Source organism: Sander vitreus, chromosome 12 (genome assembly GCF_031162955.1).
Source record: "Sander vitreus isolate 19-12246 chromosome 12, sanVit1, whole genome shotgun sequence".
Classification (NCBI taxonomy): Eukaryota; Metazoa; Chordata; class Actinopteri; order Perciformes; family Percidae; genus Sander; species Sander vitreus.
This window is the reverse complement of record NC_135866.1, coordinates 17,621,394-17,731,967: the sequence shown is the minus strand read 5'-3', so window position 1 is coordinate 17,731,967 and position 110,574 is coordinate 17,621,394. Positions and strand designations below refer to the sequence as shown.

At 38.7% G+C, this 110,574-nt stretch overlaps 8 protein-coding genes across 16 annotated transcripts; 5 read left to right on the top strand and 3 right to left on the bottom strand.

Moving 5' to 3' along the window:
* Positions 1-1,442: 1,442 nt before the first annotated feature.
* Positions 1,443-17,547, bottom strand: ranbp3b (RAN binding protein 3b). 5 transcript variants are annotated; one of them, XM_078264231.1, is made up of 17 exons: positions 17,451-17,545; positions 15,400-15,455; positions 15,208-15,244; positions 15,035-15,112; positions 14,855-14,926; positions 12,649-12,714; positions 12,343-12,435; positions 12,014-12,123; positions 11,549-11,668; positions 10,939-11,039; positions 10,760-10,835; positions 10,575-10,671; positions 5,729-5,853; positions 5,514-5,634; positions 4,993-5,135; positions 2,847-3,042; positions 1,443-2,638 (listed from the first exon to the last, which is right to left on the bottom strand). In XM_078264231.1, the coding sequence occupies exons 1-17, from the start codon at positions 17,470-17,472 to the stop codon at positions 2,595-2,597; spliced, it is 1,557 nt and encodes a 518-aa protein (XP_078120357.1). In that variant the 5' UTR covers positions 17,473-17,545; the 3' UTR covers positions 1,443-2,594. The 5 variants fall into 5 exon arrangements, with proteins under 5 accessions (XP_078120357.1, XP_078120360.1, XP_078120359.1 ...); XM_078264234.1 differs by lacking the exon at positions 11,549-11,668 and having other exon boundaries at positions 17,451-17,547; XM_078264233.1 differs by lacking the exon at positions 12,343-12,435 and having other exon boundaries at positions 17,451-17,546.
* Positions 17,548-25,331: 7,784 nt separating this feature from the next.
* On the top strand, positions 25,332-27,683 carry ccl25a (chemokine (C-C motif) ligand 25a). The gene is made up of 5 exons (XM_078264819.1): positions 25,332-25,438; positions 26,015-26,187; positions 26,492-26,609; positions 26,747-26,864; positions 27,130-27,683. Exons 2-5 carry the CDS (start codon positions 26,124-26,126, stop codon positions 27,136-27,138), a joined length of 309 nt encoding a protein of 102 aa, XP_078120945.1. The 5' UTR covers positions 25,332-25,438; positions 26,015-26,123; the 3' UTR covers positions 27,139-27,683.
* Positions 27,684-33,744: 6,061 nt separating this feature from the next.
* Positions 33,745-39,870, top strand: pnhd (pinhead). The gene is made up of 8 exons (XM_078264347.1): positions 33,745-33,761; positions 34,035-34,150; positions 34,690-34,785; positions 35,068-35,207; positions 35,523-35,799; positions 37,286-37,464; positions 38,609-38,667; positions 39,610-39,870. Exons 1-8 carry the CDS (start codon positions 33,745-33,747, stop codon positions 39,758-39,760), a joined length of 1,035 nt encoding a protein of 344 aa, XP_078120473.1. The 3' UTR covers positions 39,761-39,870.
* Positions 39,871-41,520: 1,650 nt separating this feature from the next.
* Positions 41,521-43,293, top strand: admp (anti-dorsalizing morphogenic protein). Its single transcript, XM_078265179.1, has 5 exons — positions 41,521-41,812; positions 41,914-42,050; positions 42,166-42,288; positions 42,400-42,592; positions 42,869-43,293. Exons 1-5 carry the CDS (start codon positions 41,521-41,523, stop codon positions 43,291-43,293), a joined length of 1,170 nt encoding a protein of 389 aa, XP_078121305.1.
* A 2,339-nt stretch (positions 43,294-45,632) lies between these two features.
* Positions 45,633-49,679, top strand: cib3 (calcium and integrin binding family member 3). 2 transcript variants are annotated; one of them, XM_078264842.1, is made up of 6 exons: positions 45,633-45,683; positions 46,497-46,531; positions 46,904-47,015; positions 47,470-47,617; positions 49,256-49,451; positions 49,658-49,679. In XM_078264842.1, the coding sequence occupies exons 1-6, from the start codon at positions 45,633-45,635 to the stop codon at positions 49,677-49,679; spliced, it is 564 nt and encodes a 187-aa protein (XP_078120968.1). The 2 variants fall into 2 exon arrangements, with proteins under 2 accessions (XP_078120968.1, XP_078120971.1); XM_078264845.1 differs by lacking the exons at positions 46,497-46,531; positions 46,904-47,015.
* A 634-nt stretch (positions 49,680-50,313) lies between these two features.
* LOC144526632 (ras-related protein Rab-8A-like) lies at positions 50,314-55,667 on the bottom strand. The gene is made up of 8 exons (XM_078264228.1): positions 55,477-55,667; positions 54,842-54,902; positions 54,316-54,376; positions 54,133-54,210; positions 53,936-54,025; positions 53,704-53,769; positions 53,564-53,614; positions 50,314-53,316 (listed from the first exon to the last, which is right to left on the bottom strand). Exons 1-8 carry the CDS (start codon positions 55,598-55,600, stop codon positions 53,227-53,229), a joined length of 621 nt encoding a protein of 206 aa, XP_078120354.1. The 5' UTR covers positions 55,601-55,667; the 3' UTR covers positions 50,314-53,226.
* Positions 55,668-57,893: 2,226 nt separating this feature from the next.
* Positions 57,894-67,479, bottom strand: LOC144526631 (tropomyosin alpha-4 chain-like). Of its 2 annotated transcripts, XM_078264224.1 has the most exons (9): positions 67,196-67,479; positions 64,657-64,782; positions 60,639-60,772; positions 59,791-59,908; positions 59,623-59,693; positions 59,430-59,505; positions 59,011-59,073; positions 58,861-58,930; positions 57,894-58,226 (listed from the first exon to the last, which is right to left on the bottom strand). In XM_078264224.1, exons 1-9 carry the CDS (start codon positions 67,307-67,309, stop codon positions 58,144-58,146), a joined length of 855 nt encoding a protein of 284 aa, XP_078120350.1. In that variant the 5' UTR covers positions 67,310-67,479; the 3' UTR covers positions 57,894-58,143. The 2 variants fall into 2 exon arrangements, with proteins under 2 accessions (XP_078120350.1, XP_078120351.1); XM_078264225.1 differs by lacking the exons at positions 64,657-64,782; positions 67,196-67,479 and adding an exon at positions 62,019-62,297.
* Positions 67,480-73,238: 5,759 nt separating this feature from the next.
* On the top strand, positions 73,239-86,001 carry ap1m1 (adaptor related protein complex 1 subunit mu 1). Of its 3 annotated transcripts, none has more exons than XM_078264222.1 (12): positions 73,239-73,432; positions 74,350-74,506; positions 74,633-74,700; positions 74,974-75,104; positions 75,844-75,991; positions 76,195-76,321; positions 76,605-76,744; positions 78,630-78,701; positions 78,791-78,949; positions 79,722-79,847; positions 84,699-84,774; positions 85,183-86,001. In XM_078264222.1, exons 1-12 carry the CDS (start codon positions 73,391-73,393, stop codon positions 85,203-85,205), a joined length of 1,269 nt encoding a protein of 422 aa, XP_078120348.1. In that variant the 5' UTR covers positions 73,239-73,390; the 3' UTR covers positions 85,206-86,001. The 3 variants fall into 3 exon arrangements, with proteins under 3 accessions (XP_078120348.1, XP_078120347.1, XP_078120349.1); XM_078264221.1 differs by having other exon boundaries at positions 76,602-76,744; XM_078264223.1 differs by lacking the exon at positions 73,239-73,432 and having other exon boundaries at positions 74,370-74,506; positions 74,633-74,702; positions 74,975-75,104; positions 76,602-76,744.
* The last annotated feature ends 24,573 nt before the right edge of the window (positions 86,002-110,574 follow it).

The window sequence follows — 110,574 nt, the reverse complement described above, 5'->3', positions numbered from 1 at the left end:
TTAATGCTAATACTTACTTACTTTTGAATTTTGACATACAGAGCACTATATGGTCCTACTTATAAGAGTTGTTGTGCCCTCTCTGACCACTAGGAGAAGGCTCACATCTTCAGAGTTGCGACTTCTGGCTTTTCAAAGTCAAGGCTGAACCAAACAGGTTATAATAATTATATATCCTCTTTGGCTGAACACTAAATGTCATCACGCTTTTGTTGTTGTTTATCCTCGACAGTGGTGAAAATAACTAAATACATTTACTCAAGTACTGTTCTTAGGTAAAGTTTTTAGGTACTTTACTGAAGTATTTCCATTTTCTGCTACTTTATACATCTACTCCACTATATTTTAGAGGGAAATATTGCACTCTTTACTCCACTACATTTATCTGATAACCAAAATTACTTTGCAGATTCAGATTATTAATACAAAATATAAAGAATAAATGAATTATGATGTATTATTATAGATTAAGATATGACTTTGAGAAGTTACCCAGCACTATATAAAGTAATTCAAATCAGCTCCACATTTACCAGCTGCAACATCAAAGTAATGAACACATTAATGCATCAATGATTATAATCCAATAATAAAAAATATATAATATTCTAAAATAGACCATTATGCATGAGTACTTTTACTTTTATAAGTATATTTTGATGCTTATACTTTTGTATAAGCATAAGTATTTCTACACCGTGGTATTGCTATAGAGTAAAAGATCAGAGTACTTCTTCGACTACTGCACCTCGACTATTTTCTTTGGTTTTCACGATTTTTTACACCTTGTAATTTTGGTTGTACACTTCATTGCCTTCTCTTTTATCTCCCTCTTTCCCCATTCTTCTTCTTATAAAGCACTTCTGTTTAGAAAAGTCCTGTAAATAAAGCCTGCTTGCTTGGTTGTGCATTTCTCCAGTAGTTTCATTTAAATGAACTTGAAGTTTGTGAAATTACAGTGAGGTGAAACAGAAGAACCTCTGCGAGGATTTCTTATGCAGATAGATTTGTTTTATACTGTCCCATACATCTTTTTTTCATTATACTGTCACAGTCATTTATGGCTCCACAGGAAGGCAGATACATTTTGGGAGAAGCAGCAGTTTTATTTCAAGTTCAGATGTATATGGTTGTGTTGGGCTGTTATGATAGATACATGTATAAAAAATTCATGACTTTGTTCATGATGCATACTGTATATTAGCTAGTTTTGGTCCTATTCCCAATCAGTGCAGTCAGAGCACAACATACATCAACCTGTAGGCCAACTCCCAACACATGAATACAAAACAGATGAACCACTCTCCACTCATTTCTTTAGCCGTTTGATTTAATACATCTACAGGAGACAATCAATGTCAAAGTAGGCCACACTCTACTAATGTCCTCTAAAATTTGGATTCAAGTTTCACACAGAAAATCAGATATCAGACAGAAAGATCCCAGATGTCAGTCCAAAATGGTTTATTTTGTAAAGAGGGTATTTGGAGATGAGAAAAACATGGTGTGCTACTAAATGATATATTCAAATGTACATGACATTCAAAGGGTATTAGAGTTATCACTCAAATTTTTCCACACATGAACTTAAGTCTTCATTCCAACATATTTTCCAAAGGAAAATGGATAAAATGTTTGTATATTTTCAAAATAAAAATATGTATCAACACAGTAAACCTTTGGGATGCTGAAAAGAATAAAAAAGAAGTAACAGTTACATGCAAAATGTAGACTGATGAGTCAAGTTTCTTGATTTGGAAAAAAAATCATTAAAAAACCGACAACGTGAATGACAAACATCTTATTAATTTAGAGAAATATTTGAGGTGAATTCGTCTGTTTTGTCCTGACATTAACTCACATTAGCAGAAACCACATTGTCTTTTATTCTGTATAATATAGGTCAATAGGAAATATAAGAAACTGCTATTAATGACAACTTGTCATGTCGAGTGGTCTTGGCTAGCCATTACAAACCGCACATATGGGTTGAGATGCCTCATGAAACGGACGATCCAAAATAAATTACATTTGCCGAAACCTAACGCACAGACTGGTTGGGATGGGGGGGATAGGAGAAGGGTTGGACTCAATGGAGGAACAAGTGACTGATGACTAGTCAAATACACTGTGAATGAAGCTCCTCTGGATGTGTGGCGTCCAGAGATACGGCTGTAGAGTGAGTAAAAAGGTCCCCAAGTAGAAACTGCAGTCTTAACATGTGCCATACTTTAAAATGTAGAGGAAAACACCCTTACACTCATCAATATGATGAGCAGAAAAGTCCCAAACCAAAGCTTTGAAGTCTTTATTTTTGCTATCGGGGAGAGGAAAAAATACTCGAAAACAAAAATAAAACACAAAACAGGAAAGGGAGGGAATAAACGACTCCAGATATTACGCTGAATGCAGAGAAGATGAACTGCACGAGTTGGGTGGAACACTCTGGCACAAGGGGTTATTTCCTGGAGCTAGACTTCTAATATCCAAAAGTACTGGTCTGGAGGACCCATGTTGGTCAAGGGTTGTCCATGGAGATGCATACAGCAAAATGCCTCAACGGCAGCATCTGAGCAGGTTGTCCAAGAGTGACGCTATGTGCTTCCTGTTGCCTGGCTCTCTCCTCCCTCTGAATTACCTGCAAGAAGGAAAGTGACAGCAGGTTGACAAGGGTTTTGCAGACCAGTGCTCTAAATATTTACATCACAAAACAAACTGCTGTGATACCAACAAGCAAAAGCAGCAACAAAACCCCAAAACTCCAAATCGTGACATTCATTTGGTTTAAGAGTAAGTGAACCAGGAAGTGTTGAAAAACACACACGCTAACAATAAATGTCACTTACTCGTAGCAGGAGTGGAGGCTGAAGCTGAGGCAGAGGCATTGTCTTCCTCGTCGCTGTCGTCCTCGTTGGACTGCGGTACCTCGGCATCGGGGATGGTTGTCGTTGGGGTCTCAGGCTCCTGCTCTGCCCTGCTCTTCAGGGCTAAGATACGGTGATGCAACGCTGCAGCCAGCTGACCTATGTCCTTAGAGCTACCCTGAAGAAAAAAAAAAAAAAAGAGACAAAGGGAGAGACCACTCAGCACATTGAAGGAAAAACAAATATCGATGTGATCAGTGCAGTTATGGAGCACAAAACAACACCATATGTAGATGTTTCACATTAAAAGCTTGCCTGAAAAGAAGAGTATGCTCTTTGAGCCACTGAAAGGCTTTTGATGTGAAAAATCTGTGCAGGAAGTTTCGAATCTATTTAACAGTAGCTTGGCACCAACTGAAATGAATAAGTGATTGAATGAGAGCAGTACTTACAGTATGTTAAAAGTCGAAACAAAGGGTTGAGTATTGCATGACTACGCTGTTGTACAGATAGAATTAGTGCAGTGGAAATGTACATTATCCTGAATTCATCAACAGAATATCATTTCTCTATTCTCAACGAAGTATGAACCCTGACGATGCATACACATAAAAGTAATTAGAAATAGAGAAAAAAGAAAATATAGGCAACTGGAATGGTAAATAAAAATATAGGCAACTGGAATGGTAATTATGAACGAAGTATTGCGTTTGCATTAACCAAAACAGAATCATGCCAATTAAACCAGGAGCAGATCAGAAAACAGTGACGCTTCTTACTAAAATATAAAAAGGGAACATTTTAAATATAGGCCTGTCTTGAAAATGAGCCCACCTTAAATTAGGTCCTGATTCTCTCAGTGGTTGGGATAAATAAAGGGTACAAGATACTAATTTGTGGTTAATTTAGGGGCTAGGCGATATATGGAAATAAGTACAGTTAATTTGAATTTTAGGTTGTTTTTTTGTGTTAATTGTCTACATCACGGAAGTCGAGTTTTTACAACATGCAAATAAAGGTTACTTTTATTTCCAAAGTTTAGACTCACTGATCTGTACTTGCTGTGTGTTATGAAGAGACATTATCTCACAACGTAAAGCCATGGGAGGGAATTGATTAGTGTGTGGATTTCACTTTTAAGCTCCGTCACTTCCAATAGCTGTGTAGCTAACACTACCTAGCCAGCTGCATGCAGATATAACCAGGCTCATGATGTCTTGAAAGAGAAGAGGGAGGAGTTGAGTTATGAGAAAGCTTTCAGTTTCTGTCCTGCTTGTGCTACAACCAGTGTTTCCACTAAAAAGAATTGATGACGTTTAATTTTACCGTCAATTGGTAAAAATTCTGGTCAAATATTTTCTGTTTATTGCGCTTAAAAACATTCGATTGGCAGGCTATATCATCAAGGGAAATAGATCTATACGGTTTTATTGAAATGTAGCCTACTTGCTACAGGCAGAGAGGCCAAAATAATTAAATCAATGCACATGACATTTTACAGGGCCAATCTGAATTAAAATAGGACTATCTTCCATTTGCTAGGCAGAGGAAATTAAACAATACAAACTACAGTACAAACTGGCTCATAAAATTATAAAGTACAAACTTGAATCAAAATAACTGTAAACAAGTGTCTCTCTGCAACTCGCTATGCGCATGACGGCCTTCCCCAAGGCGCCGCCGCGCTGTTTTGATGCGATTCTGCAGGGAGAAGCATCTTTCTGCTGGCACACTGGAGACGGTAATTACGATGGCTACCTTGGTCAGTTTGACCCACTCTGGATAGATTTCACCATTATCCTAAGAAAAACCTTGCAGGCTGTTGAGAAAGTCAAGCCTTGTAACCGCCGAGGGCTGTCATCATATATGGCATCTGGATGTACATCTGTGTCATTAACGTTAATGAGAGGAGCTGTAACTGGTGCTGACTCCTCCTGGCTGGCAATTTCTTGGCTTAATTTACATTAGACCATAGAAGTAATTTGCAATATATTTCCTGTTTCGTCATGGCTTGGGCTTTGACTTTCCCGCTTGCTTGTCGCATGTTTTAGTCTTTTTGCATTTGTATAAGGGAAGAAAGGTTTTCTCCAGTATATATAACTCCAGTATTATGTTTGGTGATACATACCGATATTAGGAAGACCTTGACACCCTGGTCCTCTGTGTCCATGGCAGTGATTCGTACACTCTTCTCGCTGGCCTTGTCCACCTGCATCTGGGGCCAAAGTTTAGTGTTGAGGATCAACCGGAGGCTGCCCTGGGTCCTCATCACTAGAAGGGTTTAAACACACAGAACAGCAATGAAGTACAGGCCCAAGCAGCATTTTTGTCTATGGTATTCTACATGACTCAATGTAGTGCTGCGAGTTCTTGTCATGAAAGAAAATAACTACTATTAAATTGTATCTATTTTATCTACCTACCCAGCATGTGTCCTTTCCAAAGTGACACATATGTGAGGATGTTTGACAAGATTTTATTGTGCTAGTTTTGTGTTAATCTAAATATCATCAATCTACCAAGATCAGAAATGTTATCTAGTATGAGCCTATGATCTAATAGGATGTTTTGCATTACAACTTTTCAGAAAAAAAAGGCACTTTTTTTGATGGGTTTTTAGTCCCAAAAAGTTTCTGCAGGTGTGTTTACCTAGACGGGACTGTAGCGTGCCGTCGTCTGTTGATGCCATGTCGTTGAGCCTCAGCAAACCTCGACCTCTCTCTATCCACGACTGAGCCGTCTTCTCAAAAACATATAACTTGCACTGCATCTGAAGAGAGAGTGACAAAAAAACAAGAACTGTATTGCTTGCTCTGCCACATTTATTTACTGTATGTGTTGAAGCAAGAGAGCTTGCCTTCTACCTGCAAAACATTGCTTTCTGATTCCTCTCCAGTTTTGACGTCAACTTTCTCTAAGATGCACTTCTTGGCTGTGGCTTTGGTGTAAGCTGCTGCAGACTCCTCCAAAGACTCTGACACGCTGTTCACTGTTGAGATAAAATACAGTGGTGAGAAATCTGCACCTAGCTGGAGCTAACATTTGGTGTTTAAGATTTTTATCAAAAACCAATGTGTCAGTTTGAGTCTCCTCTCACTCCCATATCGTTCTTGCAGTGACACAAAAAAAACCCTCTCTGCAAAATCTAGTTCTGACAGGTGATAATGAAAGACCCAGGCTGGAACTCCGTCACTTAACACAGGAGCTGCACAATCCGCTGCAGATCATTTGCAGACACTTCAGCTCATATTAATGAATGTTTGTGCACACAGCAGCTGCTGAATGTCTTCATTGTCATTGGACAAAGAGGACAGTCACTAAAAGATACTGTCAAAAAATGATGTACAGTATTATCTCACTAGGTCACGTATAACTACTGCCTAACTACGACTGCCAATTTGTGTTATCACATTGACCTTGATTATAACTAGATCATAAAATCAAATAAATGTCATTCTCATAAAAACAAAAAAATATATAGCCATGAATACCATTGATGTAAACAGCTATCAAAACAGAATTGTAATGAATTACTTTTCCCTAAAACAAACAGATGACTTTTCTAGTGAGCTAAGTAATTTTCACTACACACGTGCAGATGGAGCACTACCGCAAGTCCTTCATTCCAGCAGCAGTCAGACTCTATAATACAACATTATAATGTAGCACTGCTAGCTGATTCTGCAACATGAGCCATCACTTGACAATATTCTGCACTATGCATGTGTATTTATTACTGTGTCACCTCCTACTGTGCAATATATCATTTCTATTCATCCGCACCTTACTCATCTATTTATCTGTGAATATATATATACACTGTTTATATAAGGATGTTTATAGTGTAAAAACGTTTGTAGTATTATTATTATTATTATAATAATAATAAGTATTATTATAATAATAATAATAATAACAACAAATTAATTTTTTTCCCCCATTTCTTATAATACTTTCTGTATATTCTTTTATCCCCAATGTCTATTTAATGTGTATTTGTGTTATTCTGATGTGTGAATTTTTCTGCTGCTGCAACAAAGGAATTTTCCCTGTGTGGGATTATCTTATCTAGATCAAGAATCAATTTTGTGTATTTTGGGGAAAAAAGAGCAATCATTGATAATGTTTGTGATATGGTTTTGGTATATATAATTATGGTTCTTAAATTATGCAACATTAAGCTAATTTTCCACAATGTTACAAAAAGAGAAGAAGACACGCTGATCAGGAAAATATCAGATATTTAAGGTAAAATTACAGCCATCAGTGGGTTTCCTCTTCGTGTTCATATTGTAGTAACCTGAATATTTCCCCGCCATGTTTACTGGGCTATTTTACGCATTCATTTTGAAATGATTGTAAAATTTCTGACAGCGTTTGAACGCAGCACTGGGGAAGCTTACTATGCAGTTAGCTAACATTAGCTAGTAATTATTAGCACACCCTCTGCTGAACTCCCAGCCTCTAGGAGACTAATTCGCTGGGAGGAGGAGAGCAGACAGCAGCAAACAGCAGTTGCTGCAGCTAATATTACAAAATAGCTCCCAGCAAAGGAGGAGAGCGGACAGCAGCTCCGGACTAGCTGGGTTTGAGTTGCTGCAGCCGCTACTGAAGGTCCACAGCATGTGTGGACTTTTTGTGGCAGGTGCTAGAGTCGTTTGTTGTAGAGATGCACTGACTGACCGGCTGGTGACCGGAATTGGCCAGTTTTCACGTGATCGGGCATGACCGGCGATCGGCCGGTCAGTCTGACATATGCCGATTTTATGCTGGTCAAATGCTGTAAATAAATAACATTGTAAAGGCTACCATACACAATGCATAGGAATTATATATAGGCTAGCAAATAACAATAAACCCACTATTACAATATCTTAAAGGGGTGGTTCAGAATTTTGGACATAAAACCTCATTTCCAAGTTAGCCAGTGTGTTATTTATCAGTGGAGACCGTTTTAAACTCTTTTCATCCAGTCCTTCCAGTTGCAGAGTTCGCTGGTGCTAGGCTAGCTCAAGTCAACAGTATCTGCTAGCCTGCCACTAAAAACAGTCTTACCTACTCCACAGTACACCCGAGGCAAATAAATTATAACGCCAGACTATCGATGTAAATGTCTGTGTTGATAGAATAATGTTAGAAATAAAACTACCCTTGCATCTCAATGATCACATTACATTTTGAGGGACTATTTTCTTAGCAGCGGTGGAATTTTAATTTGCTCCGGTTAGTAGTACAGCACCGAAAAGTAAACAGAGAAGCGCACTACAGTCGGGACACCTAGTAGTAGCCTAGTACAGTGGTATTGAAGCATTGGATTGGAAACTAAGGACTATGCAACATGGTGATTCAGTGTGCATTTAGACATTGTAAAAATAAATCAAACAGATGGGCACCACAAAGTTTCCACAAATTTCCATTGGGAGATCCAGAAAGGAACCAACTGTGGCTTCTTGCTGCTGGCTTGGACATCAAGGTGGAGACTCTACTCAAGTGGCGAATGTGTAGTGATCATTTTAGTCCAGACGACTTTGAAAAACCCTGCAATCTAAAAGGACCACAAGTCACTGACAACGAATGCGGTTCCATCCGTCTTTCCAGATGCACCAACAGCTACTGATGAACAGGTAATAACTTTTGGTAGGCTACTCTAGCTAATAAAGCTAGCCCCTTTCATAACGTTAGCCTAGCTGCTACTGATAGATTGAGACTGACAACGTTAGTGGCGATAACGTTACAGTTCAATGCATTGTGGAGAGTGACAACGTTAGCTAACGGTATAGCTACACTTTTGGTAGATACCTGGCTGGGCTAACCGCTAACTTTAGGCAATTGCTGACAGAAAAGTCATGTAGCTAAGCTTGGACAGTTTACATGCAAATTGCAGCGGCAGGTAAATAAACTTGTGTGATTGTCATGGAAACCGGCTTTCATCACTAATATCACTCCGCCGCTGCTGTTGCCTATGCTACCAACTACAGGGAACAAAGTATAACTATTGCAATGCGATGCAAGGGTAGTTTTATTTCTAACATTATTCTATCAACACATACATTTACATCGATAGTCTGGCGTTATAATTTATTTGCCCTATTTGTTTTTAGTGGCAGGCTAGCAGATACTGTTGACTTGAGCTAGCCTAGCACCAGCGAACTCTGCAACTGGAAGGACTGAATGAAAAGAGTTTAAAACGGTCTCCACTGATAAATAACACACTGGCTAACTTGGAAATGAGGTCCTATGTCCAAAATTCTGAACCACCCCTTTAATGTAGTGTAACTACTGTAGCATGTAAATAATGCACATAAAATACAAACGTGAGCAAGGGCGTTCAGCAATCGCCATTATATCGAATCAACAGCCATGTGCAACCTAGCTAGCAGGTGAAGAACACTAACAACAAAATCACCAGCTAACAATGAACTGACAACATAAGTTATACGACTTACAGTTCTCAAGGACGCACATACAAGCAATCTCCACTGGCTAGTTATCCTCTGGTCTCTTTTTCCTTTCTCTCCCTTTTCTGCCGGGTGGCGTGCGTGCCCGCACGCGGTGTGAAGCACGTGTCCGCGCTATTCTCCGACATGCACTCTTAACATGACGGCCTTTTGTACAAATGCACTTGGGCGCCGCATGATTAACATCGCGCAACATCAGCATCACATGTGCACACGGAACGCACATGTAGGAAACCTTGTGAATTAACCTGCAACATGTCAGCTGTTTGGAAATTCTTCAGCGTGTTTGAAGAAGATAACAAGTTTGCAATATGCAACACCTGCAAGGAAAAAGTTTATATATTACCATTACATACGTTTTCATACAGAAGTTTAGTTTGCTAAATATATCACATTTTTTTAGTTGGATATTGGATGTGAAAAGAAGGAAATGGTTCTTCCATAACATTGCACTTTAGATGTGTGTGAATTTCCCACACCAGGAGTAATTTATATAGTTCTATTTTATAGCGATTGATTATCTGTTCAAAAAATGTTCTATGCAAAATGTAAAATGTTCTATTAAAGAAAAGATAGAAAATAAATATTTGTGTGTGCTGTAAAGTGGTTAGAAAAATGAAATCGTATCGGCAAGTCAAACTCAATGAAAAATCTGAATCGGCCTAGAAAATTGTAATCGGTGCATCTCTAGTTGGTTGACTTCAGCGAACTCCATTTCTAATCAACGTTCGATAGTGGAGCACCAAGCGTTAGCAACAAATAACTTACTAGTAACTTTGATTTGCACAAACAATATCACTGGCCTGAACGGGCCAGCAGCTGGCCATTCAACTTGCCCGACATACTGTTTTACTGGCCCCGGGCCATCAGGCAAATTTTAGGAGCACTACCATGCATATGCACGTACAATTTTGAGCCATGCTAGTGGTTTTAAATTTGCAACTCAAATCACAGATGTATTTATTACACCCACAGCTCTTTATGGAGTGCTAATAAAACCCTAGCTCCCAACTAAATCTGATGCAGATATTAAAGACTTAACATTACATATGGAATAGATAAGACATATTTCAGTGACTATTTCTGTTATATTATAATTTCAATGTCACATTTCTGTTGAACTGCTTATTTAACCGTCCACGGTCTTGCTTTTGTTGTTTGTAGTGATCTCCAGAGTGCAGCCAAGCGTATCTCTATTAGTAGACAAGCCAAACAAACACTTTTTTAATAATTAGTGTGGTTGTGCTTTTACCCTTCTCTGGGGTGGTTTCCTGTGATGAGGGCTCTGAAGCAGGGGCAGCTGAAACTTCTTTATTTTCCTCATTTGAGGACTCGCCCTTCGGGGGACTCTGAAAACACAACAAAGCTGATGATTGAAACTGTTTCTAAGCTTAATTATCAGGAGTTTATGGCAGACAACATGTTGCATCAACTCACCAGAACTCGTTCAGACATGTTCTGCCCAAAAACAAATTTTGCCCCACTGTCTGTACTGTTTGCGGCATTTTCTGAACTGAAAGGACACAGGAAAGAAAGAAAAAAAATAGTTGATGGAAGTTAATTACGAATGAAGATGAGTTGCTAAAAATACTCGAAGGAGGACACAATTTTATTACCTTGGGGTAGAAATGTACTGTAAGAAATAATTAGTGCCCTCTGATTGAGAGTCCAGCGGCACACCATCCTTTGACTTGCCTTCTGTACTGTTCTCTTCCAACTAGAGGAAAAAAAGTGTTACATTTGGATATATGCATAATGAAATGGCAAGACCAAAAAACATTTATAAATCCACATTAATGAAGCTCCTGACTAACATACAGCATAGCAAGCGAGTGACAATTTCCAAAATGTTGTACAAACATTCCTGCAACAATAGTTCCAGACTGACCACAAAATTCTACTGAATTATTTCAGATATTGCACAAAACACCACAGAAAATGCACCTCTTATCAGGAACTGAAATCACTAAACACTACAGGAAATCTCTTAGCAAAGGACCTGAGACCCTTGACATAGTTTTGGTATAGAAATGCTTAGAAGTCACAAATTAAACATTAAATGTAGACTATAAAAATGTAACTCATTATTCAGAGTATCACCTCAAATGTGTAAAAGCCCCTCCTCTGTCTGCCACATTTAACTGTGCATATCTGTTTGTATCCTCAAGTTTGCACGCTCAATGTATATTAAAAAAACAGGTGTAAGACAAGTGGAAAACAACCCACCTTTGCTCTGTCTTTAATATTCTGACCAAACACAAAAGATATTGCTACATCTGTCTCCTTCTTCTCTCTTTCGTCTCCGTCTTTGTTACCACTTGCTCCATCTTCCTCATTTTCATGTTTCTAAAATGGGAACCAAAATAAGCACCAGGGTAATTTGTCTGTATTTTTCTGTACAATGCCAGTTCTACAACAATGCTTTCAACACTGCCGAGAAGAATAAAAGCAACTTTTACTTACGAATTTCACTTGCAATACAGTGAATCTTTTGATATCTAACATGTGCCTAAGTTTTTATGAATACCAGACTCAATATACTTCCTCATTACAGAGGAGCACAGAAATGACCACAAATCTTTCTGTCTAATGCCTTAAACAAAGCCTGTACTTAACTGACTGGCATTGTTTATTGATACCAAGCCCTTGATTATAAGATTAAAAAAAAAATAAGATTTGGCCACTCCTGACCTGTGACTTAGCCAGGGTGGCTGAGTGCTCTGTGTTGTTCAGGAAGAAGGACTGGGTCACAGATGCCCCATCGGATGACTTTTTCACACCGTTGGTTCCACAAGTGGAATCTAAATGAACAGACAGCAAGGATAAAGATAATTTACTTTTTAGTTTCTTATTTATATATTTTTTACAGCTTCCAAGGCACATGCTAAAAACACACTATGCGCTTGCACTACGCAAGTTATAAATATTCAAAGTTGAATGCATTATCAGACAATTTTTTTTTTAAAGATTTTTGAGAATGTATCAACTAATGAGTGCAGGTGACTTCAGGCTGCACTCACTGGACTCTATATGTGATTTAGAGGGCGGCGCCTGGAGAACTGCAGGGCGGAGGACACTGCGTTGCTGCTCCTTGGGTTTCTGACTTGGGACGCCTGCAACAGAGCCAACTTGTCTCATACTTTTTGAACACAATGAGATGTTCTGGGTCTACATGTTCAAGTCTAGATGTACCATTTCCATTTCAAAAAGAGGAGTCATATAAAAGGGTGCAAGTCTGGGTTCAAGTTCAAGTCTTTTTTCCATTTCATTCAAGTCAGTGTGAGAACATATTACACAATAAAGAAGGCTCACAACCTCAAACCAACCTGAACTTGGTGCCTGTCCATGTATGAGAGTTGGTGGCTTTAAACGGAATCCTACAGGCTTCTCCTCTGGTAAGACGAAGCACAAGAGAAGGCAGACATTAAAAAAAGATCTAAGAGTCACACAGCGACTTGTCAGGTTTAACTCCTCAGCTGCAGATCAGTGATAGGCTCTCTAAATGGTGTGCATGAAGCTTGTATCTGCTAAAGCAAAAACTTAATGGTACAAATGGTACGTTCCTTCTGTCTTTGCACCTTTCTAACCACCGGGCCTGTTACCACAGCAACCATGGTAGAGCCTCGAGAGTTGTGTTGCAATCCAACTCCTGTGCACTAACATGGCGGGCTCTAGGGCCTTTGATCGGTTTCTACCTCTAACTCTACATCTCAGTGGCTTAATTAGCCTTGACCTGACCTTGCCCTAATCAGTGCTAAAGCAGAAAGCACTTTTATAAACTGCATTCCCTTTTTCCTCAACACTTATGAGATCATTCCCATGTCTAGTGAACATCAATTTTAAAAGTAATTTCTTTTCTTTTACAACCTGGACCTTATATTCATTTTACTAACTAGCATAATTCTTAGGATATGGAGGTGCACAAGACACAGCTGTGCAATGGAAAAAGCCAACTATAAAAGAAAAAAGCCCAATTTAACCAAATTAGCAAAAATGACCAGTACAGAACAGTACAGTGGACCTGCCATACTTCCTGTAGTTCTGTATGCAAGTAGTTTTACAAACAGAGTTTGATTTTTAGTGTGTTCATATTAGTTTTTTCCTTCCAAATAAGTGCTTCATACAATATGCTATAAACTTATTTTATCAAACTAATTAATTATGGGTTGTTTGTTTGCCCCGTCCTCTGTGTAAAGCTGTGTTAACTGGTGACACCACTCCTGCCAACTCTTAACAATTGAGCCAGTGATAAGAATTCAAATCAATATCCAACAAATTCAATAAGACATTAACATTAAATGTACACTATAAAATAATTCCCCAAAACACACATACATTTTTGTTAAAGTCCCGCTGCAGTCATAATTTCAGTCACTGTTTGAGGTCAGTTTTGCATTACTCCCTGCAATTAAATGCACATGGTAACTATAACAAATATTCTGTCATAGCGCAATATGATAAATACTGCATGTTTGACCCACAGGGGATCCCAAACCTTAGCAAGTAGTCTGCCCAAGGATGGAACTGAAACCCAAACCAATTCTGTACGTGTACGTTTGGGACCTAACTCAACCTAACCTGCTGACTTGTACTGTCAAATTTGAGAGCCAAACTCAATGTTAAAGTATATATTATTCCTTTTTTAAGAGAGAGAAAGGCTTTCCCTCAAATACAAAATAACTAATCATGGGACAGCAATTATATATGTATTATTTGTACAGATTAAGGCACAGCAGCCTACCAGCACAAATCTGAACCAATCTGAATTTGGCAGTAGAACCAGAACAGAACTATTATGTGCCGGCGTGGTCATGGGTCTTACAAGGTCATAATGTTCCCACAATAAAGAAGCCTCCTCTGAATTAATAGTGACAATTACCTTACCAGACAAATGCTACAGATAGGCTTCACCTCTCTCTGCTGATGTTGTATAGAAAGAGAGGAGGACCAAATTCTCTCTTGCTGAACGCAACAAACCAGCCTGAACTGATACAGAGATGTCCACCTTCACTGCGCTGATCTGGCACAGTTTCTACCATTTTAGTTATTTCATAAGATTCATACAACATATAAAAGAAGCAATTCATAGCTTTGTACATTCACTTATTTAAAATGCCTGTGGAATTTGGCTGCCTATGAAAGTTGTGCTTTGCATTCTGTAACTGCACTTTTTCCTCAATACATGAAGTCAGACCTTTACGGCAGATACTTGAAGGGCTAGCTCAGAGTAAAATTACCACATGGAAGTTAGCTAGAGCTAGTCAGAGTTAATTAGGTGCATTTGCAAGCAGGGAATACACAAAACTTCACTGACATCTTATTTGCAACTACTGATGTCACAATGTTAGAAAACAAACATATGTTCAAAAAAAATTTTCTGAAATATAATCCTCGGGCTAGTTATTGCCGAGCTAAGTTATTATTTACCAATTGTATTTGTTGCCTTAAACTGTTGACCTCTGAAACTAAGATTTTTACTGCAGGGGGTCTTTAAGATGTAATGAGAAACTAATGTTGGTCTAGATACCTCACCTGGCTCAGAGTCAGAGTTCCCAGTTGGAGACTGGCAGAAACTTGAGGGCATGAATACATTGTTCTTGGGAACTGCAAAGTAGCGAACAGGCATTGCACTCAGCATACAAATCAATGTGTACACCACAAGCAAGAACCAAGAAAAAACAAATGTTCTGCTTAGTCACCACATGCCCTTACCAGAATGTGGGGGTGGGAACGATGAGGTCCTTTCCCTTTTCATAGGGGGGCAATAGCTCCCCTCGTCTTTATCTGAATCTGAAAATGTTAACAAAATATGAATAATATTGCAGTTAAAATAAATACTGGGGAAAGATATTAAAGAAAGTGGCCAGTTTGGACATTGGATTTACCTTCTCCATCCTCTGCACTTGAGCCCTCCGCAGATCGCTGCAAAAGTAGTAAAAGATTTGAGCTCCACAACTCTTGTGCAATGTGTGCTTTTCAAGAATGCTGTCCAGACTGAACATCAGTATAAATAAAGTCTGCAAAACTATAAAATATGGCTTCAGCCTCAATAAATACTTGAATAACATGGAACTTACCTTCTGTGCTTTATCTTTTTGGAAAACAAACACAGGAGGTGCTATGGCAGGCTTGTCTGTCAAGAGAAGATGAAGGCTAGTCATCCAAACACTAACTTAAAGTGTACACAGCAATGATAATTCCGTCCTCTCTTATTCATGGCTTACAGTAGAAAACAAAATAGCTAAGGCTATTGCCTACTCATTCCGTGGGCTTGATTTTCCTCTGAAAAGCAGTGACAGCATGAGTGTTGATAAAGTTAAAAGGTTATGTGCATTAGTACTAACAAAACAAATTTCAAAGCACAGTGATACATACCACAGGCATTAACATATAATGCCAAAAGTCAAAATATGGAGAGGTGCACTCAGACATCCCATATTTCACAACCAGTGAGGTAAAGTGTCTTTAAATTTAGCTGATTCAAAAAATAAGTAAAAGAAAGAATAGGTAAAAACAATCTGACCAAGGTGAATCGAGAAAATACATTTCTATAATGCTGATCAATCTCAGCCAGTCAAAAGAAATCCACTCTTAAATCATACTAATACTATACCTACAGTTAATCATGCAATTATATCAGTACCAGGAAAAATGAATCACATTATGTTGACCTAGGCTAAACTAAACTATCCTCAAATACCAAACAATATTACCAATTAAAAGAAGAATGAAAATACCCATCAATACCACAGCTATCAAACTTTCAGTCATTCCACAAGGCCCAGAAGCAAATGTAGCTACTTTCGTAATCAAAAGGTGATTTTATTCAGCTCACCACCAAAGATTGTTCTGCTGCTATAAGCTATTGTCAGAACTAATAAGAATAGTAATCGCCAGGCAAGATAGTGATTTCACATCAGGCCACTTACTGCGTCTAACTACCTTCACACTGTAGCCTCTGTAAAATGTGTAATCCTATAACGTGAGCACACAAAGGTTTTCCTCTGTCTGGATTGGGCCTATTACACTGAGCATCGTTGTCGTTGTAAGCCTTGTCGGTGCATATCATGCAATAATAGCCAAATAAACAACAGCACATTGCCAGAATTGTTTACTCGACCAACAGTCAACGTCTCAAACACAACCCCTCATGGCTAACACTAGCTGTTTATGTATGAAACACGTTTATGGCAGAAAAAAGACAATGTTGTGTGACCTATATTAACATCCAGCTTTGTATCTCTCTGCGACGTGTAGTCAGCTATCTTGGCTATTAAATGCAAGAACTGCATACATTCCTTCGGGCCCGAGATGCTCCCGGCTTATGATGTTAACCAGCTAGTATTTACACTATCTGACCCGTCCAGCAAATAGTCGGCGCCACCGGTTGTTCCCTAAAGCCCCGAACGTAGCTAGCTTAGCTTACTGGCTATAGTTAGCTTGCTAATGCGCTCCATCCCGCATCCCGCATGAGTCATCGCGCCTGATAAGTAATGACACATAGGTTATCCCGTTGTTAACAGATCAACATACTGATCTGTCGATCTAAATTTAATACATTGAGAATATAAAAAAGCAGCGATTACACCAAAGCATTGTCTCTTAGCTGATGTTTTTCTCTCTACGCGCCTAAATGAACGTCAAGCAATTCTGCAACTTAACGCTGACTACATTAACCAAGGAGGATGTCGTGTTACAAATGTTTCCTATTAATTGAAAGAGCACACTAATATATATGTTACAAGCAGGCCTTTGCATCTTTGGCCTAGCAGGCTTTGGTTTATTTCCACATTAACGTTAGGACTTTTAGCTCACCACAAATATACAAAACATACTGCCTATAAATAGCCGGGTGCTAGCTAGTGTTATAAGCCAGCTAGTGGAAGGCAGCATCCGAGGGCGTTCCGAGGCATTCCAGGTATTACCCACAGCCCAGCCGCTAGCATTGTTAGCATGCTTGCTAACGCTGTAGTCTTGTAAACGCCGCGAAACTATAATTCATCTGAACTCGCTATTAACATGTAGCCAAGCAGCGTCATTTCAGTTATCAAATATGCAGACAATGTATAGGCACCGTTTATAATGGCACAGTAGCTGTATTGTTTTTCTCATACTGCCACTTACTCACCTTCGTTTGCCAAGTCCGCCATTTTACTTCGACGCTCACACACCCACAACCCACCGCGCAGATAACACAAGTTGAGGCAGAAATGTTTTCAGCGGCAGAAAGCACATTGCCACCGTAACGTTAACTAATGCAGTGAGTAAGCGACCCCCTGCTCTCTCCTGTGCCCGTCAGTTAGCCACAAAAATACTGTCTGTCCATGGCTTTCACTGTGTTTATGTTTTCAATAGAACACATGTTTCAACCAGCTCTAAATAATGAATTGCTTTGATAGCCTAACCTACTATTACAGCAATTCCTATGAAGAGAAGTGAAAGATTTGAGCTCCACAACTCTTGTGCAATGTGTGCTTTTCAAGAATGCTGTCCAGACTGAACATCAGTATAAATAAAGTCTGCAAAACTATAAAATATGGCTTCAGCCTCAATAAATACTTAGTACCCAGGACCCCAAAATATGCTAGAATGAATAGCTGTGGATGCTGGGAGGGGCCCATAGAGAATGCCTTTCTACAGGGCCAAAATGTTCTGCTACTCCCCTGGTTTCATGCAATCTGAAAAAAAGCACTGAAAAGGAATGGATGGTTCTCTCACAATGGTTTCTTCTTAAACATTCCGCTGCATTCCATTGGATATAGCCAAATATAGCCATATAATCACAAACTACTTTTTTTCTTTGCACATTACTTGTTTATTTACTTTTCCAGTTTCAGCTGTACAACCTCCCTCAGAAATGTTCTGTACAGGTGGTGGTATTTACTATGACAGCCAATAATGTGAAGGGTACAAACAAGGTTACATTCATGGATTCCGTGTTTCATCATGTTTACATTTATACACACGGTGATGCAGTGCTGCCTCACAGTGAGAATGTTAATGGGTATGAATCTATCAGAGAGCTGGGCATTTCTTTATCATTGTCAGAAAAAACACCTTTGATGACAATGATACAAACAGACATGATGATTAATATGCATGTTAATTATGGAAATGAACAAAAGGAATTTCAATCAAAACTAAAATCTGAGGCTCTTTCTATTTCAATGAGTAATTTCAGTAAACAGACTTAATTAACGATAGCCTGCTGAGTTTTTATGATCATTGTTCCCATCAAAACACTTTGTGTTTATCCTTCTAACAAACACGTTGAATACATTTTCTACCTCATAAGACATTTGCAAAACCAAAAATTTGCAAAAAGTGTTTTTAAATGAGCATTATTTACAGCTGCCTGCACTTTCCTTCTCCTCTTTTACAGGTGTATTGGTGCCTTTTATGGAGGGCCACATTTACTATGCTGTGAATCAGACATGAAAGCATCATGGACTGTTCTGTAGTGCAGATTGGTTCCCAGACGTGTAAATACGGAAAAGCCACTCTGCTCTGATCAAACCCAGGATTGTCACATGCTTGGGCATTTGGGGCACCTACAAATGCAAGCATGAATCAAAATCTTTACCGCTTTCAGTCCATCTTTTCTGGACATTATTGCCTGACATTTATGTCTAATCCAACTGTTTTCATATGGATTTTTTTACAACTTTTTGTTGTGTACAGCTGTCTGAGATGATCTGCTGCTTTGCATGTGTTGTTTTTTATTTTTATTTTAAGCCAAAGCATTTGACTTCATCTGCCACTGGAGGGCAAGAACAGCTTAGCTTTAAATTTGAATGCTGGCGCTAGGCCTTCTTTATACACAGACAGTTATACAACACTGTCTATTATTCTGAATCAACTTGTTCAAACACCTCAGTGAAGCTATAATGTTTTTTATGGCTGTACTATTCCATCAACTGGAAATATTCTAAATGTCTCATGAATCATTTTTATACACATTTTCCAGACATAACATAACATAACATAACATTGTATAACTGAAAAAGTAGTCCTTAACACGCTTTTCAGTGCTTGCAATACTTGAGCAGGTTTTAAATAAATAATTTGAACAAAATACTTTACTTTATCCAATGGGTGTAATTAAATCAAGGGCAATGGATGTTCATAGAATCATAGATAAACTATAAATATAATTAGATAATTGGATTTAAACAATAATTACAATCATAAGTCTTCTCTGTTGAGGATTAAAAAACATTCATTTCATCTCCCTCGCTCTCTCTCCCTCTCTCTCTCTCTCTCTCTCTCTCTCTCTCTCTCTCTCTCTCTCTCTCTCTCTCGCTCTCTCTCTCTCTCTCTCTCTCTCTCTCTCTCTCTCTCTCTCTCTCTCTCTCTCTCTCTCTCTCCCTCCCTCTCTCTCTCTCTCTTTCTCTCTCTCTCTCTCTCTCTCTCTCTCTCTCTCTCTCTCTCTCTCTCTCTCTCTCTCTCTCTCTCTCTCTCTCTCTCTCTCTCTCTCTCTCTCTCTCTCTCTCTCTCTCTCTCTCTCTCTCTCTCTCTCTCTCTCTCTCTCTCTCTCTCTCTCTCTCTCTCTCTCTCTCTCTCTCTCTCTCTCTCTCTCTCTCTCTCTCTCTCTCTCTCTCTCTCTCTCTCTCTCTCTCTCTCTCTCTCTCTCTCTCTCTCTCTCTCTTTCTCTCTCTCTCTCTCTCTCTCGTTTCTTTGCTGTAGTAAAAGGGTCGAAGCAACAACTCCTACAAAAACATATACATATGTTTGTCTTTGTTATTTCAATTATGGGGTGGCTGGCTCAGGAAGTAGAGCGGTTGTGGTCAGTGGTTTGATCCCTGTCCTCTGCAGTCTGCATGTTGAAGTGTCCTTGGGCAAGATACTGAACCCCAAATTGATTGTGTATGAATGTGTGTGTGAATGGTCCCTGTACAGTGTAAAGCAACGTATGGTTAAGGAACACTGTATGGGTTACATTTCATAAGAGTTTTCATTGCACAATACCGACCAAAAGTTTTCAGCAAGAATTATGCTTCATATTTTCCTTCAGGCAGAACTCAAAACAAGCCACTGCATGTGTTTATGCTGTTTGCCACAAAAGCCTTCATCTGTCAGGGGAGCTTGGCTTGTGCTTCGAGCCATAACAGTTTCATTTCTTTTCTTAGCCATTAGCATAGCCGTTGTCCAATGTCCACTGCAAATCAGTGAGTCAACATTTTTATTGGTTGCAGGCCAGGGAGCTTAACTCTCACTAACTTCTAATTATACTCCAACTAAATGTTTGTGCATTTGTGTTGTGCCTGACAAAATTGTCTGTTACCATCCAGTGCAGATTTCTAAACATGCTCTGTAACATTGTTGTTGTTATAATATAGTACAAGTGGCTCTATCAGAGGCTGAAAAAAAGTTGACTTCCTGTCCTCCTGATGTGTGTAATATGTTTAGAATAATCATATGTGCTGCTTAGAAGTACAATAAGACCATCTCCACACTCTGTTACATAACAGACTTCTTTTTTTTCTCCCAGATCATTGTAACTAACACCTAAAGATAAAACCCAGGGGAATTTCACTGGAAAAAAAAACAAAGGTAATTATGATGCAAACATTCTTTCACAAAACCCAAAACCATCTCACTTGTTGAGTGGTGTAATATTTGATCTTATCTTCTGAGCAGTGTCATCTGAAGAACACAGCTTCTGGGTAGAGCTAAATACAGCAGAGTGATGAATAAATTAGAATAAAATAAGAATGCTAGTTCAAAAACTCACAATAGAGCAATTTTCAGGTCAATTTTGCAAATATTTGCGTAGGACGTCTGTGCAAAACTCCAGATTACGTTTGATAACGTCCAGTGTCTGCATTTTTTTTAACTTCTGTCTACAATATCTGTGCATGGCAACTGTGGTTGAGGTTAGATAAACATAATGGTTAAGGTACAAAAAAAATTAGTTGCAGGTATGTGAAGGGAAAGGAACTCCAGTCTCCTGCAAAAAAGTCAGATACATTATGATACACCCTTACTTTGCTGCATAAAGACAACACTACTTGCATTGGCACCACATGTTGGCACTGGATGTAGATCAATTTGTCTAATCTGAATATAATTCTTGTTCCCCCATGAAAAATCACACAGGTATGCTAAATTTAGACTTCTATACCAAAGTGCTTTTTGGAAATACTTATAGAAATAGAAGCAGAGTAGGGATTTCTGACACAACTTCACTTCCAAGGTGCATGGAGAAGGAAAAAAGTCTAAAAAAGGTAAAACTCCAGCAACACTTGTAGTACACAGAACAACTTTATTGTTTGACCAAAGTGATTCGGCTTGTGGCCTGTTTGTTTGTTTTGTTGTTGCTATTGCTGTTTTCACCTTTGCTAATTATGGGATTGCCTTTGTTGGTCATTTCTTTTTATGTTTTTTGTTGCTGGTATAAGAAAAGTAAAGTAATGGCTGGATTGAAGGGAAGTTTGCTGTCTAGTACATTCATGCCCCCAAGAGTAAGACACCTTTTGATCTTGATGACATTTCCTAATCTGAAACAGTCAGGGCAAAGTTAATCTTTAATCAAATGTATGAAATGAACTCATCAGAACCTTTTGACATTAACATAGATGTTTTTTTATCATGCTCCAAGCAGGAGAGAAACTTTTCTGTTTGTCATTATCATGCCCAGAAAACCTGAACCCCTATGATGCTTCAAAATCAATAAAAAAAAAAAAGAAAAAGAAAAAAAGAAATAAGACAACCGGTAGAGAATAAATTCTTCTTTGATTGTTTTCCTCCATGTTTGCTTTCATTTTTCCTTTTCATGCACATGCAGTTTACAAATGGAGGGTTGCAAAAAAAGTAAATCAGTATCATTATTCAGTCTACAGCATGTGAGACCGCTCTGTCCTCATCTCTGCTGTACTTGTTTTGTACTGTTTGCCAAAGTAAAGTTTCTCACACACTGATAAACGGCTTCTTGGAGATGTCTATGCAAAACTACAGCAACGGTGATGGGATAAAAAAACATATCATATTGTCTGAAAGGAATGCTGAAGACAACACACTGTATCATCACACGGCCTGGGTCCAAGTACCTTTGCCAGTGGACCATCATCTCCTGACAAATATTCAATGCCATTAATCCATCACGATATTTTTCAAATATGCAAGCGCAAGCAGGAGTACAGATAACCACAGCCAACTCTCTAGTTTTTTTCTTCTTGTTCAAGTTGCAGGTTGCTTTCCCATCGAACATTAAGATCTTTTTTTTTTGTATTGTGATCAAAATCACACGCCTAGCAAGACCAGAATTGCACAAAAGACTGAGGCAAATAATAAATAAATTACAGCAAATCAAATGCATATGAACTCCTTTAATGTTTGGGTGGGAACTGGAAAGATACACAAAATTCTCAGATTCTTTTTAGATACATTTTTGGCCTTTATTTGATAGGACAGCTGAAGACAGGAAAGGGGAAGAGAGAGGGGGGACGACATGTAGCAAAGGGCCACGGGTCAGACTCAGACCCCGGCCACTGCGGTAAGGACTGAGCTTTAGTATATGGGGCACACGCTCAACCAGGTGAGCTACCAGGGCGCTTTAGAAAACATGCAGTAAACAACTGAAGTGTGCACCAGTATCCTGCAGGCAAAGGAAATGAAAAGGGCAGGTTCAGGATACACCTCATTGGTTGGAGCCGGGTGTTTGGATGTGAGTAAGTATAAACAGTGAACAGTGCTCTCTAATGTCCACTCAGGCACTCAAGGCTCATTAATATCTGTCACAAAGTGCTCAACAAAAAATCTCTGTGAAAGTAACACTGATGCCTATTGTCAGGAGCTAACAGGAAAGGCTGTGGGTGGATATGCGATATGGCAATGCTGACAAGTGTTTTTAATGCAAAGCTTCTTACCTGTCAGATAACAATATGACTAAAAAAAGGCTACTTCAAATCTGGTTCATAGCTGAAATTCTGAAGAAGCTCTCCTGAGAACATGGCATGACTGAGGGAGTCAACAGGTTTTTACATGAGACATGGTGTATTTTTACACTTTTCTGGTTCGAGTATGTACATCAACTACATTTTGTAATTGCTTTATTTGTCACACTTTACTCAAGTCAATATAAACGGACAAATAATATATATATATATATATATATATATATATATATATATATATATATATATATATATTAGGGCTGTCAATCGATTACAAAATTTTATCTAATTAATTACATACTCTGTGATTAATTAATTGAAATTAATCGCATACATAATTAACAGTGCCTGAACCGATACTTTTTAAGAAAGTAAAAAAAGAAAAGAAAAAAAAGGGTACTAAACAACAGTTGGTGACATTAAAGAATGGCTTGTTTATTGCTAAGGCCATATGGTCAAAATTAAATGATTTAATAATAATGTATAACAATAACAATCACTTATTTCACTAGTAAATTGCTGTTGAAGGACAAAAACAACAACCAGATAGGAAAAGGACATTTACAATAACTTCAAATGCACCACGAGGCTGTAGTTTACCAGTTTCATTGAACGCACCGGCTGTGTTGAACGCACCGGCAGCTACAGATTGTTACATACCGGTGTTGAATCCTCTACAGTAAAACACAGTCAAACTTTACACCGTTTAGCGTTAGCTGTCAGCATTTTAACCGTGTTTAATCCAGCTACTAGCTAGCAGTAGGCTAACGTTAGCTGCTGTCGAGTATTGTGTTAACTAGCGTCACATGCAGCGGGGTTTGTTTCCTGGAACGTCTGTTTCAGAGCATCAGAGAGAAGCGCAGACATATCAGTGGCACCAGATTTTTGTCTGTATGCAAGGTCAATATGGAATGGAATTTAACGCGTTATTTTTTCTCAGATTAATCAGCTCTAATACATATATATATAATAAAGTTGACACATATAGGCCATTCATTCTAGACATACTTATAATTACTTTAAAACACAGTGACTAATGACTTATTCCTTTCTATTTCTCGTCGGTTCCAAGGGTCCAAACAAGTTCAGGCGAGCTTTATTGATTCTGTGAAACAGCTTTTATGGCCTGATAAAACTTGCTCTGTGCCATCTGTTGGGGACTTCCACACACAATTAAAAGTAAATGAGCAACAGCATCACTTTTAACTTTATACTGTAGCCTACATCAACCAATGTTCTCTAAATTATATGCAGTGTTTATGTTTTACACTTAAAAAGCTAGCCAGAGACAGTGAATGTAAATTCATCTCAGCATTAAAAGAATGCATAAGAGCTAAATGACTTACCAATAAAGTAATACCCATAAAATAGAGGTAGGATGTCATTTCTGACTGTGCGCATGGTGGTCATTCTCTATATCATCAAATGAAGCTTAGAAATTACTTTATGGCAAGTTAACAGGCTGAAAGTGTGATTTCTCTAGAAATGTGCGCATTCCATGGTGAAAATGCATGTTCATGTACATGTGCATAATATATATATATATAGTGTATATGTTGTATTGTTATAATTGTTTTATTGATATCAATAGATATTTGGTGTTCCTTCCTTTAATATCTACCCTGTTTGAGCAAAAGCATATCAATCTAATAATTAAAAAAGGACACAACGATATGAGTGTGTGCTTGTATTCAAAGAGAAACACATCATTTGAGATACAAATATCTGGTCTGTTGCTTATTTTAAAACACTTGAAACTATATAAGGCCAGGATGTTGGGCAGGATGAGCTTTAACCGTTGCAACTTAGCACAAATATGTGACTGTCTAAGTCTGTTATTCCATCCTTTGTGTTAAATGCTGTTCTTAAGTGCAATGATTTAACCAGAAGAACTTTTTAGATAAGAGTTTAAGAACAAGTTCTATAAGAACAAGTGCAATACACCCATTTTTTCAACAGCCATTGTGGAAGACTGAGTGTTTCTTAATATGTAGCTGTGTGAGGGGATGTTAAAACCTTAATGAGTTTAACTCCAAAATCTTTTAGAAAAACACATTATGGTTATTATGGTTCGGGGAAAAAAAGAAATACGAGTCGAGGGGCAAAGGTGAGTTGCGTTTATGGAAATATGATCCATGCCCCTCAGGCCTTTATAAGAGTGCCTCGCCTCACCTGCACAGAGACAAGACGAGAGCAACAATATACACCTGGAGCTTTAGAGGTGAGTAACCTGTTAATTCTAATAGAAAAAGAGACCCTGCACTGTTTTAATTTGGAGTAATGGTCATTCGTATTATTTCAGATAAGATTAAGATTGATATAATTTGTAGAAGTTTTGTTTTGGTTATTCTTTACTTTACTTTACTTTAAAAGTAAAAGTACACATCAATTCACATCAAATCAATGTAAATGTGTCAGATTTAGCCAAAAGGCTTTTTTTCTTTTTTTGCAATGTCACGGCAGGTTTATGTTAAGAAATGAAATGTTATGCCTTAAGTCAAACAGATTTAAAGTAAAAGCACATATTCAGTGAACAGACAGTAACATTTAATTTTGTTTCTTACAAAAAAAGCAAGAAATAATGGAAACATTTATGGCCATCAAAAACAAATGTTTTAGAACTGTGATTGCTTTATTCAACAAGTGTCAACATGTCCCATAATGGAAAGAGACTCAAAGAGAATGAGATTTGTTTAACAACAGGGAGTTGTCGAGAAAAATAGGTCAAAGTGTTAAGATACATATGTATATGAGAATGTATAAGAGAGCTATTATATAATATATTTATTTGCTAAAGGTTCAAGGTTTCAAAGGCGTGGGAGGAGATTCACAGAGTGATAAGGCTGATTGCAGATCATTTTTGCATCCGTCTGACTTCATTCAGAGCTGCAACTACAGACTGCACCATGCGCTTCCCTACGCTGATCATCCTGCTGATCCTATCTTGTCTTTGCCTTGCACTGGCACAAAGTAAGACACTGTAAAAGAGCAGCTGGTATCTGACAGTATTGTCACATAGGTGGCATTTAATACAGAGCAAAGATAAAATGATGAGGCAGCTTTATTGCCTCAATAACTGTGTGGGCAGATGTGGCCTCACTGTGTACTTATTGACTTGTTAAGACCTTTAGCATTGTGTCAATTACCTTTTGATTGAATTATTTGACTGTTGTACAACTAATGTTGTACAACTAATAGTATACTGTACATATTGTAGTGGTGCTGGATTGTACTGAATTTCTAACTTTACTGTACTGGATTTCTAATTATTCAGCGACTTTTGACGACTGCTGTTTGAGGTATGTGAAAAGAATGAGCAAAGCCACTCAAACACGTGCAGTAAAGTACAGATGGCAGGTGACAGACGGAGGCTGCAACATCCCCGCTATAATGTAAGTACACATGCACAGACTATAAGAACATCCACTTAAAACAGACTTACAAAACTCTTAAATGTTTCATATTTTAACAGAAGGTTTCTATCACTACTACTCAAAATAAACGTTTGTTTGCACAAATTATGCTCTAGCTTCACCATGAAGAAGGGGGTTGAGTTTTGCACAGACCCCAGAGAAACATGGGTCAAACAACTGATGACGAAGATTGACAAAAAAATACCAAAAAAGGGCCACAAGAAACACAGGAAGGTGGGTGATTAATGAGATGTTTGCACTGCATCATTTTGAAAAACTCTACTACTGCAGTATGCACTAGTAGTAGATTTTTCAACCAGTCTCCAATGGAAATCATTGTTTATAATATATTCAGAAATTAGTGTTTGCATCGTGAAGTAAGAAAAAACAAGACATGTTGCTGCTCTAGAATCAACAAAAATGACACATTTGAAAGTGCTTAAAACAATTTGAAATATGTGTGAAGTGGTGTTCAAACGGATGTCTTTGCTCTTCACAGCATCAGTGATCGCCCAGAGGCTGAGGGTGACCACATGCGACAATGGCCCCCAGTAATCTTTCCTCCAGCTGCCAAATCTTATTAAGCAACACATGGTTTTATGGTGTCTTACTGGAAGGCAGTCGAGGAAGCTGGCCAAGGAAATTTTGTAGCATTACTTTTGCTTTCACTCTGCAGTCAGATAAAGGTCAAAGCTTGGGTAGAATCACAGCAACACTTGTCCATAGCATGGCTGCTTCAATGAGAATATTTGTGACTGTTTTCATGAGGTATTCAATAAGTTGTTTAATTAATGGTGATGGAATGTAAATGATAATAATATGTATGTAATATTTAGAGTATTTCTTGCATGATGTGTCCAAATGTCCATCAAATACTTGTTTATATGCAAACACTAATTGTTAAATTTTGAAATGTGTGTCATAGAAAAAGGAGAAACTCCTGTCTTAATTTCTTCCAAATAGTTTAAATGTCTGTTTTTTTCCCCGTATGTTTTGTGTTTTATTATGTGTTCTCATAAAAACATTATTACAATAAACGTTTTTATCACCGCCCTCTCAGTGTTGTTTAAAGGTTTATGATTATGTACACATAAATGTTTTTATACAGTGTTTTCCTCTTGGCCCAATTATGGTTTATTCTTTCATGTTGTTCGAATTTCAACACATTTTTACACTGTTTCTGGGGACATTATGTAAAAAGAAAGGAGGAAAGAGGAAAGGAAACACTCCATTCCTGTCCTTGCTCGTATACATTAATGAAGAGTTTGAATTATATGAGGAAAATGCTTCTCCTGGGAATCGTATGGTGTAAGCAAGGTTCAATTATGTTTATATTGTATTAACACAAGGCATACAGCAGTAACAATCTAAATGTTTACCTTAAAAGGCTGAGTTCGCTAAAATGTCTGTACATGGTCTCATTTCAAGGTTTCTTTATGAGGCTTCTATAAAGTATAATTCTTCACCTGATGTTATCATCATTAAACATACTTTATACTGGCAATATTTAACTTTACAAAAGTTGAAATACAATTTAAATACAACACAGTTCTATGTGACTAGTAGATATGTAACTAATCTCACATTAAACACAGTTTCCATTACAGATCACTGCAATAAAAAGAAACCAACACTAATCTGAACTCATTATTGCTATGTAGGCAGCATAACTGTTGAAGTGACATGTTCATCATTTCACACATTTTGATGTTTCCACTTGCTGTATATAAGTGGCTCATGTGAATGTGAGATGTTTTCCCCATGTCATTTAGATGCTATAATACTTGTACACACTTTTTCCCTTTAAGATGCATATAATCATACATTTTTATGCTCCCCATATTCATGTTTTTCTTTTCCTATGTACTCATGAAACTTCAGTCATTAAAACTTTGACTGCAGTTGATTTGCTTTGCACAGGATTCACAGCTAATTAGATCTAACAATTAACAAACTAAGCCTGTAATATCCCAATATTTAAATATTCTGATTGCAACTGCAGTGCAAAGTATCTGCAGAAAGAAAGCAGGTACACATAAAGCTTCAAAGAGAGTGTGTGTGAATGTGATGTGGTGATTTACACCGAGCAGTATCTGATCTGACATGGTGCTGGATTTACTCATTGATCTACGTCTATTACTCACTCATCTCTATGAGCATGCACAAGAACTATTGGGACATGCAGCTGATAAAATCTCACTATGAGTAACAGCAGTGTGTTTGACTGCGCTGTTTGTGGAGATTTATGACTTCCACACATTTTGCCTTGCAGAGGCTTCATCTTGCAAACTGTGTGTGCCTCCATAGCAACATTATCAGACAATACAGGCCTGTGCACTACATTATATTAATTATCTGATGTTTGTTGGTTAAAGGAAAGGTATGAACACATCTTCTAAGCTAATGTGGACTTGACTGAGAGGTGAGAGTCAAGTAGGGCAATCAACAGAAATCAAATAAAAAGCAGAGAATCCTCCATGCACGCAGGTAAAGTATCTGTTTGAATAGACTGCCAACATTGCCCAAAGGCAACGGTAATAGATAACCTGACAAATCCAAAATGAATTACCAAGACATTATCAGCATATACAGTTTTGATGGACATCCAAAATTGCATTGTATAACTAATAGATGCACCACCCCCAGAGGTCAAAGAATTGGGTTGCAGCATGAAAAGGATTTTGGTGCAGCGGCTTTCATTTCTTCTTGTTTATATCACAACAGACAAATGTGCTGCGCTCTTTGCTTTTGCATGCTGGGGCACAAAGAAATAGCTGGTTGGCATTGTGATCAGAAATTTTAGCTTTCGTTCTTTTATCAAGGGGAAAATACTATGGAAGGAAAACATGACACGGAACCAATTTGTGGAGGAATGCCTTTACACTGAAACAAATGTGATACATTACAGGAAATAGGATGATTAAGCACATATGGACCAGAAAGCGTTATTTGAAGATTATCAGAGACCACAGCCACCCTGACCGCAGACTTTCGGCTGCTGCTGTCTGGCAAGTGGTACCGCAGCCACGTTGTGTTGCCTGATAAACATTTGCACACACACACACACACACACACACACACACACACACACACACACACACACACACACACACACACACACACACACACACACACACACACACACACACACACACATAGCGTGTTAGTTGTGTTAGTTGTTATATTGTGTACTGTTTAACCTAAGCCCTAAACCTGTCATGGCAGCTTATTTCTTTTACTGTATTTGCAGGGTCATTAATAAATATGTTATTATATTGTGCTAACATGTGACAGAAATATTTTGTAACACCAATGAATGGCAATGGTCAGCAAAGGTCAATGTCGAGTTCAATTCATTATAGGGTTCATCTCTTAAGTTATTAAAAATTAAGATATTTACATTTATACATGTATTTTTACTGTTTTGATAAAATGAAAAATACTATACATTTGAAATATAATGACATACAAGAGTAGAAAATTCACAATTTGGCAGAAATAAAAATGACCTAATTAAATTCAGATATTAACTCCACATCCTTCTTTGTATAAAAGATCTGATCTGTATGGAATTTGCAAAAACAAACAAAAACAAAATTGGGATCTAAAAAACTGGTAGATCCCTAGTACTTTGGCATGCCTTTTTCTGGTTTTGATGTTTCCACATTCCTATTGCCTTACTGAAAGAGGAATCTTTGAGTCATTGTCAGCCCCCATGCAAAATATCTTTCATGCTCCATTGCTTTAAATGCAGCTCCCACTGTAAAATGTTTGATGTTATCTTAGTTATTTTACAGCAGAGTACGGTTACAGAGTATGCCATTGGGTCCACACTTTCATTCACAGTGACCTGCATTAGCATGACATGGACGTAAATCATTGGTCATCAATGTACTTCCATAGCATTATATCTATTCAAAATCAGATTCTGTCCATTTAGCTTTGGTAAAACTAGAGGGGTTGTTAAAGGAATAGTCAAACATTTTGGGATTTTGCTTATTTGCCCTCTTTCCAAGAGTTAGATACAAAGAACAGTATCATTCTAATTGTCTGTGTGTTGAGTTTGAAGCTGGTGTCAGGAGCCAATTAGCTTAGCTTAGCATAAAGACTGGAAAAAGGGGGATACAGCTAGCCTGGCTCCCTCCAAAGCTCAAAAATACACCTATAAGCACCAAAGGCAAATAAGCGCATTTCCCCCAAAATGTCAAACTATTCTTTTAAGAAACTAAACTACATGATGATACAGACCACAAAGGAGTGTTTGTTTAGCAGGCCATCTGAGCCTGCTCTCCATGTGAGTTTGTTCTGGGACTCTTTGGTGCAAGTCTGGCTGTAGCCCACAGCTTCCACAGGCCTCCTCTTTTGGATGCAGTGTAGTAAAACCAGGTAAGCCCCATTAATGGGGTTTCTCAAGTCTAGGCTGCTGTTGAGGAGATGGACCTTGGTGATGCCAAGATCTTCCAGCGCTGCCTTCACATTCAGTTCATCTGGGCTAAGGATGGGGGAAAGCTTGACCAGGTGTATTGCTGCAAGCTATGGCAATACCTCTCATCCAGTTGCTATTCCACAGGAACCGGCCTCAGGAGGCCCTTCATGATCTCCTTGCGTGATCTGGGTACATAGGGAGGAATGGCATAGGAGCCCTGTAGGCTACCACTCTTAAGCCTGTTATGGCGCTTATCCACTGCTAGTACCAGCTCTACTCTGCTCAACTCGACTTGACTTGACTCGGCTCGGCCACGGTGCCCCGACCTCCATTTACCATTGCAGATTTAGTACCGCCTCATGCCTGATAGCGATGCCGCAGGAAACTGCCGTGAACTAACACGACACACACACAGAACGTCGAAGGTGTGTTGTTTTTTACTCTCTGCAAGAAAAATTTTGTTTCAAAAGAAGCTGGAGGCAGCAAAAAAATGAAACACCACTAGCTAAACTATTTAAAAATGGCGGGTTTGTTCAGGACACTCCCATCTGTCGCTAGCAGTGATTAGTGTTGATTCTCTCTGACCAATCAGTAGTCTGCAGGTTTATACGTCACCTTTTGGTATCGCCTCAGCCCGCTTGGAACCTCGATGGAGGTGGTACTAAAAAAAATACCTGTTAGCAGATACCAGGGACTTTTTTTCGTAATGGAAAACCAAAAAAGGCGAGTAGACTCGAGGCGAGTCGAGCAGGTACCATGTAATGGAAAAACGCCATTAGTAGCTTTAAAAGCTTATAATTAAATAAAAGCAAGATATCCAGTGCCCACATATGTGCAGATTGACCAATGTAACCGTTCTCTTTGAACAGCTTAGGAGCTGCATAAGATGGAGAGCCACAGAATGCTGGGGCGGCTGGGGAGCTAAAACCAAACTCACCCATTTTGATGCAGTAAGTGTTGATGTAGAAGACGTTCTCAGCCTTCAGTTCAACGTTATTATCATGCTGGGAAAAGAGAAAAGAGAGAAATGCTTGAGGCATTAGAAAGTTAATCAGCTCTCCTGCATATATATTAGTTGGTTTAAAGTATGAGAACCTTAAAACCCTAAATGCAAAGTCACAAATAAAGCAAGTGTTGCCTGGATTCATTATTCAACAGCTCTAAAATATTAGTTCTATAAAAGTATCTTAAAATGATGTATTTTCCTTAAAAAAAGCATTCTGTTGTTTTTATGTTCTGCACTGGGAATCTCCTCTCTCATTTTACAGCAAACTGTAATGCTCACAATGTTCACCTAAAGGCTTGCTGTTGACTTACAGTACCATATGTTTGACTGCAGACAGGACCTAAGAAAACCCAAGCTTGCTCTCCAGGTCTGAAAGGCACCCCCTGGTGCTGATACGGGAGAACAGGTTTCCTCCACTGGCATACTCCAGCACTACGTAGAGCCTCTTGGGGTTGGGGTGAGCTAGCTTCTCCATGCAAGAGATTTCTGGGTCAAAAAGCTCTTCTGATTGCTTGCCCAGATGCACCTTATCCAGGATTTCTACTGCAACTCTCTTTCTCTACCTCTTCTATTATTCAATATTCCTTATGTTTTGATTTTTATTAATTTATGTCTGTTTATCACCATCATTGTCATGTTGCACACACGCTGCTGGCTGTGAAGGCTGAAGATAGTGTGGATTAGTGGGTTGCTGGTTGATGAGATTGCCTCTGACATCTGGAATGACCCCAGATTTACATTGTGTAATATGTTGAGCTGACTGAAGGGTCTTCCATGAAATGAATCTGTGTGTCTTTCCATTTATTTTAAAACTAAGAGTTTCCAACTAATATGTGAATCAGGTAACAAGTCATTTGCTCTCACAGAAAAGCCACTTAATCTTTCCTCCACTCCCCTTAAGTTTGAAAAACAAGTTTACAGAGTTTTACAGTTCTTTTGACAACATATAATATGATCTACATAATTAAATCAAGTAATTACAACAACTTAATCTGGGTTTTACCAGGATAATGATTCATTTCAATAAGATTTGTTGTAACTTAATGAAAGGAATCAACAATTGAAACTGTTGAATTTAACCTTAATCAAGGTGTCTGAGTGCTGATGGCTGTCTGAACGATGATCCGTTGATCCCGGTGAAAATGAGGGGATCATATCAACACTTCAAAGTAGGATTAACACCTCATTAACATATGGAGAATCAGTAAAATGTTAACATTATAACATGGCAAACCGTCTTTCTTCTAATTAAAATAAGACTTTTTAGAACATGATGTCAGAAAGGGAACAAAAGAGAGTATTTAGGTTGCCCTTTTAGATGTATAATTAACAAAACATGAGGTGTATTCTGGGCGTTGTTTCCATTATACTGTGTTCTTAGTTCGGACAAAACCCAGAAATGTTATATATATAAACTCATTGACATGTCTGAAAACATGTTCCCTGTAAAATGTGTTATTCTAATTCTTAATCTGGGCCCTTTCCTCTAAAGAGAAAAAAAAGATGAGATTTGGAGGGCAGCTCTGAGAGGTCTGGCCATTTGGTGTCATGTTGAATAAACACAAAGGTGCTGGAGTTTACTGAAGGGGAGACTCAGGCCCCCATGCTGATCCTGTTTATGTGTTTGGGCCAGGTTTTGTTTTAAGTTGGAGGTGCTAAACACCTTCCCCCTGAGATAAAAGATGATTAATGCCTTTGAGTGAGTGACGCTTTCATGGCTCAAGGCTACTTAAGCACTTCATTAGAGTGAGCTCGGGCCGGTCGACACACTCGAGCCACTGGGTCCCTCGCTGCAGAAACAAACAAGCTGTAGAGATATCCTTTGAAGTGGCCCCTGCTTTTAAGAACTCCATCCCACAAAGCATTCAGCATGGAAATTTGATTAGCTCTCACTTTTTTGAGCACACACCACTTTGAGAGCTTGTTTTCAGGTGACTTTTGGGGCTGAAGCTTGCTCCCATATAAATATCAGAGGCATCAGTGAGCAGAGGGACACTCAGTATCTGGCAGCTGAGGAGCAGATTGGGACTAAAGCCATGGATGTAGCCCGGCCATTTCTTCTCCTCCTGTGTGCCCTCCACCTGACCTGTAAGTACTGTTTGCTCTATTCTATTCTGCTGCAGCTGTGACATGTACTGTATAGAAGCAATTATTCATGAAACAGACTGACACCAATCTGCTCAAATATACTTATGTATCCCTTATGATATGACTGGTAAACATAAGTGTAGTAGAGGGTGTGTGGCTGTACAGCAAGGTGGGCTCAATTCACTTTCCATTTAACTAAATATTGATATATTTTTTCATGCAAATCCCAAATGAAAATTTCCAGATGAATAATGGTCATGCATGATATAACAGAAATTGATAGCGTTTTTCTTGGAAAGCTATTGTTATAAACATTCACCTGGCTGGGCCTAAGAAACTGCTAATCAATGCTTATAATTAACAAAATGAATGACTTTAAAGAAAATGGATTCCTGCTATTGTGTGTACAATATTGTTATGTCATGGATTTGAATCTGCTAGTGTTGGAAAATATAATATTTTAAATAATTCGTGAAGAAAGAGTATGCTTACTCTACATCAAGTAAAACAGTGTCCGATGTTTGTGATATCTTTTATAGTGACCGGAGTGTTAAGCAAACACATAGATCACAGAAACCTGTTCACGCAGAGACTGTGCTGCAAAAGACAGAGCCACTTTGTCTACATTGGACAAGGTAAAGCACCACCACATGTTCTTCAATCAGTAAATGTTTCAATTTGCTATGTCTGTAATCCTCACAGAATTCATGAAGTATGAGTTGTCAAACATATTTGGAAATTTAAAAGCAACTGAGCTTAATAAAAACTTATTTTTTTTAAATAATAATTATTTTTGAAAAAATAATCTTGATGACAATAATTATCTTGCTGTCTGACATCAAATTGATAATGTCTCTCTCTCTCTCTCTCTCTCTCTCTCTCTCTCTCTCTCTCTCTCTCTCACTCCACACACACAGACATCTCTGGGAGTCCTGTCAGTGTTGATGTGGGAATGTGCAGGTCGCACTGTGGGGGGGCATCCAGGCCAGCACATGAAGCAGGGCAGCAGGAATACTCTAAACATTCCTCAATGCTGGAAGTTCTCAGGAGCAAGAAAGTAAGTGAAGTTTCCCCGCACGGCCACAAGGGGGCGCTGTAACTGTGTGATTGTCTGTCGACGTTTTCTGCTGAAACTCCAATAGGCCTTTACTTGATAATGAAGTTATTTTCAAAGCGTCACAAAGCACGTATTTTAGTATGAAAAGCATTATTCATATGTTTGTAAGATAAGCGAGTTTTGGTGGGCAACTCTGCAGAAATCAAGTAATAAAACTAATCATAAACTACAAGTGTAAAAAACAAACAAAAACTGTTAGAAACATGTTTTGACATGTCTGAATCAAACAAATAATGTCTCTCAACCTTACAAAAGATGAGGACGCGCGGACCTGCAGCTCCAGAGAGTCCGGAGCCGCTGAACCATCTGCCCTCCTGCGGGCTGAACCAGGTGTGTGAGCCGACCGGGATGAGTGTAGACCGGGTGCTTCTCTTAGAGGGACCCCAGGAGGTGGAGGTCATCGAGGAGTGTCACTGCGAGATCAAGTTGACCCAGTGCATCCGCGTCCCCGCACTGAAGACTTACTACTCCGAGACGCCGTATGAGACAGTCATCGACGTGGGACGATGCTCCCGGTCCAAGGGCTCACCAGGTGTGTGTGTTTGTGTGTGTATCTGTCTGTGCATAACAATAACAACAATCAAAACAGGAAGAGGGGCTCAATCGTACAGAGAGCAGCTACTCAAATTAAAAAAATAAATAAAATTAAATTTAAAAAAATGATTGACTGAGAAATGGAAAGTTTCCACAACAGATAGAAAGATTGAACAAAACCTCAAAAAGATGCAGTCAGTTGGTCAATTTGCCCAAATACGATATTAAGTGCAATAAGGACAAATGTGACAACATTCCTTCTGATTAGTCTAAAGTTTTGAAATCTGTTACTAACATGCTTTAAGCAAGTAACTTTGACATTTTTACATCACATGAAAAATCACACTTTTATCAATAGTCAAAGTCCGGATTTTTGAAAAATGGGGTTTATTTAATGTCTGACATTAAAACAATTTACGCTACATATATAACTTCAGTTAAGTTGAGTTCATAGATAGCCTACCAAATATGTGATTGTGCTCCTCGTAGTTGCTGAGATACAGCCATTTTCTTATCATACTATGAGACTTATGTTTTTTTCCTAAAATAAAATGAAATATATAGAAAAGTAGTAGATGACTATCTACTACTTTTCTATATATTTCATTTTATTTCATTATTTCATTTTCAACTTTTTTTCACTGCCTTTACATAGGGTACAGTGTCACTGTGTTAATGTATTGATACACATTGAACAACAGTATGTTTGTGGTCTCAGTAAACCATTATAACAGCATATACTTTAGTTATATTGTAATTCACTGCAGGCCCATAGTCAACGCAGCAATGAACTGCTAGCATTGGGTTCACTCTGCTGATAAAATTAAAACCCCAATCCTTACTTTTCAACCAGATTTTAGCTAAATGTAGGTACATACGTAAGAATCATGTGCATTTTATTTTAGGTCTCTTTTTCCAAATATTACTGATATACACAATTTTTTACCAGCACCAGAAAAAAAAGCCACTTATGAAGTTGTTTTTTAGTGATCACAAAGATAATCTTGTGTTTTAAATGTGGCTGGTGGGGCTATCCCGTTATATTGCTTCATGTTCCACGAGCTCGCTCTGAACATGGAAAAACTGCTTTTAACTTTAGTGTCCCTGACTCCTGGAACAAATTACAGCAATTTCTTAAAATCAACTCAATTGCGCCTTTTGGACAATTCAGAATTCTGGTTTTAATCTTGCAAACTTTACTTGTACTTGCTTCACAAAATTGTATTTGTATCAATTTTTCAATTTAGAAAATTATAAAGTTTCATTGTCTTTTTATCTTTCTTATGATGGTGTATTCTTTTTCTGTGTTGTTGTTTTGTGGTTGTATGGTTGGCATTGTAAATGAGGGCCGCCCCTCAATGATCCTTTAAGTTTAAATAAAGGTCAAATGAATGAATATTCATTTGGATCACATATTATAATTGAGCTGCTCTTCCTGCCCATATAAGTCTTAACATTTCCTTCTTTTTTTTAAACCTTCACAGAGGGATTCTCCTGTGTCCCCACTATGTTTGAGTCAGCTTTGGTGGAAACCCCCAACAAAGTGGACCTCATCCAGACAGTGGCGGCCTGTGAGCTGAAGGAAAGCTGCTACAGGGTCCCATACGTGGAGTATTACTATGAAATAGTCAATGCAGATGGAGTCAAAGATGAGAGGCTCAAAGTAGGTGTAAACTCTAAATGATCGCTACATTTTTTTTTATTTCTTGTTCTAATAAATCATCAGTCTTGTTTATCCATAACAAAAATGTGTGTAAATCCAACTTTATATATAAATCCAGCCTTTCAAGATAAGCTTCATCCCTTCTTTGATTAGCTAGGCATAACACTAGAAGAGTGATTCATTTGTGATGCTAGTTTCTATTATAGTCAAGTTGAGAGGAAATGGGGGTCTAGCCGAGTGCCAGACAGTAATGAAGTATCTTTATTCATCAGACCCGTGTGGCAGACAGCACTTAATTAAGCTAATCCACTGGCCAGTGGCTGGACTGCAGGATATGTTGCATGCTTATTCATGCAACAATACACATGATAGACTGGCAGATTTGAGTCTCAGTTCATCTTATATTCAGGAAAATACAATCAAAACCCGATTTGAGGTGCTTTGTTGGTCATGTAGAAAATTAGGGTTGATATTATATCGACTTCGATTATGAGGCTGGATATCGTCTTACATTTTGGATATCGTAATATCGTGCTATGACACAAGTGTTGTCTTTTCTGGTTTTAAACACTGTATTACAGTAAAGTCAAGTACTTTTCTTAACTTACCAGACTTACTAGCTGTTTTATTGTTTGTCTTAACACACTTAAGTCATTGTATCCACATTATTGGTGATTATTTATCAAAACTCTCAGCGTTTTAATATTTTGTGAAAGCACCAATAGTCAACCCTACAATATCGGCATCGATGTATTTGGTCAAAAATATTGTGATATTTAATTTTCTCCATATCGCCCAGCTCTAATTTATACCATTCACAAAAGCCCCACTTAAAGCATTCACTATAAAGTTCATCCACGACCTTCTCAATACCACAGCGACAACATTTATTATTTGTGAATTTAACATCAGACTTTACATGATAACTAAATTATAAGATTTGAGTTGAATTCCTGGAACCAGTTGGTCATTTGCTGTGCCTCAGCACCAAAGGTGTGAGTGCAGCACAAACACATGTGGCCCCTGCAGGTGTCAAATCAAAGCAGTTAACATGCTAAACAGCAGCTGGGCCCCCCTCAACTGGGTCAATATTTGTGAGCAGCTGTGAACTGATTACCCTTTCTGTGTTGCTAATTTTCCCCAGGAAATAGATGTGGGCAGATGTTTGGGAGGCTGCACCACAGGAAACCGGTGCCTTCTCAGGTAAGCATGAACACAGCTGCTGCTACACACTCCCAAACACACACCTCCTCTGCCCCTCTCATAACAATTACCTGTGAGCTCTGACACTTTCTGCACTCAGCATGTTGCCCACGTTTAATTCCTACACACCAAATGTCCCTCTGTTAGAAGTCTGCCACAATCTCAAAATAAAAGCTGAAGGTTTTATGAGATTGTGGCAGACTTCCAACAGTGTAATCTATCAAACAGTTTATCTTAAGTATATGAAAAGAATAAGAGGTTCTCATTCCTGATTTACCTTGAAGTTCCTTAATCATATCATTGGACTTTGATTTTATGGCTGGAAGAAGAAAAAATTGTGCACAAACACAAAAATGTAATGAACCCCTTATTATACATACAATTCATACATATCAACATGTTCCAGCACTTCATTGAAGCTATATGGTGTTTACACTGAGTGAAATTTCAAACCCAAGACCCCTTATGTTTTCATGGCCGCACCATTCTATCAAATTCAAATATTTGTGATGTATTGTGCCCTTATTTTAGACACATTTTCCTTCTTTTCAACCTGACATCTTTGGAAATGTTGGGCTATAAAACCAGAATTTAAAATCAAGGTTTTGGGGCTTTGCACTGCCCCCAACAGCAGGCCGTTATGTCTTCATGCATGGGATTCATTTTGTGTATTACACAGTTGTAAAACATTCAAATAAGCAGATTTGTATTACCTTTACAAAAGGTTTACACAGGAATTATCTTATTGAAATGGACAATAAAAAGTTCCAAAATGTTGACTGTCACAGAGTCACTGGACATAATAACAGGCTATATATGGATGATATAATTCAGGTATTTATGTGAAGGATGTATGATTCGGCCAACATATACAGCATATTAAGAGGATGTTTGATATAGTGCACAAAGGGATTTTAATGTTCTTTAAATTTTCTTTTGCAGGAGTCGATCTGATCCAGCAATCTGCCACTTATGGGCTGAAAGACAGTCCAGCTCCTGTGTTCCTCAGGGCTACGAGAGCCACAACTTCCTTAACCAGCATGGACAGATACGCACCATCCTCTCCATCACTTCTTGCCTTTGCCAGAACTGAACACTGCGCCCCCTACTGGAAAACAACTTCCAATCTCTTCTCAGGAGTTGAAAAGTTTTAATTCACAGCCTATTGATGACCCCACAAATACTATACCATTTGTTTAAGAATTTGCTACCCTAAAGTATTATTGTATTATATGTAATATATGTAAAAATGATAATTTTGTAAATAAATTTAATACAACAATCTGTGAGGATTTGTCATTGGACCACAACACATTTTTACCAAACTGCTAATAAAACATAAAACATTTTGGAAGGGTATCTCAGGTACATTATTAAGAAATCAAACTTCAAATGGCACTTAAGGTATTATACCACATTATACCACATTATTACCACCAAATTATTATTTAAATGAAATTAGTATAAGTACATAAACTTAAGGTTTGAGTTCAGAAAACAAGGTAATATAACAGTAACAAGAGGAAGTCTTGGCATGCCTGAGGGTTGATGAAAATCTGAAATAAATTTAAATCCGTGTCATGGTCTAGTTTCAAATAGGTCAAATTAGTCTTTGAAGAAGCACTGGGAAAGAGCACATGAAAGCCAACCAATTTAGCAAATGTTCCTTTGAAAAATCACACGTGCAGGTAGTTCCTCATTTGTTATGAACGTGTGAAACCACTAGTTTGTGTTTTTTTTTGCCATCCTAAGAAAAGGGGTTTTATGACTTGTTTACAAGGCGTAATGTAGAAAAAAAACTTTGATCTCTTAAATGTTTATTACAGTGGGGGAAACTGTATTTTTCTCGTGCGTAATTGTGCGTAAAGATCAAAGTAACCAAATGGAACAGCAGTGAGCCATTTCTGCGTTTTCTAGGAATACATTGAGTTGGCTTTAAGAAATCTATTAAAAATAACCAAGTTTTAAGAAAAACGAGCGGTAAAGGGTAAACTCTATCGCTTTTTCAAGTGTACAAACCGTTCATTATGATATATTGTAATTTACACAACTATAATGACATAACACTGTAAGCTGTATTCAGGGAGGCTTGTGTCAACCTGCTGTAAATTATAGGCCTATACAGAAAAGTGTTTTATGGGAGAAAATGAACGAACTTGCTGAAAGTTACAGTACCTAATCTTTTAAGCACCACACCAGCGTATACCATTGCAGGAGGTCAATAGTTGGAGTTCTTTTAAAAAAAAAAATTGGTGATTATTCAGCTGATGTAAATCTGGCGACGTGTAGCAAGCGACACCCGTCTCTTTATCGAAGTAATTGGTTTTCACTTAAAACACTGTGCCCATTATTCTAAATTAATGGATTCGTTTAGGCGCAGATAACCTCCCATGGTGAGTGCACTTCCTCAGGAGATCAGCTCCAAGCTTATTCTATTCATATTCGTTACATTCTTCTATTATAACATGATACATCAGAGAGACAAATATATACCACAACAACATAGTCACTGGTCAATATGAAGCAAGCTTTTTCAAAGGCTGAAATGAGTTTATTTGAGCCTTTATTGCCAGACGAGGGGACAATGGGCTTGAATAAAATCTACAATCGGGTTCACACCTTGTTAACGCCGCCATTAGTCTCCCTTTACATTCGCTGATTGGTGATTTACATTTGCGACCAAATAGCATCTTTACTGCTGTTTACCAAGGCTTTGGGGGCATTGAAGAGTGAACGGGAGCATTTGATATAAAAAGTCGAGCTTCCAAGGCTCTGCAGTCACTCCAACTCCAAGTTGCTGGCCGGTTGTGTTCGAGGACACCGACGCACAAGGAATCTACTCAAACTTCAGAGATGTTGCTGTTTGTGATCAGCTTTGCCGCTTTGTGCACCGCCGCTGCACGGCCTCCGCTCAGCTATCTGGAGAATCATTTCACCGCCGACAATGAGTCAGAGGAAGTACGCTCAGCTGCCATCAAGAGACTTTTGGAAGTTTTTGGGATGGAGGACCCCCCTGCTATCCATCGACACAAGCAGCCACCTCAGTACATGCTTGATCTGTACAACACGGTTGCTGATGTGGACGGTGTGACAAAGGACCCGTATCTTCTAGAGGGAAATACTGTGCGCAGCTTCTTTGACAAATGTAAGACTTGATTTGTACGTGCATACGTCTGCTACCGGCAAATGTAGACACTGAACTATAGATATTTGTTCTCGACTCTAATGATATAATTTCCATTGCAGTGCGCAGTGAACAGGTGGAGTTCAGGTTCAATTTGTCCACGGTGGCCAGAACTGAGAAGATTCTCACTGCAGAGCTCCATCTTTTCAAGCTGCAGCCTCTGGCACCACTGACATTCAACAGACACCATTTCTGCCAGGTATGTACCACTAGATAACATTATGTTAACAATTTAATGAACTACAGTGGATACACCAAGATGCATCGCTCCCTTGGACATGACTGCAAGTCCCCATCTCTTCTGTTTTGTTCAGGTTAGTGTTTATCAGCTGCTTGACACCAGCAAAAACAACAAAACACAGGATAAGAAGCTGCTGTCTTCTCGACTCATCCCAGTTCACTCTGCTGGTTGGGAAGTGTTCACCATTACACAAGCAGTAAGTATCCACTTCTCTTTGAGGCCTGCATTAACTTCAGGGTGTGAATTCTGAACATAAGTGTCTGAATCCTGGAGTTTTATTGACTAATGTGAACTTCTTCTAATAAAGGTCCGATCTTGGATGATAGATGAAGGCAGTAACATGGGGCTCCATGTGGTGGTTCGAACCCTAGGGGGAAGCCAGATGGATCAGAAACTGATCCGCTTTGCTTCAGGACGCAACCATCACCAGAGCAAACAGCCCATGTTGGTCCTCTTCACTGATGACGGCCGCCGCCGCTCTACTTCTCTTGAAAGCATAGGTGAGACTTTAATGTCATTTGATTGATCAGGTTATGCACAGTGATAGTAAAACTACACACTTTGGGTATTGTTGTGGTCTTACTCCTGATGAGTAGGGGTGTAGTTAAGAATTATGGGGCCTAGGGGAACTCTGCCCCCCTCCCCACCCCACAGACCCAATTATCTTCTCATCACTGTTACTCAATCTATGACAAGAATTTATCTGTGGCCATCAACAATTCGAACAAATCTCTCTTATTTTTCTAATAAATAAACACTCTCCTTTCCCTCACCAGACCCAAACGATTCCACAGCCACTTCCAGCCTGCCCCAGGCCCCCATGTCAGGTCCGTCCTCCCGCAGCACCCGCTCCCTGGACTACAGCGAGGAAGAAGGGGCGTCGTTACCCTGCCAGCGCCTGCCTCTCTATGTCGACTTTGAGGAGATCGGCTGGTCAGGCTGGATTGTGTCTCCCCGGGGCTACAACGCTTACCACTGCAAAGGCTCCTGCCCCTTCCCTCTGGGTCAAAACATGAGGCCAACCAACCACGCCACCGTCCAGTCCATCATCAACGCTCTGAAGCTAATCAAAGGCATTGAGAAACCGTGCTGCGTGCCCGACAAGCTCTTCTCCATTAACTTGCTCTACTTCGATGATGCTGAAAATGTGGTGCTCAAACAGTATAACGACATGGTGGCTGGAAGCTGTGGCTGCCACTGACATCAACTAGTCAATGGTGTCGGGCAGCACAGATATTCATAAATCAAGTCAAGTCAAGTCAATTGCAACTAATGAGTAATGTGCAGAGTCCCATGAGTGATGTTGTAATATATGTAAATATCCATAAATTATAATATATGGCAGTGATAGAAGCGATATCCTATGAAAGATGTAAATGTTTATATTTTGTTTTCTGTTGTAAATTGTTACACAGTCAGAATAAATGGTGTAAGCAAAATATTATAGAATTAATTTATTTACAAGATAATCAAAAATGTGACATTATTTCAAGAAGGTCTAAACTGAAGTGTTATTAAGAGAGATTAACAACATATTTATCTATCAAAATGGTAAACATTGAGTTAAAGGAAAGGAAATGATTTATCTTTCACAATTCTTGCTAGAATTTTTTTGTCCAATCCCAAAAAAAGGAATTGGAAGAATGCTTGCAGTCTTCTCCAATGATCCAGTTTTCTACCTATAATAATTAGATTCGAAAGAAATGTCACCGGCACATTTCAAACTAAATCAATCCACAAGCTCATAAATCCATCTTGCAGTTATGTTATGACTTTAAGTGACTTTGTATTTAAGGAGGAAAGACTACATGTCGCAGTGGGGATAGGGTGAGTATTCTCCCCCAAAAGGTGAACTAAAAAATTATATTTTTCCTAGATGCCTTGCTATTTTTGAATATCATTTCTCACAAAATGCTGCACATTTTTAGAGAGCAGCTGCAATTTCTCATTTTCGACTTGGGAACCTGTTCAGACAGGTGAAAGTCAATGATTGTGTATAATGAGACATTATCACAGCAGTTCCTTTACATAGATTCAGATCGTTGTATTCTGAAAACATTCCTGAAATTTATTGGATACATATGACCTTTTATTGGAACATCTCTGATGAGGAAGGCAGCTAAATCATTTCAAGTATGGTACATCAAGAAAAGCTTTAAGATTCCACCCCTTCCCTTATGCCATCAACTCAACTTTATTTATAAAACATCTTTCATACAAATATGCAGCCCAAAGTACTTCACATGGTACCACCATATCAGTGAGATGGGATGGGTGTGGTAGAGCAGCGTATGACATAGAGCAGTGTTAGATGTAAGACCTTTTAATGCCACAAAGAATTCAATTTAATACCATGAAAAAGAAACCAGTAGCGACGATATATCCCATTTTCTAGTACTTCCCAGCAGTACCTAACAATAATTCCTAATGATAGAATTAGTTAAATGAACTGTCCCAAAATGACTCTTACACAAATGACCTAGACCTGGATAAGAAGCAGAAAATGGATGGATGTATTAACCAACAAAAAAATAATTAATTCATTTGAGGTTCATTTAAGGTTTAGCTAAACTTAGCGGTAGTCAATTCAGTAGTGACAGTGTTTTCTATAAGTCTGATGGTGCTGACTAAAACGCCTCCTGTGTGCACAATTCACAATCTAAACAATCCCACTTTTAGTTTAGAGGTGGGCAACATCTCCTGACAGCCCTCAATTGGATACAAAAACATTTTATAACTAACATTAGACAGCAGACAAGAGGAATGTTTAAGACTTGTACCTCCACTAATATAGAGTGTCCTGACAAAACTACTGGGGGATTTAACATGCATGCAATTTTACATAAAACCTTTCTTTGTGTCACTTAAACCACCTGTTGTTCTACCTAATGTTCTCCTTATTGCTCATGCTAAACACAACAGAGTGAGGTGAAGGTGGAATACATTCATTAGTCATGTTGTACTGGTGTACATCTGTTTTTCTAAATTATAAAGGCAAAATAAAAGGAAAAGTTTGATTTAGGTGCCTCAAGTCATAATTGTGGTGCTTTATCATGAATACTTTTCAAGTTTAGTTTTAGGTCAGATATGTAATACATGACCTAAAACTGAAAGGGAAAATGTATTCAATAATTGGATAAATATCAAATAATGGAGTCTCAGCTGAAACAAAGCTTGTCTCCCATCAAAAAGTCTATTTGCCCACTACAAAACCCTGTCTCCAAAGAGTGTAACCTGAGCTGTGACCGAGGCGTTGGCCATAGAGTGGCACTAAAGGGGGTTGATACCACTTGGCATGATGCTGGACGACAGCCCTTACTCATTGTCAAAGGGGCTGCTATTCACAATGGAGAAAACGATGAAATGCTGCCATTATAATGGGGACTAAAGGGACCAGTGGCAGCCTGACACCTGATCTCCTCTTTGGCTCTGGCTTCCTTTTGTCCCAGTATTTCATATCTGACATATCCACACACCCTAAAAAAGCACTTGATACTGGAGCAGCGATGGACCTGAAGCTTAGTGTTTGCATGCTCAGACATGGGGAATAAACAGACCATCTTTACAGCACAGCAGCTAGATGCCTATCAGGTTGGTGTCAATCCTGTTTCTTTCTGAATGAGATGATTAGCCTCACTCACTTTAAATGGTGCTTCTCTTATCAATACAAGCTACCGGCACCTAACAAAAGTAACACACTTGTCAGACTGCAAGTCACAACCTCCAAACTTGCTGTTCAGAAAAGTCTGTCTTTGGAAATTTTACAGTCAATACTTCAGAGGCAATTCGTGGTCTAACGTTAGTGACAGGATGCATAGAGTTCGTAGCATATTTTAAATCAAGAGTTAAAGTGTTATTTCAATATGCTTTCTGATTGTATATCAAACCAGTGGTGGAAGTTAACTAAGGACATTTACTCTACTTCTTTTTTTACTGCATTATTTTGAGGCACTTTATCAAAGTATTTCCATTTGATACTACTTTATACCTCTACCTCTTTCTTTTTTTACCTCACTACATTAATTTCATAGCTTTAGTACTACTACTACTTTTTAGATTAAGATTTCACAAATCAAACAATTATCTTAGAATAAGAAGTAGTAGAATATTATCTAATGCCTACATGTTAAAGCATCAATAACTATGAACCAATAAGCTAACATAACACTGACATGGGCCATTCTGCATAATGAGTACTTTTGATTGAGTTTATTTTGTTGCCAAAAATTTAAATGTATGACTTTTACTTTTTTATAGTGTTGTATTGATACTACTACTTCAGTAAATATCGGAATACTTCTTCCAACTTGTATAAAACAAGTGATTGAATACACTTGAACAGCTGCATCCTACTGCTCTTTGCAATAACTTCACGTTCCTGCCATAATATGATTGTAATTACAGGACTGTACATATTTTACAAGAAAAGAAATTCTCAGGTGAGCAAATTATTTCACTGACATCAAGTCCATTGCTGGTGTGACATGCATGACACAGCTGAATTTGGTTCTGTTCTGCACAATACTACACTGTAACTCTAAACTACAGTATCAGGAGGCCTGTCCTACTATGTGGGGAAGGCTGCCATTAAGAACACATGGTATTTAAAATCTTGCATTCAGAACTTTACTGTACTGAAACTCTTTCAGTGTTTTCAGTGTTGACCACAATAGAAAGAGAGAGAAATAGAGTTTGCATATCAATAGTAGTAGTTTTCTAGCTTAAACGTTCTTAATTGCCACTCTAAATACACAACTATAGAAGATATCTTGTAATTTAATACTGAAAGTATTTTTTTAAACCTTCCATAGACTGTTTGACCGCTATCGGGATTTGGCACCGCAACTCGTTCCCCTTGACTACACCAGCCACCCAGATGTGAAGTTACCGTATGAGCTGATTGGCAGCATGCCAGAGCTAAAGGTAGACCCACGGTCGCACACACACCATGCAGACCCGCTTTCTCCCTGTGTTTCCAATCTATAATTAATGGCCAACTAATCGACAGAATTCTTTGAAACGTTATGCTACCCGTCCCGACTCCTTTAAACTTGAAGAATGCTGGGCACACTTGTTGGAAATGGGTCAATTGTATGCCTCTTTACACAATGACAGCAAGGTAAACAGGTGGTTTAACACACTGTTCACTGGCATGTCTTGAGAAAGGGATAGTTAGATTATACTTTCCCCTCATAGTCATTCATTATTTAAGTGTTTAGAGCTTACTTGAATTCTCATGAAGAGATATATAAATCGAACAAAAACCATCTTTGAGCACAGGAAGGCCAACATGCACCAGTTCATAGTTCTGTATGCTTAATTGCACTGAATTGTTTGATCAGACTGCTCTAGAAGTACTGGTATCCCCTCTGTCCAGGACAACCCATTTCGTCAGAGGATCGCTGAGGTTTTCTCTGAGGACGGAGAGGGAAATATGACACTGGACGACTTCTTGGACATGTTTTCAGTCCTGAGTGAGATGGCTCCGCGTGACCTCAAGGCCTACTATGCTTTCAAAATTTATGGTAAAATATCGGAAGAAGTGGTGCAATTTAAAAAATCATATCCAGGAGTTCCTACTGTGTATGTAATAATATTAATAATATTATTCACAATATGTAGAAAGGTGAGGTGGTAACACAAACTGAGCTTAAACATTTGATGACAGAAATGAGCATAAAATGTTATTATTGCACCAAATAAGGACATATTTCATGTTTTATATTATATATGTGCTATGAACATATATATATATATATATATATATATATATATATATATATATATATATTCCTTTGGTTTGTAATAAAGTCATTCACAGACAAAGAAACAGTATGTTATCCTGGCTTTACGGTTATACTGTTAAACTCCAATGGCAGAAATCCAAATAGATTTATTTAGAATTAGGGCAGGGTAGTGCTGTGTAAAAAGTACTGCCAACACCAATCACAGATATAGTGCGTATTCATTTCTATTGAATTTTCACCGGATAGGGTCAAACTGACATAATGCATTATGTTCTGTAAATTAATCAGTTCAAAATCCTGTGAGGAAAACTAATAAAATTAGGAAAAGTCATAAAGTATAATGGTGATAAAACAATGTTAAGTATGTTTTTATCACTGTTAAAGAGGACCTCTCCTGGACCCCAAACAGAAGATTAGGGTAACATGTAACCAGTGTAAAGAAGCACCCTGATACATAGGCCTTTGTGCAACAAAATCATTCAATCCCTTTAATACATGTTAACTATGAAGTATAAATTGAATAACAGAAACATGGAAATATTTGAAATTTGAATGTTGTACAAGCACATGAAAATTAGTTGTAAGCATGACGGATGGTGCACGGAATGTTATAAATGATTTACCAGCCCATTATAGAGGCAACAGGCTTGTCAAAGCACCTTTTGTGCTCAGCACTAATTAATAAACGCTGACAGATGAAGAAGTTACATACACATCGCCATGGTCATGGGTCAAGGAAACATTTCATTAATGATTCAGACCAACAGAGGGGGAAAAACAAGGAAGGTGGCATACTGTAAAAGCATCGTTGTGTTATGATGAGCAAGACTGATACTGTCCCATGATCTCAGATAACCTGAAGTTACCTCTCTAATGAAGGACTGAGTATGTAGGGTGAATATGTAAGGCTTAACACATATGTACCTTAAGTATATGCATCAAGATATTTGTTTATTAACATGATACTAACATTACAGTTTCCACCTTGACAATATGCAATAAATATGGGGGAAACCAAAGGTTTATGCATTTTTTATATGACAAGAAGTACAGCTTCAATACACTGAATAATGTCACAAAATATCAGCTGCAAAAATAAATATAAATGTGTTACCCTAATTGTGAATTAGTTCAGAATATATGAAGTATATATTTATGGGTGCACTAACAATTACCTTCATTATCGATTATTCAAATCGCTTGTTTTGTGCAGCCACTTTAGTCCAAAACCCAAAGATATTTAGTTTAATATCGTAGAAACCATCAAACAACCACATTTGAGAAGCAGGAAGCAATACATCCGTACTTTTGCTTGAAAATGCTACTTGAATGATTAACTGATGATTAAAATAGTTGCTCGACTAAGCGTTTAGTCATCACTTCACCTCTATGTCCTTCTTTTCCATTTTCTGCAAGATTTCAACAATGACGACTTTATCTGCAAGTCAGACCTTGAGAAGACACTGAACAAACTGACCCGTAACGAGCTGACAGAAGACGAGGTAAGGATGGTGTGTGAGAAGGTGATAGATGAGGCAGACCTGGACAACGATGGACGTCTGTCACTGGAGGACTTCCAGCACATGATTGTTCGAGCTCCAGACTTCCTCAGGTAGGCCAATGGTAACCATTTACCATAAGACATAATGAAGGGTGAATCCACCTACATACAATACATAAGAACACATTTTATATTTTATTATGTATCAATGATTGTAATCTAATGTGCTTACCTACTTTGCCTATCCTTACATTTGTTTTTAACCCTGACTTGTAATGAGGAAATCAAACGAGAGCTATTCTAATTTCTGTTCACAGCACCTTCCACATAAGGATATAAAGAAATGAATCATGTGCATTTCTTAATTTGAGTATCACCTAAAATGAACGTACAATACTGCAGAATGTCTGGAAAGTTGGGGAAGCCTGACATCTTAACCAGAAAGCAACTATCATTTTGGGAATAACTTTAATGTGAATAATTTTGTAAAAAGAAACATGATCTTCATCAGACTTTGACATTTAGCAACCAGAGTAAATGCTATGAGTAAATATGAATTGTCTTGTCTTCACTGTGACTATTACTACAAACAGATTGGATTTGTACGAACCTTCCTATACATCCATTGTACGAACATACTGAGCCCACTTCAGTTTTTACTTCTGCGATGGCAGCTGCAACAACACCAGTCATGACTGCAGGTCTATCATCACGTGGTGGCATCAACCAATCCATCATGACAAGGCTCATTAGTTATGATCAACAGTTAATTTGTGTTTTGTATATAAAGGGGTTCAGTTACACAGACTATAAAAGAAACAAATGCCAGAATATTCCAGTGGGTCATAGCAGGCCAATAAAAGGAGGGCCGTTTGTCATGAAAGCAGACAAGCTCCATTGTGGGAGCACCGGGGTCAACTGACAGTGTAGTTTCCTGTGACAGCCAGCCAAAAAGAAAGACAGCCAATCGAAATAAAGTTTTATAATCTTATTTTATTAAATCAAAAGTACACATATCTACAAATTGTAGATACATTTTCATATGGGTTTAGAAAGTACAGTACAATTTAAGTAGACCTCTTTTTTTCAATGTGATATTTACAATGTTTTTTTTCCACTTCACTTTTTTCTAAATGTATTGTATTATTCTCCCTGTGTACTTCACAATGAATGGAATGAAAATATGGCTGTAAAAAGGGATGTACACTATATTAAAAGGATATGATTTAAAAACAAAATCAAAGACAGCTGCAAATTATGCAGTTTGAGTCCCACAAAAGTCTGCTTCCTGTTTGTTTATGACTTAAAAGCTACATTATTACACAAATGAGAAAACAGCACTATCCACATTTCAACATCCAGACTCTACCTACTTAATCTTCCATCATGCTAAATTCCACTCCTATTGTTGTAGCAATGCCATTTCTACAAACAGAGTCCTGTTTTTGGCTCAGTGGATGACACAAAACAAAAAAGCCCATACATTCAACTGTACAGGTCTACAAGTATGTCTGAAAATTACATTACACAAATATGCACAGGTCCAAGATTCACAATGCATAGCTCACCTATGACAGAACTGAGTATTAGCGGTTAAGACAAATGGCCATGGTAGTCATGAGGTCCCAAATTATTTGATATTAAAAAAAAAAAAAAAAAAGGATGCAGGCATGAAAAGCAGATCCTCCCTCGATATTGTGCATATAGGAGTTTTGATTTTCAGACTAGTAACAAATGTAGGAAGGAAACATGAGGAACAGTGGAAATAGATTGAGACTCAACATCAATGTTAAATAGTGGTTACATGTTTGTATTGCACAGATCTAGTTCACTGTGGCTCGCAATCCTAATAAAATACAGATTCAAATTTGAATTCAGGTGGTCACCTTTGATGCATACTGTGCCTCTGGTGCCACCTAGCTGTCAAACTAAAAGGGCCACAATCAAATACAAACTAATTGTACAACAATACTAGTGGGAGCACCTTTCAGCTTTGGACAAGCCAGCTTTCATTGAAAAGCCAAAACACATCACTTTTAAAACTATAATTTGGCAGGGCAGTAACATAGAAAACAGAGTCTGGCAAATATTTTTTCCTTTTTATAAATATAAGTACATTAGGCAGGGTACAAAATTAGCACCATCCACTAGGCAAATACTGGTAAAAGATGCAAGTGGCTAACAAATGGTTATCTATTGAGTGGCTGGTAAAATTTTAGTATTCACTAGCCATTTGGCCAGTGGACAAAACAAGTTAATTTTGCACCCTCACATCAGGGCAATGTTTTCAGTGAACTAATACCAGGACAGCAGATCACTAGCAGTGAAATAGCAAAGGAGATTAAGTCATTAATTATAAGTCGGTGTAGTAAAACATTTTTAGGAATTATACCCATTATGTAACTAAGACTCAAAACATTTTTTAACTAAGTAATTGTATTGCAAAACTATCACTTGGCACAGACTACACACAAAACATGAGTTACTGGTAAAGTGCAAGGAGAGCTGCATGGATAGCAGGAGAAGGGGCTTACAGTGCGAAACTTCAAGAGTAATTTTAACTGCTGATCAAATAACCGGAGACGTCATTTAGCTTGACTGTGAATCAGAGCTGCTACAAAACCTTCAAAAACTAGTTAAACGGTAACACTTCAAAGTAATCTTTGGAGCTGAAACAATAAGTCAACAGAGAAAATAAATTGCAGACTATATTGATGATTAATTTAAGTCAACTTTCAAGCAAAAACACCAAACAAACTTTCGCAAGCTCCAGCTTCTCGCATGTGAGGATTTCCGCTTTCGTTGCGGGTTCGGGTTTTGGACTTGGGTTACTTGGACAAAACGAGACATCTTAAGTCGTAAATTTGGGCTTTAGGAAACTTTAACAGGCATTTTTCAATATTTGATGTTTTATAGATGAAACAAGTTATAGATTAATCAAGAAATTAAGTGGCAGAACAAATGATAAAAATAAAAAAAAATAAAAATAAAAAAGTTAAATGCAGCCCTATCTAATAACACTGTACTTAATTTTGGAGAATTGTTTATATTATACAGCGTGCGCATCCTGATATTTTTCCTTAATGGTGTACTTACATAGGTAACAACAATGTTCTGCTCATTAATTGACAGTATAACTTTATCTAAAGAGACAGATCTGGATTGTAGTTTTAGGTTTTGTGTTGCCAAACTGCACCTGAAAATTATTGCCAAAAAGGGTTAAAAAGAGTTGGTGGCAGTGTGTAATGATCAAGGCAGGATGAAACACGCATTATAAGTTGCATCAAATGGTTGCCAAGGACTACATGCAAACCAAAGAGCAGAACTCAAATAGAAAACCTTTCAATCTAACTCCTCTCTGACCCTTGACTGCCTGATAGGATTCTCAACGGCTGAAATGAAAATGAAAGCATGGGCAACTCTGTTCACTAGAGTTCAAGCCGATCAGACTCTGGTTGACCTGCATCACTTAAAAAGGGAAAGAGCACTAATGAAATGGATCTAAATATCAGATTTTGTCATCCTTGGTTGGGCTACCGGCTGCGTGAAATATGAGTGCGTAGTACAACGAGACTAACATCAGAAGTAAGAGCCTGTCTTTTGTGGGATAAGAAACATCTGGACAATGCTCCTGGTGAAGTCCTCTACCAATCAAGCACTCTGACCCATGAAGACAACAGATCTCCTTATAATGGAAGCGATGCGCCATTGGAAGCTTTCAGAAGATGAGGAAAAGTCCTCTGCTTACTGGGAATATAATGGTTTGTGTGGACTGGGAGGACAGGCCATGGATGGGTAGAAAGAAGAAAGGGGAAGGAAGTGCTAAGAGCAAGCACAGTCCATTTATGTCCAGCCAGCTGGCAGCCAGTACCGAAGGCCTCGGTCCTCAGAGTAGGTTACAGCGGAAGAAGCTTGTCTTTTTCTGAGGCTCTGAGATCTTGACTCCGTGACTGCTCCCCTGCGGCATGTTGCCCTCCTGCAAAATGACAAATAAACAAGTCACTGCTGTCATGTAGAACGGCTGGCTCAGTGGCTGCTCTCATATGGTTCATCAACTTTCTTAACAGAAATCCTCATGTACTAGTAGCAACCAGAGGCACACTGCTATTGATAGTGGAAAAATGTTTTACATAAAAGTATCTAAGAGCTGCTGAAAAGTAAGTAATTACATTTATCAGTTTCTCACATTGCAAACAATTATATTATCAAAGAGCTCTTCTCACCAATTTTGTGTCCATTTTTGATTTGATGTCTCTGGCGAGTGTCAAAAATGCCTGTAAACCAGAAGATAAACACACATTGTCACAATGGCGACGTATGATCTGTTAAGCATATTAGAACTCAAGGAAGAATGGCTACTTGCATTTTCCACGTTGATGTTGGCCTTTGCACTGGTCTCCATGAATTTTATTCCATACTCTAATGCGAGCTGAAAGTAAATGGGAGAAAATTACATCATCTTACATTTTTACCAATTCTGTCGACATGTTTAAAAAAAAAAAAGAAAAAAAAAAGAATTAAACTAATGTAATGTTGCACCAATGTTATAATTTATTATCAAATATAAATATATATTTTAATTTCAAATTTCTCACCTTCTCTCCCCTGTCTTTGGACACCTGCCGCTTGTCGTTGATGTCACACTTGTTGCCAAGGACCATCTTCTCAACATCAGATGATGCATGCTTGAATTTAATTTAAGAAATTAAATACAAAGCTCTACATGTTGCCATTTGGATATTTTAAGAAGTAGCAAGCACATAAAAGAGGGTATATATGAGCCAGTAAATACCTCCTCTATGTTCCTTATCCAGTTCTTGATATTCTCAAAAGACTTCTCATTGGTGATGTCGTAGACAAGCATGATGCCCTGTTAAGAACCAAATGTGTTCAGATTAACAGAGCGCATCAGCTGTGGCTTCCTAGGAAAATGGATTTATGTTACATTTGTCTGACAACAGGTGAAGATATGCACCATTGCTCCTCTGTAGTAGGCTGTTGTGATTGTTCGGAAGCGCTCCTGTCCAGCTGTATCCCTAAAACACATCCGAATCGTGACATCTCAGAAAATTTACAATAAATATGAAATGCCAACGCTTTTAAGATCAATATTTGGATACATTATGTGGGAACGTTTCCATCAATATCTTACTGCAGTTAAGCACGGGAGCTATGTATTAAGGTTTATCTTAAATGGACCTTTTATCCAACACACACACACACACATAATATAATTTATTTTGCTATGTTTTTATATATATTTTATAATATTATAATTTATTTTGCTATAAACCCGTAATTTGGTACCTGCTACAATAAATTCAGTTACAATTACAATTAAAAACGTGTACATTCAATTTTAAAACAACTGAACGACTTTTAGGGCCGATAATTCACATTTTAAGTCAAATATTGACAAAACACTGCGTCACACGCCCTGCATTAAAGGAATAGAATACAATATAAGGGATATTAAAGGAATTAAAGTATGGTAAACTTACCATATCTGTAACTTTATCTTCTTGCCGTCAAGCTCTATTGTCCTGATCTTGAAATCAATGCCTGGAGGGATAAGGAAGGATCATGCACGTCAATCATAACGTTAGCTTGCTAGCTTAGTGTATCTGTCAAACATTGGTCGACATTGTTGGATTACAACCAAAGGACACTTGTGGACTGGAAACAAACGGGGGCTCAGCTTCATGTCATAGCATAGGGCAGGAATATGTGCATGAAAGAACGACTTATCAGTTTAAATTGACCAGCTACAGCGTGCTACATATCAGGTTTCCGGTCTCTAGACCAGAATGTAGACGGCACCTAACGGCAATGGCTAACGCTAACCGCAAAGGAGCCACCCGGCATGAAAATAGCTAGCTAGCTAATACAACACAAACATTTCTGCTCATACATTAGCCTCATAGAAAACACAAGGGTAACAGCCCCCTTGTCGTCTCTTATTAACGTATATTTATGACATCCAAAAGACTAACACACTATAAATGACAAAGAGAAACTACTTCCAGTCATAAACGTAGCATGAGCAGCATTGCAGCAAGTAGACCGAGCCTCTGAGACAGACCATTGGCGTATGTAAACAGACAGAAAGACACAGTTTACATCACCAACACCGTACCTATAGTTGAGATAAACGTTGAATTGAAGGCGTCTTCTGAAAACCTGAAGAGCACACAGGTCTTCCCGACACCAGAATCGCCGATTAACAATAATTTAAACAAATAGTCGTATGTCTTCGCCATACTTGATATTATTGCGGAAATCCCGCCCGGCGAAGCAGCGATCTGAATATGCTGAAGTGTCGCCCCCTACTGGCTCGGAATTCACCAGCTGTTTATATCTAACTGAGACCAGTGGGCGTTTAATTCATAGACAGTTAAAGGTTTAATTACTGCATGGACCGTGGTCTGCACAGCGAAGTGCTGCGTTCACATGCTCATCGGATGGTCCTTTTTCCCGAGTTGGGAAGTCGTTTTTCCAAGTAGGCTACACCTCTCATCCGACTTTGGTGTGTTCATGATGGACGCTACGAAGAAGATGTGATGTATTTTATTACTCAGAGCGAACAACACGTTGATAGCTGTTTCCAGTATTTATTTACAGTTTGAAGCTTTAGCCTATTAGTCTAGTCATTTTGTCCCATACTTGTTGCTGCACCAGTAACGTTAAATTCCCAGGGTTAATGCTAAGCTAGGTCACTCTACGTGACGTGTACTGTTACAACCTAATACCGTATTACCAAAGCCCGTCTACCCTTATTAGAAATTCTTTGGTATTACTAATACGTGTGAGCAAAAAGTGATATGCCTTACGTGAATTAATAAAAAGTTACAATCAACCCAACATTTACTTTCGTTTGACATGTCACTGCATAAGATGACGTCGTCATATTAGTATACACAGTCGTATAGCAAACATTTCGCCGACTTTAAACCTAGTTGTTCCGATTTGAGGGGCATTCACGTGAATTTTCCCACTCAGGAACTTATTTTTCCGACATCACATGTATGCAGCATAACTATGTACATTATGACATATTACTAGTGTCCTCTTTCTGGACTGTTGAATCCTTCATGCAACCGAGACCATCAGACAGAAATGTCTTGACTTTTCCTCTTTCAAGTTGCCTGATGGCTTTGGAAAAACCTGCCTGAGAAAGAACACTCATCTTTTTCTTAAGGTATCATACAACTTTTCTAATACATTATGGCTCTAACTTTCTTTATCTGTTTCCGTTTTATTGTTTGTAGGAGTTCCTTTACATCCTCTTGAGCACTGAAGGTTGAATCCAGTAAACCAGTTTGAATGTTGAGTTTAATCACAGCTCACAAAGGAAGCTGCTGCTGGATGAGTCAAGTTAAAGCGAGCTCTTCCTCTGTTTGAGTTGAAGCAGGATGTTAATCAGCCTCAGACAAGAAATCACTGGCATGTGCCAAGAAATCCTCATTGGAAATCCCATCTGAAGAAGAAAGTCACACATTGTGTTGTTCCAGTAAAGTTGTTTATAGACAATAATCATGAGTTTATTCAGTAGTCAGTGTTTTCTTGAATGCATAATCTAACCTGTGCTGGTTATCAAAGATTCTGGTCATTTGTGAAATCAAAATTCCTACCTTAAAAAACACCTGTTTCATATTGCCTGAATGTTTTTCTCACAATAGAAATGAGATTTACTTCTATTGTCATTCTTGATTAGTTTGGAGACAGAGGGACCTCAGGGCTACGGATTCATTACCTGCACTTAGTGTTTAGTGTTGATGGGAGAAGAAGGGGGTTACTCTACCTAAGATGCTATCAGATGACGGAGTATTTACTATGACCACTAATCACTTCAACTGTGTCCCCGGTGGCCTTTCATGACTTCCATTCTAGTCTACAATTTTAAGGTACTTGGGACTTGAATATCGTAATTTATGCTACTTTACACTTTTCAGAGGTAGTCTATAGCCTATATTGGGCTTTTACTTACATTTATTATGCAGCTATAGTTAGTAGTTACTGTGCAGACTAAGATTTTACTTGCAAAACATTATGTTCAATTTATAAAATATGATTCAATAACATGATTAAAATGGTGCTTACATGATAATGCACATATTACCGGTACAAATCCAATTATACAATAACACTATTTAGTTGCTACGGTTTAGTACTTATGACTCCTCAATTCCCTTTCACATGTGCTTTTCTGTGAAACAGAAACCAAAAGAAAAAGAGTTGTCAATCATAATAGTACTTTCTAATTTAGTTAACTTACACTATTAGTCCACAAAAAGTCTTAACTGGTGGCTAATACTACTTTTTGAGGAAAACAATCTAACATTTAACATTACCTTATGTGGTGATTCACGGTCATAGCAGAGCACACAGAAAAAGCACTGCATGTTAGCACATGTAAATTGAAGGGTGAGCTTTTTCTGCGGTTGCTGTTAATGACTGTGTTGAAAATGCCTGAAAGACACACAAACATATGCAACACTATGCATACACACACACACACACACACACACACACAACATAACACATAAAGCTCACTTTATCATCATGATCAGTTTTATTTGTGCTCAGAGTTTGGTCTACAACACAATTTCTAGCACCAAAACTGATTATCATATGGTCCCAAAACCATTTTTAAAAAAAGGAAAAGAAACAAAAAGAACCATAAATATATAAAAGGGGTATGTGTTTAGGAATAATAGTGAAATTACAGAGAATGGATGGCATGTAGAAAATCTTTCACAAAAAACAAAATTTGTTTTTTTATTTGTTTGATCTTTATGGCATTTTACAAGCTATTGAGCTCCTGCAGTGTTTGGTCCAGGACTTGGTGCATTCCTACGTTTTGCTCTTTTTCTTTCGATAGGTTCTCTGCAATAAAAAGTAACAGCAGATATAAAATGCAATGGCTAGGTCAGTGAACAGAAAAATGTATCACGTAAGTGAAGTGGGTAAACTAATAAAATATGGTTAGAGTAGACATACCAGAAGAAACCCACTTCTGTACAATATAAATTTAGCCTTTTGATTATGGCCAATGCATAAAGAAACTATTGACATTACAACTGCAGAGTGGTGAAAAGCAGGCTTAATTCAAATGACAGAAGACAGAGTAAAAGAGAAAAATATCTTTATTGAGCTTTTGTTTAACAGAAAAGGAGCAAAGGGCAGTGATAACAAAGGGAGAAAAGAAGAGCTTCCAATCATGCAAGGAGAGACAAAGGGGAAGTGAAAGCTAAATGCAAAGTCTACATGGTGTTCATATCATTGAGGGCATGATCCAGCTCCTCGCTGATAGCCTTGTATTTCAGCTTCTGAGTGTACAGTTCGTCTGCAGGTCAAAGGGCAGAGACAGAGAGCAGGTGGAGGACAATGCAGAGTTGTGCAGACCAAGATGGGAAAGCAGGAGGAAAAAGAGAGAAATCAAATCCAACGATAAAGATTTGATCAAAGTAAAGAAATTGTAGATCAAGGATTGAAAAGAAGGATTAAAATGAAGTGTTACCTTCTAAGTCATCGATGGTCTTTTCCAGCTTAGCCACTGACCTCTCTGCGAATTCTGCACGGGTTTCCGCCTTTAAAAAGACAACATGTTAATCATCCCGACATATTCCCCTCAGAAAATATATATAGCTTGAGCAGACACACAACTTACCTCCTTAAGTCTGTCATTCAGGACTTTAATCTCTTCCTCATACTTGTCTTCTTTCTCAGAGTACTATAGAGAGAGAAAAGAAAATCATTTCAATGCCAAAACAATATTACAATGTTTTTATTTGTGAAAAAGAGTCATTCCACCTTTTCATGCTCAATATTGATATACATGTTACATGAGATGTCTCTTTTTTAGAAAGTTAGAGTTTTACAGTTTTGAAGCTCATTCTAGACAGAATAGGGACGTATATGCAGGTGAATTGAATGGGTTACACTTCCTCTACTTTGTAAGTCAATTTAAATGTAATAAAACATCAATATGCTCTGCTGCTCCAGGGGTTTTAAGGTCAAACAGCAGGCTAACGGAGATAAACAATACACCCTCAAACTGCTCCTCCAGGAGAGAGTAACATCACCTACCTTATCAGACTGAGCCTCTAGCGACTTGAGGTTGTTGGTGACGTTCTTCAGCTCTTCTTCCAGGTCAGCACACTTACTGTATAAATAGAGAAAATGTTACAATTTCTGAATATGTTTGACAATGGTCTGTTATCTGAGTAACAACTGAATGATGCCTGCAAGCTCGCATATAACTTGTTCAGTTTGAGCTTACAGTTCTGCAATTTCTGCCCTCTCTTCTGCTCTCTCCAGATCACCCTCAAGGATTACCAGTTTGCGGGCAACCTGACATTTAAAAGACAGTAAAATTCACAGTTGAGCAAAAACAAAAATTACATCTGAAAACCGAAAGTCAGCTGAAATGTGATCTCCGTGCACGTACCTCCTCGTATTTGCGGTCTGCCTCCTCAGCGATGTGCTTGGCTTCTTTGAGTTGCATTTCCTGGATCTCCATCTTCTCCTCATCTTTCATGGCTCTGTTCTCAATCACCTTCATGCCTCTGACGATCAGAAAGACAGACAGCCTTTAGTTCAACACGACCACAAAGACACCACAAATTGCTACAGGCTGCTTCTGACTATATGTTTATTTTTTGTGGCGTCAGTCCCAGCATTATGTACATGTTAGGACTCTGTTTTTTTTGCTGGCATTCTCTCCATGAAAGCTACAAATGAGCTCATAGGTATTAGTGTCACTGGGCATACCAAACACTGAAACATTTATAACTCATCGTCAGAGTTGTTTAATTATCCAGGTGATACTGTGGTGTTTGAGGTTGCTGCTAAAATCAAACTTTTATTTGGGACTTCCTTATTCTATACTGTACAATACTTTACTTATTTTTGTATCTGTATATAGCTTTTGTTTCATTTTGATTTGTTGTTTAGCCTTATTATTTCTTTAGCTTTAATATAATCTTTTTCATATATTTATCCGATCCATTTCTTGTGCAGTTAACACCTAAATTTCCCCCTGGAAATCTTATTTTATTCTATCTTATATTTCCAGAACTAGCAGCTCTGCCACCGTTGTCCACTTTATACAACTAAAATGGGTCCGGCCTTCTCCTCCCATGAGGCTCTTCTTCACTGCTACCATCCTATCAAACAGGCACCCCCAATTTTAGGCCCCTCAAAGCCATGAGATGATCATTTTCCAATCTTGTAGTTGATGGTATGTCGTCAATCTGTGGTTACTACATTATGACTGAGGTCTGTGTTGATTCTCACCTTTCACTCTCATCTGCAGCCTTCTCAGCCTCCTCCAGTTTCTGAAGGGCTGTGGCCAGTCTCTCCTGAGCGCGGTCCAACTCCTCCTCCACCAGCTGGATCCTGCGGTTCAAAGATGCCACATCGCCCTCCGCCTAACACACACACACACACACACACACACACACACACACACACACACACACACAGAGAGAGAGAGAGACAGAGAGAGAGACAGAGAGAGAGAGAGATCACAGGTCAGCCAGGAAACAAGCTGCTGCAACAAGAGGAAGGATACTGTTGAGCTCAGCCAAAGCGGCACATTGTAAACTAGCTGTATAGGTTATATTGGTTGTGAGCACTGCAGTTGCAATGTGTAATCAGTTTATGTATATTTATTTCTTGCAGTCAAATGGGCTGAATATTCTGAGCCGTTTATGGATAGTTATTTAATTCAGTCTATTTATTCCCTGGAACCCATTGCAATACTCTCTGGGCATGCATATATCCCTGTTTTCTTTTTTTCCTTCTGTGCAATAGGCTACATCAGATTTCTTCCATGTAATCAATTTCACTCTTAACAAGCACGATTAGTTATGGACTTTGCAGCTTGACCAGAAACTGCTAACACAGAATAACAGAGTGGCAGACTTAACCCTGACATGTCTAAAGTGGTACAACTGGCCTGATGTTTGTAATGTAAACCCATGTATGTTTGGTGGGGGCAACGGATTGCTTTTTCTGGGCCCGTTTCCTGTGGGACTGGTATCACAGATAACCATGTCTGCTCTCTTCCTGTGTAGAGGCTGAAGAGAAGGAGGAAGGATTCAGCTCTTAATTTCAGATATGTGTTATTCAGACAAAAAACTCAAAGGGCAAGCAGAACAAAGATGGGTGCTTGGCAAAACAGGAAAACTATTTTCCAAGTGTAAGTGTTGACATACATTGGGAAAGATCTAAGCTTTTAAAATGTTATAAGCCTGCCACGCCTTAATATTTGAACAACCACGCTGCCGGTTAATATAATACTGAGGGCTCTCGTTGCATTTGTAGGTGTTTGAGACGATCTAGTGCGGGTTTATGTTAGATAACGCAGCCGAACAAAAGTCTGAGAAGGAATGTCGTTACAATGGTGCCCCAACTTTCCAAAAACTTTTAAAACGACCACATTTCACATATTACAAGATGATAATAACAAATCTACTATTGGGATTCGCAGGAAAAGTTTGAAATTCTTACAGGGGCGTTGTGAGTATGCTTATCGCTACCTGCAGACCGACACTGACAGTTTGCGTGTAATTTCTTTACATTTTGCAATAAAGATGCTTAACAGGTAGGCTATGTGAGCAGTAAAGTTAAAGTAGAAAATGCGACTGAAGTTGGATAAATGATTCATCTCACTTTGTCGCGCAGTTCCCGTTCAGTGTCCAACTCCCTTTGTACTGCCAGTGCACGATCTTCTGCCTCGTCAACATGTAGCTGGAGGGTTTGGATTTTCTTCTTTACCGTCTCCATAGTCTCGATTATTTTTGTTTTCTCAAAAAAGCTAAGAAGGAGCCCAAAAAAATCTAGCTAGCGGTCTAGGTCGCTTCCCTGTATCCTTAAAACGTTAATGAGGAAAACTTTTTTTTTCTCAGGCAGGAAGTCAGGGACGTGCGGGGTTGGAATGAGAGAGAAAAAAAGGGTTGGGAGTTTTCAGGAAATTTATGACGAGATCGTCCAATCCTGTGAAGAAGCCTGCATCAGTTGACATCACAGGATTCAGGAGGGGAAGGCACTGCTCTTTTTCTCCACAAAAGAGGTGTGTGAGACTTTCTATTGTGGACTTATATGGCAAATGTAAGGTGTTGCCTAGGCTGCGTTGTTCTCTCTCATTAGAAGGAGGGCATAGAGGTCAAGAGAACAGTTGCCTCATCTGATTTATCGGTCTGATTCAGATATGTGGATCATAGGCTATCTAATGTGAATCATGGTTGTGTGAGGGGGGGAAAGAGAAGAAACATAAAAGTTTGAGCGTGTGAAGGAGAAAGGCAGGTTGTTAAATGTGTATAAATCAAAGGTCCAAAGATTTTCTACAAGGGAATGAGGGAGGGTCAATGGTGGGGTGGGGCGGTAATAATCCTCTTCAACAGGGGTTGTTGACCTGCAGCAGCATGGAATGTAAATTGATTTGGAGTGCAGACATGACCTGCAGCCATCGGGTGGCGACACTTTCCTTCAGCGCCCCCTTCCTCCTCCTCTCTTCCTCCTCCTTCTCCTTTTTCAGAGCAAAGCTCGGATTTATTTTCTCTGATTGTCCTTGTATCACATTTGAAAGTCCCTCATCCCTCATAAGCAGCGTGAAACACAAGAAGACAGCAGATCTGTGGGTATTTGAGAGAAAACTCTGACCTTTAACCTTTGGGGTCTTATCTCATCTGCTCTCACTGGTAGTTTTAGACTTACACTGTAAAAGCTTGCTGCTATATATTCAACTAAAACACTAATTGATTATTTGAAATTCATCAGCAACTATTTTAACAATCAATGTCGTTTTTCAACCAAAATGCAAAACGTTCACTTGTTCCAGCTTCTCAGTTGTGAGAATTTGCTGCTTTAAAAAAGAAAAGAAAAAAAGAAAGCCTTATGGAATAGTAAACTGAATATCTTTGGGTTTTGGTCTGCTGGTCAGAAAAAATATGTCATGTTGGGCTTTAGGAAGTTGTGATTGTGAGAAATAGTGTTTTTCATTATTTCCTGACATTTTGTAGACAACACGAGATAATAATAATCAACAGAATAATGACCAGATTAATGGATAATGAAAATAAATGTTAGTTGCAGCCCCAGTAATTAAACGTGTTTACAACAACACAGTTTTGTTACTCCCAGATAATGCATCTTCCTAAAAATGTGAAAAACTAGACAGTAAAAGAAGAGAACTGTCATGCGTCACTGGTAAAACCACATTAGAAAAGTATTTCTGGTATCATATAAATAATATTGGTCACAATTGCCCAAAAAAGCAAACTAAATTGAGTCTGTTTGTCCCCATTTATTTTCTTTTTTTTTTGCAGAACCCTTTTCTTTAGATCAAAGGTAACACTTAATCAGATATCAGGTAGCTGAAATGTTACCGTAAAAGAAACATCATAAATGAAATAGTTGCTCTGGTGTATGGTCATTGTACTGTAAGGCCAGCCAGAGCAGAGTGTAATATCTCCGCCCCATGAAAAGGCCAGAGCATTGATTTCATTAGACACTGCAGTCTGGGGTTCTCTGTTTGCTTAAGCTGCATTCCTGGGATTCCTGGTCGGCTACTCAGGCTGGCCTAGTTTTGTCTGTGCTCGAGAAATGGCTACATTACAGACCTCACAAAGACACCAATCAGTAATACTTAACACTATATGGATTACAGGATACAGGTTAGTCATTTCAGGATTCATTTCAGGGTTAGTTGCCTTCTACATTGAGGGTGGTGGGTAACAGATTGAAAGGAGTTTAGTGTAAATTGTTTACAACATACATACTACCTGCCTGTGTTTAATACACAAAAAGGGATTTTTAAATGCAATCTCGCATGGCAAACCTTTGGCATGAAGGTTGATTTTCCTTTGTTTTATTCAAATCAAAGGACTTAACTATTGCTCCTTTAGTTTCAATAATTATAACTAGACAAATCGTTTTAAAAGTAGGTTTTGATTATTATATTTTCTGAATGTCAGTGGTTTAATCACTCTGGCACTATGTTGCATCACTCCAGAAACAACCAAACAATAAGGCGAGTCCAGGCATGGCCTTTTCTGGGAGTGTAAGCAGTAGAAGCACTGAATGTATAAAACACTTAATTCCATGCCTTTTTAAACCAATTTTCATAGAAAAGAACGTCAGTCTGCAAAAACTGAATGTGTCTCTATCCCTGGTCTTTTTTCAATCATGGAGTGATGTTTTGGTTACTCCATCTGGAAGAGTGGTAATCAATATGTTATAAAACTGAAACTTAGAAGTTGTGGTGTTCCACTGTAATGTGGATAATGTGTTTCAGATGTGGTCAACTCACATCTGCGGCCTTCTTCTCCGACAGTTCCAGTTTCTCCTGAGCATCCTTCAGGGCCTCCGAGTACTTGTCGAGCTCATCCTCTGTTCCCTTCAGTTTCTTCTGCAGAGCGAGCAGCTCATCCTCCAGCTGAAAGAAGGCAAATGTGACAGAGATTTAGGAAGGCATACCAAGTAAGTATGAATTAAAAACACTGCATGGAAAAATCCAGCATTCTTTTGATACAATGATGGCGGTGTTTTAGATTAAAAACTGCACTTAAGTAGACTGGGTCAAAACCCAGAAGAGCTCAGATGTAGGGATATGACCTAAGTTAGAACTCAACTCAAAACAAGACAGTCTCTACAGCCATGCTAGCGGCTCTAAGGCTATGTTAGGTACTAAAGTGCTTTGAGCTAAATGCTAATATCCACATTCTAACTTACTTACAAGGATGATGATAACATGCTGATGTCTATAGGTATGATGTTTACCATGTTCACTATCTAAGTTTAGTGTGTTATCTTGCTAACACCAAGTACAGCAGAGGCTGATGGGAATCAGTTTTACAGATATTTAGTCATAAACCAAAGTATTGGACAAATTGAAATATTGACCTAAAGACGCTAGATGTAAAGTCAGACAATCACCAATACAATTCATTTTCAGAGGACGTGAATGTCTAAAAAACAATTTCATGGCAACCCATCTGATAATTGTTTAAATATTTAATTTTGGACCAAAGTGTATCTATCATCTACAGAAGTTGTTGTCAAAGGTTTTCATCAAGTCTACTTCTTCGGTAGAAAGCAGATCCAGCGTAAACCCTTTGTTTTAAAGTTTGTGGATTATCAAGAGTAACCCGAGACATTGCTTCTGAAAAGACACTTTGCTGCTGAATTTTTTTAATTCTTTTGTAATTTGGGTGAGCCGATCCTTTGATTGCTGCAGGAGACGGTTGTCTGTTACAGTTACAACATGTTTACTGTGCATGTTAAGATTGAGTATTAGTTTTGTGTATTTTCAGCACTTTGCGTCAGCCTGACTGCACGCTGATGTCCGTCCTATTGTGCCAAGAATAGCAAAGGAAGCATCTCTTAGCACTGCTTGAATAAGTGCCATCCAAACAAACTAAAGAGCTCTGCATAATCTTCTAGGATTTCATGCTGACTGTTCCTTGACATGGAAGATATGCTGGCGGTCCATATGTGCAGTGCCAGTGACAACTGTCACTGCTTGTGCTCTCTAAGGGTTTGATTAGAAACCAGAGAGAAGATTCTTTCCACTTGCTTTATGTAGATTCCGGCTTCATCCGTGCCTCTCCAACTCCCTGCTCTCTAGCATTCCTGTCGCACCTTCATGATGACGACACCACCTCCCACTGTGCAATAATTGCCTCCATTTAGAAGCCTCAAATATCATATTACATCTCCAGATTATACTTTGCTTGTATCAAGTGGTACAAGTATGCTATCATTAAGACAGCCTTTGAAATAACAAACTGTCAAGGGCCCTTGCACTGCAGCGCCAAATATGGATGCAGATGAAATTTGAATTTGGCAAATTTGAATTTTTTTGTTGATATGTTACAGACATAATTCAGATAAGGATGCTGGGTAATGCAGTGCTCTCCTGGTGAAGAATCAGAGCAACAGCTGCTATAAAATGGGTTGTTTTAACTGCTGCAGCACTACTTCTGGTAGCTTCAAGTAATCCCTTTGGTTCAGTGTGGATAATTTGTCCAGCAGTCGTCACTCTGCCATTCTGTTCGTGTCTCCCTGTGGACATCTTCCACCTTCTCCTGACCACCAAAAGACAAGGCCCAGGGGCTCAGCATCAGCTGCTCTCTGTTATTCAGCATTTGGTGCTTTGGGAAATACTGGGCATTTTATGTTGATTTTAACTGGTTTGGTATTTATTTATTCATTTTAGACCAGATTGTCATTGTAATTTAAAAATAATCATCATGTTAATACGTGAATAGCAAATTAATCACTTTGGTCTGTTTTCACAAAATAATATATTTAAATAAAATCTAGTTTATCAGTCCCAGTCACCCAAAAACATAATTTCAATCTACATGAACAGAAACTATTTCCAACTTTGTTCTGAAGGGAGCAACTATATGTTACAATAACTCTAGATAGGGCTGTGTAATATGGTTATATATATAATAATATGCTATGTAAAATACACACATAATCACAAAAAAGAATCCAGTTGATTTACCACTGTTATGCAGTACATACATCACACAAAAACTAACTAGTAATTTTGTTACTTTTTAATTAAAGTTTACTTAGATACGTTAGTTCGGAGAATTATAACTATTTTGTTGCAGCAGCTCTATACTATACTATACATCTTTTCTTGTACTTCTTTCTTCAATTTTCCTGTGTGGGATCATTAAAGTTGATCTTATCTTCTGTATATATGAAAGTCAATCTATGATCATACTGAATTATTTTCTAGCTAACCCTAGATTCAGTTAAAAAAAAATCAGTGTTATACAGTCCATCACTTCCATCCTGTGTTCCCATTAAAACCATCAGACTTGTCTCACCAGCTTGCATTTATCCTCGGCTGCCTTCTTGTCGGACTCCGCCTGTTCTGCCCTGTCAATGGCGTTCTCCTTGTCCAACTTCAGCATCTGCATCTTTTTCTTGATGGCCTCCATGGTGACAGTTGGGTCTGTGTGTTTGTATTTCTTTAGTTGAAAAGCTGTTGCAGATGTTCAGGGGAAGACACCCTCACGAGGTTGACGGGGAGAGCAACCAGCAGATGCAGAGAGGAGGAGAGACAGAGGGAGCTCAGAGCGAGTGAGCAGAGAGGAGGATGCAAACTGAGAGTCGGTGGAGCTCTATGTGATTTAAACTTGACTGGAGGTTTGGAGACAGCCCCAGTCTCTAGTGACAGCCCTTTTCTCACCGTTTACCCCTTCCGCCACTCCTAGCGTTTGGCTACTCTAGAAATCTGCTCCCCTCCCTAATCTTAACTTCACCTCTTGAGGCTCTTTGTGCCAACCACATGGTGTAGATCTCCTATCTCCTTATTTGGATCATGGCCTTTTTGTTTTGAACACAACAGGAGAGGACTAGAAAATGATCCAGAACTCAGACATCAAAGGATATTGTTCACATTAGTAATATGAGTTACTGAAGGTTAATTTTTTTTCCACTTTGGGCTGCATATCTATATCCCTGTGTTCTTACTTAGGAATTTTCAAATTGATGGTAATACCAGAGTTGGTTAGAAAGGACATAGTTTTCATACTGCTGAATGAAAAGGGGCTGTTGGAAAATGATCCAGCCAAAGAAAATTTAGAGAAAGAGCTGTCTGCATGCGATCTACACTAGGCAGCTGGCGTGCTGCAGTCAAGCTACACAGGCATAAACCATAAGTCTTCTGCAATTAAGATCCTTTTAATTACTATTGGTCTGGTCCTTTTTTAGATCTGTTTTCTGTTATTTGTAAAGCGCACAATATAAAAAAAACATTGTTGACTGGTGGAAACAACTTGTGTTACTGCAACAGGAATTTTATTGTTGCGGTCCAGTGATGATGTTCATTTATGTTGAGAAAAATTCACTTAAACTAAAAAAAACAAAAAACAAACAAACATTGATTTTATAAAAATGCATTGTTGCAAAGCTATAAACAGTGCTGTTTTTCTTAGTATCTGAAATAGTTGCAATTTTGGAGATTTATGATGGTTTTCACAGGATAGGAATGTAGGATTGGCTGAGGCAATTTAGTGTTAGGTTAGGGCCAGTTCTGTCTCATATCACATCCATTGGTATGTAAAGAACTCTGTGTTAGCCAGTGTGTAACTGAAATCTGTCAAATGGAAGCCAGCAGATACATAGATCCACAAATATTTTCTCTTTGAGAGTTAGAGACTCTAAGTGGACAAATATAATTCTTTTTAGCAGGGGTGGCAAACTGCAGCCTTTTTGGCCCAAGTTTATGAAAGTGGTGGCAGTTTAATAGCTTTACAATCCTAGGGTTAACACAAGCTTATATCATGACATGACCGTGTGCCTTATTTGGTCTGTCAGGATGCTGGCTGCACACAATGTTATGATAATAGATTGCTCAGATACAATTCTGACAATTTAATGTAGGAAATATTGATTTTGGAAGCGTTTAGCTTTTAATAAAATTCTTTTCAGGTTGTATAGTGAGCAGAAAAGAGGTTTGGAGCCAACCCAGAAGGGGAGAACAGAGAGGGAGAAAGAGAGAGGAGGTGAGGGAGAGAGAAATAGAGACAGAGTGAATCAGATGCAGAGTGAGAGAAATCAGAACCCTCCCACAGGAAACCGAGCAAAACTCCTCTTCTCCTTGTATGGTAAAAACTCCCCCAAAAGCCACAGGATCGCCTTGGGAGTAGAGTCAAAGTCCTGCTAAGTATAAACTACAAAGCCATGGGAATGGTGGAACAGATTAGAGTGTACAGTATATGAACGCTACCATGAAGAATACAAACTAGTACAGTTTTAGTAGCCTTAAGTGCTTGATGTCATGCAAGGGATATGTGGACACATACAGTTCTATGTTAAATGTTGCCACTGTATGATCACTTTTACACACTGAAAACATATGTATTACAGTGTCAGTCTAAAGGGACACTAATGAGCATCTAATATTCCTAAAGTTTGCTGTGGCAACACCTGCACATGTGACTTATTTAGGCTGTAACACCTGCGTGATGCACTGACTCATAGTGTATTGACACAAGCCATTCCGCTACAAAAGTAAACATGTCAGCCCTGTTCAACTCTAAGGCTTCTGTACAAACATGTTCATTAACTACGCAACTACATCCAGTGAGTGTATGTAAGCAGGCTGATGGAAGTGGTTGAGTGAATTGGCAATCTGTTATATTTGGCTCCGTAACTCAGTAACGTTGTATCTATGACTTCTGACAATGTCTAGACTCTTTCTTACCAGCAATGGGGATCAGAGATCTGTCACTTTGATGAGGCACAGTTGTCTCGCACAAGCCCGGTGCTGAAAGGCTTTTCACACCAAAGGGGGGTGGTGTTTTCAGTCCTTTTTTCTGTCTCTGCTTCAATTGCCTCTATATTTAACGTTATCAAATGTCAATGCAGAATTTTCACTGTGTATCTTCCAAAACTACCCAGCTGTTCGTTCACACGTCACATGTTGTATCTCTTTGCTATCCTTTATCACTTCACATCTCTATCACATCTCTATCAGAGGTGAAAAGTACCATCTGTTTGGGTTAGCATACTTGAGCAGGCTTTTAGACCAAAGTTATTTTAATGTTAAGCCTGTACTACCTCAATAATTACTCCAGTGGCTTTGTTTATTATTATACACTGACATATTAATAAGTGGTATATTTTTAGATATATGAAGCAGCAATGCTTCTACTAATGTTTCAGGAGTCTTTTCACCTCTGATGAAGTCAGTGTTTGTTGCTTGGCTGCCATTTAAGATTTGCACATCAGCAGTTATAGTTGGTGAGATGATTAAGTTCATTAAGTTTCAGTATAAAATTAGGACGTGGGTCACACCAGCACTTATAACAGTGGAGATTTGCACAAACTCAGTGCAGTTGAATGACAATCTGAGTTCAACTTTAGTGAGGTTAGACACATATTAGCACCATTGTCATGGAAAGACAATGATTGGCTGATTATGCAAGATTTACCACCTACCACCCAACTAGCTACTTGATAGCCAAATGTATGTGGAAATGCTTCTCGATGTACTTGTGTGTTCTTGTTGGATATATTTATTGTTTTTTTTTCATATTTTCCACAATAAATAAAGACACAAAAGCAACAACAAAAAAACAGAAATATAGATACACACACAGAAAACATTAAGAAAAAACAACATCGAACAAACAAGTAACAACAATAACAAAAAAAACACAATGTGTATAGTTCCTTTTGCCATACGCTACATTTCTTCATCAGAAAGTACAGCGTTGGTTGGGTAACTTTGTTTTCCAGGTAGTGCATAAAGAATGTCTGTTCGTGGCCTTGCATACGCCAGTTTTTTCATGGCTAGGCAGATTGAGAGGCTATTCAGCCATTGATTAATAGTTGGTGCTTCAGATTTTTTCCATTGAAGAGTAATACAATATTTATCCTGGATACAAAGACGGAGCAGTTTACCTCAGATTTTGATAGTTTTATATCATCAGGAAAGAGACCCAAGATGCAAAGACGTGGGCAGAGAGGTTATATAAATACAATGTATCAATGTCTCCTCCTCCGAGCCACACATGTCTGGATTAGTTTCATTAAATCTGTTTAAAAGACTTTTGTGTTCTTGTGGTCTAGGGCTGTTTTTCACGGTCTGGGCTATGCCGTTTAGTTTCAATTAATGCCAATTCATACAACATAATCATCATATTCTTTATTCAGGACACAAAAAAAACGGTCCATAGCACAATATAAAACATAGCAAAAGACAGACAAATACAAGATAAAACACAAACAATAAGAAATGACTACAACAGTCAAAGTTCCACAATACACAAAAAGAGTGTTCCGATATTAGCATATAGACTAAAACGCCAATGGTTCCACAATCTCGAAGTGAACCTAACTGTACTCATTGCAGGGTTCACTAGTGTTGCAATTATGCTATTCAATGACTCAGTCTACACATACATCTGTACATGAGATTCCTGAGTACAGCAGGACAGGTGGATACATCAACACTTACAAACATTTGGCTTGCACTGCTCCATCGAGGCATTTTAAGCAGCAGCCTCATGCCATCATTATATGCCACATTGAGTTTCTGCATACTGCTTTTTTTATAGCGACGCCACAAGTGGGCAGTATACATTGGAGTGCAAAAAGCTTTACAAAGTGTGGTCTTCACAGATGATGAACACATACTAAATTTGAGATTCAGCATATTAGCTTGTGCATACATCATACAGTACTGTCTATGAATGTCCCTATCATCAGACAGGTCATCAGTTATATAGTGCCCTAAGTATTTGACCTCATCACACACTTTAAGGACAGTACCAGGCAGAGAGAAAGCAGGAAATGACAGTTTTTTGTCCTCCCTGCTTCTAGCAATTATAATATTGCTCTTCTTAGAATTGTACTTAATGTCAAAGTCTGAGCCATATTGGGCGCAGACCCTTAGTAACTGTTGAAGGCCAGCACTATATGGACAAAGAATCACCAGATCATCTGCGTACATCAGGTGGTTGATAATGGTGTTCCCAACCATATAGCCTGTTCCACATTTATTTAGCAGCTTTGATAGATCATCCATATAAATATTAAAAAGAAAGGGAGATAAAATGCTTCCCTGCCTAACTCCATTGCTTACATTGAATGGGGCAGACATAGAGTTACCCCATTTTACATACATTGACTGATGAGCATACCAAAAAGCCAAGATTCTCACTAGATATTTGGGAACCCCTCTGTTGTGCAATTTGTAGAATAGCTTGTCATGATTTACACGATCAAAGGCTTTAGAGGCATCAATAAAACACATACAAATTGTGGAATTATGCCTATTTTACAAATCTAGGACCTCCTTTAAGGCAAAAATACACATATCTGTGCCATGTTTAGGTTTGAAGCCAAACTGGTTGTCAGAGGTCAGGACAAACTGTTCAGTATAATCCAGCATAATGTAAATAATATAATAAACAGCATACAATATGAGACAATAGTGTGCTACCAACTTTGTGGAAACAGTTTGCATTGCAGTTGAAAATGGTGCTTATGGTGATCATCATGTGGCAAGAACGGTTTTCCCTAAAAACTGGAAAGATCAACCATTCGTCCAGTAGAGAGAGCTACAGGACAAGGTTGATGACAAAAAGCGGCAGGTTGCTGTAACAACTCAGAAACCATGGAAGCTTTTAACATTGTTTACAATTTCTGAAGAGCATGTTTGCATGGATAGATAGATAGATAGATAGATACTTTATTGATTCCCAAGGGGAAATTCAAGATGGAAGAAGAAATGGAAGAAATGCAAACCAGGGGTTTATAGTTGCCTTGGTCAAATTAAATCTATTTCGGGTCTGTGTATTGTGTTCTAACTTTTGTATTATCTAACAAATTTTTACTACACACACGCTTTATCACAAAAGATAGAATAAGGACAATTTAAAATACAATAATATTGTTAGCAGCAATATTATACATGTGAAACTGAATATGGGCATTTAGATAAGTCTCTCAAGGATTTCATCCCATGCTTCCATGTCTACAGAAATGGGATGAGACTAAAACATGGAAACGGGTGAGTGGGCTGTTGTCAGGACAACCCGCAATTTAAACATTCACATGATTTAACATGATGCACAGTCAACAAGACAACACTTTTTTTAATTTGATTTGTATGCCTATATATTAAAATACTAGCTATTTACCACATCCATTCATAAAGAAATATATCAATTATTAAATGTTCATGGGAAAACACACTTATCTGTCTTACCCATTAACTTCATACAGGATATGGTCATAACCATGGACTGAATAAAATAGGTCATAACCTAGTTTTATATACAGTCGATGGTCATACCTCACTCTGGAGCACTACATCCTCCTGTTCCGCAGGGGGCGCTCGTTAGATGCATAGATGGTGTGACAAAAAGGGAAGGGTTGCTTTCCTCTTTACAGTATTATGAATGAAAGTCTGTTCTTTGATTTTTAGCCCTGAAGTAGTTAATATCAAACATTATCAATAAGCATCTGAAAAGGAGCTGAACTAAGCTCGTATAAATTAGTTCAAGATGTCTGCGAGTGCAGTGTATGTCTTGGATTTAAAAGGAAAGGTAAGATAACGGGACAGCCTGCTACGTTGCTAAACTGTCGTTAGCCTAGCTAGTAGCTTTGCTAACACATTCTTCGTTGACAGATTATGATGTGGCTTAATCTGCAGCAGGCTAGCTAATGCATCGGCATACATTGATAATCTGTGTTAAGGTTTGGGCCTTTAATTTAAGACCGTAAAGTGCATCCAAACAAGGGGGTCGGTTTCATATGATGTTTAAACTCAGAAATATTAGGCCACGTAACGATAAGAAAACAAACAGGCTGTTAGCAGCAGGCAATGTCAAACGGTTGCCAAAACTCCCTTCAAAATTCTACAGTTTCACGCCTCCTTGCTTATATGCAAGACATTACATACATTGCATGAAATACCTATTAACATATGTTCAACCTTTACCGTCTTTTGGTAAAAGTCATTCATTGATATGCATTTCATTCCAGAAGAATCCAGTTTAACATCTGTTTGTTGCAGCCACCCACAGCTCTGTTTTAGTGGAGTAAAACAGTTAAAGTAACAGGTGCATCATAGACAAGGCAGCTACCTAGTTTTTATATTCTATGGAAGCTACTTGTATGTGGAATAAAAAAGTGGACTTTCGACAAAAAAAAGTTTCAAGCAATGTTGTAAAGGTGTTTGTCTGTAGATTTAAATGTCTGATTTTTCCATCTAATTTTGTTTGTACACAAAATATATTAGGCCAAAACGTGATGGATGACTAAATAAAGTATAACTTAATCAACACGTGGAAATATAATTGATTTTGGCTATATTGGTAACTTTACACATTGGTAACTGACCACCAACATTTTAATAACTATTTCATTACTATATATTTATGATGTTCATCAGGTTTTCAACATTGCCAGCTGTACTGCAGCTGATATTGCTAACTGCACAAATACTGTCTTTCCCTTTCAGGTCCTGGTGTGCCGAAATTACCGGGGGGATGTGGACATGTCTGAGATTGAGCACTTCATGACCCTTCTGATGGACAAAGAGGAGGAGGGGACCCTCTCTCCAATCCTGGCCCATGGGGGAGTCCGTTTTATGTGGATCAAACACAATAACCTCTACTGTATCCTTATTGTTTACTGCATTGTGTTTTTACCCACACAACTTGTCAACACTATTATTATATTTTTTGTTCTACGTGGATTTACAACTCTTGTCTAGCTTAAATTCTTAACACACGTCACATCAGTGGTCGCAACATCCAAGAAAAACGCTAGCGTCTCGCTGGTCTTCTCCTTCTTGTACAAAATTGTCCAGGTAGGACTGAATGCTTTATGACTTTATTCATTTATAGCAGGTTAACTCCATTAAAAACACAGGTGGGTGATGGCGCAGTGGATATGACACATGCCTTTGGTGTGGGAGATCTGGGTTCAATTCCCACTGCAATAGATCAACCAATGTGTCCCTGAGCAAGACACTTAACCCCTAGTTGCTCACGTATAGCAGTTGTAAGTCGCTTTGGATAGCGACAGCGTCAGCTAAATGACATAATGTACTGGTTAATAAAACTACATTTGTGTCCTTAAGGTTTTTTCAGAGTATTTCAAAGAATTGGAGGAAGAGAGCATTAGAGATAACTTTGTCATCATATACGAGCTGATGGATGAGCTGATGGACTTCGGCTATCCTCAGACCACCGACAGCAAAATTCTGCAGGAGTAAGTATCCTCTTTGCCATAGCCTCACTGCAATTAACTTTATGTATATTTATTAGAGATGCAGCTAATGAATACTGCCATTATTGATCAATCTTTGGATCATGTTTTGATTGCTGTTTTGTCTATAAAATGACAAAAAAACATTTTTATTAGTCTGTCCCAGGGTCCAAATTTATATCTGATGTGTGATCAAAAAACACACATTTATTCAGTTAACAATTATTTAAATTTTTAAAAATAGTTGAAATTGTAACAGTTGAGAATCTTAAATGTTTTTTAATGGTATTTTTTCACCTGATAATCAACTTTGTCGATTTTATCATATTGTCTTTGATTATCTGTTGATCAACTATTTCTTTGAGCGCTAATTTTCATGATGACATTTCCTCATGTTTTTACCAATCGGTGTAGCACACCCTGTTAAACCAGCTATTTGATGTAAAGTTTTATGGACTGATTGTGGTTTAGCCGTTAAATCAGGTTTTACAGATGGCTTTTTCAGCTTTGTGGTATTATTTTGTCATTTCTATATATCTGACAGGCAAAAGAAGCTTACTGTCATGTACATGTAGCAAGCAAACTTATGGATTTCCCCCAAGTGTTCTGAGTACAGTAATACGTCAGACAATCCTCCATATTTAATAACCATGAGACTGAGAGTCTCTGTTCTTCTTTGATGCAGACAGTTAATTTCCCATTTTCTCTATTTTGCCTCAGTGTTTACATTTTTGTCTCTCAGATACATAACCCAGGAGGGACACAAGCTAGACACCGGCGCCCCGCGACCCCCCGCCACAGTCACCAATGCTGTCTCTTGGAGGTCAGAGGGCATCAAGTACAGGAAGAATGAGGTCTTCCTGGACGTCATTGAGTCAGTCAACCTCCTGGTAGGAACTCCTTGTTTTAGAAGCGCTGTGTTGCTTAAGCCTTATGGAATGCTGGTCACAGAGCTTGTAAACTTCCTCACAGTGTGCGTCAGCTAGCTGATTTTGCAGTATTTTCTATAGGCTGCTGCGAGTGCTTTCTTTAAGTGGCTAATGCTTTCTTTGACGTGGTTCTTTGTGACACTTGTAATCCCTATATTTCTCAGGTTAGTGCCAATGGTAATGTTCTACGTAGTGAGATCGTTGGCTCCATTAAGATGCGTGTCTTCCTGTCTGGAATGCCTGAGTTGCGGCTGGGCCTCAACGACAAGGTTCTGTTTGAAAACACTGGAAGTGAGTGCTCTCTTATAACAGACTTTGGTCATATTGTGTTAACTGGGTGAGGAGCTGCCTGACGGACAATTTGATGGATAAACCCTTTCAAAGTATAGAATACAGTGACAATCAGACTATTCTTCCTGGCACCCATTGTCAGACATCATATCTGTTCCCTGACGCTTGTTAGAAAACCCCTAAAAGTTACCTATGCTGGATTTATACCATTTCATGCAATGCAGGTTCACTCTTCTTGTATTTTTCTTCTTTTAATATCATCTCTTGTGTTTTCATGGAGGAGGAAAGAGTAAATCGGTAGAGCTGGAAGATGTGAAGTTTCACCAGTGTGTCCGTCTGTCTCGCTTTGAGAACGACCGCACCATCTCCTTCATTCCTCCTGATGGAGAGTTTGAGCTCATGTCCTACCGCCTCAACACTCACGTGAGTACTGTAGATCATCAGACACCTTCCAGCCCCCTGTGTATTCTATACCAGCAGGCTCTGGCGGTTTGATCGACTGACCCCTAACAAGAGGAAGGGTGTGAAATGAACACCTGCCAAGTACAAAATCCCTTGCTGGTCATTTTCTGAGGTGGCATCAGTCTTTAGTTTCTTGGGTTCTGCATGCATATGGTCCTTACAGTCTACTATATCAAGCAATGAATCAGCTGTAGGAAATACAAGCAACTAATGCAGGGTTTTCCCTACCATTATATGCTTTGGTGCAGCACCCAAGCCGTTTTTGGGCACCACCTAAGCCGAATAAATGTAACCAAAATACTTTTCTCACATCTAATGATTGTAGTTGCACCCAAGAAGCAAGTTTTGTCTTTAAGCTTTTTGAGTGTTAATTTGTATTATTCGCTCTAGCTTTTCCACCGTTTTCAACACAGCTAAGGTAATTATGGTCCAAAATGATGTGAAATTGCATTTTCTTAATTAAAAAACGTAATATTTTCTTGATCGAGGACCCCGAAATCCCCTGCCAAATAAGAGCACCTAAGTCTTCCACAAACCTAGGGGAACCACTGTAATGTATTTGGATTCAAAATCAGAAGTACAAGTCACATTTCCCCAGTTGAGCTTGTAACATGAACCTTCTTTACTACTTTAAATTAAATGAGGTGGTGCCTAGAACTCACTACAGAAAAGTACAACACAATAAGAGCTGAATCCCACAGCCCTTCTTAATGCCATATTCAATGCCATATTAATGGCTCTTCAGTTGGGTATCTATTCCTGTGAACCCCAGGTGGAGTAGCTGTTGACCTAATAATACATATTTATTATAGCTTCCCTGGAATCTTGATTTGATAGTCATGAAGGGAAGTGGAAAATCATATGTAATGAGAAAATGGGGAGACTATAGACAAAGACTTGAGGTTAAGCAAGTTTAAAGTGGCGTTAAATTCTCGATAAAGGTTTCACAATAGGATTGCCAGTAACCCTTTGGGAGGGGAAGTAGTAGAGTGGAGCAGAGGTCTCCAGTTATAGCTACCACAACATTTTCTACACAAGAAACATGTCATTCAGTGATTTACCACATTTAAACATTTATTGACCGGCTATATACATACAATAAAACCTTCTAGAGTTGCATATTACTCTTATCATACCTGTCATACCTCCTCCTTCCCCAAACCCACCCCAATTTTATGGGTGAGTGGTACTGCAGTAAAAAAATGAACGCAACAAAATGTAGTGACATCCAACACAACATCATGAAAGTTATATATTCTTTCAACAAAAGTAAACTGTAAATCTTCTGGCTCAGTATGTATCTTGGTCACAATTATAAAAGAAACATATTTAAGGGTTCAAGATTGTTTATGTTAAAACATTTAGTTCCTCATTATCTTATGATCGGCTGATATATTGTTATCAGGTTTTTTAAAACTCCCTAATGTCAATATCGGCCTTAAAAATCTAGTATAAGCCGGTAAACTGTATACATGTTTTAGGTGGATACACTAAGGAAGCATGTTACATAACAACACAGGGTGTCAAGTCCCCCCAACCCCCCCCCCCTCAAGTTTTGCGCAATCTGTGTTTTCCCCTTGATTTTCTCTAAAACTGATTCCACACAATGCAGATTTGAGTATATGAATATCAGTTGTTTTTGCTGGTACTGTAATCTATGTGTCACAGTGAATTGATGTCCTATTCTTACACGTTTTATGTTGATTCTGGTTGTAATTATACTTGCAATCCACCAGGTGGTGACTGTGTCATATGTAATTTAAACTGACACGTATGTAAAGTGTAATAGAGCCTGTTTAAAATGAATTTGATAGTGGGTAAAATATGTATTTTCTTTTTATTTCAGGTGAAGCCCTTGATCTGGATTGAATCTGTCATTGAGAAGCACTCCCACAGTCGGATCGAGTACATGATCAAGGTAGGTCACTTTTGTGACCATCATTAAGCCCAGGTTTAAGGGCGAGACATTGTGTTTTTGAACTTGACATGCTTGTTTTCTCGTCTCAGGCAAAGAGTCAGTTCAAAAGGCGTTCCACGGCCAACAACGTGGAGATCCACATTCCTGTGCCAACGGACGCTGACTCACCCAAATTCAAGACCACAGTGGGCAGTGTAAAGTGGGTGCCTGAGAACAGTGAGATCGTCTGGTCAATCAAGTCCTTCCCTGTGAGCATGACTCATGAGTATCATACACATGGTCACACCACTGTGTGATCTTATGTTTGGGCTTTTAAAGGGGAACTATGTAGTTTTTTTTTTTTAGCTTAATGTACCTTAACTGAACAGCTTTGGAGTCGTTGGAATGGTTATATGACTTTTTTTGAGTTGAATGGCGGTCGTCTCGCTTCTCCCTAGCGCCTGTTAGCGGAAAAACCACCCTTGCAACTTTCAAGCCGCCGGCCTCAGCGTCAGGAAGTATCGCGTGATATCAGGTCTCGCGATGTAACAAATTGCTTCACGGCACTGCACACTTGCACCAATTCAGGAACCGGTTAACAAATGGAGTTTTTCACACTATCGTCATGGCTGAGCCGGCAAAAAAGAAACAGAAAGCTAGGAAAGCATTGTCGGGGGAACGGAGAAAGAGGAAATGGCAGACTGACCGAGCGAGGAGTCAGAGACGAGTAAACATTGGAGCTGCCAAATATCTATTCCGAAGCTGTAGGGGGAGCTCTATAGAGAAACCTACGAGCAAAAAGCGAGAAAACGGCAAAGAAATGGCCAAAACTGCATAGCGCCCCTTTAAGTAATATATTTTTTCTAAAATGTTTTTCACCTGTCTCTTGTCATTGTGGGGAAACTGTCAGTTTTGTACGAAAGATAATGTTTATAAAAACTTTACGGTAGAATATCAACTTGTCTTTTTTAGGGATGAACACGTAAGTTTTCCAGACGTTTTGGTTGGGTATTATAGAGATTATGTTCTGACTTCTCTCAGGGTGGAAAGGAGTATTTGATGCGAGCCCACTTCGGTCTGCCGAGTGTAGAGGCGGAAGACAAGGAGGGGAAGCCACCAATTAGTGTCAAGTTTGAGATCCCATACTTCACCACCTCAGGCATCCAGGTACATCCCAAGCACACACGCACGCACACACACAGTACCTGTGCCAAGCAGTGTTTGCAAAAGTAATTGATTTAACCTACCTGCAGCAGCATGTGGGTAGAGGTAAAATAAGATGAAACTTGGAGAGATAATAAGAATTAAACATTTTAAGAAAACAGATGCTGCAGTTTATTTGCACCTGCTGTTTGTTTATCGCCCAGTGCACATGCATGCATAGTCCACATATCTTGTGGTTTTCGGTTGTTTCCCTGTAGTCCTGGATTTAGAATTTATGGCACGTAGCAGTGTCTCTCATATGAACTCTCTCTCTCCATTGCAGGAATTCAAACAATTCATATTTTTCATGTTTTTTGCCAGAGGGGGCAGTAAGGGAGCACAGTTAAACTGTGAGACTCCTTTTGTGGTAGAGAACATTTCTACTGTTGAACAAACCAGAAAGCAACTGCTCATTAACTTGGACTTGGCCCTCTGCCTTCATGTAAATCACAGTGATAGAAAATGTCATCTTAGTTACAGGTAAGTAGATTCATTGGAATTTGATTGTGATTCCCATGAAACTGAGAGAGAAGCTAATGTTTTTCCTTCATGTTTGAATGAAAGCTCTTGCTGACCACATACTTACACAGATGTGCTGCACTTACTGTATAATCACAGTTGTCCTGTGATTATATGTGTAGCACCACAGTAACACAAAATTAAGTTTTCCCATGTCTTGATGTGAGGAAACAACGGCAACTTGACAAACTCCATTTTAAAATATCATATTATTGCCTGAAAAGAAAAATGTTTTCCACAGGTACATTTTCCACAGGTTATCACACGAGTTTTCCGCTGGTACTTTTACATAATTCCACCTCAGTGTAACATTAACCAGATCTCATTTGACATTGTGCTTCATTATTTTGAGAAAGAACTTTTTAATATTAATTTTAATATTCTTAGATGATATTTGAACCAGAATGTGTAAAATACTGGTGCATTTATTTAAATGGTAGTTTTGCTAGGGACATGTGACAAGTTATCAATGCCACTGCCTTAAATAACAAGATGACCGTTTCTTTAAGTGAAGACGTTAAAGTGGTGGATGGTAAATACACACTTACACAGCCGAAAAATAAGTATTTGTTATTCTCTCTTTGTAGAGTATATTGGTTGTTGAGCATTAACGAGTTACTATAACAGTATAAGCATTTCAATTGTATATCAAATTATATTTCAAAACTGACTTAAATAACAACCAGCGTATTTTAACAGTAAGCTCTTTTATTAGCGTTACTATTCATCTGATAGGGGGCCTGAATCTCTCCTTCTAATACACTTATTTACTTCTTAACTTTTAACACTGCTTTCTGTGTAACTCTCACTAAAAGAGCTGAGAGGTCATGTTTTCCAGCTTCTCCACATTTCCTATGAAAGTCAATAAAACCTTATTAAGTTGTGTGGACATTATGCAGCCCACTCGGAAACAAGAACGTTGAACCCAAGATAATTGAAATATGTGATACTTTTAATTGGGGTGGTTTTTGCAGTACAAGAATTCTTGCCATTTTCCAAGGTAATTTGGCAGCTGAAAGAACTAATCTCTTTTTCCTTCCTTCCTTTCAAATCTTTGCCAATCCATAAATGAACAGATGCTTGGATAAAAGCAAGTGCACTAAGTCATAGTGAAGCGACAAAGGCAGGTGCCTGACAGAGCCTTGACCTATGCTACATTAAAAGTCCTTTTGAAAAATTAAGATTAAAAATGGCTTTAACTAAAAAAGAAATGAGCGTTCAAGGTTGTTTTTTTTTTCAAGATGAATAAATAAATTTAAGAAAATACTGAAGGTAATATAAAAGCAAAACATATAATACATTGTGCCATCTTTGTAGAACTAGATCAGACTTTCTCATCTGTTTGGTTGATGGATCCTCTTTTTGTGGTTTTCTACAAACCATTGCTGGCTTGTATTCAAACACAAGAAAACAGAGTATTTCCTGTTCACTTCAATCCGGACCCTTTGGGCAGAAGTGTCACTGTCTCCAGTGATCAAAGTGAGATGGTCAATGTCTTCAATTGTTATTGTGCTTAAATTTGGCTTTTTTTGAATTCTTAGCAGTCACCCTGGATTTACCTATTTAGTCATAGAAATGGAAGGATACAGTATAATAATTTCAAACAAATATACAAAGGAATAATATTTGATTTACATTTACCATGCTAACAACAGTTTATCATCTGAAAACTTTGTATTCCAAGGCAATATCTAGTTTTTATAATCCATTCTTAGCGATACTACCTTAACTATTAATGGACACAAAGGATTGGTTTTTGAAAAATGAGCACAAAGTCATCAGAGGTATTCATTTACATCATTCTGCTCAGTGGGCATCTGGAGCTAGACTAAATAAAACCAATCTGATGAAACCTACGAAACTAAGGCTAAATGCGAAGAATGGTTTTTCACCTGGGGCGGCCTCTAGCTCACCCAGTTAGAGCGTTCTCCCCATGCAGCGGCCCCGGTTCAAATCCGACCTCCCTTTCGTGTCTATCCACTGTCTCTATAATAAAGGGAAAAGCCCCAAAAAATAATCAAAATAAAAAGAAGACGGCCACCTGAAAAGATTTAGTTCTGAAAACTACAGTGCTCCCTGGGGATTCTTTTCTATTCTTTTGGAGTCGTTGTAGGCCTCCACAGTACAACTGTCTGTCAAGCCAAAAGCTTAAAAATCTCTGCTCAGTGTTTGCAATCACACTGACTGAGACCCACCGTCTCAGAGGCAACCTATTAAGAGCCGTATTCCCATCGAGCTCTTGTGCCAGGCCAGTAACCTTTCCCTTATTACAGGGTAACAGCAGACTGGGTCTCAGACTCTAATGCAGCCAGTAACACCACTCTCTACGTGTGAGAAGAGGCTGTGAAGCTTAATTAGACACATGTAAATATCAAAGCATGAGAAAGTCCCCCTTAACTCTACCACTAAGTGTAGGGGAGAGCACATGTGAAGTGTGTATGATGCGCGTAACTGCACCTTGTAAATTTAACTAGAAATGGAGTAATCCCACACTTTGGCCGAGTGGCAATAACAGCAGAAGCGTGGTTACAATTTAAAATCTCCCGTCTTTAGGTGATGCTGAGGAAACCCAATCAAGTTGGCTGATGCTTTTTGGGCCATAGTTTATTTGACCAAAATACTGATAAATCCAGACCACACATGTAGTCTGTACTTACCAAACGAGATACAACAAACATCCTCCTTTCCCCTTCTCATCTTACAAGCCATAATGATATTTTGCGGAGGCTTTGGATGCAGTTTTGCTGACTACGTACCCACGGTCAGGCCGACTGCATGTTTGGCTGCTGGGTTCAGGAAGAAGTGCTGTGCCGGCAGACTCGGTGATCCCGCGTCTATGTTTTTGTCGTGATGTGTCTGGTGGCCACGGCGCGCTCTCTCTGACCTCACTGTGTAGTGGAAGGTAATAACAAGGCGGCCACTATCGAGGCCTTACCAGAGGCCCACTGCCACTGGACCCACAAATTCCTGCCTTGTCTGTCCGGCTCCTGGCTGGGAACCGGCATGATAGTCATGGCACGGCGACCTTACCCAGAGAGAGGTCGTGACAGCCAAAAAAAGGCCGCACTCACATCCCTGTTAATTGTGTCAGCACAGATCTTTTAGCAGAAACGTTTGTGTGAAAGTTATTACTGCAGAAGCACATTCAGATAATCTGGAATTTTGTTTTGTAGCACACAGTGACCGATAATATTGCTACCACAAGATTAAATAATAATACTACAGAGAAGTAAGTTCTGAGTTTTTTTTCCCCACCTGACTGGAAAAAACAATGTGCAAACATGTTCAGTGATGGACAGGAGTGTTTTGAGAGCGTCTTCTCGAAATTCAGCTCTTTGGTAACACTGGTCTGCTGAAATATTGGTTAACGGCTTGTGAAAGTTCTATCTTGATTTTGCTGATGTGTATGGTTTTTTTCCTCTCGGGCCTCGAAACATACAGTTATGTAAATTAACTTTGTGTCCCTTGAAAGCTGTTTTATATCTACTTCCCTCTTCTCAGTGTGACTCATACTACTGCTTCCTCACCAACAACACTACTCTTACTACAACTTGCAGCTCGCTTCAAACTTAAAGGAGTACTCCACTGAAGTCTGTCTTTTGTATATCAAACAATTGCTGTAGGCCATGCAGGTGGCTATGAAACGTTTGTAGCTTGCTCCTTTGCAAGGGTTGTAGGCACAGGATGTTACAGAAGTCAAAATACTGTATCAAAAATTTCATAGAAACTTCTCAAACTACTCCTGCAGCATAATGTACTTCAGCACTGTATTTTCTATGTTACACACAGGTCCAGTTTGAACACACTACATACTCGAAACCTGCTAAGAATTAGTTTGTAGTACGTAAGTGGACATTGCTATTGAGTGCTTGTTTGGAAGTCCTTTGTTCAAACTGGCTGGGGCTTTATGGGTACTGTTTGCACTTTCTCCTTGTGTCTGCGTGGGTTTCTTTTGGGTGCTCCAGTACTTGTGCACAGTCCAAAGACATGCAGGTAACAGTAGGCAAATTGTCAGTTCTAAATTTCCCATAGGTGGGAATGTATATTTTGGTTTGTCTGCATGTGTTAGCCTAGTGATAGACTGGCAACATGTCCAGGGTGGATCCTGGCTCTCTACCAGTGCATGCTGGGATGGATCAGCAAATGATTTTTGGCGTGTTGTCTTATTTATTACACTAGACACCAGCAACTTGCATCATCTCTGCAATGATCTGCAAACCTAAAAAGTCAAAGAATAGTTTTATCTTTTATTTGTCATGTCCGTACCAGTCATTCAGTTTTGTTTTCCCTCAACAGGTGCGTTACCTGAAGATCATTGAGAAGAGTGGATATCAGGCCCTGCCGTGGGTGCGCTACATCACCCAAAATGGAGGTAGGTTATGAGTTCACTAATACTTGTGCAGACTGCCCATATGTGCAGGCCTTAGGCAACAGTTGGGCAATGCAGTGCAATGTGGTGGGAACCAGCCTTGAGCTGATACAGTTCTATGAAAAGGGGATACACTGAAGAACATGAGGCAATGTGGCAACGTCCTGTGAAATGTGAGAAAGTGAATTTTTTTTAATGTCAAGCTTCCCTGATCTTCAACCCGAGATTACCAAGGTTGCACATGTTGGTCTTTTTGCTAATGTTGCCAGTAATTGCCAAACATCCTCATCTAATTTCCTTTTATATTCCATTCATTTTGGGTGGAAAGCATCAGCTGCCTCCACTTGATTTCTCTCCGATACTCTCTTTTCTTTTGTCCATTTGATTAAGTCTTGTCCATTTCCTCCTCAGATTACCAGCTCCGGACCCAGTAGGCAGCGCATCAGCCGGCAGTAGGCAGGTGGAAACCCGAGGGGGCGGAGTGGAGCCGCTAATGCGTTATCAATGGCAGGTGTCAGTCATAAGACCAGAAGACTGTCTTTTTGTTTCTTTTTTATTTTTTATTTTTGTTTTTTTTGTTATATTGATTTCTGATCAATGCAAAAATTAGATGGAGCCTTCAGTTAGGTAAAGTTAAAAAAAATCCTTTACTACTGTGTGGCTCCTAATGTGAATGAGGCCAAGGAAAGCAGGAGTAATGTTTACATCTAGGACATATAGTGCAGAGATGTACACAATCTATCACAATGGGTCAAATGATTTAGAGGAGTATGTTACAATTCTCATTTAAAGTTACTGTAATCACATCCACACAGGTTAATGACTCTCCGGTCAGTCTGAGTAGGATATTTTTTTGATATGAAGCTGCTTTGTTCTGCCACAATTCCTATTTGTTGATTATCTGTATATATTTGTTACATGTTAATGAACTTCAATCCAGTGTTATTTGTTCAATAATTGTACATTGAAAAGCAAAATTCTCTTTTCTTTTTCTAGTATTATCACCTCCATGTGATGCCATTGATATATGCCAGAGCAATGCCCTCCTGCATGGCTGTTGTGCTGTTTGACTCCTCTGACATTCAGCTTTGCAGTAAACATTGTTTAATTTGCACCGTAAACAGAATACCAGTTAAAAATCCCTCTTTTCCACCCCGACACCTGTTTCCCTTTTCCCTGTCTGTAACCACACACATTTTAAATCATTAAATGTCTATTTAGAGAAAAGTGTTCCATCGTCTCCCTGCTTCATTTCGTGTGTGATGTCACTGCAGTCATCTGCAGTGAGCTGTCATAGTGTCATCTGCAGGCACCTGTCCCACAGACCAATGAGGAATGATGAATGGTGGGGAAAACTCTGCAGAGTGAGAGAGAGAGAGGATGGGGTTTCCTGTATCAGGCTTGTGGTTGTAGAAAAACCCTGGATGGTTCTTTCCACCCTGTCCTGGAGGTCTTTTCAAACAGTGCGACTCTTAATACCCAGGGCCTGTGATATCATAGGCAATTGAGCGCCAGCACTCCGTAAACACGCAGGAGAGCAGGGAAGGATGTGACTCAAGCTGTGGTCAACGGTCGAAGACATGCTAGAGAGAAACGTAGGATGGACCAGCACAGACTAGCTATTGTTCATGCCAAGCCAGTCTGCAGTGGTCCTGCATGAGGTAATTCCTTTAGTTCGTCTTTTAAGGGACTGTGATACTCTTAACTCATGTGAGTCAGTCAAAGCAGGTGCTAAAGGTCCATGTCACCATGAGCTGTAATGCTTGAATCATTCTTTTTACTTGTCACATGAAGGATTTGATTCTATCCTTGGTGATGCAGTGAGATAAAATATTTTCTTTACATTCTTCTTGCACGCACCTGTTTTTGTGAAACACCTACGTAGCAGGTTTGCCCAGTCAGTGCACAAAATATGAGTCACTTTCCAAAGAGAATGCTTTGTTTATCAGCTTTCACCGTTCAAGATGAGGTTAATCCGCCTGTAACCAAAAAATGCAAGTTGCTAAAGTTATGTTCTTATCTTCAGCTGTAGGTTTTTTTTCCCCATCTAGCAGCACATGAACATCGCTGATATAACATCTCAAATAGTACAATATGTGATTTCATGCAGCATTTTCCTGTCATTATTGAGACAGTGTGAGAAAATACGTTGGTAATCTGCAGCATTTAGAGAAAAGCAAAGTGAGTTTATTAAACTTCTTGCTGATTTGCAGAACAAATCTGAGTGAGTGCCCACATTAGTGAGTGCAGTTTAGCATGTGTGAATACTTGTCCTATCGAGCAGTGATCTGAACGACAGGTATGAGACTGGTAATAACACCCACTCATACCAGATTATCTTGTCTACATCAAACTCTTTAACTGTCTGGTGTGAGGAGGGCCCTGGTTCATTTTTACAGGATTGTTTATTCATACACTTTTACGACTGTACTAACATGATAATTGAAGCATCTCTAACTCAAAGTCATAAAATCCCCACAGCACAGTCACTGGTAGAACAGACTTGCTGGTCGACGTGTGCTCTCTCTCACTTGGGAACGGTCTCTGTGCTACTTGGCAGAGCATGTGAATATAGTATTTGGCACATGATGAGAAGGTTGCATTCATAAAGTAAATTCAACCTCTGGGGAGTTAGAGGGGAGACCTGACATATAACTCCTGTTGCATTGCTTACAGAAGGCTTGGTTACACCAAAACATGAGTATCCTCTCTTATGTTCACAAATATTTTACATAAACATATACTCTTTTATCTAAGATTAACCGCAGGGTTATCATTACACGTTTCTCAATTGCACAGGTTCCTCATTTATATAAAAAAAAATACAGACTGAAAAAGCTAGTCTTCAGGCAGAAGTATTGAGATTCTTTACTCAAGTATAAGTACAAATGTACACATAAAAATACACCATTAATTAAGTTAAAGTTGTGCATTCAAAATGTTATTTAAGTAAACGTGTATAAGTTTTTGTCAGCAAAGTAAAATCACTCATTGTGCAGCAGAATGGCTACTGTCAATGTTATATAGTCAAATATTGAATTGTCAGTATTGATGCCCTAATGTGTAAGCAGTTTTGTATTGGTAGCTGGTCGAGGTGGAGCTAATTTAAACTACTTTATATACAGTAGTTTAACCTATAGCATGTGTTTAATAAACTCCTTGCTTTGTATCTTAAATTGTAATCTGTAAACTAACTAGTAACAATAGCTGTCAAATAAATGAAGTGGAGTAACAAAATATCTCTAGCAGAAACAATTACAGTTTAGCTGCCTCAAGATTTTGGTAAATACACAAAATGTTTGGTTAAAAACACAAAAAGGTATCGTGATTGTAAGCCAACTGAAAGTACTCCCACATTAGGTAATGATAACAAGGAATACGTATACATTTTATGGTATTTAAAATTCCATTTTTAAATTTACAGTTACAACAGCTGGAGCTGCTACCCCCGCGACCCGACCCCAGATAAGCGGATGAAGATGGATGGATGGATGGAACAGCATTAGCTTTAACTCACTTCCTTATTTCTGTAATTCATACTTTGGACAATGGTATATAAATGAGTATTATAATTATTGCTTGTATCTGTAAAAGCATCACAGCAACTTTAAGGAAATTTCTGTAACTCAGTGAGTTTTGTGAGTAACTGCAGGGTTAGATAAGTGCATCATTTGCGCCTTAACCTTAGCCAATGGACCATGTCATGCAGACAGCATAACTAGGCTAACAGGTGAATGAAACAAAAGCTTCACCTTTCCCCTCGAAGAGTTATTTGGCTGCCATGCCAACGTTTTTACCATTGTTACTGATTTTATAGCAGATGCCTCACTGTAGTTATTGTCAATGGAAATAACTATGGTTACTCAGCAGTGTGATTTAGCAACAGGTAGAGGTCTGACAGCGTGGCAGTGTCAACTTCAAACACAGGTGTGCCACGAGGAACCTCGTGTTTATCCACACACGGAACCCCGGCGCCTAGCAACCGAGGGAAATCCTCTTGTGTCGCATCAGGACTCTGATCACTGCGTGACATCAAGACAGGTCGTTCCCCTCTCAGGCACGCAAAGTGTCCTAATAATCCTCTCAGCCCCAGATGTAAAATACAAATAGTTGGTGAGTCACTTAGAGACAGTAACTGGAGAAAATCTATTTCACTATAGGTGAACCCGTGGAATGTAAGTGACTTCCTCCCACAGAAACCTGAAGGAGTTGTTACACTGGTTAAAAAAAACACCAGGAGCTCAGTGTGTGGTCTGTGCTGGCTTTACAGCAGGGTATTCCTCAAGTATAGGGAAATTTCCTCCTGTGTAGACTGTAGAACAATATTGGTTTAAAGAGCATATAGCTGAGTGTTCAACCTAGCTGGCCTTGAGACACTGTTGTAATCTCTCTGTCTCCAGCCCACACATCGCTGACGGATAATGTGCTGAGACAGTACAGTGCGTGACAGTAAGTAATACAGCCTCATCAGAGCCTTTACATTGGATCAGTTCCCTGTAGTGTCACAGGGTCAAAGTGCACATCAGGGTTAACATTTGGCATCATTACTAAATTTACTTCCCATTATGAGATCTAATATAACAAGTGTTTTGTTATGTATTTGCCTTGGAAACTGACTCATCAACAGTGGAGTCCAAAGTCTGAAAGATCAGCAAGTGCAGTGAAGCACGTACAACCTTATTGTCAACCTCATTTCATAACAGACAGACCATATTATTATATACTACCAGAGCAGTGGATCCCAAGCTGTGGGCCGGACCCCCCAGGTGGTCTCAAGATAAATCAGAGGGCAGCAGATGAGTATAGGAATAGTTAAACATTTTGGGAAATACACTTTTTTTACAAAGTAAGATTAGAGAATCAAGATCAATCTCATGTCTTGTGGTGTTGAACAGGTAAGTGTATAGCTTAGCATAAAGACTGAGACTGGAGAAAACTGCTAGCCTGGCTCTGTCCAGGCAAGGTAATAAAATCCACTGAAATGTAAAAATAATTCAACGTTTTACAGTTGGTTATATCCCACACAATGTGTTGGCCAGGGCCACGATACTTCCTGGATTCTCTGATTCCTCTGTTCCAGTCTTTTTTGGCTCCAGCAACATATTTACCATGCAGACATCAAAAAGTGGTAGCCATCTTCTCATCTAACTCTAGGCAAATAAGCGAATAAGCTCATTTCCCAAAACGTCAAATTACTTACCTAAAAATTGTTAAAGAAAATACTTTATGCTTACTTTCCTCATATTTTGCCTTTTTCGTGGGGCATAATGGAACATTCTACTACCCTTGATACTGTCATGGCATCCTAAACTAAAAAAGGTACTCAGCGCTCGCTGTCAGTGGAGTTGTGTTTGTTTTGTCTGTTAGTAAATGTGTCCTCACTTATCCTAACTGAATGTCGATAGAAGAGGCATAGCTTTTTAAATATGCCCCCAGTCATTCTTTATCTCTTTATGTCTTTCCGCTATGCTGTGGAGTTGCAGTGCCACGACATGCCCTGCACTGCTAAAGGATTATGTGAAAATGACACATCTATAATGACGGTTCTTTACAACCTGAGGCAAAATCTGAGGGCCGTATAAAGCATGTTTTCCTTTGACAACTGTCTGTAATGGCACTGGTCTTAAAAAGTAAACAACCCCCCACTAAACAAATATAGATTTGTCCTGCTTGCATGAGAAGGAAGTCTTGTTAAAAAAAAAAAAGATGTCTTCCTTTATCAAGTACATAAAAAGAGAATAAGTATCTAGTGTGCTTACATAGCACTGGGCATAATTTATGTGTTATTGCAAAGAAGGAAGTCTTTCACAAAACTGTCAAAATAAATGTGGCCAGAATGCTGATTGAGAAGTCTTTTCTTGTCTCACAATAGAGGGTAAAGTCCTTGTCTGTCCTCTTTGAGAAAGCACAAGGACACCTGGCTGTTAGATGTAAGTTCAAAGGCCTGTATGAGCTTTCAGTTACCCCCTGTTCCTCTTTCATTTTTGCATAAAGAAAGACAAGTGCACAACGAGCACAAAGACACCTTGCACTCTAACAATTGCAGCCCTTCAGCAGTACCACAGAGGACAAACCTCTACTCCCTGTCCTTCAAATTGTATTTTTTAACCAGCTAAAAATCTACATCTGGATATTATCTGGACAGTAACAGCTGTAATAAATGTTGACACGCTCATCAGAAATCATCTAATTCACTTTGAGCGCTTTTTGGTTTTGCTCCCTGCTCCTGAAAATATTTGTGTTTTCCCGTCTCTTGCTCTTCTGGACATTTGATAGGCCTTGGACGGTGTCCGACATACTTTCTGCTGTCTTAATGCTGGCCTGTTGCACCAAATGATATTTTAGCACAAGTGCATGGCAACAGCAAAACAAAGAGGCACAAGATGAATTCTTTGGCCAACCACTTTTTGAATTACTGATCATGTAAAAACCCACTGTGGCTCCCAGATTGCAAACATCAGTCCTTGGAGCCTGCATGCAAACCAGCCCTCTAAATAGGCTTGTCTATTTCTGTTGGGCTGCGGGGGGAAACATGTGTTTGACATCAGTGTCACTCGCTAGACATTTTGCAGTGGGGCTTCATTGTCCTCTTACAGCAACTCCTCTTAAATTAACGAGTGATGTTGAGTTTGTGACAATGGCTGATTTCAAAGAGTGATTGCAGTCCAATCAATGGGCTCATGTTTGAGGACAGCCCTGCTTACTTAGGTTAAAGGCTTTTTGGATCCAACATTGTGTCTTATTTTGAATCTGTTTGGGCTGCTGTTCATACTAGCTACCTCTTTGAAAAGGGCTCTGGATAGACAGCAGCAAAGTAAACACACGCACAAAGTACAGCGTGTCCTGCACCACAACAAACTCTGCAAGACTATCAAGCCATGTACAACATGCTCAACATCAAAGGACAAAGTCGTAAGCAACTTTAAATCAGTGAATTACTCAGAAACCTGATGTGCGGTGACAGGTTGGGCAAGCGAAAGTGAATAAGCAGCTCCATACTGCCATAATAACTACTGTTGAGGAGGTCATAATCAAAACACTCAACAGGCAAATTGCTCCATCTGTGCTACTGATGATCCAGTGGGAAAAAAATGCTTAGTGGCTCCCAGGTGTGGAAATGTAACAGCTAAAATGTGTGTTTCAGCTCATAAATAATATTAGGTCACAAAACTTTGTCTTATGAAATGTTTTAAAATGAGAATGACATTAACATTCAGTCTAAGTAGGAAAAGTCTCAGAGATACTTTTCCCAACATAAAAGGATTACATGAAGGAGACATAAAAAGACAAAAACATTGGACTTCAGGAGGATTTTCCTTCAAATCTGTCAGATTGTGACTTTTACTGCAAGTGAAGTTTTCATTTTCAGTTTGTCTGATGTAATTCTAACCCTATACTTCAATCTAACCAAACCCAATTATCATTGTTCTTAGTTTTAGCAACCTATATATAACATTCTAAAATCCACCGTTTTTAAAACTTTTTGTACTTGTTCGACTTTAAAAAGAAACCTTTTCACATGACATACACATAGACATTTGTGGTGCTGTCTGTTACATGATCCTTTTGTGGTAAAGGAGCAGAATCTTCATGTTATTCATGTCCACAACAAAAAGTCTGCTTTTTGGAGTTTTTATACCATTTTGTGACTCTGAGCTGAATGTCAATGTGAAGTTGGATACAGCTGAAAAATAGAAAGGCCTGCATCGCAACTCTCTGGGTGAAACGTTCAAATAAAAATTCTCCTGTTGCAAAGGCAGGTGATGCTTGTGACCAGTATCCTCATGAATCCAACCAGTAACTGTTTCCCAGTCCCAATGTGTATTTACCCAATCAGCTTGTGGAGAAGTGAAGGAATGAGAGGCCTGTGTGACACCAGCTCTCTCCCTCTATAATTTCCGTCCCCATTTTCCACTAAGACCACTCAATCGTACAGCCATATGGTGGTTTGCTGCCATAACCATTCACAGCTGAGTAAAAATAAACCTTTGGGACGCATCCTTGGGACAGGGGTTAGAAGATGCATTCAGTACAACTTGTGCTTAACTTTGTGCTGGTTGTGATAACCTACTATGATTCATCCTATCTGCAGATGATTCCCCTCATATAATTTGCAATGGGAGTACGGTCAGGGTATACAATATCATTCAGTTAAAATTCAAGGGTGAGGCAAAAATAGAAATTCAACCACATGAAGAAGTTGAGACCAGAAATAGCTTGTTTGATGGGTATATATTCCAGTAGTGCAATGATTGGGTCTCTCCAGGGAGCTTTAACCCCCCCCCCCCCCATTTATGATTTGGGTATGGTGGTCGCACACGTGGTTAGCTTACTGTGCGCTTCTGCATAAGACACAGAAGGTTTAAGAATTTAAACATCCTGAAACATTGAGATAGAAAAAAACTTATTTAAATTAGGGCTGTCAAAATACCCTGTTAATTTTGATTAATTAATCTGAGAAAAAATAACGCGTTAAAAAAATGCAGATTAATCCATTCCATATTGATGTTTGACCCGGAGCCGTTCTAGCCACCATTGGACTGTAAAATGAAGGAGGGAGACGAGAATTTTTTATTTTTTTAATCGATTGACAGCCCTAATTTAAATGTAAATACCACACACTCCCAAAATAAACTCATGTGTTAAGCATGCCACTTAGGGTTAATCTTTGACTAAATTAATTAGATTAGCTGATGCTCTTTCTTCATTCTTTCTGCAAACAGCATGTCTTCATATCACGTCTGATGTAGTAACTACTGTATATTAGGAGGTGTGGCGGCCGACTACTGCCTCCCACATTGATTAACCTGTAAATGTGGTATGAGGCATGCAGACATCGAGACACGATCTTCGCCCACCTCAGAGCAATTACAGAGATTACTGTCTCTATAATTATTGGGACTGATTTATGGCTGACTAGGTATTGTAACAGATACTATTTCACAATGGAAAAAAACTGTTGGGACATATGTTCATTAACAGCTCAAATGCTTCTTTGCAGACATGATATTTACAGGCACACATTTTATTTAGTTATTAAGTTCTTTGAACTCTGATATGAGGACTTCACAGGACTATATTTTCTTTTGAAATGTATGTGTCTTTTGTTTTTGTGAGATTGATAAATCCCAATGTAGGTTTTTAGCCACGCCATGCGAAGTATGGCAATGTTGGTTGGACAGTTGGTCGGTCTGTCCACCACTTGGGTCCAGACAGAAATATCTTGGCAACTGTTGGATGGATTGCCATGAAATGTGATACAGACATGCATGTCTGCCTCAGGTTAAATTGTAATCACTTTGGTGATCCCTTAACTTTCCATATAGCACCATCAGGTTAAAAATGATGTCCAATACTTTGGTTTTTACCTGCAAAACGAATGACATTTTCATCAGCCTGTAGTCAGGTGTACTTTGTGTTTAGTGCTAATTAGTTAACAAGCTAAACTAAAATAGTTAAAATGGTGAACATTCTACCTGCTGATGCATGTTAGTATTGTCTTTGTGAGCATGTTAGCATGATGGCGTTAAGTACAGCCTCACAGAGCTGCAAGTCTTGTTTCATCACAATGGGGACATCATCCTTAATTTCAAAAGCAACACAATCACTAAAACTGGAAGTACAGGGCTTTTACTTGACAAAAGAATATTTAAAAAAAAAATGTGGTCAAGACAGGGAAACTCATTATACTATGTACCTGAGAGACCTGAATATTTGTCAGTGAAAAGATCCTTTTAAATTAACCTTTTCACCCCAGGTTAATTAACTTTTCGACTCTCAGCATTCACAAGTGTCTGAAAATCTCCAGCTTCCATCTGTCAGCACACCAAAGCTGAGGTTGTAGTGCTGTAATCACTATCTCAACATCTACACACAGGCAATTTACGCGCATGCCCACAGGAGATTATAAGGCGCTCAAGCGACAAATAACAAGTCTGAATCAAAGACTGCGGTTCCAAGTTTGTGAACAGGAAATATTTCAAAATCATATCTCCGTGCTAACATTTCAGCAGCATGGAAATTTCTCACAGTTATTCCTGTTTTATGTGTTTCTATCACAATAGGATGTGCCTCCCCGTAACTTCATGTTCAACTTATTGTTTTAACAAGAAGAATACACCAGGGATCTTTCAACCGTATCAACGTGGACATCAGTATTGTCTTAAATAAACAGACAGGAAATAATTATAAAAGTTATGCAAATCACCCGGCTGCTATACTGCTCTACCCAATGGGACACATTGTTGAGTCACAGCTTAGGACAGCCTACCAATGTCTTCTTCACCTACACAGGAAATCCTTGTATTTCATAAGACTACATGAGCTCCGACTTAAATGTGTGTGAAGCCATTTATTGTGGAGTGAAAAGGAGGTTAAGTGTGAGTATAATAAAGGACCATTGCTGTGGTTTAGCACTTTAATGTTACAATAAATCACGTATGCTTTACATTATTTGCAACTATTTTCCAAAGAATGATACAGGTTTTTTAATTGATTTTCTAACTGTAAGGCACTGTTTTCTGCTGTTCATATAAGGTATGAAAATCAAAACATTATGATTGGTCATTCATCAAAATGAACATATCTTTGGCTCCTAGTTTTTTGTCAAAGATATTTCATTGTCGCATGGGAGTATAGTTGTGAACAGAGACAAACTCATCTTGCTGGTGCATTCAAGAACAACATTGTAACAATGGGCAAACATGAAAAGGTTAATTAAAATGTTGTCCCATCTTGCATTAAAGGTTTGCTGAATGCACCCACAAGAGTTTCCACAATAGTCCTTGCTTGTGATAATGTCATTTTATTCATTCATTTTTCAAGTATTTTGGCACACTTGTGTTTTGCTGGTTAGATAGTAGCCAGTGAGAGATGTGATTGGAGAGGAGAGAGAAAGGAAATGTCAAAGGGATTTCTCATTGGAAAGCAGCTGTCAGCAGAGACCATGTTGAAGCATCTTTGCTGGTGCCTTCAAGAAAGACATAGGTTTCTAAAAATAAACTTGAAAAAATTAAAGATTTGGTCCTTTTTGACATTGAAGTCCTTCATTAGAGACGTTGAAGTTTAAGTCCTGTTTGAAAATTAAAGTAAACGGCGAGTTGTTTTTGTCCATTACAGAACTACTGCGTCACGTGCGTAACCAGATGTGAAGTAACGTAACAAATGTCCATGATTTTAACCCAAACCACAATCTTTTTTTTAAATTTAATTAAGTAGTTTTGGTAACGGAACTGTAACTGTTTCACAGCTTTAACAAAATGTTTACGTTCTGTTGTTCAGCTATGAGGACCGCTAGGGGCGCTAATTTATGAAACAATCCTCCTGGGTCATATTAGAGGGTACGAATAAACAACTTGTATAGTTGTGTGGTTTGGAGGACTCGTTAGTTTTAAACAAGGATTGTGGTTTGGTTGCCAAGTGTCATCAGCATCCTCAGAATACCCTTAGAGTTGTTTAAGCAATAGCCACTTAATTTTAGGTGGAGGATCCGGATCTGCCTGCAGGACGCCTTTCATTACCTTAACACTGTGTAAAATGTTTGAAGATTGAAGGGAATTCTTCGCCTGCCTCATTTTTTCTTTTTTCTCTTCATCTGTCACATAATACCCCCACCTCTCTCTCTCTTTTTCCTTTCTTTTTCTCTCCTGTTCTCCGCATACACACCTGACAGGACAGGTGAAGCGAGGTGAGGAGCAACAAGCGGCAACAGCATCCCTCAGGGCTGAGACTCCTCTCCTTTGATCCTCCACAGCAGATATTATCAGTGATGGTAATCCCCCCCACCCCCCCAAAAAAAGAGTCATCTCCCTGAATTCAAGCTGCGCTAATCTCAGTGATCTTTATCTCCACACTTCAACACTCCACTTGTGTCTCAAAGTTCAACAGAATCTCTTGACCTAAATTCTTTTTTTTTTAAACACTTTGTACTTTTCCAATTATCACATAAAACAATCATATTCTCTATTTTACAAATAACCATAGAAAAACAATCCCAACAAGAGAAAGACAAAGACAGACCAAACCCAAAATCAACCTGACAGACTTGTCACAGACAACAGACAGACAAAAAATAAAATAAATAAATAATAAAAAATAAATAATAATAAAAAAAAAAAAGTACACCTAACATTTCTTATTACAGGACTGACCAAGGGCAGGTGTAAACATTCAGAGTTCCAGTTCCAGACCAGGTAAATTGTTCACATAAGTTATCAGAGGGTCCCAGGTTTTGTAGAATCTGTTAATGGAACCGTTGAGGGTACATCTGATTTTCTTCCAGCTTAACATTCTGCATAATGTCCCTAATCCAGTGGTGGTGTGATGGAGGAGTAGCAGCCTTCCATTTAAATAAAATCAAGCATCTAGCTAATAAGGAGGAAAAGGCAATGACCCTCTGTAAAATGAACAGGGGGAACAGATCCCAATCAAAAACAGCAACCAAGGGAGAAGGTGAGATGTTATAAGCATAAGCATTAGAGATGACTTCAAAAAAGGATGACCAGAAAGGAGCAAGCTTCGGACAAGACCAGAACATATGATAGGAAGTAGCTGGCGTCTGTTTACATCTATTACATAATGGGTCTACGTTTGGAAGTATTCTTACTAAGTTGGCTTTTGAGAAGTGCAAGCTGTGTAACACTTTAAACTGTATTAAAGAATGTCTGGAACATATGGAAGAGGAGTGGACTCTAATAAGAGCCATATCCCATTCCTCTCTTGACCTAAATTCTAATGAGGAGTTTCACTATACCAAGGGTTGAAACAGCTGAGCTCTGCCACCTGTTTGTGTGCTGTTTGGGCTGCACACTCCAAAGGAGGTTGAGGGTGAGCCAGAGTTCCCCCCTTTGTGTCAAGTTCATAGCTTTTAAACAGATGTTGGACCCACTGTAGCCAAACCAGCCTCACTTTTACTGTTGACCAATGTGGCAATTCTATTTAACTTCTTACAGACCCTATTAAATGTACCCAAATGACTCAAGCCAAATATATCAAGCAATTTCAGTTTATATGGAGTCGACTAGTGAGTTACTTTTAGTTTTACCACCGTGCACAGGTTGGTTTGAAGGAATGCTCCAGGAGATATATTTTAAGGATGATTTAAAACTTTAACTTGCTTTACTCCCACAAGAGATGTGTTAAAGTGTTTGAGTTATATTGTTAGAAGCTTGTGTGGGAAAGTCTTCAAACATGTGTTCCCTCAGAATGAAAACTGTGTATGCCATTCGTTGACTCACACAGACACCGCCATACAAAGTATGACATCCACGCCCTCTGCATCTGACATAAATTGAGTGACAGATACATTTCAGCCATGGTAGAGGATTAGTGGAGTAGTAGGCGGGTTATAGAGGAAGAAATTAGTCAAATGTGTTGATTGTCCTTGTCTAATTTAGCAGAACATCCCATAAACTCATCTACACACCCTCGTAATCATCTATTATCCTCCTACATGGACAACAACAACAGAAAAGGCCATTTCCCTCTGTGGATGGTTAGCTGCAATGGTTTTATAATGACTTAAACGTTGAAATGTCCTTTTCTATTTTATAGGAAGAAGGAAAAATAATAACAGCAACATTCCTGAGGGGCTGTAATTTTCTTCCGGCGGGTAAAAGTTGTCCATTATGGTCAGGGTCAAGGAACACATGCAACCCCGTCATCAGGGCCGCGTGGTCGGCCACATCAGAACTGCCCGTCACAACCAGTGGAAAGGCCCTGTCTGCCATAACACAGCCAATCACCAGCCAGAGGCCTCAGTGCCTCGGTACATTTGCCCCCCTAACCACGCCGCGCTCTAATTTAAGCACACATATTCCATTGAAATTACAGTATACATACCCACCCTTCCCTGCAATTTACATGCTTTGCACGCTGGTGAGCTTAGACAATGCTGATGCAGTGGATACTCGGGACATTTCTTTTTCTTTGTTCTGTGCAGGTCAGCGGAGCAATCAAAAGCTCAGAGACCAGAAGTATGGCATCAGGATTATGTCATATCTCACAAGCACAATAAAACATGCTCACGAGCAAATTATATCATTTCACACGCGCAGCTATTACTCTTTGCACACCAATTCAACAATGGAGAGTTGTACAGGCAGCTGCGATCGTGAAACAAAACATAACAGAAATTTAGAGACAACTAACATAAACCAAATACTTACATTATTTTTGGCATGTTTAACTTATTAGTAGAACACGATCACACGCTAACTTTACATCATACACCACGTCATGACATTTTTTTTCTGTTTCTGGATTAATCAGACTGGCTGGGCAGGCTAACAACAGCCATGTTAGCTTAGGCTAACGTTAGCTCTAATGTTAGAGGTATGGCTACACACATCAGCAAGGATTTACAGGCATTTCAAAAGCATCGCACATATCCCAACAACAGAACGGATGAGAGACACGTATACAGTCCTTTATTTACGGTGCTATCTTGCACTACATCGTTAATAAAGACAGAAAAACAGTTCTTCGGCCGGTACAACAACTCCAGGCTTCCTGAACCATAGCTGTCAATCAAGGTAAACTAAGAAGGTCTGTGTGGATGAGATCGCCTTGAAAGTAACCAATAAGTTCCTCTTTGGTTACCGCCTCCAAAATGTCAAAAGCCAGTTTCATTTCAAGCGAGAAGGAATCAAACTTCAAGGGTAGAGTTTACCTGCGAGAGATGCTTAGTTTTATACACGCAGGTGCCATTCTTTCCTTCTCCCTATGTTTTGTTTCACACTCGCAGTTTCCTGTACAACTCTTGATTGTTGAATTGGTGCACAAAGAGTAATATCTGCGCATGTGAAATGATATAATTTGCTCGTGAGCATGTTTTATCGTGCTCGGAAGACAGGACATAAACCTGACGTCATACAGAAAACAAACTTTTTGATTCATTCAGTGATGTGATAGCAGCACTGTCACACAGGAATGGATCACTGAATAGTAACACTGATTTAATTTGCATTTTGTCAGATGGCACATAGGATTGGCTGCTAAACTATTTTATAAACAAGCAACAAGAAGTGAGAGGTGTTTGCCAAAACTTGCACCATTTGTGCTACAAAACTTTATTCCATCCAGATGTGCAACAAAAACAAAAGTAATGAGTTTGACACTTACTGCAAAACTAATTCTCTTTTCTTTTTATCATTCAGTCTATGTCAGCTACAGTTTGAGTTTTGGAACTATTAAATAACACAATGATAGATTCATCCTAAAACATGAGATGTTCCTGGTTGGTTAATGGATGTGAAACATAATAAAATACTTTATGAAAGATTCCAAACAGTAACATAAATCTTGATATTATATTAGCAATAGCAATATAATTATGTGTAATATAAGGGTGGCATAGTAATAAATGACACTTTTTTACAACAATGTTAGAAGTTTTTACAGCCTCCAAAAACCTGTTACTACCAACAACAAGTTACTAGTTAACCAGAATAAAATAAAACAATACTCAAATAGCAAGAGATTTGCAAAATTAAAGGGGTGATAGAATGCAAAACCGATTTTACCTTGTCATAGTTGAAGAACGACAGTTTGGTGGGTAAATAGGACATACATAGAACCTCAAAATCCCAATTGACAGAACTTTCCTCTGCAAATCTCATAATTTGAAACTGCCTCTGAATAGGTCGCGCATATCTCAGAAATTGTATACATTGTTCATCTGCTATTTTATTACTATTCACTTCTGAGACTTTTTTATGTAAGAAAAGTCACCCTTTCTGGGTTACTGGACTACCAAACGCTGCTGCCCTGACAGAGCTCCAGGGCCTGCAGCTCGCTGTTCTCCCTCCCGTCTTCCTGCTAAATGGCCGGTGTGTGTGAGTGAGAGCGCGGTCAGCGAGCTTGTTACGCCCGTAATCTCTTACCACAAGTTCCAGTTAATCTTATAATGGATATGTGTGTTGACTTATTTAAACAAACGATCTGGGGAAATAAACGCCTCTTGTCCGCGAGTCTTATTGATAGAGCCCGCGGTGAGCTGGATGGAGCTCTATCAATGAGACCTGGCTAGCCTCCTCCTAACGAGACCTCTGAAATTCACAAAAATGCATTAAATTGAAATCGGACAAAAGTGTTAGCTAAGCTTTGTAAGACCTTAGGGTAGCTGTGATATACATGCCGTGACGAAATTCAAAGTGTAAATATACTATAGTTACGCCGAAAGTGTAGCTAGCTAGCCACGATCTTTACCCATAGGATTGAAGGGACACTAGCAGCTAACGAAACCCCTCACATTCACAAAAATGTGCTATACATGCCGTGACGAAATTAAAACTTTAAATATACGATAGTTATGCCAGCAGCTGGCAGCCGACCAGCTCCGCAGAGCCCCGAGCCCTGGTAGTCCAGTAACCCAGAAACGGTGACTTTCACTGGGTATGGAGCCCAGCAGGCTTCCGCTTTCTCGTCAGACTGTGTGGAGCTCCTGAAGTCCGACACGTCTTACCAAATTTGCAATTAGCCATAAATTTTTGTAAAACGGCCCATATTTGAGCTTTATATAGTTGATTTCTCGCATAAAAAAGTCTCAGAAATGAATTTAATAACGAAATAGCAGACAAACAATGTATACATTTGCAGTGTCTGAAATATGAGACCTGCTGTCTCGTCTCCAATGTATGTGTATGTGGTTCGCTCAAACCAATCAGCGCGTAGCTCATCTAAATATTCATGATCATACCATATTTGGAAGAAAAGTTCTTGTTACAAATAGGGCCATATTCACAGGGTAGTTAAGGGCCCATAAAATAGCACTCGGGAAATTTTCAGCCCAACCAATGTTACATACCCTATTAGGAGACCTTAAGGAACAGTGTGAAATACCCTATATAATCATTCTATCACCACTTTAAAGCAATTATGATTTTGACTTTTAAGTGTTTTGACTATTATGTCAAACTCGATCAACGTTTTTTTTTTATTAATGGAGAAGCTATCTTGTTTATAGCAGCATGAGTAAAGTAAAAACACAACACACCCTGGCAACATGTGTGCATATCTGGCATGTGGAACAAACTGTCAATCACAAGGTTAAATGTTGTGGTCATGCAAGAGAACACTTCTTTTATCAAGTATGAGCGGTGTTGGCTTGTGTGGGATGTTGCTCTGCTGCATCAACACTACAAACCAGAGTGGAATTTTACAGGTGTTGTGGTAATGTGGGGCTCCACTCTACAAAAAAAAACATCTTCACACCTACACAGTCTCAACCCTTCATATTTGTTGTTGGACCTGAAGTAATTTGGCATGAGACATTGACAGAGAAACACCATCAGGATCTCACAAGGGCTGTCCGCGTGTAATAGGAGCTGTGAAAGATGTGACAGTGAATCTGACGCACACACACATCACCTGGGAATGCCTTGAAAAAAATAACCTGCTGCAACGCATGGGACATCCGTGGATAGATAGTGGCAGTGATGAGTCATTGCGGCATGCTGGGAACCTGCAGGGTGAAATGTGGTGTGTTGTCTTAGTATTTTGATTATCAGATCCAGACACAAACAATGGCGTTTGACTTTATTTTTAGAAGACTTGTTTGTTGTGCTTTCATTTGTGGTATTTCATTTTGAGAAACACATTCCACAAGTATACTGTACTGAACATAATGTTTTTACTTTGCTTTTGATGGCAACAAAAATGCCAACGGTTGGCAGGTGTCTGATGCAAGGGCGTATTTCACTTCAGCAGCCTGTTGCACCAGCTGTGTGTATGTTGCATAGCTATAAAGTGAATTATTACTAAATTGGTGATTTGTGTTTTACTAAAATAAAAGTGGTTGCACCACGGAGATAAGTGACAACATAACTCTATACGTAAACAATTGAATTAACTAAAAGTAATAAATAAGTAGTTGAAATGCTTAGCTAAAAGTAATAAATAGTTTGCTGAAAGTAATGGATAAATGGTTGAAACGTTTAGCCAGTCCAAGTGTAGTACGAATACAAAGTTGACCAAAGCAACCTAAACATTGACAGTTCAACTGTATGAAAACATCATTGTAACAACATCCTTTATTTTATTTTATTTTACAATAAGCATCCTGTACAGTACAGTAACATCCAGTTTATAATCTATCCATAGAACACATTTGGAATGACAGGCACATCAGGCAAGAAAAGGCTGGGAACCACCGACCCAGACAACACATATTTATTCTAATCCCCAGTGAAAAAATGTCTTTATTTTGGCCTGATGTCAATGTGTCAAACAGGTTTTCAGTAATGAAGCGTGGCATTCATCCAGTGTAAGTGCATCATGTATGGCTGTCACGTTTATTAAACTGTAAACATGCTTTGTTCCACAGTGATGTGGTTCATTCATTTACTCAGGTGTGTTGAAGGCACCACAATGCTATGCTATCGCACAGTAAGTGCTTTTGAATAGGAATTTGTTCATTGTCACATATGATGGAGAGCCGAGGGGGCCTTGGCATTTGAAAAGGCCATATTTGAGGGCCTCCTCTGTGAGTGTTTACCTTCAAGGACAAATGAAGCCATTGAGTCCCTGTGAGCTGTGAATGAGCTCCTTCTGTACACACTGGCTTTTTAAATGCACATCAAAAAAACCTCAGCAAACCCAGGGACGAATTCCTCAGGCGTTTAATGTGAGGGCAAATAGGCAACCACTTCAATAAAATACCTCTTGGATGGAATTGCATAAGTCAGAAAAGCAAGCACTGGCCAGCCCGGGGTGAAACTCAGGGAACACCAACGGTTGAAGGTTTACCTGAAGTTTTTAAGTAGGCTACTATGTAAAGAAAGGGGATTTATTGTGTTGACAGATTTACAGCGGATATACATGCAAATGGTATGTGCTGGTACAAAAACTTGATTGAGGGAATGCTGAGGCTGTCATTTCGCTAGATATCGAGATGTTGATAAGTGTCACCACCTCAAAGCCGTATTCATTCATCGAATCTTTGTGAAATATATAGACAAAGAAGAAAAACTTCTGCCACATGTCTATTTTTACATGCTGTCTTTTTGAGGTTGAATAGACAATAACAAGTTGAGCCCTGCGAAGGCCATCCTATTTTAATTATATTGTACCAAAGCTCCCCCGCCCCATCTCCCTCCTCTTTCCGCAACCCCTTTCCGCAACCCCTTCCCTTCACAAACACACACAAAACGGCATCACATTACACGCTAACATCCCTGCGCCATGTAATTATACAATTGGCAGAAAACATTTATTTTTAGAGTCAGTAAATGTTTGACTTCTGCTTGTGTGTACGAGGCTGAAAGAACAGGCAGGGGTATTTCACTATAAAATGTTTAACAACTCAAGCTTCATTGTCCAGTTTCGGGATTTTATGAACGTGTAGGCGTTTACTTGAGTTGAAAGCGTTTCCAGTTCCAGCATCATCCAAGAAAAAAGAAGCACACAGTGTTCTCACTATAACAGGTGTAACTAGTTAAAGCTAATTTGGTTGCTGAACAATGGATGGGATCTCAAGGTAACACTGCTGAATTTAAGTGCATTAATTAGGGATACAATTGACATAATTAAGTTGTACTGATCTGTAGAGAAACAACATTACACACATTACAATAAGTGTATGATTGCAGTGGCCTGTAACATAAATGAACATGAAGATTTGTACAAAAGAAACAACTGAAGCAATACTATATCATGATGCCAAGTCAGCTTTTTTCAACTTTTTTGAGTCAGAAATGTGTTGCAACATTGGTTGCTTGCTCACAACTATGTTCCAATGTTGTACAGAAGATGATGAAAATAGTTTAGTGTTTGATTGTGTCATGAAATAATGAAAAAATGACCCAGAACAGCACCACAATTTTTTTTAATTTAAATTGTAATTTATTGAAATGCTTTTCTCCGGGGAGCATTCTTCTTCCATTTTTTGGAGTACTGGCCAGGAAGTGAGTTTTGAAAGCCAGAACTCTCTGAGGCTTGAAAATGAATCTGTGAGTCATTGGGATTGGTTGACAACTCTATCAAAGCCTTAAATATATAATGCATTATGGCCATTTTGTGCTTTGGGGAAAGTCAAATCTTAGTCACCGGATCGTTAACCTTCGTCTGAGTAATTCTCAAATATTTTAGACGTGAGTGTGGTGAGTACAATCCCAATATTTTGGGTCTTCCCTCCTATAACAGACATTGTTTTTCAGTGCTACAACAATTAATGAAGGCAAGGTCATTGTTATTTTTGAAGGTAAAGACAACAGAATATGCACACTTTTTCTCTTTTTCAGTGACCAAAAGTAAAAACACAAGTAGCAGCCTCCTCCCCGTGCTTCAAGCCCTTACAGGATACGTCACATTCTGTGTTTTCCTTAATGTCAACAAATCTCACGAAAAGACTAAAAGCAACCATAAATTCATCCCACTAGCAAGTATTTTCTGTGTAGCTAAAGACTGCCATAGAGCTCTATTGTAAAAGTATTACAAACACATCAATTAGCCACACTGTTATACTGGGTGATTTATTCCTTCATTGAACACAGCTAATTCATTTTATGTCAACACATACATGTCCTGCTGCTGTAAATACTCATTTAACCACCAAATGTTTATTAATCTGCAACTGAAAATAGTCCCAACAAATGCACCATTTACTTAAATTTGCGTAGTATTTGCTAAAAACTACAATGTCCAGTTGTCCTAACTATATACTGTATTTGTGACCTGAGAGATGAACTAACACATTTTTGGTTTGGGTCTTTTCATGGGATTTGTTGACTTTAATAAAAATATAGAATAACAGCTGACTGACTGACTGTATGCTTTAACATGCAGCATCCAGTTACATTGTCAATCAAAGTTGACAAAGTATCTATCATTTAGCTTAACAAAACAGTTTTTAAGATGCAACAACAGTTGAAAACAGAACAGAACAGTAAAATAAATAATCTACAAGGAAAAAAAGATGACATAACCATGTTTATCGTTATTTATTTATACATTTAGTTTAAGATCACTTTGACTAATTTTGTTTTTTTGTGAGTAAACTCAGAAGAAGATAGCAGAAGAAGGCTGAATTGTGACTTTTTTCAAGAACATTGGGTGTTCTTGTTAATGGGTAAAATATTTCACAATTTCCACTTCTGCTTGGTGAATGTGATTGAGATACAGAAATATACTACAAGTCTGCAGCCAATGCTTATTGCAGAACTTCATCATGAATAAGAGAGACAGTCATTCTGCTCATCAGAATCGCTGGTGGCAAAAAAAACAAGACTGCACAAGGTTCGTGCTGTTATTAATTACTCATCTTAAGTTCATCAAAGAGATATTTTAATGTGAAACGGGATAAAGAATAGAAAGAAAAGAATACAAAGGGATAATTGCTAGTGCTGCTATATGCTGTGACTTGTCTGTCTAACGTCTTGCTGTCCATCACATCTTCTGAGGGCAGACATGTACTTGTGGCTCTGCTCGCTTTGCAACTCACTGTTCGAGGTTGGATCGTGCATGACCACAGTGCCAGTGTTAGGTAATTAGCACATGTTTCATCTGTAAAGTTCATGTGACCTGCAGGGCTGCAGTCAGTCTACACTGTTTGTTTTCCAAGCCGCACGATCACCCAAAGCCAACTGTTTGCAAAAGTCAAGGCCTTATCATGGGTTTAGAATAAATACAACATTTGCTACGGAAGTTATTGAATCTGGTGATGTGCCAGTTTGTAATCTAATCTACAGCAGGATAAGATTAAATTCGTGCCAAGGAGTTTTATAACCCAGCAGAGAACTGATCCGCAGGTCTCCTTGTGTGGTTTATGTCATCTAACAGTTCTTATAGGTATCCGATTGTCAGAGACATTTATTGGAACTGATTCAAGTTATGTTTTCCAAGTTTTATTTCCACCAAATTAAATTAAAAAAAGACAGAAAAATGTTTCTCAGAGTAATGAGAAATAGAGTCAAACATTTTATTATTCTGTCAGCCAGGGACATAGGTGACCAATTAAAAAAACAAAATGGAAAGGAGAAGTGCAGTGGAGTTTGATGGGGGACTACAAACGGCACACCCATAGTTGCGGTTTACGTGACTCATACTAAAAAGATCGAGCTGCCATCAGAATATTCCAGGGATACAAATGAGTTTGTAAATTATTTATTACCATCGCCTAGCAACTCCAATGTCCTGCTCATCTGTTTTGACCCGAAAGTGTCAGAAAACCAATGTGAGTCACTTCACCTTTATCTTAAAAATATGTAGACAGTAGATGGTTTGGGCCAGGCCTTTCTTTTGAAGATATTGATTAAAAAAAAACTCTTGTGTGTCATGGTTTTCCTGGAGTAAATGGGATGTGAACTCTCTGGTGTTATATGTAGTCCTGCACTCTCTATGCTTCCAGACAAAATATAATTTCATATAAAAATTCAGTAAAATAAAAACATACATTTTAGAAATGGCTAGCACGCGAAACCAAAACTAATATCAAAAGGGGTACTTTAGGGGCGCCCCGTTAGCTCACCGGGTTGCTCGTGCACCGTATTTACTAAGGCTCAATCCTTACCGCAGTGGCCTTTTGCTGCATGTTGCCCCCCCCCCCCTCCCCTTTCCTTCCTGTTTTCAACTATCCTGTCGAATAAATGCCCAAAACGCCCAAAAATGAATCTTTAAAAAAAGAAGGGGGTACTTTAAAAATATCTATGAGAAATGACCCTTTAACACCGCTCACATACCTGTTTTAAATTTGATTAGCAGGTTTAATTGAGCACTATTGCATTCTTGCTGCTTCATTTGATACCAGTTCTCTTTCTGGTGTGTTGAATCCTTCATGCAACCGAGACCATCAGACAGAAATGTCTTGACTTTTCCTCTTTCAAGGTTAAAGTTGCCTGATGGCTTTGGAAAAACCTGCCTGAGGAGCTCTAGCTTAAGAACACTCATCTTTCTCATACAGTATCATAAAGGTTTTCTAATACACAAATTGGCTCTAACCTTCTTTATCTTTATCTGTTTTATTGTTTGTAGGAGTTTCTTTACATCCTCTTGAGCACTGAAGGTTGAATCCAGTAAACCAGTTTGAATGTTGAGTTTAATCACAGCTCACAAAGGAAGCTGCTGCTGGATGAGTTAAAGCGAGCTTTTCCTCTGTTTGAGTTGAAGCAGGATGTTAATCAGCCTCAGACAAGAAATCACTGGCATGTGCCGAGAAATCCTCATTGGAAATCCCATCTGAAGAAGAAAGTCACACATTGTGTTGTTCCAGTAAAGTTGTTTATAGACAATAATCATGAGTTTATTCAGTAGTCACAGTGTTTTCTTGGATGCATAATCTAACCTGTGCTGGTTATCAAAGATTCTGGTCATTTGTGAAATCAAAATTCCTACCTGAAAAAACACCTCTGTTTCATATTGCCTGAATGTTTTTCTCACAATAGAAATGAGATTTACTTCTATTGTCATTCTTGATTAGTTTGGAGACAGAGGGACCTCAGGGCTACGGATTCATTACCTGCACTTAGTGTTTAGTGTTGATGGGAGAAGGGGGGGTTACTCTACCCGAGATGCTATCAGATGACGGAGTATTTACCTCCATTGGTGTTTTCTGTAATTAAAGAGTTGGCCTTTACAAAATGCTGTGACCACTAATCACTTCAACTGTGTCCCCGGTGGCCTTTCATGATCCCTGGGATTCACGTCTCCTTTAGTTTAGAAAACATACAATCACATTATGACACATTTGAACCCATTTGTCATTTAAATATAAAAACTTTAATTTCAAGGAAATTTCTCTACTGCTAATTACAAGATGTATCAGTCGTCTTACTCTAATGTGTTTCGAATAACATTTTTGAAATATGACAACGCCGCACAACATCTGCAGCCTGGCCTAAAGGAAACCACTGAGAAGCCTTGAATGTGTTAAGTTGGACAGCTTATCTACAACACATCTCCAGGGCTGCTTAAAAAGTCTGCAATTATAGGTTGTCACAAAGAAAGAGATGATGAGTTAAGCTGGGCTGTTGGAACGGGCTAATTTAAAGGTTACAATTTACATCAAACATTGTTCTAGCGCTTCATTCTTTGCAATCCATAACTTAGGAATCCTTTTTGGGTTTTTCTTTTCCTCTGTGAGGTTTGATAAACAATGTAGTGCATAGTGCAAAACAATAGGGCTTTAGGATGAAGCCCTCCAGCTTCTAATGATGTAAACAGATAATGATCATGACGGCAAACAAATATGTGTCTGTGTTACCTTGTTTTTGTCAGAAACAGAAAAATGATTTTTTCTTTTGACGTCTCTCACACAGAACACAGAATAATACACAGCCTGCACATAACGGTAAAAACAAATAACCATACAGTAGTTAATCTCAAAAACCTGATTTCACCAGCCTTTGGGTTTTTGAGGTACTTTATTAAAATGTCAGAATACAGTATGTTAACTTAATCTTAATTTAATTATATAATCCAGATAGAGCAACTGTCATGGGACTCAAACAAAGACAGGACTTTTACTCAAGAGACCAGGGTTTGTGTCCCGTGTAAAACCAAAAGTCAACTGTTATTTTGAAGCTAACTGGGTTTTACAGACCTTAGTTATCCGTAACGTCACGTTATGTCATGTTACGTCCTCATTTTAGTAGTTTTACGTGACTCATTTTAATCCGATCCCTGATGTTTTACTAACGCTAAGTATTTTTGTTGCCTAAACTAAACTAGTTCTATTTCACAATGTTTCAAACTGCTAACTGTGCCCGTTACATTAAAAAGAACATTCACGTGATTACGGTCACATAAATAAACCGCCGCCGTGGGGAAGTAAATAGAATGGTTGTATGTGATATGTTGGCAGTCTTTGAACATTGACCTAAAATGTTTATAGGTATGAGGGATTTGTTGGACAATTTGAATATAATTCAATATTATTATTGGATTACTTTTTCCCCCATTGTCAGATTGGATTAGCAACATAGTACCTCCAAGAAGCTGCTCATTGAGAAGCTTACACTATCAACAAACATGACCAGGTAATGCTGAGGACAATAATATCTGGGACAGCAATGAATTTGCGGGTGTTGGCAGGGTTGTGGGAGATTAAAGGTTCTTCCGATGTGCTTCCTCTCCCTCTGAAGAAGCACCCTTGCTCCCCTTCTAATTTGCCTCCTCTTGCCATTTGCTTTGTGCACAGATTAAAGCCTTTGAAGTGGTGAAGCTCCCTTGCAAATAATGTAAATGTGTGTGTTAGTGTATGTGCTTGCACGCGGATGCACCAGCTCTGGTGTGGTAATACAAAATATAAGAGTTCAACAAAAGCTAGGTTTTCTGCCGTCCTCATTCCCATGTAACACAATGCAGGTGAACAATAGAAGAAGGCTCAGTCTATCATTATCCACGAGATTCACTATGAGCTTCAGTTACATGAGACGAGCACACATCCCTCCAGTGACTCCACTGAAGAGCCAACCTCGCGTTTATCTGTGTGACCGTCAGTATGCGGTTGCACATGAAGGATTGTGTTTCCAAAGGCTACTGTATATGTTTTCTTCTACATTTGGGAATACAAAATTCAAATATCAACCTCAGACTTTTACATTAAAAGAAACAAACAAATGTCCCAAATTAGCTCCACAGTTTCTTCTCTCCCTCCTCAAAGTCATTCTTTTAGCATCATCTTGTGTGCTGAGAGGGCGGCAGGAGCTTGGCTGGTTCAGTCTGCTGACAGACGTAAAACGTTCCCTGATCTGATAGCAGCTGAGTCTTTGATTAGCAAAGCGAAACAATGGCTCTGCAATAAGTGCGAGACAGCTATCATAACACAGAACCACAGAGAGAAAGAGAGCAGATATTGATTTTTGAAGGTTT

Excerpts from the sequence above, each read along its gene's own strand:
- admp (XM_078265179.1), top strand. The coding sequence starts at position 41,521 with ATGTTGCTGTTTGTGATCAGCTTTGCCGCTTTGTGCACCGCCGCTGCA. Across the intron at positions 41,813-41,913 it reads GCGCAGCTTCTTTGACAAAT|TGCGCAGTGAACAGGTGGAG; the intron begins GTAAGACTTGAT and ends TTTCCATTGCAG. Across the intron at positions 42,289-42,399 it reads TGTTCACCATTACACAAGCA|GTCCGATCTTGGATGATAGA; the intron begins GTAAGTATCCAC and ends CTTCTAATAAAG.
- cib3 (XM_078264842.1), top strand. The coding sequence starts at position 45,633 with ATGGGGAATAAACAGACCATCTTTACAGCACAGCAGCTAGATGCCTAT. Across the intron at positions 46,532-46,903 it reads ACAAGAAAAGAAATTCTCAG|ACTGTTTGACCGCTATCGGG; the intron begins GTGAGCAAATTA and ends AACCTTCCATAG. Across the intron at positions 47,618-49,255 it reads CTATGCTTTCAAAATTTATG|ATTTCAACAATGACGACTTT; the intron begins GTAAAATATCGG and ends ATTTTCTGCAAG.
- pnhd (XM_078264347.1), top strand. Across the intron at positions 37,465-38,608 it reads TCAAAGATGAGAGGCTCAAA|GAAATAGATGTGGGCAGATG; the intron begins GTAGGTGTAAAC and ends AATTTTCCCCAG. Across the intron at positions 38,668-39,609 it reads GGAAACCGGTGCCTTCTCAG|GAGTCGATCTGATCCAGCAA; the intron begins GTAAGCATGAAC and ends TTTCTTTTGCAG.
- ccl25a (XM_078264819.1), top strand. The coding sequence starts at position 26,124 with ATGCGCTTCCCTACGCTGATCATCCTGCTGATCCTATCTTGTCTTTGC. Across the intron at positions 26,188-26,491 it reads TTGCCTTGCACTGGCACAAA|CGACTTTTGACGACTGCTGT; the intron begins GTAAGACACTGT and ends CTAATTATTCAG. Across the intron at positions 26,610-26,746 it reads TGCAACATCCCCGCTATAAT|CTTCACCATGAAGAAGGGGG; the intron begins GTAAGTACACAT and ends ATTATGCTCTAG.
- LOC144526632 (XM_078264228.1), bottom strand. The coding sequence starts at position 55,600 with ATGGCGAAGACATACGACTATTTGTTTAAATTATTGTTAATCGGCGAT. Across the intron at positions 53,770-53,935 it reads CCAAAGACAGGGGAGAGAAG|CTCGCATTAGAGTATGGAAT; the intron begins GTGAGAAATTTG and ends ATTTACTTTCAG. Across the intron at positions 53,615-53,703 it reads CCAACATCAACGTGGAAAAT|GCATTTTTGACACTCGCCAG; the intron begins GCAAGTAGCCAT and ends TCTGGTTTACAG.
- ranbp3b (XM_078264231.1), bottom strand. The coding sequence starts at position 17,472 with ATGGCGGACTTGGCAAACGAAG. Across the intron at positions 12,715-14,854 it reads GAACTCTGACTCTGAGCCAG|AGGAGAAGCCTGTAGGATTC; the intron begins GTGAGGTATCTA and ends TCGTCTTACCAG. Across the intron at positions 5,136-5,513 it reads CACGCTACAGTCCCGTCTAG|TGATGAGGACCCAGGGCAGC; the intron begins GTAAACACACCT and ends AAACCCTTCTAG.
- LOC144526631 (XM_078264224.1), bottom strand. The coding sequence starts at position 67,309 with ATGGAGGCCATCAAGAAAAAGATGCAGATGCTGAAGTTGGACAAGGAG. Across the intron at positions 59,909-60,638 it reads GCTGCAGATGAGAGTGAAAG|AGGCATGAAGGTGATTGAGA; the intron begins GTGAGAATCAAC and ends TCTGATCGTCAG. Across the intron at positions 59,074-59,429 it reads TAGAGGCTCAGTCTGATAAG|TACTCTGAGAAAGAAGACAA; the intron begins GTAGGTGATGTT and ends CTCTCTCTATAG.
- ap1m1 (XM_078264221.1), top strand. The coding sequence starts at position 73,391 with ATGTCTGCGAGTGCAGTGTATGTCTTGGATTTAAAAGGAAAG. Across the intron at positions 75,105-75,843 it reads GACAGCAAAATTCTGCAGGA|ATACATAACCCAGGAGGGAC; the intron begins GTAAGTATCCTC and ends TTTGTCTCTCAG. Across the intron at positions 75,992-76,194 it reads TTGAGTCAGTCAACCTCCTG|GTTAGTGCCAATGGTAATGT; the intron begins GTAGGAACTCCT and ends TATATTTCTCAG.